The sequence below is a fragment of the Strongylocentrotus purpuratus genome, unplaced genomic scaffold, assembly GCF_000002235.5.
Source record: "Strongylocentrotus purpuratus isolate Spur 01 unplaced genomic scaffold, Spur_5.0 spur5_scaffold_7, whole genome shotgun sequence".
NCBI classification, from domain to species: Eukaryota; Metazoa; Echinodermata; class Echinoidea; order Camarodonta; family Strongylocentrotidae; genus Strongylocentrotus; species Strongylocentrotus purpuratus.
The window spans coordinates 17,450,447-17,594,625 of record NW_022145613.1 but is presented as its reverse complement, the minus strand read 5'-3'; the positions used below and the strand labels follow the sequence as shown (position 1 = coordinate 17,594,625).

The following is a 144,179-nucleotide window of genomic DNA, read 5'->3' as shown; positions in this document are numbered from 1 at the left end:
GCAGATACATTGGGTTGTACCATTCAAAGATAGGGAAGATGCTAATGCATGGGTGAGTTATTTTAATTAGGCAATGAGAGCCTTGAGCATGTATACCCCTGTTTCTGTGAATGATGAGGTCACAAAGTTCACTCCACCCAGTCATCTTGGGACTCTTCCACTAGTTGGCAGGGGGTTGCAATGACCCATGAAGCTGGCTATTTGAACCCTCCCCATTAATTACTTCATCAAACCTAACCAGCTGTTGCAATTAACCCACCCCCTCATTCAAAAATTCCCCCCACAAGAAGAGATCAAAGCTGTCCACAGTAAGTTAATATCTACAGTAGACAGTGATCACCTCGACTCTTCCATTTCTCCAGTGGGGGAGACTTCATAAACCAAACCAAGCTGACTTTTATGTGTGTTTCTCCTATATCTTATCTGTCATTCGCTCATATGTTCAAGCCTCTGTACCAGTAAAAGTCATTATTGGAAAGGCCTCTAGACTTGATGAGTAGCTGGCCATATACCCGAACCGCATACCATCATCAGAAAATGTAAAAAAGAGAGACTATCAGTGAAGTTGTGTTTCGCATCTGTTGCTAGGAATGCAAATGACTTTTACACTGATTAAATGCCTTTCTAGTAGTAGCGGGCTGTGCATACTGTACTTTTAAGTTGAGTAAGATAAGGCTTTTCTATTAGGAATAACATTATTAACCCATTCTATGTGCAGAGCCATTATAACTGCCCAAATTATTATATTGTATCAACAATTTGTGGAATATGAAAGTTTTGCTTTGAGTTAGAAGTATAAAATTGGCTCAAAGAGAGTGATATATTTATCAAGGTGAATATTGAAAACAAGATGCTTATGTATAAACTTGACCCATGAAAACTTCTTTGATATAGGGCAAGTCCATGGTATTTTGTTCTATATTTTACTGAGTAAATCAAAGATGGTAGTATTTGATGGTGATGGTGATGGTAATCTGGTGATTATATCAATTAGAGAATTTTACCATAGCTTGGATCAGAGGAAATATCAAGGATAATGTTTCATCAATTCTTATTTTCTTCATTATTTTATTAATTTGGTAATGTGACACAAAAGACCAAATACCTTAGATCTCCACTATATAAGACACATATTATTTAGACACACTTATATACTGCGGTGTGTGTTAAACCCATCGCGGAATTGGCTTGACCAATCCGCCTTTGTATCCCACATTATGATCTTATTCTATGTTCTTTTGTCTAAATTAAACCTGACATTTATCTCATAACCCTGTACTTGTGCACTCTCTGTTTCATGGTCTGTATCAGTCAATTTCGACCATTACAGATTTAGCCCGACCGATATGCCATCGATATTGTTCGTTATGGTCGTATTTTATTCCATTTTGTCTAAATTACACCTGACATTTATCTCGTAATCCTGTACCTGTGCAGTTTCTGTTTCAGGGTCTGTTTCTGTCAATTTCAACAATCACAACTGATCAGAAATAACTTCATCTCCATGACATATCATATCCTATATCCATCCTTGACCTCAAGTATTAATGGAGCAGGCCGTAATGAAATTTACTGGGGAATCAGACCAGTTATGATGCCATGGCCAACCTGTTTAGACTGTTGCCCGTGTGGAGTACAGTGCATTCAGACAGCTAGTCCAATATTCAAACTTTAAATGAGGGTGCTTTGACATATGCTATAGTGCGACGATTGCTTCATGCTTTAATTAATCAAAGACTTTGTCTGTTCGGAGCCCGAAGAGCATTAACTCATTATACATTTGTACTGTAACCCAAGGGCTCTAAACAGACAAGTTATAGGTGTTAATATTTCAATTGGGTTTTATGTTAGGTTTGCGGTTAGGGTTTGGTTCTGTTGCAACAACAAAGACATTATGCAGAGCTGGATATTAATGGAACAATGGTACAAACATTTGACACCTTTTTACCACCAATCTTATGCAATGCCTTCCTAGTGTATCAATCTTGATTCACCCATAAGACATCCATCTAGTCATAAATATGACCTATGACTCTTCCTCTGTGTTCAGTGATACAAGCTAAGGCCCTTTTGCTCTCAAGATATGAATCATTGGATGTCTAGTAGACATTTCAATGCTGTGAGCAGTGACTTGCTTGTGCTGAGATCTCATTGGTATCATGTATCTGGTTTACTTTAGAGCCAGTAGGGCATTACCTCTGTTTGAAATGACGTATTGCCCTTATGGACTTCAACAGATGAATCATTAGATGTCTCATAGACATTTCAATGCTGTGAGCAGTGACTTTCTTGCTTCGAGATCTCTTTGGTATCAGGTATCTGGTTGACTTGAGAGTCAAAATGGCATTAACTGTGGTGTAAATGACTCAACACCCTTATGACTGTCAAAAGATGAATCATTTGCCGTCTCATAGATATTTAAATGCTGTGAGCAGTGACTTGCTTGCGCTGAGATCTCATTGGTATCAAGTATCTGGTTTACTTTAGAGCCAGAAGGGCATTAACTCTGTTTGAAATGACTTATTGCCCTTATGGACCTCAACAGATGAATCATTGGATGTCTCATAGACTTACTTGCGCTGAGATCTCATTGGTATCATGTATCTGGTTTACTTTCGACATGGAAGATCACTGCCAATGAACAGGTGTATTCTGCATGTGTGTAGTCTTCTTACTTGGTCTCTTTTACAGTTCAAACTGCTTAAAAGTAGAATCATAACTTAGTTGTGAACAAGTAAAAATTATGGATGTAAGCCACAAGTATGTTTAAATAATTAACAATTTGTTGCCTATCCAACAGTTCTGTTGATAAAGTGCTCTTACAAAACTGTTTCACATACAGTGTGAATGATTGAATAGGAGAGTGTTGCGAGGTTTAGAGATTTAGAAAAACATGTTAATTGAGGTGAAAATAGAAGTCGGGAGACACATTTTAAAACCAGGGGTAGTATTCCTAGAAATATTTAATGTTTTATTTTATGGAGATATTTTGATTATCACAAACAATAAAACTACAGGCGAGTCATTAATTACCACAGTGTTTGTAAAACTGTGTAGGTGGGGCTGTTCACTACATGAATTGAAACAGGATAAAGGAACAATTTAGATTTGTTATAACAACTGAAATTCTAAATCATATTTTCAGGTTCCTTTTATTATTGCATGGGCTCAGTGACCTGCACATTTTTAGTTCTTAATGTTGAATGGTTATTCCAGATTTGGTTTTGCTGGGGGTGTGTCCCTCCTGGTAAGATTCGCACTGAACTGGACATGTTGAATTTTTATATTGATGTTTTCATGTAATGTGAAGGATTGTGGGTGTTTAATTCACAGTGTGGCTGATTGGGCTGGTGAACGTAATAGTGTTGTGGCATTGTGTATTGAAGCTTAGAAAGGAATTGTTCTAATGATGAAGCAGTTAGGACTGGAGTTGAAGACAAGTCTTAGCTCTGATTTCACATACCAAAGGATGACACATACTTACTTCTACCTCCCATTAGAATCTAATCCAACAGCCTCTGACACTTCATCATGTATCTTATGATGGTCATCGCATTATGGAGAAGGATGAAGGAGGTGAAAAGGGGAACACCCCCACCCCAATTAAAAGTCCCTTGCCCCTCTTCACATACCAATGGACGGAGGACACATACTCGCTTCTACCTCCCATTAGAATCTATTCCAACCGCCTCGGACACCTTATCATGTATCTTATGATGGTCATCGCATTAAGGACAAGGATGGCGGGAGGGGGAGAAAGGGGAACAAAGTCCCCCCTCCCCCCCCCCCTCCCCCCCCCCCCCCCCCCATTTAAGAGGCCCTTGCCCTTCTTCACATACCAACGGAAGACAGATACTTTCTCCGACCTCCCATTAAATCCAATCCAACTGCCTTGGACACTTTATCATGTATCTAATGAGGGAGGAAGGGAAAACACTCTCCCCCCCCCCCCCTTCTCCCCTCCAAAAAGGAAGGATAAGCTATAACCCCCTTTTCCATTAACACTTTCCTCGTGTGATTTTCATCAATTGGGGATTAGGTACCAATGGATTATCATATACCCTCTTCTATACCCCCTCTCCACTCTTGCCACAGGAAGCCTTGTATAATCTGTAAATAATCAGACATAAATCAGACCATTTGATACCTTCATAAAACAATAATATTATTACTTTTCAATCATGAGATTTGATATCTGTGATTAATACTATAGATTTAATTACAATAACCATTGAGCTATATTGCCTGTATTGAGTAGTTTATTTACATTATAAGTTCATTAGTATCCATTCTATTTAGCTTTTTATTAAGGTATTTGTAAATTTCTGTCCAGACATTGAGTTTTCAAAGTTTAGTGAGGTAGATCATTTTAAATTGTTTGCAGTTTTTAGTTATTGAGGTGTGAGATCTTCATTTTCAAACAATCAAGCCTCAGCTGGTAAATGAGTAAGGGAAGATGTGACATCGTGAGCTGTGGTATGGTCTTATGACTCATATTATGACACCATATAACATCCATCCATCCATCCACCATCCATGCTGTATCATCTTTACTCACCTGTCATCCGAGAACAGCCCCCTCCCCCTGATTCCAAAAGAGGGCCCCCTAATTACCGACGCCCCCTCCCCACCACCATCTCTCCACCAGGACTTCTGCCCAATGCAACGACCCAGATCCACATCGCCTCGTCAGTTCCCATCCGCCTCTACCCCATCACTGTACATACAACAGGGGGCTGGCTTCGCCTACATGTCTGTCTTTTCTTTTTCTTCTGCGTTTGGCAACTGTTTGTGAACTCCTGTTTATCTCTCTTGTTATGGTTCTGTGCTGTTCACCTCTCCACCTTGTGTACACTTTTCATCTTTTGCAGCCTCGCCTTACTCGCAGAACATTGCCAATTGCAGGAAGATGGTTATCGCTTCCCTAGCAACGCTGATCTAAGCATTTGTGTATTTGTAAGAGTTTGTACATTTTACGTCAATACCTGTTTGGCACTGAACTTTTTGAGATGTGAAGAGTGATTCGGGGAAGTGGATTTGAAACCAGTTTTCTGCATGTATAAAAGTGTACTGTTGAACCCTAGTAGTTCTGCACCCTGTTAACACATGTGTTACTTTTTCATCAAATGCAACAGCTTGTAATGAAAGGAAGCATATGTGAACAACACACAGTCTGATATCAACTTTTAATAGATGCATACTGACTTGAATGACCTGATTTGAACTTTGACCTTTCCAACATGATGAGCAGCTTTAAGTAGTCTAGAGTTTTGGATAGTTATCAGCAAGACTGTAGACTTTCTTGAAACCAAGGCTTAGCGGAGAGATCATTTATATTTGTGAATTTTAAGGATAAGATATCAAAATGTCGCTGTTCTATTCAGGACAGGTGAGTTATTTCATTTCCTTACTTTACTATTTAAATTTTGTATTCTTGATTTAAACTTTATTTATATATTTCCTACTCATTTCCTCTTCCTCCTGTCCATTAAAATCCTTAATTTTCCACCATCTTTAAAAACAAAATTTGATTAGCATTTGCACAAATGTATATTTGTGACCTCACATATTTTTGTTTGTTGTTGTGTGATTTATCTGAATCTTTTTATCTGTAACTCAGTTTACAGTTTTATAAATGGCATTTCACAATATGGATCTTTTGACGTTGTCTTGTATACTACGTATATGTCTCATTCATGAAATTTGGGGGGAGGGGGCAATTATAAAATACTTTCATACCTCCAAAATACAGACCTTCTAGAACTTTTAAAGTGCCATCATATTGCCCCTACATAAGCATGTCTAACGTACGTTAGACATCAAAATAAGGATCCTTTTGATACCATTCAAATTTCTCTATTGTAATTTTTATTTATTTAGGTTCTATTCCAATATTCATCACAGACATTCCTCATTGATTTTTCACATTATCTTTCAGGGTAGGGACATTTGCAAACCACAACCATGTGATTGCCTACTATTGTTATAATGGAAACAATGTAAGAGCATTGTTTAGTCTGAATGCTGACATAAATGCACATAAAACCATGATATACATGCCTGTGATAACCTGTATGTAGGGTTCACATGTAGTTCTGGGTTCGGCATTTGAACATACAACTTCATGAAGTAGAATACCACAGAGCAATAATAGACATACCCTGCGTTCAGACTACCACTATACACCGTATAGCTATATGAATCTTGTACAGCTTTTCGTTTAGTTAAATTAATTAAATTTGTCTTATTCTCAATGCCGTATAAAGACACGTGGTATAGCAAAATGCCTGTTTGAGCATCGTTTCGAACGAAATCTACGTAAAGAATCAGGATCCCACGCTAGCCTGGACGTTGTATCGTAAGTAAATCGTATAACTGGGTGGGGCTTATCTTGAGCGCACACTCATGATTAGCCAGCAGTCATGTCAACTGACCTTGTAAAAAAAAAGTTTCATTTGATTTCTCTACACGATGTTGTTTTTCTAGTTGTACGTTCCTTGCGTTATACGATGACTCTATACAACATTTCTCCATACAGGTTTCTCCATAAAAGTTGTTCCATACGAGTTTCTCCATACCAGTTTCTCCATACGAGTTGCTCCATACGAGTTTCTCCATACATTTTCTCCATACATTTTCTCCATACAAGTGTTATATAAATTTCCTTAGTCTGAACGTGCCATTAGATTCTGAGTACTCGGGTGAAAGTACATTGATTTGTCATGTGAACTTGAACATGTAGAACATGGTATGTGGGTGGGCATCGAAACTAAAAACACTCCCTGTTTGTTTGGAAGAGTGAGCAACCTCCTCTCCACAATGTTTATTCCGTGCTCGCCACGTAATCTGAGAAAATCCTTCTCTATTTTTCTCGTCGAAATGTGGTTGGAATTACAGAACAATTCTTACAAGTATTTTTTTTTAGAATTGCATGATTCATCAGCAAGATATGTGTATGAAGATGATATCATCTGCCGACAGCCAAAAGGGCATTATTTTACCGTATATATTTTATTAACACAGAGTTAATGCCCTTCTGGCACTCTACAAATATTTGTATGAGACATTACTTTCCTTTCAAACTTTATGTTGATTAATGATGAGAAAAGGGTCCTGTGCTCTAAAAGTAATAAGGGTATCAAAAATAATAGTTTTGTTTTAATTTTTAAAAATTCTCAATTAAGAGAAAGATATCTTCACAAAGTGATTACCATTATAGAAATTAAAGTGTTTTTCTCCTCTTGTCCTACTCCTACTTCTAGATTTACTGCTAAGACTTCTATGTTAAATGCCCCCAATGGCAAGTCTTGTAAAAGGTTTCAATGCTGAGTGTGATATTTACTCTAATTTGTACACTTGCATTTTATGTATAATCATTATAAAGATATTTATTTGTCTGCACTGTCATAACCTAGGAGAGATAAATAGAGTCAGTAAATGTTTTCATATCTTATCTAATGCTACTAATTATGGCCCAACACTGTCTTTTCTCATGATAACATGATAATATGGTAGTGTTTAACGACAACAAGAAAGAAAACAACATCAAATTTTACTTCTTGGTGTTTGCATCGTCAGTGTGTACCCCACACCTTAGGTCCAATATTACGTGATAGTTTTGGAAGGAATCCATATGCTACCGAAGGTTGTCACCTTCTTTAGTTTGTCGCATGATAGGTGTAACTACCGGGTAGTTAGATTTCACCATATGATCCATAGCCCTTACATCTTATTTTGAGCTATGCCAAACCTGTGTGATAGGATCTCCTCTCACTTATTTTTAGCCTGCTTGAATTTGGCCTCGCTCGAGATGCCAGCCTGGTGATAGCCTTATCATCAGGTGACGGAACTTATTGCTTTTCTTGATATTGATCCTATAATGTAGCATCATACTTGAATCCAGTGACCAGGGTAACTGTTATTATTTTTGTTGTTATTATTGTTGTTGTTCTGGTTAATATTATTATCGTTATTACTATTAGTAGTAGTAGTAGTAGTAGTATTTCTTCAAAGCAACAAGTAAGACAAATCATATACATATATGTGTATGTATTATTTAGTGTTATTTTGCATAACTTTGCAGTATAGAATCAAAGAAAGCAAATGATTAAAAAAATATATTATGTAATGAATAAACCTAACTCTAAAGGTAATCCAATGTAACTTGTGCAAACCTTAATCCTATATTTTTGGGAAACAAATCTTGAGCAAATGTTGTAAGGGTATAAACATTATATAATTGTAATGTTAAGTCAGTGTTAGAAAAGGTAGAATCAAATCTCACTGCTTAGACAAAGTTTGATGACCCTCCATGTAAATGTAGGATGATCTGTTGATATTTATTTGAACCCTGTAAGGGAAAGAGAGGGGAGAGAGAGAGAGGGGGAGAGAGAGGGGGAGAGAGAGAGAGAGAGGGGGAGAGAAAGAAAGAGAGAGAGAGAGAGACTCTGTTTCATATGATAACAAACTCCGTTACAAACTTTAGTCAAGCCTGCATCTGCTTGACCATGGTCACTTGTGCAAGAGAGTTTTAGGGGAGAGGCAGGGGCAGTCTTTTTTGGCACTTGTTAGTCAATTAAGAATATTTTTGCCAAGTCTTTTTAACCATCTCCCCATATAGTCATTAGTGCTTTTATAAGACCAAATTTTTGCTGTTATAAGATGCTTCATTGTAAACCCCTGACAGAGAGTGATATTAAGACAAACAAATTATACAAATATAAATCTTGTACTATTTCAAAAATCAACAATAAAGGGAAGAAATAAGCAGGAAAAATAAAAGATATAAGAAGAGAAGAGAGAGCATAATTCGGAGTGATATTACAAAATAATAATGAGACAATATTTTGTAACGAGAGTTGAGTGTTAGTTTGTGTTAAAGGCTATAGAGTCAGGGGATCAGATGGTGAAGTGATTAGCCCATATTAATTGATAAAAGTCAAGGGTTAGAGGGGGCTGTAAACTCTACTACTAATCACCTATCAATGTGTAGCAGTTGTTCTCGTTTAATCAACCCTTCCCCATGATGCATCTTTAAAGGGATGCCAGTTAATGATGCCAGTTCCTTAAAGTTAACTATTTAACATGGACATACAAGAGTTTCTTTGTGTCAATCGTTGAATTGTGTATTACTTTGGCTAAGAATTAATGAAAATATGTGCAAAAAACCTTCAGAAAAAATATGAATAGGGTGAGGGGAAAATGAATTTTTATTTTGAACATTAATATTTAATGATTAGTGTATTGGTACTGTGGTATGAATGACTTAAAACCCAGATATATTAGGGTGATAGATATCATAATAACATGAGTATTGTCAAAGGAGTGTGCTTTAAAAAAAAATCTCATCATATTTTGGACTGATGTGTAAAAAGTAAATTATATAAAAAGCCTTATGAAATATTCCTCAGCTTTAAGAATAAGAAGCTTTGGGAAAATTTTTGAGAAACAGAAGAGCAGAAACTATCCCCAAGACATCGACTTATTCCTGGTTTCCTTTACTGAAATGTAAACATTATATTGATTGTTGATGTTATTTGGTTAACATTACTCTCAAAAGTCCAGATTCAAGTTGCTATTCTCAATCCAAAATATACTAAGGTCTGAAACATCATTGCATGTGTTGAACTCAGGAAGTACTTAGGTCTTTTTCCCCCTCAACATAACATATTGACTCCCTTTTGCTAATGTGCATAGACTCCCACGCACACACACAAACACACCCACCATTGCAATTTTGACTCAGCTATCAGATGTTTCTGGCTGATGACATGTTTCAACCTAAACGATAATGAAAGTAGATCAGTTCTCTCGCTCCAGATATCTTAGTCGGAGTGTCATTGAAACCTAAATAGTCTAAATGTGAATGGTCATTTGCTCTATTTAGCTGTGCATATGTCAGTATTAATTCCAAACATTTGCTAAACATCTTAGTGGTCATAGTTGTGGTATGCCTGCTCTCCAAATAGTAGTCAGTATTTTCAAAGAAAATCATTTTTATCATATCAATGTCTTTTTAATGAAATGATCACCTGTTTGTTTTATTTCAATTCAAATTTGAGTTTGTCATTGCCTGTGTCCTTCCTCCTCAGTTTTTGCAGTCTGTTGCGACATGTGCCTTTAACAAAATTATGAATATTGATGCCATTATGTTCAATTTAACTTTGAAAATTTGTTCAGATCAACTCTGCAGAAATCATAAAAAGCTAAACATTCATAAATATGGATTCTTTTATTTTCAATTTACTGCTTGATTAATTTTCAAATCAACTCAACAAAATCTTACAATGTAAATAGAAATTATTAATATTGATGCATGTATTTGCAATTTGATGTTCAAATTTTGTCTAGATCAAGTCTGCAAAAACCTTGTAAAATTTAAAATTCATGAATATTTATGAAATTATTTTCAATCACAGTTTAGAACAGTAATATTTTCATACTGCTCTTCAGAAATTGGCTACAGCCATTAATATACGGTGGCACCGGTGGGATTCATTACATGGCAGTTCCATGATCTTGTGTGATATTAAAAAAATATTTCTTTCATTGCTCAAACATATACTTGGCCTCTTGCCATAAAACATTTTGATCAATTGCAAATCCAGGAAACAGCAATCACTGAGTAATCAATTCAATCTTTATGTGATTATTCATCAGGAGGGTGTGATATTGATTTTTAAAATAATTTATTGTAAACTGTCATTTTTATAATTAAACCTCAGCGATACTGCCAAACTAACTGATACTGACCAATTTGTAGCTATTAGAAGTATTGCAATTTTTTCATTCAGTCGTTTGCTGGTCTTATATCAGTCTCCTCGCTGTGACTGGGGTATTGAAATGTAGTGCAACAGCATCAAGCATACATACTATAAGGAACTACGGTAGCAACTATCATCAAAACTAGCTGTCATAGTAGTTATGATTGACTGATGATGTCATTGCTATAAGAAGCATTCCGCTTGCTGATTGGCTGGGAGAGTGTAGCTGATACACCACTAATATTTCTCTAACCTTTATCCAGTCCGTGGTTGGTGGCCAGAGTGTGTAGAAACAAAAGACTGCTCATTAGAGGGCAGTTAGTATGGAAGGGTCAGTGCTGAAATAATGATGTCATAGCTAAGAATAACTAGAAAACTTTCCTATCCATATTCAGGTTGTGTTGATATCTCATGAAGAATTTATTTGTTTCAAAATTATTCTGGCTGATAATGTAGTTTACAAGAATAAAGGTGTATTACATTATGAGGTTTTGGAATAATGAATTTACCAACTTTTGCTCAAAGTCATACATGATTAAAAGTACTGCATGCACACAGGTTTAGGTATAGAGGACTACACAAATATGTTGCATAAAAATTCGGTACACATTTCTAGATTACTTTATGGCCATATTTGAAATACATCTACAGGAACATTTCAAGAGCAATCCATTTTATGAACTATCAATTTGCTATTATTTTTGTAATTCATAGCAATTAAAAAAAAGCTCACAAATGGCTTTTACTTAACCATAGTGCCCCCCTCATACAAAGTCTAACCAGGGAATTGTAAAACCAAGAAGCCAGCTGAGCTTGCCTAGAAATTTGTTGGTATACTTTCCATGGTACTACGTTGTATCTAATAGGGCTGTATAGCATGACATCTATGTGTTAAGGTCTCTCCAATGCCTTTGGTCTCACCTTACCCTAAGGACAACAATATCATACCTGAGGATAGTGTTGTTCTCCCCAGGATTCCATTGTGGTGCTCATAGGTCACTGGCCCTAAGTGTTGGGGTATCAACAGATCACTTACTAGTTACTACCCCTACAAACTTTTTGGATCTCTGTTGTAAGACCAGGAAAATATGTGCAATCGTGTAGTCAATCTTAATTGTGATATTGTTGAATGTGTTTTGATTCTAAAGGAAGGCATTTTGGCATTATAAGAGAATGTCTTCTTCTTCCTCTTCTTCATTTTCCTACTTTCTCCTCCTCCTCTTCTTCTCCTCCTCATTTATCACATACAGCTTCTTTTCTTTTCCTCATTTTGCTTCTTCTTTCTTTCTTTTTTCTTTACCTCCTTCTTTTCCTCTTTTTTCTTCTTTTTCTCCACAATCTAACCTATCCTTTTCCTATTTTCTCTTTAACTTCCAATTTCTCTGCTTAATATTTTTAAAACCACTTCTCAGTCTATGACGTGTTATTATTATCTCATATTTACTTGATATTCCTTTTGGCTTTTATTTCTCCCTTATGTATCTATGTAAAACTCAACTTTAGACTTTGTTCTTTAGGAGGAAGCATGAGACATGTTTCCTCGACATATCCACCTTCCTTGCTCATGAGTAGGGTAAATATGTTTTAAGACTCAGTAGGTGTATTTGAACAAGTGAGTGATTAAAAACCTAGGTTTTCACAGTTTCATTCAAGTATTTCGGCTCTGGTTCCTAGTCTTTCATTCGGTCACCCCTTCCGTTCTCGATGAGAGCAGGGTGTCGTTTAAAGGCTCTTGATTCTGATACTGGAGGTCCTTAATTACATGCTAGGATAAGGTGTTTCACTCACATTTGCCTCTCTCAACCCAGGTGTATCGAATGGGTACCTGGCAATGCTACGTGGATAAGTAATAAAGTAAGAACAGTACAATACTGATTTTTTTCTTTTTTCTTTTAAATTACTGGGTATAAAAAAAATCTTATGACCTCTATTATTGCTTTTGAATTCTGACATACATTCAGTTCTCACCTAGCCCTCATTAATTATATTTTATTGTTGAAGGTTTCTTATGTGTAGTTTTGATTGAATATTGCCGACTCTAAAGCTCCCACAGATTTCGGAGAAGATTTCGGTTTTCAAATCGAGACTACGTCAAGCCCGTGGCAGGTGTGCCGATAAGGAGATTGTTACTAGATTGTAAACTGTGTAGGCTTTATCATTTATCAATTGATATACACAAAGCAGGCAGCAGGGACGATGTCAATATCATTTCAGAGAAAGGTGTCACAAGTTTTTCTCAAATCGGATCCTTTTTTTGAATCCATGCTATGACTCATCACAGGATAATAGGTCACCAGCATTGCTATTATATTGGACCAAAAGAAAATTACTGGGAAGAATTTTTGATTGTCTGATGTTCTTTCTACTTTTTTGGTGTCATATACGAAAATTGACAATTATCAAAACAGGAATTTGGTGAAGTAGGAATATCCTTTTTGTCCTGATGTAATGTAGATTCAGGTAATCTCAATGTAAATGTATTCTAAGCCCTCTAAACTTGGATGAAGTTTGTTCAAAATAACAACATTGATATTCAATGTAAATAGGACTCTGTACTTTGAAATCAGGATGTATGGTATTTACAATTATGGTTTTGTTAATTTCATTATCCTTTGCAATGCGTATGAAACTTTGAAAAACATGGGTTGGTGTCGTTATTACTAATGAGTATTCTCAGAAAGAGTTGATAGGTTTTGCCATAAAACTTGATCTCACATTTTATTAATTTTTTTTACATTGGAGTAGTAGAGTGTCTCTTATTTTTTGTTTTTCCAGAAAAAGCAGATATAATTAGCTATTATACAAATAATGAATGGTTATGAGTTCAATAGTGCGAATATTTTCATGAGTTGAAAGATTAACATTCTATTCAACGAGGCGTCAGCCGAGTTGAATAGAATTAATGTTAATCTTTCAACGAATGAAAATATTCGCACCATTGAACGAATGAATAACATTCATTATTTGTTTTATACAACATCGAAGAAGATCTAATAGAACGTCAATCAACAAATTATGCTTTACTCCTTATAAAAGATAAATTAAAGTTGGATTCAAGCCTTCTCGATTGCCTTCGCGTCAGATACACGCAGGGATACGCGCGCGCACGGCAGAGAGGTACGCAGTCTGCATATAACCAAAAATGCACGGCGCATATAACCAAAAATGCACGACCGTGCAATATACCATCTATTGAATATCATGTGACCAACAATCCTCCAATCAAATGACAGGGATTCACGTAGGTGTTGTATAAAAACTTTTATTGTACTTAAGCATTTTCTACTCATTTCTTCCATTCATTTAATAAAGTTTAAGTAGGCGTGAACTTCCATGAAGGGATTTAATTTGAGAGACAACATATTTATAACAGATGTATTTGAGCTTTTCATAAAAGATCTGCTGCAAAGATAGTAGAGATCTCTCTATAAGTTCAGTTAGCTTCAAAGTCATGTTCTCCAATCAGTGACTTGCTAGCCGAAGTGTGAAGAATTCCAAAAGTTTGGAGAAGCGAGCTAATTTTGTGAATGAGTCACGTCGAAAGCTATTCACCCCCGCCGAGTTTGATGATGAGCTTATCTAGCTGCTGAGAGTGGTGTATCATCACAACTATCAGGGTTCTTGACCCTCATTACTACATCACCACAGGGGGAGAGTGCAGATGGGAAACTATCATTTACCAGTCTGGATATTTTTTTGAGGGAAAGAAGTCTGCTTGTGTTTTGCTTGTGTTTTCTTTTTGTCTGGATCGGTTGTAGTACAGTTGTGATGGATTAATTACATATTTATTCAAAAGGTAAGGAAACAATTGTTGTATATAGATATTTTTGAAGATGACAATTGATTGGACTTATTGCTGGCTTTGTGACTGTATTGATGGTATTGCATGTTATCTGATATGGATTGTTGATACTATAGTCAACTGTCTGGGCCAATGACGTCTATATTCAATTCATGCTCTCTGTCGGGTAACCATTTCTACGTATACAAAGAACTGCAACACATTTCTAGAATGGTTTGATGACAATGATTCTGAGTATACAGTGCAATATTTGCTTTAGGTTGTTCTGATTTCGAATATTTATTCTTTGTGTATCTATGTCTTGATGCACACCAGGAGTGAAATCTAAATTTGGCTTTGAAGTCGACTGAAGTATGTTTACTGAATTTTAAGGTGTCATATTTATAAAATCATATTTTTGATTAGTTTGTTTGGAAATAAAAAGACTGATATAGGTTTTTTTGGTCTTGTATTCATTGTTAGTGTTGACCAATATCTAAATGCATTTTTATAAGATTTGATTCCATGTTTATTCATATTGTAAGACCCAATATTACAATCCCTTCATTCCCTAACACAACACCCTTACCCTTTAATACATGCAAGATAAGCACATTCCAATAGAGTATGTCATTCCACTTTTTACTTAGAAATAACCACTGACCATGGCCAAATATGGTCTCAAATGGCTCATGTCAGACCATAGCTTGGACTCTCCCAAAAGTATAAATAGTTTGTAAAATCAATCATGTGGGTTCTTCAAGTTCTCGTCCTCACCACCTTCAGGTGGGGATTGGACAGCGATTGCCCCTGCCTATTGTAGGCGTACACAGAGGGGAGGCTATAATCATCTATAATAAAATACCATCTTGAACTATATATTATTAATTGTTTCGAGTCATCTATTGATATATCTTGCTAACACTCATCATAACCACGCTACCAACTATCTACAATTCGGAGTGTTACACTGGTGGCAGCGTGAAGCGGTATACGCCATCCTGCTCGGAATCTCTTTTTTTGGTATGAAATGTCATACGGATCATCAACATCGGGAAAAAGCGTGATTGTTTATTGGGCTCGGTCATAGACTGTGCTTATTATTTGCTGAAGACTTTTCTTCATCTCTTCAGTTTTTGTCTTCAATCTACATCTATTGGTGTTCTAACATTCCTGCTAACTGTGCTTGGTGAGAGGATTACTTCATTGAAGACCATTATTTTCCTGCTACTTGCTACTACAGTATGTGACTTCTCCTGCAAGCTGGATGTCTCTACGATATTGTGTGAACAACTTGTTGTTGTTTTTAAGTTCTTCCCCTTTTTGATATTTTGTTAGGTTGTCCGGAGCCTAACTGTTGCATCTTTCTCGAGGCATCTTTCTCGAGGGATGCCAACTCTCAATCGTCATATTTTTCAAATGTATATGATATTAATTTGTATTTTCATGTGCTATATTTGAACATCTATCATTTTTTACTAATGTTCTGATTTGTATATGGTCTATTAGCCCATATTAATTGTATTTGCCTGTTTGCCATGCTATACACAGACTTTTGTTTACATGTGTGAACTTTGTTATTTTGCCTTTGTGATATTGATTGTATGTTTATTGCTTTTGCTTTTATTGGACATGTTGATGTGTCTCTATTATGGGTTGGCACAATGACACACACAGTATTTCAAGTCCATCTCCCTGCCCTCCGCTTTTTGTTACTCTTTACTTTCCAGGTGCTACGTCACCTGTGCCTGCCCTCATTGACCATTCACACCCCGTTTCATTAGTCAATGAAAAACTTCTGAACAAGTTGCCGTGCTTGCGGGAACTTCACGTTTACCCTCCCGCACATTCTTCTCCCGTCTATCCACTGGGTTGTATAATCACTGCTTCTCATTTCCTAGACCCTGCATTTCCCGTGTCCTGTGAATTCCACATTGCTAGTGATATCGAGCCACTTGTTATTTTAGGTAATGACTATTTGTCTCGATTAGCTTCATTGTATGATTTTCACATAGACAACGTTTCTGGTATCTCCCTCTCTTCCTTCCTATATGACTTTGTATCTGGTCTCTCCTTTTCTTCTGTTCGTATTTCTTTTCTTCATCCCAGCTTAGTATCCTTTTTAGATCCTTTCTCTGACTGTCATCCATCTAACTGTCAGAAGACTGTTGTTGACATTCCCGCTGAACAGATCACAACCTTCCCTGAGCCTTGCTGTAATACCCCCATTCTTTCTCCCACTGATTATGTTTCCACTGAGATTAACCCCTCATTTCTCCCAACTGATGCCCACCTGCCCAGTGATACCCCTTCACCGAAGCATCCTATCCATGCCCCTATGTCCCTCGATCCAGTTATAGGGACTGTCCTCTTGACACCTCGTTCGGCAATTGAGTCTGTAATCAGAATCCCATTGCTATTTCTCCAGGATGTTTCGAGGCTTGCCAGAACACCAACTCTCTATCCACCATCTCTTGCTTCACGGCTACCCTCCATCCCCGTAACCCTACATTCTAATACCCATTGCCCTTCCTTACCTCATGGTCCAGGCCCCCCTTTCATCCAATATTATAAAGAAAAAGCTACAGCTGGTTAATGACCCTGATTTTGTCTTGATCTTGATTCGTCTTTAATTCCATTACTCCCATTCATCGTATTTAAGTTTATTACAACTTTGATTTGGTAACATTGGCTTTAAACGATAATTAGCTGTACAATCTCTTTTCTTCAGATATGTTTAACTTTTAATACAATGGTGAAACACATTGAGAAGTAATTTGTAATTTGAATGACTGGCCATCATCTAAATTATATTTGCCTTCATCTGTTTCTGTTTCTGTTACATTCAATGTATGTGGACAAAATTATGATTCATCACCACCCCTCTCTATTACAACTTACAGCTATGATTATTATGACTTCCAGTGACATTAAAATATTTTTACATTATCAAATGTTGATATTTTGGGTTGTTCCTTTTAATTCATCCATCTTTTTGTGCAAGAGCAATATTTCCTAAATTGTGTTTTTGCTAGCTTGGTTTACTCTACCTTTACCATTCTTACAGAGTTTGTTACAATGATTATTGTAGATAAATAGTATTTGCCATGCCCTTGTATACACCTGGCAAATTATATCTTGTTATTGTCATTTCAACATGTTGGCATAATTTCTTTACAACATGGTTAGAACCGCACTTTTCCCCAAATTTGATTAGAAATTTCATGCAGCATTATCAGCCTGTGCTTTACATGAAATTATGATATGTGAATGTATCATTAATTTTGGTAGTTGGCTTAAAGCAGGAAATAATTCATGTTCTACAAAGTCATTTTGAACATATTTTCGGCTATTCGATAGCTATTTAGCTACATTCATTTTCTTTATTTCAACATATTAGTTTTCATTGTGTGTTTATGTTATCAGCATTTTTAGGTTTTATTGTACTGAGTTATATTCACATGTTTTGATAGAAACGGCATATGCTTTGTTATGCTAGCGATTTTGCTTTTCATTTATAATCCATATTATATTCTAGTCTTCAGTGTATTTTCATTTATGTGTTCCATTTTTCTTGTTATTGTATAATGGTACCTCTTTTTGTAGTTTAGTTAAGAATTTAGTTCAATGGTTTGATTTTTATTAATTCCAGTATATGTTTCCAATTATAACGGCAGCATAATCACAGTTTCGTTTTCCCAGTAGGTTAATTAAAATACTGTTTGTCATGATAAAATCAAATTTATATGAGTGGATGACTCCACTTCTTCTTTAAAAGTTGGATTTTTGTTCTCAAACATAAACCCGGCTGTTGTCATCTTGATCAATTATTACATGTACTTCCAACCAGGAATGTAGACTGGTCAATCTGACCTAAGGTCATGAGTCATGTTGTGGTAATGTCTATCCAAATGCTAATAATTCCCTCAATTCCGGTCCAGAGTAAACTACATGTACATACAGTACATGTATGCATATAAAATTATGTTTTTGTCTGTGCTCCTGTAATGATCACCTTTTTATTGTATGCACATTTGATTTGAAGTTATGGCGTTTTGTATTTTAAGACTGTTTGTTACATACTTTGAGTAGTTTACACTATATTTCCATCCACAATTATTTCATAAGCCACAAGTCGGTGTGACTTTTCCATTTGCCTGTAATTGCAAATAATATTTTACTTTATATATTTTTATATAAGTGTTTACATGTCAATGCTATCGCCTCTGATTTTTTTAAACGAGGACGTTTCTTTTCGGTAGAGGTAACTATATGTAAGACCCAATATTACAATCCCTTCATTCCCTAACACAACACCCTTACCCTTTAATACATGCAAGATAAGCACATTCCAATAGAGTATGTCATTCCACTTTTTACTTAGAAATAACCACTGACCATGGCCAAATATGGTCTCAAATGGCTCATGTCAGACCATAGCTTGGACTCTCCCAAAAGTATAAATAGTTTGTAAAATCAATCATGTGGGTTCTTCAAGTTCTCGTCCTCACCACCTTCAGGTGGGGATTGGACAGCGATTGCCCCTGCCTATTGTAGGCGTACACAGAGGGGAGGCTATAATCATCTATAATAAAATACCATCTTGAACTATATATTATTAATTGTTTCGAGTCATCTATTGATATATCTTGCTAACACTCATCATAACCACGCTACCAACTATCTACAATTCGGAGTGTTACAATATCATTATTGATATGACCATTATATTTGTAATGATAGTCTGACCCTGCTCCTGTTACATATTTTATTGACTAGTTCTACTTACTCTATTCTACCAAGTACTGCTGGTGCTGCTACGTCTGCTGCTGTTACTACTAGTACTATTACTACTTCTACAACTACTATTTCTACTATTTCTACTTCTTCTTCTACTTCTACTTCTACTACTTCTATTACTACTATTTCTACTTCTACTTCTATTTCTACTTCTACTTCTACTTCTAATTCTAATTCTACTTCTACTTCTACTTCCACTTCCACTTCCACTTCCACTACCACTACCACTACCACTACCACTACTACTACTACTACTACTTCTACTACTACTACTACTACTACTACTCCTACTACTACTACTACTACTACTACTACTGCTACTACTACTACTACTACTACTACTACTACTACTACTACTACTACTACTACTATTACTACTACTACTACTGCTGCTGCTGCTGCTGCTGCTGCTGCTGCTACTACTACGACTACTACTACTACTACATCAACTACTACTACTACGACTACTACTACTACTACATCAACTACTACTGCTACTACATCAACTACTACTGCTGTTATTATTTGTAGTATCATTTAAAATGTTATATTTTCTGTTTTGTGGCTTTGTTTAGGCTGTAATTTTTTGTAAATTCATATTTTTCAAACATTGTATGGGGCGTACAGAGAATCAAATATCAGTGCAAAATATGTCTTCACCTAATCCCCTTATAGATGTGTACGGAACCTACCCGAATGTTCTCTATTCATTTGCTGATTGAACAGAACAATGTGGGGAAGCTATTAATGTCAAATGCTTGAGGCAAAAATGTAAATTTAGTTCTAATAAGCCCCACGTGCTGTCAGCTGCCTTTAAGAGTCTGGGACGTGATTGCCATTGCAGATTGTATGACTAATTGCGGATTTATGCATAATGAACTTTCAGTCCGGCCTGTGCCTCTCTCTCTCTTCTTTATCATTTCTATGTTCTTCCCTCTTTAGGAATTTCAGAGATTTTACTGTTGTGGGATGTATTGGAACTTTTTCTATTTAAAGTTTGTGTGAATAGTCATGTGTCTTGGCATTTCCTTGGATTTCTATTTTGCTCATAAATGAATATGTGATGCCTTTTCATGAACTACGTGGCTTTAAAACAGCAATACATGTATGTACATATTTAAGTGATTAAAGGGAAATAATATATCTTAAAATTGCATTTTATACAAAGTTATGGATGTAATTTTTGTTTCATGAGTTGAATATTACAGGAGAAAAAAGGCAACAGTCAGAAACTTTATAACTTTAAATGTGTCTGATTTAATGTATCCATGCTGGGAAAAGTGTTCAGACAACTGTTATTTCACTTTTATTTAAATTTCCCTGTAATCTAGGAGGTGTTCATCTCGTAGGATATATATACATGTAAAATTGTAAATTACAGCTACGTCTCACGTTCCTAGACCATTTTCGTCATGCCTACCAGTATATATACATGTATATATATATATATATATTGCCAGCATTGGTAGATCCAGAAATAGATTGGTAGTGTGTTCTCCAAATGAGTCTGTAAAAAAATTTAAAGCCAGTTAAATAAGGATTTCTAATTTTTGTTGGGGCACATACCCCTTTGCCCCCTTGATCTGTAACTGTGGAATTTCATTATTGTGCTTTGGATGCATGCCAATCAATAAACTCAGATTTTGTATGGCAAAAAAATATATTATCATAAAGATCCTTTAGAGATACTATACTCTCTGAAATATTCAACTTCAATTTTTTCTTGAATATGGTGACTTAATCAGCAAGGATAAACTATGTCATATCCACTTTTTAGAAAAGTGTGTGATATTCTGGAACAGCTCTTTTGTAGAGCTAGTCTGAATTACCAGACTGTACTTGGCATTTTGTTTTGTTTTCAACTGTTGAAGTGTTTGAGTAAACACTCATGCAGCTCCAAAATGATGTTATACTTTTAAATCAAGTTTCAAGTCTTAATCAGTTTAACTGGAGTAGTAGCAGCAACATCAGCTAACCTGTCACAAGGCACATCTTACAAATTGAAGGGGAAAAAACATTAAAATTTTAAAATAAAGCAGACAATTATAAATTATTCATAATTGGTTGTTTGTAAATGTAATGATTTTTGTTTGTAATTATTCTGTAAATTGCAGTTTATCTTGTCTGTACCCTGCCTAATGGATAGATGGTGGGTGTTTGGTTGTTAATCTATTTTTTGTCACTGATCATTCAATTTAAAATATTTACACATTTACTAATGTTCAGTAGTCTATAGTCAAGACAGTACTGAGTGACTAAACCAGGATGCAATGTCAGAGTGACCTGCTTCCGAGAAGACAGCTCAATGGCTCTTATATCAGCTGTGAGTTATCGATCAAAAGTCTTCTCCGATCTTGTCTCTGAGCTTGTCTCCCTTCTCCACCTGCTTTCTTCATAACAGCCCCATCTGAGAGAGAGAGCCGTGTCAAGTTCTTCCGCAGGTCTAATTCCCAAAACGCAGAGTCACTTTGACGTCATAAGATGCACAAGGTCAAGTCCAAGAGCGGGTGACCTTCAAACCTTGGGTCGTGTAAACAGAACACTATGGGTTGTAGCCTAAACATTTCCTGCTTACTTATACTCACTTGAAAAATTTCTTAAACTTGGAGGTATTGTCATGAAAATGGCATTATGATTTTTTGAGAATATAAATAGAGGCATACTGCTGGCTCAGTTGGTAGAGAGGAGGTCCTTGATTTCTTATTATTTGGAGGTTATGAGTTCAAAACCCAGAGTATGAATAAAACACTGGGCTAGCTGAGACTCAATCATGCTGGCATGCTAGGCTAAATGGTAGAGTAGTGATCTCTAACTGGGGGATCCCTAGTCAGAAAGTTCTGGGTTATAGAGACTAAACATTGCCTCCCCACTTGAAGAATTTCTTAAACTTTAAGAGATTGAATGGAGGCATGGTAGCTTTGTAAAAAAAAGTTTGTTGGTAGAGAGGTGGTCTTGTAACCTGTGTGCCTGTGGTTTCTTTTGATTGGGGGTCCTGGGGTCAAAACCAAGCCCAGTGTAAATAAAGACTTAACCATATTGTCTAGACAATTTCTTGAAGGTTTGGCCATAAAAAAACAGGAGACAGTATAGCTCAGTGGTAGAAAGTCATCTGTAATCGAAGAAAATTCTTTCTTTCTTTAATTTGATGATTCGTAATGATTTGAAGCTGTAGTGCTAGAATGAAATAAGTTGTTTTTAGTATAGGATTCTATGTGGGTTTAATAATGTAGTTGAGTAAGACTTCAATCAAATACAGTAATAATAATACAATCGTAAATATATTCAGGCATTGCTGATATATTATTACTATTAGGAATACAATTGTGCAGCTAATATTCATTTGGGTAAGAAACTACGTTTGCAGATTGACAATTCTGTTAATCAGGCTTTGCTCACAACCTGCATGCATACAACCTGTCTTCATAATCAAAAGGATTGACTCTCTTTCAGTGTGAACTGCTCATTTACGAAATCGGAAGAAAATTTTACTTCGCACTTGTAGTATTTCTTTCTTCTGCCCTAATGAACCGACTCTCACTACAATGTATACAGTCACCCAGTGCTTTAGGCCTACCCCATACCGATTCTACTTCTATTTCAAGTTCCATGCATGCTTTAAAACAGGGTCATTGCCCAACTTGAATGGGGCTTAGTCCGGAACAAAAGAAATCAAATCTTCTTAGGCACGTGCTTACTCTTCTCAGCGCTCTCTTTTACACCCCCAAGTTGTACCTGTCAAAAATACACTTGTACATACAGTACGTGTGCAATTACTTGAAAGGGGTAGAAATATGACATTTGAAGGGGTATAATCTACTGTCGAGCTCTTACCCGTTGGTTTTTGAGAGAATTTGAGTAGGATACGGAAGCAATATCTTTGGTCTAACCCTCTTCCACGTGCATCATGGGCAGTATTGGATTACAACCATTAATGGAGAATGCTCTTAATGGGTTTTTTTTTCCCCTTTGTTTCATAGAATTTTTCATCAATTTCATGAGAATACCAGATTTGTAAAAGCCCATGTCATATGCAAGTGTCCTGTTTTGAAATATAGATTTCAAACCCATATCTGATCAAAATTTAACACTGATTACAGCTGATTGTTGAGTTTAGGCATACTATTTAGTTCACAGAAGCCTTTTGTAAATTTTATTTTGAAAAGTGAGATTTCTTGCAAGTCAAGGGGTTTTTTTTTCCAGAGCTTTTTTGAAATGTGAGATAATTCACTCTCCTCTTCATAAGTATTTTTTTCTCACAGATTAGTTCCTCACAGACATGAATCAATAACATTGATAACATTGTTCATACAATAGCCATGGAATGAAGGCTACAAAGTTATTTCCCCCAAACCCCTTTTTGTATCCTGTGCTCAAATACTAATGTGGCTTTGGATTTCAAAGATACCATAGGTAAAATCAAATTGGTTACATACCATGAAGGAAGGAATCATGATTCTAATTATGATAAGAAATGAAACGACAACATGGAGAGAACTTGTACTCCATCATTTGGACCACCCAATGACTAAATACGTGTTCTAGATAATACCGATATCATTCATTTGAGAACAAAAATGAAGTTTCGCTTAAATGACTTCTTACTTGCTTGATGTTAATGTTAACAAAAAAACTTCACTTTTCTTGAATTAAGATGTGCATTAGATATAGCTGAATATCATTAATAATATAATTAAATTTCTCTTTATTATCTTAACTAACTTGATATGAATGTCCACATTCTCTTTTATTTGGTCAAAAAAAAATGTTGAAAAATATGTTCATTAGCCTTTTAAAGTAACAAAGTCACAAAGTTAGTGTACATTTGTTCGTTGTGAGGTTTGAACTCAAAATGCTAGTTCGTTTTTCCTATTTGATTATTGTGATCATATATATGATTGAATATTAAGAATTAAAAGGCTTTATACCACTCAGTGTAGTGATAAAATCTTCATTTCTGTGCAAATATGGGACATGAGCAAACAAAATGTGAAGATGATATATAATTTCTGTAATTTGTATGATTGATGAATATTGCTCTTGCCAATTTTGAAGCCGAGGATGGCATCTATTTCATGAGATGTATGTAAACCAATGCACAGACAGAAAATGGCAACATTTAATTAAGATAATTGTGTTCATGGCTATAGACAGTAGTCTTATGAGTAATGAATTGACTCAATGATTTGTACAGGTGTAGTCCAAGTACAAATGAATTACTAAAAACCACAGAGATGTAATCTTATTCTTAGCTTCCAGTTTGTAGGTGTCACATATTAGAGAATGGGAGATAGAGAGGGAGAGCAGGGGGGGGGGGCAAATGAAGAAATACTTTACAGAAAATTGTGAAAATGCCTGGGTAGAATGTATGGAGAAAAATATCTGGCTGAAATTTATTTGTAGACTAATACTTCAAATGTATTATTTGTTTATTGTATATTCAGTAGTCAGGTAAAGACTGTTCATGGTATTGTTATTGTATATCCAAACTTAAAGTCAAGTAGTTTTCAAAAAGAAATTTCAAAATCATTTATCGTCACAATGGTAGGCAGCATCAACGCATAGGCACTGTGCTATGTTTCCTAACTGGCGAGGGAGCTGTTGCCTGGCCTGTGTGGAAGCCGTAGTTATGGTAGGAATGCTAGGTCAGGGTGCATGGCTCTCCCTTATATGTCAATGTTTATTGTCCTCTTGGTCTGCTGCAAGCTCTAGTCTACATTCACAGGCATTTTAGTCCAGATTTTATCCAATAAAATGAGTTTTTAAAAATAGATGTCATCATCGATCTGTGATGGGGCAGGGGTAGATACAAATATACATACATATGGTATGCATGTGAGAAAGGAATGTGGGTAGTAAAACTATGTGGTGATAATGTACTAGTAGTCTTGAAGCAGGCCCATGAGCATAGGGTGTTGAGTAGTATTACATAGGTAGACTGGTAGTAAGAGTTGGGTCTGAGCCTATATAGACTAGAGGTTCATTAGTTATGATATCAAGTGTATTACAAAGTTTTGGTATGGGGTCATGAGTTTGGTTCAAATTAAAATATTGGAAGCATATGCGTTCCCACAATATTCATTGATCGTTGTCCTGGTTGAAATCGAGTCTAAAGTTATGAAATTATAAATAATAAACTCTTCATGTTGTATAACTCCCTCTCAAGGTCCAGATATTAATTTAGCTATGAAACAATGTTTCTTGACTAAAATCGCTATTGCCGTCTGGAAATAACATATCACAACTACATATTCTGAGATTTTCATGGTCGCAGCTACCATTGTACGGCCGTAGGCGCTATTTGAAATTTATCAAAATTTACCGGGAGCACCGGTAAATTTTTATATTCAATTTTTCTCGAAAACAGAAGTGTTTTAGGGGGTAATTTTTTTAGTGCTTATAATACATCCACAGGGGCATCCAAATATATAAAAATTGTAACGATTCACTATCCACCCAATTTTCAAAATATCCCAAAACTTTGTATTACCTTTAAGCATTTAAAGCTACTTTTGAAAGTGTGATGTAATGATGTTGATGCTGATGTTGGAGATGGATTTGGTTTTGGTAATAATGAGGAGAAGTAGGAGATTCCTCAAGTACTTTCAAAATCACAAAATATGAGAGCACTTACAGTCAAATTGCAAATACTTAAACTTACATATACTTAAAATTATGAATATCAAATGAGTTCAATCACCTGTATACTGTCAATAAATGCATGTGATGTTTGCTTGCTTAAAGGCAATCCAGCCCTTGTAAAAAGTTCATTTGTATGAAAGCAGAAAATAAGATGAAGAGATAAATACTTAAAATTGCAAATATCAAATGAGTTCAATCACCTATATACACTGTCAATAAATGCATGTGATGTTTGCTTGCTTAAAGGGCAATCCAACCCTTGTAATAATTTAATTTGTATGAAAGCAGAAAAATAAGATGAACATGATAGCTATTCCCATATGTGTAGAAGGTAAATAGAAAATTGCCCTAGATATTAAATTGCCGAGGGGATTAAGATATAAGCTCAATTTTGACTTTTGAGATTATCCTCTTAACCAACTGGTAAGCCTATTTGCCAAGAGCCAAGTTACAAATCAGCGTTTGGATCAGCCCTAATACATTTCTACGGAAGTTTAGGGTGGCATACAGTGTCAAATTGATAGGTCTGACTGTGGCAGAGGTATAGAGGAGGTGGTGGGAGTCAAGTATGCAGCAAGTCATAATTCATAAATATATATAAAGAGAGAGAGAGAGGGGGGAGACAATAGAGATAGATGGATAGAAAGAGAGAAAGTGGGAGACAATAGAGAGGGGGAGCAGATGAAGAAGAAGATAAAATGGATGGATATATATATATACAGAAAATTAGAGTTGGATAGATAGTTAAAAAGAGAGAGTGGTAGAAAGAGAAAGAAAGAGACTGATACACACAATTGGTAGAGTAGTTTAAAGAACGAAGTATGATGTTTGAATATCGTCAGAGCCAGTTTGGTGTTAACACTATGTATATGAGCCAACGTCCTTCTGGCTCCAAACAGATAATACTACCGATTGTATATAATTACTAATTATACATATCAACATTAACAATGAATGTTAGGAAAATTAATGTTATACACATAACCGACAATGAATGTTATACACAGAACCGACAATCTCCCTGGTTATACACAGAACCGTGTTATATTTTCCAAGTTGTTCAGTATCATTCAGAATGGTGATTATTTATTTTGAAGATTTACTGTAAAATTTCAACAGACAAAATTTCATATTATTTACAAGTCATAGATTAGTAGCCAGATTAGAATAGTCAAAGAGGGTCATGAGACTCAAGAATGTTTTTATATATTGCCTAAATGCCAATGAACTCTAACAGCAATATACCCATGGCATGGGTCATGTATGGGTATGGGTCAAACAAACACATAATTTTACCTTAGCCCGAGCTTTCAAACCATCCATTACCCCTTTTCGCTTTATTTTCTTTCCAAAATAATATATGCAGTTTATGGGTGCCTGCATTTTTTCCATAAAATGACAGGGAAGGTAGACAATTATGAAGTATATTCCCCCTGGAAAAAGTGATTTATTTATTATATTCTTAGTAAGAAGATATTTTTTTAAATATACAAATGGGGGTAAAGAATGACAGGTAACCTGAAGCAAAAATATATTTTTTAAAACATGTTTATTTGTGAAAACAGGAAGAATATGGGATTGGCAGCCTGAGAGCCATTGATCATAGACATGTAGCTAGCTATTCATATCATCTAGAACAAACAAACCCCATGCCTACTAATGCATGTCGTGATGGATGCATTGACGACAAATTGTTTGTTTGTTTATTTCTGTCTCTGTGCACTAAGCTTGAATCGAGGTACAGTCAATGAAATAATACCTTGCAAGTGGATTCACCTTGGGAGAAAGATTTTTACAGTTGTAAGCTTTAGCAAAGCAGACATGTTATGTATCTATCCTATTTTTTAATTTAATTTGGCTTTATTCATAGATGCATAGATCCTGTGTACTCATATTCTTGTGGAGATTCGCTGTAATGACCTATGATTAGCATCATTGGTGTATGAAGTAACAATTGACTTATGTATATTTTTTTAACTGTATGAATATTTACATTTTTTCTTCTCATCAGATTTTTTTTTTTTTTGAAAGGGAAGGGCAAATTTCCCCTCTTACTACCCCCACCCCCCTATACTAGTATATATGGAGTGCAATTTAGGTCAATGTTTGTTTCATGTAAAAATGTATTACTTTGCATTTTGCTCGTATTGAACCGAAATGTAAAATAAAGTAAGAATTAAAAGAATGGCTTATCCGAGTATGACTGGTAAACTAGAATTAGACAGCCAATTAATTAAAGATGCATCTCATATTTGTGACAAAAGGGAGTTCATAAAAGGAAGAAAAAACTCCTACATGAATCCTTCACTGTCTGCTAATCAAGCAGGGTTGTCTCCAAAAGTGACGTAGGAGTAATCTTTGGAAAAAACAGTTGAGGATCTAGCCAATGGCCATTGACATCTTGGTCACTGCAGTCCACTCCGCACCTGGATGACCCTCCCTATGACCATATATATATACCAGTACCAGTATTCTTTTTTTTTCTCTCTCTTTTGTTACACCCACAACGCATTGAACACAACACAACAACAAAGTAGGCAAAAACAGTGGCACATTTTTCTGCCATTATCAAATATCATTGGACTGTGTAAGACAGGAAACCGTATGGGAAGTTGTTTTGATTTAATCCCGCCTATGAGATAGGGGTATAGATTTACCCAGTAGAAGGATACTTGTGACTACTCTTTCATTGTTTTGAGATTATCAAGTTTTCATCTAGGAAGAAAAAAAAATTTAACCACTGTGCATGAAGCAAAGGATGTTCATATTTTGTTGGTGCTTCTCTTGTTTAGGAGTGAAATTTTGTATAAATACAAAAGAACTGCAGTTGAACTTGCATGGGTATTTTGCCCTCGGCTGTTTTCATACAGACTAGTGATAGAGCCATTGGATATGTACATTGAGGATTTATCAGACGGAATATTGCGCATGAATTTCATGATTTTATGGAGGAACTGCTCTTTTATTGGAATGTGGTCACTGGAGAGCATTATCTGTCTCTGACGAGACATTGTCTTAGCACCATCTATTGCATTTGACGTCGGCCCTATACCAGAGCACTTTGAATCTAGCTACCATCGATATTGATTCTTCAGAATAAAAGGGATCTCACTCCATTTAAAATCCGTCTCTCCGATGACTTCAGCAATCAATTTCACATCACACTGTAGTCTGAGAAAACACAGGCAAATCAATTATTCTCTTTCTGTGTTTTTGTCTCTTCTATTCTCTTGCTCTCTGTCCTCTCAAAATCTCAGTCTATCTCCATCTCCCTATCTCTCCCTCCAATACTGTCCTTCACAATTCTCCCTATTTTCTCCATATTAATACACTCTACCAAGTCACTATTTTTCTTTCTCCATTCCAGCATTTTCTCAATTTTCTATACAGAATTTCTTCATTTGCCCTCTCTCTCTCTCTCCCTCCCTCCCTCCCTCCCTCCCTCTCTCACATTTAAAATAGAATCGGTAGTTCATACATAATTTTTTCAATTACCGCAAGGCATATATGAATTTGAGGTTCGTCTTTGCCTCATCGGACCTTCAGAAAAAGCAACTAAATAATCTGCCATCATGGCTAAAGAGGCCAAACACCTTGTCCAGTACCTCAACTGCTATAAAAATAAAAAGGTAAATATTTAAAAATGTATTCTTGTTTGAGGTATTTATTTGAGATAAATTCAGTTTGGTTTAAGAAGCAATTGGGATCCTGCAAGTTACTTTTTGAATGAAGACTTAAAGGTAAAGAGCAGTATTGGAAACGCCCCAATTTCAAAAAATGAAATGGAAGCTCTTATTACCAATCATGTGAAAGAATATGTTTTGACTAATACATGATGATAAAAAATTTGCCGGGAAACCGCCTACTAATTGATATATTTGGTAAATTAGTTTATCTACATGGTCTGTGAGAGATAAATGCACGTGTCGCGCACGTGTGTGTATAGTCCCATATACATCTTTCTGTGTACAGTGCTTGTAACTTTACGAAGACTTGGCCAAATTTCTTATCATTTTGATGATTCCAGAACCTTGCAGTACACACCAATACTTATATGCTAGATGATCAACCTTTTCTGATCGATTCCACAACGTTTCGTTTACAATGCAATCGCATAACCATAACTGGTCTTTACCTTTAACATTGTCTGTTTGGAGCCAGAAAGAAGGGTATTAACTCATAAACTTTAACATAGCGGTAACTCCCTTTGGCATCTGACCAGATGATATAGAAAAAAAATGAAATTTGTCTTACTTTCTTGAAAATGGGGGATATTTGGCATATTTGGCAAAAGTGAAGATATAGGAATACTATTACAAATGCATAAAACAAAAGATTCAGAAGTGATTTAGAAATGAATATGAAGTTTGTAAAGTAGGACAAAGAAAGAGAGAGGTAGAAGAATGAAAGTGAGGTGTAAGATGAGGATAAAAGGTTGAAAAATTGTCATTATTAAGCAGATAAGCAAATACAAATTTAAAAATAATTTTGTATCTGTTTCACGATTAGATGTGGTATACCTTGCATTGGTCTACATCCAAAAGAATAGCGATTATTACGCATCCAAGCTGTTAACACACGCTATGCTGGTAGTAATCCCACTAAATCCATGTTATGAAACTTGAAATGAAAACTCCATCAAAACTTGGCAACCGTATTGCCATGGTGACCACATTTCAGGCTAAGAAGGGCTTCGTAAACTTTCTTGACAGAGAATTTGACCCTGCGACCCCAAGAAGCCTGTGTAGGGGGTCGAAAGTAACACCAATGCCAAGGGCAAAGGGGGGGGGGCTGCCACGAAATCTGGGTCAGACCAAATTAGAAAAGTAAAGGTCGCTGCATTTACAGATGTGGTCTGAAGTTCTGGAGAGCGCTACTGTGGTTATTATTTGCGTAGTGTAACAGTTGTTTTCTTGTTAGTACTGGTTGCATTCTCTGAAATGTGTCATAAAAAGCAAGGTATGTAGTCCTATATTTATCAAAAATCATGGTCCTTTTGGGTCCTAGATATGTGTGTGTGACTGTATGGGTGCACACTGTTGGTTATTTTTAAATTATATGTTTGTAGTCTTAGATTCAGGTAATATAAAATCATCTGTTCTTTGTAAAATAGCAACTGTTATACCTTAGGTTCATCGCTCTACTCTTTGTATTTACAATATCAATGACTGTATATTAGGGAATATGAGCCAAACGCAGGATTTTAATTCAATTCAATTAAGTTTTTATTGTAAAAAGAGAACATGGAAAAAGTCAGGAAACAAATATTGTCATATTTACAAAAAAATACAAGAAACATGAAATTATGTTATCAAATGTGCTTTGAAATTTATGTCATGGTTATTTTCGTTCAAAGTCCCACAAAAAAGTGAAATAAATTGTATTTGTTTCCTCGCTAGTATTCTCTGGCCCCTTAGAATTTATAAGAGAAGCCCATTTATTAAATTTTATCTTGCAAGTTATAAAAAGGGAGATTTTTTCTCAAAAGGGAGTTTCAATCATGGCAAACATAATATACATGAATGTAATGTAAACACAGATTTTATCACAAGTTTGATACCAAATATAAACCTTTGTTGAATACAGCAATATCAATAGATCAACACGCTTTGCTGAAATAACAATAGCATAATGGGGATAAAAGGGGTTAAGAATTAAGTTTCTTTTCATTGAATCTTTAATCCACTTTGATTGATGATTTGTGTTTCATCGCCCATGAAATTGTATATTGATTTTGTTTCTGATATGGAAGGCGCTAGTTGCTCACATGCTTTGAAGTTTAATGTAAAAGATGTCTATGGATTAGCATAATGTATTAATGGTATGAAACATTAGAAGTTGTAGCTTTGAATACACAACTACAAGTGATTTAACAATGTTGTTTCATACTTTTTCCATATCCCATTTCTCTCTCTCTCTCTCTCTCTCTCTCTCTCTCTCTCTCTCTCTCTCATATTGGCTGCCATAAATATTGCCTGATAGACAAAACTGATTAGTCATTGTAATGTAATCTTATTCATATTTTTTCCAAGTATATGATGATGTCACTAAAAGAACTATTTCGCAAAAAAAAATATTAGATTGTGATGTAGAAATTTCTTTTGTGTCATGTGTTGTTTTTGTTTATGAATAGAGTGGTGATATATATCATAATTTGAACAGCAGCAAACCAGTTTGAGTGGCCTCTACTTGAGACCTCCTTACAGGGACTGCTGGTATGGACCAGCTGTCAACAATTTTGTGTTGGTACCTTTAGTGGCTAATGTTTTCAAATTGCAATCGCACAATATTACACAAAAAATACCTGTAAATTACATTTGAATTGTGTCACTCCTTCTCTTTTAATGAAAGCTTTATGGGTATATGAGTTTATCATTTATGGCTTAAAATCAAATGTGTGGAAGTTTTATAATGATTAGAATTAGATAGCATATAATCATGATTTAGGCCTATGTTCTGTGTATAAGACAGGAAATTAAAATTCAGATAACAAATTGTTAAAATGTAAAATCAAATGTCATATCCTTGAGATAAAGATAACACCGTCCTACCTCTCGCAGACCTAATTAGCTCTTCCAAGTGATAAGACCCTGCCAGTCTTCTCTCTAAAGGTGTCTTAAATTTCTCATGTGAAAAGGGTAAAACACCAATCCAGCTATGTAACGCTCAAGCTGAACAGACCGTAATGTATATTTTGCCCTGACACTGGAATAACTTGTGACAGCTTAGCGCCGGGAGCTGCAGCAAGCTTTCATATTTAGCATGCCCAAACCCAGCATGGTGCGAGCAATTGTGGAAACCGACTATTTTATTGGAATTTCCCAACCATAACTCGGCTGCTGTGCCCAGTATAGGACGGCTTTGCTAGAATGAATATCTTTTCTAGGAAATATTTTTGGCCGAGGAGCTCACCTAATTTGGTAAGTCGTAGTGATGTATTTTGGGTAGGAGGTGAGAGGATGGTATTTTCTTGGTGTAGGATCTATCTGTCAAGCTGTGAAGTTTCTTACATTCTTATTGTTTTTTTCTTGTTGACAAATATTAGTAGTCTGCAAGATCAGACTCTGATTTGACATAAAATAAAACATACCTTGTCTTGATTGAAGGCAACATCAGCTTCATGGTTATAGGAAGGAGTTAATTGCTACATTACCAGTTGGCACCTACATTGTTTTCCAGTATCAACAAACATATTGTATGTTTGTGTGCTTGTTTGCTGTTGGTGTTTTGTTTTTCTTTGTTGTCCTAGGACTAATGATAGGTGTGCTTACATATTTGTCATATTGTGTGTTGCCAATTCGCCATTAGCAAAATGGCATGTTATCAAACAAAAAGCCTTTTTAGGAGTGACCGCTAGATGATGAGGATGAATAGATGAGCTCATGGTGTCTGTTTTATTGGACGATTTAGTCATGTGTAGCTTTGCCAACAAAGAATTTCTGTCAAATCAAGAGTGATTTTTCACATTGCCGCAATAGAAGGAGTGAATGTGCTATGATCGACCATGCATGACTAAGAGTAACAAACCACTAAGGACAGTAATTAGACAGTTAAAAAAAACAAAGTTGATATTCATCCATGACTGATTACAGTACAGGGCCTATGTAAGTGCTTGTCTAAAGCTAGTATAGTCCACAGACCTTGCGTTTTATGTTTTGGCACTGACGAAGGTTTGTACTTGAAAACTAGACAGATGAAGTACACGCTGTGTCTTATGCAATGCACTTTAAATATAATGCCATATGGATGATGGTGTTTTGAGAGAAAGTTCAACGAGGTCCTTAGATAATGCTGGCAGGAGTCGAGTGCCCAGCCTTAGTGCTGGAAGTCATTCAACTTTCTGTAACCTTTCTCATTGGTGTCGACATTGTCTGTCTTCTTGAAGAGGCAAATATCAAGCAAAAGGGGAGAGAGAGAGAGAGAGAGGGGGGGGGAGAGGGAGAGGGGGAGACAAGAGAGAGGTGGAGAAGCAGAAGAAGCAGAAAAAGAAGATGAAGAAGAAGTAAAAATGAGAGAGAGAGAGAGAGAGAGAGAGAGAGGGAGGGAGAGGGGGAGACAAGAGAGAGGTGGAGAAGCAGAAGAAGAAGATGAAGAAGAAGAAGGAAAAATGAGAGAGATAGAGAGAGTGAGAAAAATAACGATAAAAATCAACTAACAGAAAGCTAGACATATAGAATATAGAGATTGAAGTGAGATAAAAATATAATTTATGTAAGATATTGAGAGAGAAAGAGTAGGATTGTAAGAGGATGGAATAAGGAAACTAATGTCAAATAATTGGGAGTTGTACCAGTGAGAAAGACGGAGGAAACCCATTCTAGGCTACATATCGTCCTTGTTTTCACGAAGTGACGGTAGTGAGGAAAATCGTAACGCAAAGTGAATGCAATTTTTTTTCACTACCGTCACTTCGTGAAAACAGCGACGATATGTAAGCACTGTCATTTGGGAAAACGATAAATGGCTTTTAGGTCAGTGTACTTTGTATCAGTCTGTCGCCACTTTGCTTTCCTACACATATGTGTACATACTGGATAAATGTGCATTAAGAATTAAAATGATTCATACAACGTGTAACCTTCCAAGGCTTTATTTTTCCATGAATGCTTCACTGCAACTAGATCGGTTGATAATTCCGCTCTGTTCCAACTTTTTGATACTTATTGCCTATTTTATGTGGTGCTGAGATTGAGAAGGGTGTTAATGCACTAGTATACTTAAAGATATATAGACTGGTAGTTGTAAAAATTGAGGTTCAAGGGTTTCGGGTGCAAAACATCCATTCAATATTGTTAAAATATTGCCTTCAGAGGTTTAGAAGACAATACTTCAACCTAACTTTGCAAAAAAAAAGAAGAAATATATGCCCAAATGTTCGATGTTGAAGTGCATTCCCGATATCTATCCAGGCCGGATCGATATGATAATTTACCAAATATATCAATTAGTAGGCGGTTTCCCGGCAAAATTTGTATGATCACGTATTAGTCAAAACATATGCTTTCACATGATTGGTAATAAGAGCTTCCATTTCATTTTTTGAGAGGGGGACGTTTCCAAAACTGGTCTATACCTTTAATATACAGTCAACGCCCTTACTGGCAAATCATCCTTTATTAATCACTTGGCAAGTACATGATGTAATGACAGAAAAGGACGTACCAAAGACAACCTGGGTTTCATTAATGTGCTTCCGATCGACCTTCTGGCGGAGAGTTTCGAACAGGAAATACCGTATCACATTGCATGAAACAGAAAATGTTTGATTTGAATAATTGGCATTATGTACCAGGAGAAATACATTTGTTTCACAGCAGATGACATTCAAGTTTTTAAAGGTAGTATATTATTGATTTGAATAATAGATTAATTTGAAGTGTAAAACTACCGACAGCAAAATCTTAATTTTGAGTTTCATAGCTAATTATCAAAAGTTTGTAAACTCCACTACTCTGTACTGAGTGGCATGATAAAGAAAAGAGTAGGGGAGGGGGATTAGAGGCCCCAAGTTATAGAGGCCCCTCACAAATCTGTGCCCTTTCTTTATCTATCACAAGACCAAACTGACATCTTTATGTCATCTCTGAGAGTGGCTCTAAGTATATGAAATGACTGGACAACTCTCCTCTTGGCCCTGACATACAGCAGTACGTTGAAGAGTGAGCAAAGATTTGCGAGAGTGCCTCTTTTCCATTTGGGGGGGGGGGGGTGGGGGAGGGGGTGGCTTACCAGCCCCCTCTCCCCTATACATTTCCAATAATACCCTTGGTTGCATGTATCAGTGTTGTTTGATATCAGAACAATAATTTTTCAACAACAAAAGTTGTCAAAATCCCCTTCTAGGTATTCTTTATGGCATGGCTTACAATTTGAGATGGAGAATAGCTACCTATAATATATACTTTACCAATTTATTGTACTTTAAATTATTTATTAATGCTTATGTGTTTACACCATTCAGACTGCATGTGCACACTTTTTGATAGCAGTGAAAGTTGACAACTTTGGTACCATAAGTAGTTCTTATGAATGGGCTAAATTCTTTTGAAGCATTACTCCTTCTATCTTCGCTAAATCAATCATCACAAACTTTTAAGATTTTCTGTCTTCGCTTACATTTTTCATATTTCTTTCCTTTACTAGTGTGTACATTCGAGTAAAGTCAATGCTTTGAGGCTCCGTATTTCAAGTTTTTTTCAGAATATATATTTTCAAAACATCCCTAATATTAATGGACTTGATTTGACAACTTCTTTAGCCCAGGACCAATCTGCCCCAAGGACCAAATTGATACTCCTTGATTTATCTTAATCCTGCATAATTTGTCTTTCAAGATATTCTAAACTCCTTTTTATTTTGTTACTTGGTAAGCAAAGTAGTAGCATTAATGTACCAGTCTTTAAGATCAAACAAAATCATCTTAAGATTTATTAAAATCTTGACAAATTTCATTATCGGCTAGCATTCTTCCTCCTCGACTCATTTAGCCCTTCTAAGGGATTGGGTATCTTTGCCTCAGATTCTAAACAAAATCCTGGATTTAGCTCATGCTGCAATCATAATTATAAACCTTAAGGTCAGTCAGGAATCCCATGACTCATGATTGGAATTTGAAATTTCAAAAACCGTTTTCCCAACGGTGTTATAACACTACAGTCTATTGGGGGATATGAGTATGGTAAAGCCGGTCACTCAAAGATTTTTACTTTTTGAGGCACTTCATGATTATTTTGAAGCACAATTTTTTAGGGTTTTAATATTACACCATATCACAGACGCTGATAACACGTAGGGCCATGCATCTCAAATTTGTAAAACTGTTAAACAATGCCTTTAAGGAAGCACGGAGAAGCAATAAATGTTGGGTACCTCCGAAACTAATCTGGACTTTAGAATGACTTCCTCGATGTTACAGCCCAAACTTTGCCCCTCTAACAAACATTAGGAAATATTTCACGTTGTCAGGAAGTTCTTCATCATGGAGAATTAAAGCTAGATCATCAAAGTATCTCGATAACAAAGGCATTTCTTGCTTCTCATAATGTGGCTATTTATAATTCCAGTGGATTCCCAGCTGATGAGGACATCATAGGAATTTCACTTTCCTTCTTGAAGGTCAATTATGTTCTATCAAGGAGTAACAAGGTTGTATGATCAATCATACACTTTAGGAGAATGTGACAGAAGGCCTAGTTACCAAGAACCCATTTACTTCACCTGGGTGGAGAGTGGCAAATGTAGGAAATGTCTTGTCAATGGACCATATTAGTGCTGTGGCAGGGATTCAAACCACGAATCATGTCTTTCATATTTTCTGCATATTTTTCATATATTAAAAATGTTAATTAATAATTGTGATATCTTCCTATAATATGAGATGGCATCTCTTCTTCTTTTTGGAATTCAAATAATGAAATTATTGAAAACTTTCAAAACTCAAACCCTTTAATATTTTGGAAGAATGACATACATTTTACTAGTCCAGTGATACATTAATAATCCCAGATGTAGTCCCATATACTTTATCAAACATTTCCAACAAAATCAAAGCAATATGAATATAGAATATTGATCTACACTGTAAATATACTAATTTAAATATTGATTGGGTATTCTTCTACATATATATTCCATAAATTCCTCTCTCTTTATTTCTGCTGACATGTCCCTTTAAATCTATCCAAGTGACCTGTGACCATCCTATAGTCCTAGTCCTATTTGTGATGACAATGACCAGGTTGTGTGGTTAATGACGCAAAACTCTTAAGTGGGCTGACACTGCATTCCTCTTCCTGTTTTCATATGCAAGAGAAATGATATAATCTTTTATATATTAAATTAATGTTCCATTATTAACGTTGTGACCTTGAGACTTTAACCAGGAGAGTCTAAGGGTGCGTTTATCATGTTTTGCCACTCAGAATCAGCGTTTCTATATGTACATATCGAACCCCACTATATGTGATCTGCGGGATGTCGCATTTTCACCATAAACATTTGCATGAAACAGGTTTGGAAACGTTGATGCTAGGCAAAAAATGGTATTATAAACGCACCCTATTTCCAAAGTTGTGCTAGGTGGAGATTGGTTGTATGCCCATCCAACTGCCCAAAGTGTAGGATTTTTCCAGTTTATTTTGTCTACCTTTTTTCATGAAATATATTTTACGAGCCTGGTGGGCCCATCTGGAGGATGAAAAGCATTCTACAGCAGAATGCTCAAGAACATTTCAATTATAGAGAAGGATAAGAGCTGGTTATCTTTATGTAAAAGGATATAGGAGAGCATTTATGGCTATCGGCAGAATGATTTGTTATTCATCATTCATGCACTTTCAGTATGGCTTGTATCCAGCCGGATACGAAATAACATTGTCTCATGTACAAAACCCCTTCATTTGGGAGTGTTTTGGGCAGAACTGCTCAGAATTCTGACAGTGAGGACAGTGAAATTGTGGTGGATCAAACTTGTACTGTACTGCAAGGGGAAGGTGCGCAAAAGCTTGGACTTTCTGGCTCTTTCATTAAAGAAGATAACTTAATGAATGCATTTACTTCAAATTTAGCATTGATCGTGAAGTGTCACTACCAATTGATATGCATGGTTGCTTATTACCTATCACACATCGCATGTATTTTTTTGCTATTATTCCTTACATTGGAGAAAGTTGATTATTTAACTTGTTGTTTCTTGTTTTGTACTTAATTCACAACTTTTATTTTCTTTCTCTTATTAATTTTTACAGGTTATGACAACATGTCTACCTCAGTCTCCCACGGTAAGTCTTTTATATATTTATATATTTTTTTAATTTCAACAATTTTTCCCCTTCTCAACCTGTATCCCTAGAATCCACAAAAAGTGTACAAAGAAAAGGTATGAATTACTGTGATCCTTCTATGTTGCAACGTTTGTAATTTCTACTTCTATAGCCAGAGTTAATGTATATTAAAGTATCAGTCTTTGTAGGCTCTACATGACTGTATACCTCTCAAATGTAACCATATCATTGCACCACCTGACCTTAAAAGTATATCTCTGTATTTAGTATCATATATTATTATTCAAACAAATACAACCTCCCCTGTCTAAAACATCTGCTGGTAGTGGTAGTGATACCATATTGACCCCCAATATATATATATATATAGCATGGTCATTGATTTAGCAAGCATCATCTGTTTAAGAGCCAGAAAGGCATTAACTCATATACTTTAGTACAGAAGTAATGCCCTTCTGGCTCTCAACAGACAATATTATGTGCGGTCATTTTTTTATAGTTAGATCTGTCTCCATCCAGGAACAGATGTCCCGTTATGGACCATTTATTGAGATTGGCAGTTGTTAGGAGATCTCCCGAGAACTTTATGTCATCTCGGGAAATTTCAAACTACTGTTCGGCTTTTAAATGAAATTGGGTTATTGTACAAGAATTTAATTTGTCTTTGTTTGAATTATCCTGTCATCATTTCCTTAGTTTAAGAGGTTCTTATATAATCAGAAGAAGGGTAACATGCATTAGTAATTTATCTTTATATGATTTATCTTATTCCTTAGTTAAATTGCCAAACAAGCAAGTTCTATCCTCACTGAAAGTGAAAAAGAAAGTTGAAATATATTCATAGCATAGAGAGATTTGAACCTAAAGCGTTTGATTTGTACCAGACATTTATAGTTTTAGTTTGGAAAAAAATGATTTTTAACCTGTCCCTTTTTTCTCTCCTATGGGCATTGGGTATGATTTATGTATTTTTGTATTTTCTTGATATATTTGTAGCAGCTCCAATGTAAACCTTGATTGATATGTCATTGACTGCTCCCCTCAGCCTTATTTGTTCTTTGTATCACCAAAGTTCTCCAGGAGACAAATATTTCAGGCACGCTTTGTGATAGTAATTCAACAAACCACTGTCACATATAATTTTTGCTTCAAAAGGTCTTTTATCAATTTTATCGTTTTGGTATTTCTTTTTATAAGAAGGCAATTTTTTCTTCAGAAAGGGTTAAATGTAGGATCTTTCTTCAATACTCTCTATTTATCTCTCTCTCTCTCTCTCTCTCTATCTCTCTCTCTCTTTCTCTGTCTTTCTCTTCTCCTCCCTCTCCCCCTCCCCTTTCTCTCTCTCTCTCTTTCTCTTCTCTCTCTCTTTCTTTCTCTCTCTCTCTCTCTCTCTGATCTTTGCCTTCTCTCTCTCTCTCTCTCTCTCTCTCTCTCCAGATTATTTTTTTATATTTTTTTCTAATAAAAGATAACACATGTAATACCCTCAACAGTATTCCTACATGGGAATTTTCACATGGTGTATAAATGTTTCTTTTAAAAATCTCCACAGACGAATGAGAAGTTTAAACACGGGTCTCCTAAATCTCCAAGATCCCCCAGGGTAGGTCTTGTACATCGTGCAACCCTGCCCCCCCCCCACCCCATCCATCATCATGTTATGCCCCATCTTCTTAATCTTAATCTTAATCTCATTCCCATCTTTCATTAGATTACTGGACTGAACCATGTCATATTGCTGTGTGAAAATTAGAACCAGGGTGGTATTTTGAAATTCATTTTACTTTCTTTATTTTAGGGACAGATATTTTAATTGTTATAACAAATATATACATATGGTGTGTCATTTGATAATGACTCCATCTATGTTGCTTTGTAAATATTATACAGATGACATCTGCTTAAACAAGAAATAAAGTTGACCAAAATAAAGAAAAATGAATTTCAGAATGACATCTGTATTTTTTAATTATTAAGACTGGAACTTGGCATGCTTTCTACATTGTTTTCATCATGCCAGTATTTAGCCTGCCTCTCAGACAAAGGAATTTCCCCCTTCTCAATGATATGCATGTAGTTGAGTCTGAAGATTAATGTTAGTAGACTAATTTTTATCTCTGGGTATGGTTGGTCTACTCTATAAAGCTCAAGTTCAGCATGGTTTCATTGAGAATGAGAAATCTGACTTTGCCTGTAAGCCAGGTTAATTCCATTTGTCTAATCTTTATTGCAGCCCTTGTTCATATCAGACAACCAGTCTGCGTCTTCATGGTGAACCTCAAACCATTTGACAAAAAAATTATAAGTTGTTTCTGGAAGGATACTTAGAAAAATAGAAATGAAAGAGAAATTTCAGCGTGTTCCCTTTCTTGGTAATCATTTCCCATAAATCTTAACCACATATTTTTCAAATCTGAGATGTATTTTATGGTTAAGTTTGAGAGTGGTAATATATGTCTTCTAAAAAAAAATATTATTTAAAATTGTTTCCTTCTGTACTGTTTAAAGTCATTTTTTGTTTTACATTTACATTTGTAGAATACAAATGGATGCTTACTCCAATTAAATTTGATATTTATTTATTTCAATGTGTTTTAACTATGGGAATCAGTGAATTTATATATAAGTGTTATCATCCTTATGACTTACAATATATTGGTCTTAGTGATTGATATAACTTGTTCAAAGAATGAAGAATGTTGGCAAAGATTTGACTTTTTTTTTGTAATCCTCATTTCCCTCTATAAATCAATTCTCAAACCAATTATCTTTAATTGAAATAATCCACAAGACATCTCTGTACATACCATTGTATTATCATTGTATTAAGTTCACACAGTGTGTGTAAAGCATGTGATGGAATTTCATTTTGATAGAAAACTGGAAGATGTCTCATATTTATCATTTAGGAAGAATTATGATGATTTTCATTATTATCCATGAATATATATTAATATCATCTTTGCCCATTTACTTGAATAGAAAATGATTTGTTACCTGTTGTTAATAAATCTGCTAGCACTTTTAAATTTCCCAGAATTTGTGATAATTGACATAAAATTTGTTTCACCTATCAAAGCCAAGATAGTAAGCTTCTCTCTGAAGCCAGCAACCATTATTAATTTATGGCACTGACAAACTGAGTCAGACATTTACACAACCAGTCTAATCTTTACTGCCCTTGCCTTCATAAATTTCCCTTTTTTCCTGAAAAAACTACCAGAAAAAGGAAATATTGATGATAACCCCCCCCCCCCCCCCCCCCCCAACAAAAGGACCACTCTTCCTGGCACCCATAAGGGAATCATTAGACCCCAAAAAATTGTTTGGGGTGTGTGACCAAACTTTGCAGATATGTTAGGCAAACAATTTCCAACAAGCAAAAATTCTAAAAAGACTTCTTTTTGCAGACAAGGGTAAACAAAACAAAAAAAAATCTGCTGAAAGAAATTTTGAGTGGGTAGACACCCCCTCCCACATTGCCCCCAGGCTTTTTCCCCTCCCCCTTCCTATAAATTCCATGCTGTGTGATGTCCCCTGTCCACCCCTGCAAATAATGTGTCAAAGTCCTGATGAATCCTTAGATACGGTTTCCAACAACAGTATTTCTACTCAATTAACTGACGGAGAGCACTTCTCTTTTTCAATTCCGAAGCACTTACACTATCTACTGGGTTATTTCACCTACCGCCTCAAATTGGCCATAAATTGTGGTTACCAATTGACGTCTGTGTAAGCAGAGTTTGCACGTAGGCATGTCTTCCTTACTCGTTATTGTCTCTTTTAGTAATCCATAAATCTTAAGAAGAAGGTACGATCATTAATATCCACTTTTGTATCTCTGCATTGCACAATAAGGAGATCTGTACAGAGATGTGCTTAAATGGAGAAGAGATGCTTTAGCAACCTCGCCAGTATTCATCTTTGTTTGTTGTTTGTTGAAATAGATATTGTTTGTCGAGGGCCAGACTTCAGAAAGGAATAAACTCAACGAAAAAGTATATGGGTTAATGTCCTTCTAGCTCCCTAATCTCTCAACTATTAAATGAAAATCAATGAAAGAGATGCTATAGTTTCTATGTCTCCTCAATTTCTCATTTTCTACTATTCTTTTTCTCCTTCTATTACTCTCTATTCATGTATATGTTTCTTTTTATTTCATGCCATTCTGTTCCATTTTGCATCTCTATATTTTGTTGGTAGTCACAAAACATTATCCAAATCGAAAGTGAGAAAGCTGCCTCGGGTTGGGGTGGGATAAACACATTGTTCTAATATATTCCCAAACGATAAAATCTACTCCCTAAGTGCATGAAATAGAGCCATTGTGGACTTAAGTCAAATTATGTTCCTCCTGCCTGTAGCGAAGATAAGCTCATCTCTGTCATCTGTCTACCATTAATCAGGAGACTTTGGTAGAGGGGTACGTGATGGGTGATACTTTGCCCCCCTGTTTCATTTGATAGACTTGTTTACCAGTTGTTTGTAGAAACTGTCTCTCCTTCTATATTTCAGTCATTGAATGAAAACATCTTCACAATTAACTCCATGTGTGGAAATAGCATGAATACAGTTTTGCTGTTTAGTTTCTGTGTACTATTTCATCAAATGAAGATATATGGAGGGGGAGTCAAGTCCCCAAAGTGGTTGTTTTAATTAAATGCAGACAAAATTGGAGAAACAGATCAAAGAAAGGTTCAGGGATTTGGATACATCACAAGAAATTTATGAGTGTTTCATAATTTCAGATCCAGATTGTAGTCTAATGGAGACAAACTACAAATATTTCCTCATCAAACATTTATTTTGTGTTGGACATTTTATTAAAAAGTACATTGGTATTCGATAATATTACAGACCAGCCTATAAGTGAATTTGGCACTGGGTTGGGAAAAATGGATCCCTTTAAGAATAATGTTGCAATAATTGAAAGTTCAGAAAACAACCTGGGAAATGTGAGTAGCGAGCTCATACAATCTCATGGCAATGTTGCCAACTCATAAGTTTTATTACTGTTCTCAGGTTTCACCCCCAAAACTGTTGTCATCAATCAGTTTCCCCATTTCTTATGCCTTCTTTTTTCAGCAAATTGTTTAAGGCTGCCGGTTTAAATAACATTTCTTAAAAGATTGAATAGCATTTTTCAACAAAAAAAAAAGATAATTAGCAACTCAGAGTTTGCAATAATCTTCAGCGTTACTGTACATCATACACGATTCGTCTAGCAAGATCTCGCCTCACGGGGGCGATAGGGTTAGAAACATCTTAATCCAATCACGGGAAAGGAAGTTGTTCACAAGATGCTAATCCCTTCTTTTCCTTTCTGAATTTCCATGATACGTTAGCCAGAATTTTCGTTTCCTGCGATGCCCTCATTATATTATTAGCTCCATTATATTAGCAGAGTAAGAGAAATTGAAAGCAAATTGGGGAGATTAATTTTATAAGCATTATATGGGAGGTCTATGGATTTCCCAGATGCTGTGATTTGAATTATAGATTAAAAATTAAAACAAATAAGGAAAGAAAAAGCGTAAACTTGAATATTTTTAAATCAAAGGATAAGTCATGTTTCAAATGATATTTTAAGTCATATTTAAGTACTGGAAATTGAAACTTTGTTCCCTAAGTGGTTAATTTACATGTATGATGAAATCTAACAAATGAAATCAGTGATAAAATTAAATAGTATTGTCCCTTTTCCAAACTGATCTCTGTCGTGGTGTGAAAAAAACAGTATTTTACTCATTAAGGCCCGGTCACACAGCCCTCCACGGGCGTATCGCGGCCGAATCACGGCCAAAAATTTCTGCCCGTGAAGCAGACGCTGTTGGACGCTTTGAGGTCGTGATAAAGACGCGATACAGCCGTACTTTACCCGTCGTTACACGCGGTAAGAAATTCACACGCGGTTAGCCGCGCGAAAAAGTTTTGGGCTGCCCAAAAATTTAGACCGCGGGTAATCGCGGGCGGTACACGTGGTACACACGCGGTAAAGACGCGGTACAGACGCGGAACGAACGTGCTAGGACGTGCTACGGCCGCGGTTAAGACGTGGTTACACGCGGAATTGGACGCGAAATTTTAGCGGGTAATCGCGGGTGGAGCACGGTCATAGCACGTTTGTTCCGCGTCTGTACCACGTTGTTATCACGTGCATTAGCGTGTGTACCGCGTGTAAGCGTGGTAGGCCGCGGTACCGCCGCGCTTCACCCGCGATAAGGACGCGGAACAGTCGCCGGCGTCTGTTCCGCGGGCATACCACGGGTAAACCGCAGGTAAGCCAATTTTGCACATTTTCCACCACAGGCAACCGCGGGCAAAAAAAAAATCGCGAAATTTTACCCGCGATACAGACGCGAAAGGCTGTGTGACCGGGCCTTTAGCATTGTCGATTCCATGATGGTCTAAAAAGGGAGAGGCAAGAATTTGAAAAGTACATGGTAGTCCATGATATTAGCATAGCATAACACACAGCATGTGTGAGGAGTTTCTTTACAAAGGGGGAGCTGGGGTATTACCATTTTACCTTATTTGGATCACTGTATGATGGGGAAATATGTTTCCAAAGAATTTTTTTACTTCATGCAGCCCATGAATTTATAGATACATGTCATGGAATTGCATGTGAATATCACACTGACATTGAACGTTTACATGTATCAGCATGGAATAAACCATTTACGTCATGGTTTCTAATTTAACTCATAATTATAGGGTATTCTATATATCCTTGGAATTCTGACATTTTTTAATAATTAATTCAAAACAAATGAATTGGAGAGAAAGGAAGAAACATTCTTAAAGTAAACTACATTGTTTGAAAGTTTGAAGATGTTACATCATTCTAAAGATAACAGGTTATCATTATATCCATTAAATATCTTTATATTTTATACCTTTTTGAAAGTACTATTTCAAATAAAAAATAAATGTACTCAGGATATCCTATTCAAGAAAGAAATTGATAATTATATATCTGATTGTCACACAGATGTACCTATAATTTTTTTTTATCAAATAAAAATTTATTTAGAAAAAACATTACCATTAATATCAATACAAATATAACCTGAATGTCTACTTTACCTTTTTTTGTTTTCTGTTTAATTTCCATAAATGTAAATTAATGCATTAGGTTTCTCCTGAAGGCAAGTACATTTTTGGATCCTCCCCGTCTGAGAATCGGCGCAAGAAACCCTCCTCCTCGCCGTCGACGCCCACCACGCCCACACCCCCATCCACTCCCCGCCAAGCACACACCCCGGCAACAGCACGCAAGATGCAGCAACCAGATGAATCGCCCAAGCTGCAACCTGTTACATCAATCATGCAACAATCCACAGCCCAGATACAACATGCACCACCACCACAGCAACAACAACGTCAGCAACAAGTACAACACCAACAGCAGCAACCACAACCACTGATTCAACATCAAATACAACCCCAAAGCATACAGACAAAGTCTATAAATAATATCAAGTGAGTATTCATTTATTTATTTAATTATGCAGAATGTAGTTGTGAATAGTAGTTTTACATCTTACTTAGATTAGAGTATATGAACTTCTTTAGTGCGATTGGTGGATAAATCCAACACAAGGAAATAGATTTTCTACTATCAGTTTCATATAGAAGCGGCCATTCGATTTATCTTATTATTATTTAAAAACAGATTTATACATTGTGAAGGTTGTTTCTATGGAAGATACATGCATGCATATCATGCCAAATTTCAGAATGAACCAAATAATGAAAACACCAAGTTGACACAAACCTTGTTGCAAAGGCATCTACAGTTAACTAGAATGGAGTTCAGTGAATTTTAACAAACAACCCTCTTTAACTACTTGTGGCATACTGCTTGAATCTCATTATAGGGTTATATTGTGCACCAACGTTATGTTTCACTTCTTACTTTGCTATTTCTGGCCTCAAACCCTTGAATCATCAGTTGTAGGATCAGAGGGGCATAAAAACTCAAAACAAATCATATCATAGCCAACGGATGTGGCCGAAGTTGCTGTAAGAATTGCCAGTTTTATCACAGTAAAATATTGTATTGCCAGTTTGTAAAGCGAGGACAGGTATTGAATTACAAATCAAACATATTTAGTAAATACTGTATTGTGTTTATTTTTCATACACCTTCTGTGGACATTTGATATGAATAACAATATTTTTCTTGTCTTATTTTCTAGGAGTGGAGAAGGACTGGTCAGATATTCCTTTGATCTAGAGGTGGATTATATTACAGAGAGATTAATTGGTAGGATTATATACTAGATTTCTTTTGCTATTTTCCTTTTATTTATAAATTTGTGTACAGGTCATCCTTTTTTAGTATGAGAATTAAAGTACATGAATAACCTCTCATATAAATCTTTAAAATGTATGGTAATATGTTTCCCATTCAATTCAATTTTTTAACTGTATTTATTCATTTACTTAGTATATTTGTCCATCTATATTTCCATATACCTATTTATCTATTTTTCTATCTGTCTATCTATCTATTTTTTTGTATTAAAAAAAAATTATATAGTAGGTTAGTTTCTGCATTATTTTTCATTTATTTACTTACTTAAACTATTCCAACTATTTATTCACGACTTCTGATAATTTTGTCTTCTAATTCTTCTAATGTTATTTTTAGAAGCCTGTGTGTAGTTTGAATTCAGTAAGAACATTTTACAAGACAATTTCATCAGTTGATATCACATCTGATTTTGTTCTTTCCCGTAGCCGTGTCTTTCCCATCTGGTGGGCTTGAGAACCAGTACCGTAGCAACCTGCGTGATGTAGTTCGTATGCTGAAGAGCAAACATAACAACAGCTATGTGGTCTTCAATTTATCAAGGAGGAGACATGATGTATCCAAGCTAAACCAAGAGGTGAGGATGATGGTAGTGGTGGTGGTGGTGGTGGTGGTGGGGGTGGTGGTGGTGGTGGTGCTGGTAGTGATGGTAGTGTTGGCGTTTCTGATGATGATGATAAAAATGATGGTGGTAATGATGGTGGTGATGATGATGATAATGGTGGTGATGACGGAGATGATGATATTGAGGATGGTGATACTGATGATAATGATTGTGTTGGTGATGATGGTGATGGTGATTATAATCATGGTGGTGAAGATACTGCTGATGAGGATGATGATGATGATTATGATGATGATGAGGATGATGATGATGATTATGATGATGATGATGACGATGATACTGATTGTGATGATGAAGATGATGGTGATGTTGGTAATGATGATGATATTGATGATGATGATTTTCCTAGGTACAGAGACGTTGATCATATTAGTGGTGGTGATTAGAAGCATACAAAAGGCTGTTCATATCTTACAATAATTGTGAAGTGCAATCTCTAAACTCTTCCTCTCTTTGTTACCACGAAAGGTGCGTGATTTGGGCTGGCCCAATGTCTTGGCTCCTCCTCTAGAGAGGCTTTGCAGTATCTGCAAACAGATGGAGACCTGGATGAAGGGCAACCTCAACAATGTTGTGGTGCTACATTGTAAGGTGAGTGAATTTTTCCCATTTACAACATCACTACAGAGCTGGGGTGGGGGCGTTTCCACAAAGCCTTTTTTCAATGACAAATGACAAAACAAATCAGTGACAAATCTGCTGATAACCAATCAGTAGCAAGGATTTCAGTAGCTTATAACAAAAACTGTTGTTTGTCACTAATGACAGGTTTTGTGAAACGCCCCTTGAAATAGGAAAGGTAATGTTTAGTGACAAATTGTTTGGCTCTTCAAGTGACTTATGACTGAAGAGACAATTTTTCCACACTCAATGGAGGGGATGACCATGAGAGCTGTGAGAATTCATTGACTTCAACACAGAATTAAAGCCCTTCTAGCTTGCCCTCAATGAAATAATGAATAAGAAGTAGGCAGAACAAAGGGAAAAGGATACTTGAGCTGTTATGTCATTAAATTCTCTTCAATCCTATTCTGTTTACATTGATTGACAGTGTAGGTCTTGGACCATTTTGTTCAAGTACTTTTGGCTTCATCCCTTCATGTTTATTTCAAGAATGATTACACCTGTCATTTTTTGTTTTACTTAGATACATTGTCATATTCTCTCAACGTATCATTCTTCTTATTTTCAGGGTGGCCGAGGGCCCATAGGGGTAGTGGTATCAGCCTTTATGAACTATTTGAGCATCACATCAGCGTAAGTAATATCTTTTTATCCTTTTTTTTCTTCTTGTACGTTGTTTTGTTGCATTCTATAAGGTTTACACGAAGCTGAAGGGCTTTCCTAGAGTAAAGTATCAGTATGTACCATATAACTATCAGTTTATAGGCAGTAGCAGCTCATATATCTGAGTTTAAATATTTATTTGGACATTTTCCTTCCTCCATTCTTGAGTAAGTATATCCCTATAGTGCCTCATATTGCCTTTTAACTTCCTTTTGGTTTCTCTCTCTTTCACCTCCTCTCTCCTTTTCTCTCCCTTCTCTACCCTAATTTCAATATCTTGCCATTCTGTCTCTCCCAATAATTCTTATTCTATTTGTGATCTCTTTCTTCTTCTATGAATTATCTTCTTTGATGAATATCACATGCCTAATACTTACTCTATGTATGATATTTACTCCAATCATTATTAAGTTTCTTTCTCTCTCTCTCTCTCTCACACACATACAGGAATGACTCGACCATGGACCGTCACGCTATGAAGAGGTTCCTGGATGCCAAGGGTTGGAGTGGCATGCACCCGTCTCAGATGCGCTACATCGATTACTTCTCAGGACTTCTTACCAACTCGATCCAGATCAACAGCTCGCCCCTCTTTCTCCATCATGCCGTCATCCATGGTGTGCCCAACTACGATTCTAACGGAGGTAAAGGGAAAAAGAATTCACAGTTTACTGTAAAAATCTGAGGAAGTATAGGTCAACTTCGTCGCGTGCTTTCTCAACTTGTTAACAATCTACTGTTGACCTAACCAGAAGCAGACCACGATAATGATGTTATAGAATCATGATTGAGATCTCCGTTCGTTCAAGCGATTTTTAGCGACCGTGAATCTGCAGAATCACGATACAAAACGCATCTTTTTGCAGCGTTTCATGTTTGCGTTTTTAAACACCTTTATTTTTACGACCGACAAAAAATTGCTTGAAATTACTTGAATGCAACCATGTTTTAAACTAAACGTGTTTAGTGTCGCTTGATCGCACCCCTAGGCTGTGTGCATGATGTACCTGCGATGATATTCTTCTGGATAGGTAATAAATTCAACCTGTTTTCTTGTTCTTTCCGTCAGGTTGCCGTCCTTTCCTGAGGATATACCAAGGCATGAGCCCTGTATACACATCTGGTGTCTAGTAAGTATTCCACTATTTATTTAATGAAGATGGTCACACTTTTATGGATATGACAGCTGATAAAATCAACTTATAAACTTAGATATAAGTTGTATGTCTGGCAGAAGGGTACAAGTGAAGAAAAAAAAATTGGTGGTGGGGGTGGGGGGGTTCATTTTTTTTACCTGTCTAGTTTTTACTGCTAAAGTTGGAATATTGCTGATAATGATGCAGATGATACATGGACTTAAATTTGTACATCCCATTGTCTGCTCATTTTTGTTGGGGGGATGTACTTTGGACCTGAAGGAACTATCTAAAATATATAGGATTATAATATTTATAATAATATTAATTTATAAGTGTGTGATGTCACACATTATTTTGTTCAATATTACATTAATTTTGTACCATTTCCATATCCCGTCTTTCATATATTACGGTAAGCTAAGTGATACACCTTTCTTTGTCCATGTTTTGTTTAGTGAAATGTGAATCCAGTTATATTAAACTAAATTCCTAATGAATTTGAAGAAATTAATATATTTGGAAGAGGGAATTTATGAATGGAATTTGTCTGTCCCTCGTTTTAATTCCAGCACCGTGCCAGAGGGAACAAGTCGCTTTGTGATCACACCACGCAGTGCTATTCCTCTACGAGGAGACATTCTGGTAAGTTTGAGGTGCTAAGACAGACACAGGCTACAACGATAACTCCTCCAATTCACCTCCCGTACCAAAGTCCTGACTTCAAGCTAATTGGACTAAACACCATGTAACCCTAACACTACACCAAACCTAAAACCCAATCGCAACCTTAACCCTAGTATTACATCTTTGACAAATTAAGCCAGGAACAAATATCACAAAATGGTTAAGGATCACCAGATTTGACTCATTACCACCATCAAGTATCAAGTTTATTTGTCTTCCAGAAATCACATGTAACAAAATATAATAGAGTATAATCATAACAGTACAATTTAGAATAAAGAAAGACGAGGAGACCTTGGTTGAAGCACAGCTTGTTAAGTTAATTAAGGCATGTTTATTTGACTCTTCTACTCATACAATTTACAGTTGAAGTGTTACCATAAGAAGTTCAGATCAACGACCCGAGACACAGTGTTCAGATGTCAGTTCCATACAACGGCAGTCATGGAGTATAGATTGGTCTTCCAAAAGCAGGAACTAGATGATGCTTGTACAGGTAAGATAAGAAAAATATATATATATTGTACAACATCATTACACGTATGGGATGATTTCTATGGTCTACGATAATGGTGATGATGATAATATTAATAATAATATGGATATTTATATAGCGCCGGTATTCGCCAGGCTACTGACGCTCATGGCGCTTTACACATACTACCCTGGTTATAGCCGAGCTGCCAAAGTAACCAGCGCTCAACATATCAGGTACCCATTTACACCTGGGTGGAGAGTGGCAAATGTACATTAACGCGACAGGACTTGAACCCCGTAGCTTGTTATCTGCAGTCGGGTGACTTATCCACTAGACCACAACACCTCTACATGATGATGATGATGATAAAGATGATAGGATCTTAAACATCCCATTCATTGACAATATAAATATTTCCCTGTGGTTATCATCTTATCCATTTTAGATATCACTGTCATCACTGTCAAATAACTGATTTTCAACTCCAGTTAACTTATATGGACATCGAATTCCCACAATTCACTAATTTTATGCAGTCAGCTTTTGAAAAACGAGAGAACTCTGATTTACTTTGGATTGAAATGCTATATGAAATATTAGCTCAAAAATCTCAGCCCTGGTAGAAAGTCAGCATTTAATCGTCATTGTTTTTTTTATCCCACAGATGCTAGATTCCCAGAATTCACCAAGGTGGAGCTGATCTTCTCTTCCACTCCCGATGCCCTTCACGGGAGTGACTACGTCTCGGGAGCCAGCTTCCCGTCTGAACACATCGATGATCCCCTCATCAGATGGGATTCTTATGAACACTTCAATGACATCATCGAAGGACCAGAAGGTATAAGCCACACCCCTTTCATTTGGTCTGCTCCTCTTTTTGTAGTTGTGCAATATGCATCAGGATACGGTATTAATTTGTGAGGTTGCAAGTCCATTTTTATTTGAGCATTTAAGGGTTCATATGCTCCTAATTCAGTTGAACCCGAAGCTGGGTCTAAATTCACATTTCATAAAAGGAAAACTTAGACTGCAATTTAACTTCCTTTGTTAACCTAATTTTGAATAAAGGCCTAAACCTTGCATTGGGTTTTAAATTTTAGTAGAAAATGCACCTAAGTGTCTGAGAGTAACAGCTGTTAGGGATACCTTTCATTGTAGCATTTGCAACAAAGGCTATAATTTCTCTTTTTAAGAGAGGTCATACCTAACAGTACCGTTGATGATATAGGCCAATTCATTCTGGGATTTCTTGGGAGGGATTAAAATGTTGGTTTTATTTACTTTCTGCTCTAGACGGAGGCCCTGACCTCAATGAAACATCTGGGAACAACAACAACAACATGATCCTGGACATCCCTCACAGCTCGGCTCCCGATGGCAGCCTTTACGCTCAGGTCAAGAAGTCCCCATCACCCGAGCAGTCACCGGTCATCCCGAGACTGACCAATGGAGACACCAATACGGCCCCCTTGCCGTATGTCCTTTCCCCAGACAAAGCCCCTCAGGTGAACACTTCGAGGGATGGAGGCAAGAGGAACATGGACTACCGGGAGAGAATGGCTCTGGATGAACTGCTCAAAGGCATCACGGGAGAGGACACAGACGGAGGCATTGTGGTCAATAACAACACACAGTGGAAGGCACCACCATCACCTGATATTAACACGGTCAGTTTAGTGACATCATGAAGTACACTTTGCAAATTTCTAGCTGAGGCTAAGATAGAAATAGTTTTGGGATGCAGCCTTTGGAGCAAACATTACATTATGTCATGAGAACATTATGACCATCACAACATAATGGATATAAGCGCTATATGAATAGCTATTATTTTAGACAAAAAGAAATTTTGTGTTCTTTGATGCCAATTTGCATATTTGGACCCTTATTTCTTATCTAATTTTCGTTGTGCGCCTCGGAATTGAAGTTCTCGATAGATGGCGCAATACAAATGCCTATTATTATTTTTATTACATTGATACAGTTTCCTCATTCTGAATTGTCATCTTCAGGTTCTCCACCATGAGCCAGTTCACACAAGACGTATTGTAAGCGTTAGTGAGGATCTCCGCCACGCTCCCGTCTCCCAGTCCAAGCCCAAGCCACCGCCCACACTTCAGGAGGATATCAAGGAAGAGTCTGCCGGTCAGGAGAATTCTTCACCATCCAAGAAACCAGTATCTAGGAAGGAGTCCAGTGAGGCTGAGAACCCCTATGCAGAGATCACAGATGCCATGCAGCAGAAGCTTCAGCAGAACCCTAACACCAACCAGAGTGGTCCACACCAGGAGAGGATCACACCGGTCGTAGTGACTAACCAGGAGCACTCAGCACCACCAATGATGAATGGAGGCACCAATATGCCAAGATCCGTTGAGCAGCACAATCCGACCTATGACATCACGCCCAAAGGATCAAAGCATGGGACAATGCAGAATGGTCATGCGACCCCGAATGGTCATGTGACCCAGAACGGACAGGTGGTCCAGAACGGACAAGTGGCCCAGAACGGACAAGTGAATCTAAACCCAGGTCAGGTGAACATGAATCCAGGACATATAAATGTTCAGAATGGACCAACACCTGTGACCTATAATCAGATGGTTCGTAACCCAAGTCCTGCCCAACCTTACATAGCACAGATGAATGGGCCTGTGGAGACCCCTATCATACCCAACTCAGCCAGTAGGGTGACAGAAAGGACTCCCAATTTTAATAGATTAGAAAATGGCCCCACATCGCCTGTGCACCAAAATTATGAGCCACGCCCATTGAGAGCCAGAGAGGATAGGTTCCAACTCCTGAGGAAAGACCCCAATGCACCCCAACAACAGCAGTACCAGCCTTCCACCCCATCCCCCTCCCAGGTAAGCCCTGTCAGCCCCACTGGGGAGGAGGAGGATGGTGGGCTTGGCTGGCTCAAGAGGCAGCAGGACAGGCTTCGTGAGAAGCGGGAGAGGGAAAACGGGAGACCCATCGTAAGGGAAGCGCCCGCAGAACCCATCAGGGCCATGCCCATCAATGCATCACCTGCATCACCTATCAGGACCATGCCTGTCAACGCATCACCAAAGTTGCGCGTCCGCTTTGAGGGCGATCTTCAGTCGGCGCCACCTGCAGTGTCCCCACCAATGTTCACCAGGAAGGATGAGCCTCCATCTTGGCTTGCCCAGCAACAGCAGAAGCTTCAAGATCGCCAAGGTTACAACATCACCCCACTAAACCAGGCTCCGGTGGTTGCCACAGAAACCACACCAGTGCAGAATGCGATCTATCCTGTACACGATCACTTGCTGATGACTGGACCCAAGGATGGCGGCGTGTCTGTACGAAGGGGCATTTCACCACCCCCTCTTTCTATCTCAACTGACTTGGAACGATCCATCAGCGAGCTGGGGCAGATGAACAGCGCCAAGCCGGCCCAGTCCTACGTCCAGCGATCGATCACCACCACGACCAGCCATGAATGGGAACCTCATGAGAGACAGCTCAACAGGCAGCTTTCCGATCTGACCCACGACAGGTTTCGTGACCCTGTGTTCCAGAGACCTGCCGTTGATCAGTCACCGAAGGTCCCTGCTACACCATCAACGCCTTATGATCCGGTTCCTCCAATACTTACCAATGCACAGCTGAGGAACGATGGGTAAGTGAAGGCAAAACCCATCTTGACATGGAGTTAAAAGCTTGATGATCAAAAGAACTATAGTTTGATTGACTAGATTTTAAAACTAAGTAATCTGTGACCCTTTAAGAAAAAACATTAATTTTGCAATTTGTTAATGATATACCATGAAAATCAACATTTGCAAATGTGTACTCTTGATGACAATGTTATAGATGTAATTGCTATTGGAGTTTTATCCTATTTACATGATGGGGTACATTTTCATGTGTTGCATTTTCCGTAAATGGAAGAACACAATACTGATCACAATGTTTGGTTTTAACTGGTTTTACTGGTGAAGGAAAAAGAATTAATTACTGATGTCTGTTATGTGTGCCACAGGTTTTTTTTTCTCTCAGAGTCATCATGGTTTAATATGTTCATGGTTTTATTAATATTAACATCATGATCGATGCATTCTTCATATGTAATGGGTTGATTGTTGATTGCGTTTGCACTGCATTTTTGCACCAATGACAATATTTGATGTGAATGAAATGAGATAACAGCTACCCAAAATATGGCACTATGACTTACATTCCTTGGTTTATAAAAAATGACAAATCATTCAATTGGACCCATTGAAATCTGTTACTCATAAAAAAAGATCATATATTTATGTTAGAAGTATTGAACTACTGGTATTATAGATATTTAGCTGTTATATATGTTCTTTCCACCATGTAGAGGATATGTATACCAATCCTGTGTCCTCTGATGGTGATCATTTTACATTCTATCCTTTGACCTGTTCAACTAAGATCATGGGGTATTTACATTTACATATTGGGTGTGTTTGTAATAACTCATTGCATGAAAATATGATATAATGGTTACACATTCATAGCATGACGGTTAGGTATTTTCTAATGATACTGCTACTTGGGACTGATGGATTATAATATATATTGCTCAAAGTGTCTATAGTATTTATTCATTATCTCTTGGGGGTAGGGTAAATACTGAAGATCCTGGACATTCCAAAGAAATTAGTGCGTTCCCCCCTCATTTGTTTTGGAAAAAAAGGCAATGATATATGTTTTTGAATAAATGATGACATCTGGGGACTCTGCTTCTTACTTCAGAAACATCAAAAATCATTTTGTAAAAACTGGAAACCTGTCCACAATCAATTTGCTTTCAAGGGTATTCCATCCTTTTATATTTTGACTTTATTGCTGTTAGTCTGTCCTTGTGTTCACATTGTTTTAAAATGGAAAAATAAATGAATTGAATTGAAAAATAAAAATACAAATGATTCTAGTTTGAGAAAAAGAATAAATCAGGGAAAAGGAACAGTACATTTCAAAAAGCAAACGACACATGCAAATAATGAATATAATCACACAGAGTACATCTTTCCAAACTTTATGCAATAGGATCACAAATGATCAGTCCATTTCTGCTATGAGGGGATCTTCATTAGTATGTATGTTGACAATGACAGTCTCAAGTAGCATGATTATTCATTAACAGATTGATTTCTTGTCTGTTCACATGGTGTTTTTAACATGGTATGATCCACTAACCTCTTCCTTTTAATCTCTGCCTTCCTCCATATTTACTCCTGTTTGTTGGTGTTTTCTTGGTATGTGTCTGCCTACGATATATCCATACATCTACCAAACCTTCACTACCACCATAGCCATAGCAATTGCGCACAAGAAGAGAGACGATATCAGTCGAGGACAGAACTTGCCTCAAGGGTTGGTAGTGTACCATTTACAGAAACTCCTGTACATGCCAGTTCCGCAATGAAATCGGATATGTTGTACAGTAGTAGCGTACCGGTGAAAGTCACATCACAGGTTTCCGACGTCAACTCTTTAACGCCTTCAGTTGATTCTGGGTACAAGTCCTCATCGTACCAGACATTGGCATCGAGTCTGTCGGGGATCAGGCCGCAGGAAACTAGTTCTGATGTGACAAAGTACATAGGACAAGATGGCTCAGAGACCACGATTAGAAACACCACAGAGCGTAGGAAGAAGACGGTCCAAATCGAAGCAGTTCAAAACAAAGACGGGTCCTTTCATTATCCTGCTATTCCTGTTACCCAGTGGAAGGGTGATTCTGGTAGCAAAGCGATAGAACAATCATCGTCATCGCAGCATCAACCTAGAGTTAACATCCGGGTCAATCCTTATGAAGAGGTTGATAGCTTTCTTCCAAGGCCAGGCGATAGTTCAAAAACTTCCTTAAGCCTTCAGAAGCAAAGCGATGGACAGTCTTCAACCATATCCTCAGGAAACTTGCGCTCTCCAACATCTGCCTTTGTACCTCTCACTGTCTCCACATCCATGGGAGAGCATCTCTATGATACCTCCATACACTCCTCTTCTTCCTCCTCTTCTACTTCATCCATACCAACTGCTTACTATTCTCATCACCATAGAAACAATCATAATCCTCATCACCAATCTCAACGTAACCCTGGTAGTGGTAATCATCCTGGTAGCGGGTATCATCCTCATAGTAACCAATCACAACAGTACATCCACACACAACAGTCTTCCAGTAACAACTCACAACAATACCAGTCTACCCCCCAAAAGGGTTCCTCTATGCACCCCTCCCATGTAGGGTCTAGGGATTGGAACTCACAACAATACCAGTCTACCCCCCAAAAGGGTTCCTCCATGCACCCCTCCCAGGTAGGGTCTAGGGATTGGAACTCACAACAGTACCAGTCTACCCCCCAAAAGGGTTCCTCGATGCACCCCTCCCAGGTAGGGTCTAGGGATAGGGAAATTGAGTCCTTCTCCCATGCATCTGATACAAGCTCAAGGGAAGTGTCAAACCAACCAGAACTTACCCCTTCACAACACTTGCTGAAGTCAGCATTCCGAAAAGCAGACTTCCTTCTCTCTCCATCAAGTATACCAAGTCTTTCAAGACCCATCCCCATCCCTATCCAAAATGAGCGACCAAAAGTCAGTTTCCATGACCAAAGAGAAGAGCGTGGGTCCGGATTGCCCACAGGTAGCTTCCAAAGGGTCCTTTCACCTGAGGTGGAACAACCACCAAGGGCCTCCTCTGTACCTCCAACTCTTCCCTCTTATGATTGGGTCATGAACCGGATCAGGGAGCTCAGAAGGGGCACTAATAATGTTAACCAAAACAAAGGTGTGAGTTCCAGGGGACATTCAAGTGACAGGGCTGGGGAAAGCAAGTTGGATAGCAGCCAGAAGGTTGGCAGTAAGGTTCACTTTGACTTGCGAAATGAGGTGATATCCAGCAGTCTCACTCCGAGGGGTCATGTCACAAATCAAAGTAAGACGAATGTAGTCCAGCCAATCCCTCAACGCCCAGTGAGACCTCAGTTTGAAAATTTGGCAACCTTACCCCCTAAGGGTAACACCCGTAGTAGGACTCCACAAGAGTCCCAAAAGCACCAGACCAATAACTTACGTGAGATGGTTTCCAATAATGTTCCTAACAGGAGAGAGGAGATAGAGCGCTGGAATAATTACGGGTATAGCTATGACAACAGTTCTATGCAAGAGACTGGTCAAACATTGCCAGGATCGACTCCTGCATCACAGAGCTTCGTTCCAACCAGTCCTATGCAACAGAAGATGGATGGCGAAAGGAGTCCAGTAGGACGTCATTATCATATTCCAGAATCACGATTGCCAGATTATCAACCTTACGAGCAGCAAACCGATCAGCAGCCGACTCAAACGGAGCGCAAAGTGCGGACGTTAAACAAACAAACCCTGCATGTGGAGTCCTCTAACCCATCTCAAAGTGTGACTTTTAACACTACCCATCCCCCTCTTTCCTCCATGCATGGAAGCACCCCTCCCCAGGAGCGAGTCTTCACCCGTAGCGTGAGCAACTCTGGCCTTAATGAACTTGAGACTAACAATAACAACTCCAGCGGAGAGGATGCCTTCAGTAGTCTTGACGATGCTGTCAAGATGCTCTCTCACTGGAGTAATGAAATCCAGAAACTCAGCGCCCCTTACAAATCACCATCATCGATTGACGCTAACCATAACACGCATGCCTCACTAGACACCAGTGCCATCCTTTCTCATCATCAACTCAACAACAACAACCAATCAGATGACAGGATTAACCCATCTCACTTTCAAACCCACCAATCCAACGGCGGGTACCATTACACATCTCAAACATTGACCAATCACAGACCTCAGGCTACGTCCACGCCCAGAAAGAACTTTGATGAGGTGGATCTGCACATTGATGAACCAACAGAGGTAGACAACATACCAAAAGGGTTGGTGGCGGACAGATCTCCAAGTGAGTAGTTTTATTTTTCCTGTTGTCTATTTCTTTACCTTTCTTTCACTCTTCACTCTCTTTCTCTTTTATCTTCCTCTTTTTTTCTGTTGATAGCACTTTTTTAATAATTGCTTTAATGTATACTCTCTATCCCTCTCTCTTTCTCTTTCTCTTCCTCTTTCTCTTTCTCTCTGATGGCTTCTATTGGCTCCAATGGCTTCTATTGGTAAATCAATAGTGATCAATCAAAATCGATTTTGGCAACTGTCCACCAAAAAAAGGAAAATTCTAATCTCAATTGCATTAACTTCATCACATAGATCACTTGAAGTGAGTTTAAGAACTTTTTTAATAATTGCTTTAATGTATACTCTCTATCCCTCTCTCTTTCTCTTTCTCTTTCTCTTTCTCTTTCTCTCTGACTCTCTGTCTCTCTCTCTCATGAAAAATCAGTTTTTGAGCTTTGAAGAAGTTATCATCTTAAATATAGTAGATGGGTGTCTTTGGAAATAATTTGTTATCACTTCATTTCGTCGCTATTTTCACGAAGTGACGGTAAATCGTCACGCAAATTTTATGCGATTTTCCTCACTACCATCACTTCATGAAAATTGGGACGATTTGGGAATTTTATGTCTTCTTTTGTGTATGGGTGTTTTCAATTTTGTCTCTGTTTTTCTGTCGGGATAGATTTTATGGACAGGTCGCCCCCGGCTGCCCAGACCCGCCCACCTCGTCGCACCAACAACCAGTCCGGGTACGACTCTGATACTGGTATCCAGCAGTACTACCGCCCCCCTCGTAGGCGCAACTTTATTGACCCTGGAGCAGAGGTCTGGCTTCAAAACCCCGGTGGACTCCCAAGGAAGGTTTGTCAGTGTGCTCTATCTTCATTGCTCTCTTACTCTTATTTATTTGTCACTTTCTGTCTTCTTTCTTTCTTTCTCTCTCTTTCTCTCTTCCTTTCTTTTTGTTGTTCTTTCTTTCTCTCTTTCTCTCTTCCTTTCTTCTAGTCGTTCTCTCTTTCTCTCCGTGCTGCCATATTCCTGAACTATTCTCTTTCCCTTTGCCTTAGTCCTTATTTTTCTCCCCCTGTATCTTTTTCTATCATTTTTCACTCACTCCCTCTCTCTCTGTTTCTCTCTCTCTCTCTCTCTCTCTCTTTGTCTCTTTCTCTCTCTCTCTCTCTCTCTCTCTCTTTTTGTCTCTTTCTCTCGCGCTCTCTCTCTCTCTCTCTCTCTCTCTCTGTCAGTCCTCTGACTCCTTGTTCTTTTTCTGTGCTTGCCTTGTGGTCTTTTGATACCCTTCAGATTGAACATTTTAGGTAAGGAAAAGTCACTGTCCTTCCTATCAGAACCATACATTGTGTAATGCCTAATTAATACAGACTCCTTGTATGCAAGGTGACAATGAACTTTTAATATGCCCCATCTTCCTTAATCTCCCAGGAGACTGAATATTGGAACCGGAAGGATGGACTGAAGTCTAAAGAACCTCCAAAGGAGTATGACCTGAGTTCATCCAGCGAGAGCATCTCTGGTCCCAAGACACCCAAGTTCCCTGTCGGTCCCCGGGCTTACGCCAACATGACCAAGACCTTCATCGTCAATACTGGAGCGCCACCGCATGGTGAGATAGGAAAGGCCTTGCCGCCCCAACTGCATGCCGGCTATCACCCTGGTAAAATCATATATACTCTTTCCATTTAGTGCTGTAGTGAGGGAAATTCGGTTAGATCAACAATGAAAGACCATAGGCAAGGGATCTTCAAATTTTACTTTTGTTTTAGTTTTTTCTTTCATTTCACAATAAAACAGGGTGGTGGGGGTTGGGAAAGGGTTATATTAATGATATGAGACAGCCTTGATTGTAATGAAAAAAAAAGCATGTCTGCTACATTGCTATTATATCTTGTGAGCATGAAATGATGGTTGCATCTTGGTAATTTCAATTGCTCTATCTAAATCAGGTATAATACTAAACCATTAGTCCAGACTACTCATTTTAATAACTAACATGACAGGTCATCTGTAGATTGGACAATGACCTATATTACTTGTGATATTGTTGTTGTTATTATTTTTTGTAATGCACATTTTTAATTAAAATTCATGCCAGGAGAGATGAGAAATGTACATGATCTGCAGGAAGTTATGCAGGAAGAAATGGACTATGATTGACAGTCATTTACAATATTTTTAAGGGTGAAAAGAATAGCTGTGAAATCTACAACAGCATAAAATAAGTAAAGATGAAACTTACAAGATAGCTAGTATGTTTCTAGAAAGCTATGTTGGAATTTACTACATGTTTGCACCTGGAAAATGTAGGTTTCTATTCTTAAAGTTATTTATTAAATAACCTGTTTGAAGTGAGCTGTATTCTGTATCTGTATATCTTAACTACCATGATTTTCATTGCACGTGCTATGTCTTACTATGTCTTTTTGTTTCTTAAAGGGTAGGGGAAAAGTGGTTATCCTATGTGGATTGATTTTGGGGTTTAAAAGGGTCAATGAATGGGTCATCAATAGAAGAAAAGAAAAAAAATCCAGTTATAAATCTGTAGCAGAAGTTTAACTAATATTACAGGGAATAACAATTATTTACAAGACTTGAATAATGAGGTTTGGGGGCCTAGAAGAACCACTAACTGAAAAAAAAACTGTTCATCAAAATTCATTGAAGTACATTCCATTGCTTTAGGTGAGAACATTAGAATGAGGAAATAAAAGATTTTCTCGAAATCAAATACATTTTATATGGTTATTTTACGCAGCAATTTTTTTTTAGTCGAGTCATTATAACGGTATTCCCAGCGCATACATCATATCGTCTGTGTCCAAACAGATGATATAATAATTTATATACTATACATAACATCATATATACTTATCATGGTAAATGTGCATATGCATCATGCATGTTCATTTTACAGTATATATAGCCAAGATACATTACAATATTTCACAATTTTTGTTGGTTTCTAAATGTGTAGTTTTTTAATTACTACAGAGAAAAAATCATGCTACAAGTGAGGTAAGATGATAAGATTTCAACTTTCAGGCACAAGAATATGGTTGGTTAAAAGTGTGTAGGTCTATGATTGTCACTGGCATTTCATATCAGAATTTTCCTTTACAATGTATAAAAACAAAACAACTGCAGTCTATCAGTTACCTGTATTTTGACATTTGCCACTATTGTTCGTTGATATTAAGACACAAAAGAAAGGAAAAATATCAATATTAGTTTGGGGTAGGAAGTCATCATGAGTAAAAATGGATATATCTAGAGTATGATGTTACAAGGAAGAGATTTGTAAGTACTTACAAACCATCATCAGTATTTCATTTTAAATTTTCCCTTTACCTCCACCCTACAGGACCTGATCAGCCGCTCCCTCTGCAGCGAACCATGCATCGCCAGGACAGCTTTGAGATCCCGCCCGTGCCTGAGTCTGCACCCCGACGCACGCCCACCGCCGAGGTGTACTCCCCTCCCCCTCCACCACCAACAGCTCCTGCCCCCGTTCAGGAGCCCGCCAGGGAGACCCCCCAGCCCATGTACTCGCAGAAGAGGGTGATCACCGTGGAGCACAGGATGGAGCCTAACAGACAGCCCCAGGAGTGGACCCCTACCCCAGCGGCTCCTAGTCCAGAGCATAGGTACTACACACCGCCAGCCACTAGGCAAACTCCTCTGGGAGATGTAAGTATATAGAGGAAATAGGTTGATTCTTGTATGATGATTTCCTAAATTATGTCATGTTCCTTCGCCATTTATGATTCTATCCAAATTGTTCTTTTTCATTTTTGAGTACCGGTATAAAGCCTATTACAAAATGATGTGGTAAAGATCTTGATAAAGCAGCCATGGCTGCATGCAATGAGATATCAATAATATAATGCTTAGCACATTTCTACATGTGTAGCTAATGTAACGCACAAGTAAGCGAGAAAATGTAGGGTAATATTTACCCCCACAACATTGTCTCTTGCTATTTATAATATGATTTGTCATAACAATCTAACTGGGGAACATTATTCAATGATACACATTAAGGTAATCATTTATAACAAGGACGGTCAGTCATAATTTATGAATTTAACAAGGACGATGCTGACAACTATGATGATTATGTTAAAGTTAGTAATGATGTATAAATATCAAGACATCAACGATGTAATCATCTACATATCGTAGCAATAGCTTTAGGGTAGAGACCAAATGTTTTGAATATGTACCAAAATGCAAAACTACCTTGATTCTCCTGTTTTGCTGACTTTAGCTCCCCTGCTTATATACAATTCAAGACTCTGCCAATGATTATCCTAAAAGCTAATGAAATTCCACTTGACTAGCTGTTTTGTGTTGTTATGTTAGGAGCCACTCAGGCAACTGGAGTACCTGGAGAGTGAGCCATGGATGGGCCGTCAACCCATCTTGCATTCTCCTCCTCATCGTCCCAACTCACCAGTCGAGATAACGCCCTGGACGCCTCCTGTCGTTACCAACACCATGTCTTCAACCGGTCCTATGCATGTGAGTTTACCTAAGTACAGTCAAACCTGTCTATAGTGACCGCCCAAGGGAAACACAAAAAGTGGTCTTTGTAGACAGGTTCCTTTAGTACATGAATAAATGAGAAATCGTTTTCAAGGGAAACAAAAATTGTGGTCTTTGTAGACAGGTGGTCACTAAAGCAGGCTTGACTGTAATAGCATTTTCATTCCATCTCGTAGTTTTGAAGTTTGCCAATAGTTACAGAAGGTGTGATGGCTCAGTGGTAGAACAGTTGTCTCGTAACCGGGAGGTCCCGGGTTCGAAAACATGTTGATGCGCTATAGTGCCCTATGGTAAGGCATTTTAATCCTCATTACCAAGTCCCTCGGAGAGGACTTAAAGCTGCCCATTCCCTGGTTTGCTTACTTCAAGCACACACATGCTTTCTTAGCAGTCGGGTAAAACAAACCACCCAGCCAACTGGTATGTTTTCTGATCCACAGATCAGCAACCGTCTTCCGCTTTCTTGCTCCATCTGATCAGCCACTAGATCATCTTCACAATGATCTTGAACAAGATCTGGGCATTGTTTCATAAAACTTGTTATCAATAACAAATGCTTAAATTATATAACAAATGCTAAAATTCTATGACAAATTTGCTCCCAGCCAATCAGATGCCATGATTTCAGTAGCTTATAACAGTTATTGTAACTTGCTATTGATCACAAGTTTTGTGAAACAGGGCCCAGTTCCACATTTAAGTTACCCTCTAAAATATGTTTATTCTGCTACATTAATTGTTATTGTTTGAGCAAATAATGTTACCATTTGTGATTACTTATGCATTTAAGTATACCTTCTTCTCTATTGCATACACATTGCACATGAAATCAGCTGAATTATATTTTAAACTTCTCTTTTCTAAACCCAGACGGTAAGCAACGGTGTACCTCAGACGGTTACAACGACCCAGTGGAGACGGGAGATCACCCATCAACAGCAACCCATAGAGATCACTCCTATTACTAGAGATGTTGCAGAAGAGGTGGAAGCCAGAAAACCAAGGAAGTGAGTTATGACCCTTTTCTTCTAAAACACTCTCGTGTCATCTCCCCGTTCCATATATGATATCTGATTCCTGGAAACAGAAATTTACATTCTCTTCTCCTTCAGTTAAACCTGAAGCTGGGTGTAAGTTGTTTCGAACAAAAATAAAAATTTAGACCTGCAACTATCTTCTTTTGTTAACATCGACTTCAGACCAAGCTTAAGCACACTGTCGGGTATGAATTTCAGTGGAATATTGGGCCTTATATGGGTCTTTATATTTAGTATAAGAATATTTCACAACATATCAAAGTTAACTTTTAAGGAACACCTAAATGTGACTGTTCAAGCTTGCCGTTGGTTTTATGAATATTTCTGTCAGAATTAAAGTAATTTTAAATAAAAATGAAAACTGGAAAAAAGTTTTAAACATGCCTTCATATTTAAGGCTAGAGTTTTGCTGTGCAGCGTCAAATATTCTGCAATTTATAGTTGTGTAAACAGAAAAATAAATGGTGTGTGATTTTTGTGTGACATGCATAAAGTAATCATTATGCTTCATACCATTATAGCTATAGCTATGCCTAAAGCAGCATTTTATTATATTCTTGTTGCTTACATTTGTGCTTTCAAGCCTTCAAAAGTAAAAAAAAAAAAAAAATATATATATGTATATTTGCTGCCACTCGCTTCAATTTTTATTGTTTAAATGTATTCACTCATATATGTATTGTATCATTGTTAAATTGTTTATTATCATACAATATTTCACTGTTGAATTGATTCACGCTTCACAAAAGAATTGTTTTGCACATGTTTACTGTTGCTTTGAGTGAGATTAGTCACTGTGGCTCAGTGTTAAGATCACTTACATTAGAACAGCAAGATCCCATGTTCGAAAGGGGGATGGGGGCTGGGGCTGCAGTGGCCCCTTAAAAAAATAAATTCCTATATTCAGGCAAACACTCACCCCTTAATTAGGGGGTGAGGTGGTTTATTTGTAATTTTATTATCTAATTATGTATATTTTCATCATGCAATTACTTCTTTTACTGTGAAAACACTTTTTATGTGTTAAGTTACTTCACTTGCTCCCAAATTAAAATGGGAAAGTTGATATTAGGGCAGGAAAAGTCAGCTAACATGATGACATATTGCCACTTTGAAAGAAAACTACACTTACATGCATCAACGTAGTGCAGCAACGCCCTGTCCTTATAAAAAGAGGGAGATTGTAGCCAGATTATAACATATCAAGAAACTGCATTTGCTTAAATGTCTTGATTTATATCCTCAGTCTTGAACCTCCTGTAAGTCTTGTTGAAGATGTGATGGAACCGCCTACAGTCTCTCCGTAGGTCATCTCATAGAAAGTCATATTTTGAATGTGACCCCTACCCTACCCCCCCCCCCTTCCTTGTTCAGAACAAGCCTCCCCTCCCCTCATTACCCCCACAGCCTCGACCGAACTCTTTTGATTTAGAAGCTGTGTTTTTTGTACCATAAATGGCATTGACCATGTTTCACCCTCTTTTAATCTACCCCCCCCCCCCTTGTGTGCTTTGCAGTGAAGTCTCTGCTTTAATACCCTCTCTCTACTGTTTTCAGTTTTTACTAACTAAATAAAGGAAAATCAAATCAAATCAAATCAAATCAATTTATTGAAATAGGCTAAGAAATATGAGACTGAAATAGTGTACCCCTCTCCCAGAAAAAATATCAGTATTCGTTTTGCATGTTTATATGCAGTGTGTATGAATAATACTTATGTTTGAAATTGACAAATGGTATTTAAGAATCCAAGAAGAAAAGTTTATTTTTGTATTGATTCACATCCAGAATCTTTAGAATTCGGCTCTTTTCTTACAATTGTAAGAATTGTCAATCATTTTTTATTCCACTCATCAACTGCAATATCACAGTTTCTATCACAAACAAGACATTGTTTTAATCTTTATTTTACTTACTCCTTTTTTTAAATTCTGAATCCTTTAATTTTTCCGTCAATACATGTATACTGTTAATATTTTAATTCAAGAACTGATTGCTAATTTGATTTTTTTTTAATTTATATATTTTTTTTATTGAAGACTCAGTACTTACCTTTATGTTTAAATGGATGTTCTATTGTGATTTTGAGCTTTTTATGTTACTAAGCATTTTTGCCAATATGTTGTGATTTTGTTATTGTAGTTTACAATCTACTCATCCTTGATCATTACAGAAGATACATACAGAATTAAACATTCTAGATTTCCAATTTATAATACTATTACAAAGCAGACTTTTACTAGGTATTTCAAGTATTTATGCCATCATTTTCCTTCCAGAGACCACAATTAATCTATAATTCAACTGGTCTGGCATCACACAGAGTTTTCACACATGGTTTAAGGCTCAAAAATTTGATTAACTTTCCATATAATCCTCTTAGGTTGCATTGTTGAGCTAACAAAATCATTCACAAGAAGAGGAAATTGTACATAAAATGTGTAGCCTATATAGAATGTGATGGAAAGAGAAAACTCTGTAACTATTAGGATATGTTTTAACACAATTTATTTTGTTTGTTTGTTAACTTTGTTTCCACGGAACTGCAGTTGTGTACATCTACAAGTCATTTCCGTCTAAAAGATTTCTTTTTGTGTGTGTGATTATTTATATGTGAAATGTTGCTTTCGCATGATTTGCCTAATATTGTCATGTCATAATTTTTGGAAAATAACATGCTATGTGACTGTTGACTTGATTTCAAATTCTTCATGATCTGTAGATTTTATAAGTGATTAAAAGATATATTTCATGTTTTCACTGATGATCATATCTGAAGTGGGATGAGCTTTTGATCCAGAGAGAAATCTTCAGCATTGTCAAAAATTGCCAACTGTCGCAAGGATATTATAAAGCTTATTTAGTTTGTGACATTCAGTTGACTCTGTTTTACTCATTGATACCAGAGCAATATTGGGAATGAAACTGATATTTATCTATCTGTTTAACTTCTATGCCTTCGTTGTCAATTCTAAGATTTATTATGCAATATATTTTTTCAACATGACAGTAAATTATTGCAGCTGCATCCTTTCAATTTAATGAGATTTAATTTGAGGTGCCTTATTGAAGAAAAAAATTAAAATATCTGTAGACCTTGATGTTCAATCATGTCCTTATTTTTTCATCAACATTTTATTCCCATTATCTTCCAGGGTTGTTGAAGCAAGATTCACCCCTCGCTATGTGCGGGAAGTCAATGCTGCTCCCCCACCCTCCCAGCAGGCACCCCTACCCCAGATGGCCAGTACCCCAACCCAGCCCAGGGTGATACAATACCAGGAGCAGCCACCCCGCCCCATGGCTCCGGAGCCCCCTATCACAGTGGTGCGGCTCCACCCTGTAGAGCTTGGTCCGATCCAGGTGGTCCCTATCGAGGCTCAGGTCATGGTTGACAGGCAGGTTCAATACCCGGTCCAAGACACCACACAGCAAGGTAAAAATTACCTTAGATAGAATCCCTATATTTAAAAAGTTACCCAACATTTTCTACAGCAGCATTTGCTCTGGATTAAAGTTCTATGGTTATGGTTCAGGTTGCAATTAGATTTTTGGTTGGGTTTAGGGTTGGTTTTAAGGTTAGGGTTAATGGTTGGGTATAGTGTTTGAAGAGATGTTGCATCGAGCTCAAGAAAAGCGGGTGCTGCTTCAAACGATCAGAGAGAGACAGAAGAAATGGAATGGAAAGAAGAAGAGTGGAAGACCTCCTACAGGCTTTCTAGATGAGTTAATCGCAGAATGTGGATCAGCAGCATATGAAATGCTGAAACGAATGGCTCAAATCAAAGGTACTTGGAGAGACACTTGATGTAGAATTCTGATTGGGCCACTGGAGCTGTCATAAACTGACAGATCACTATTGATGATGATGATAGTGTTTGGTCCAGAGGTGAAGTTATAAATTGTAGGAAATTGACCATGTAGCATTTATCAATGGAGTCATAGGACTGTTTTGATACTCAATGGGGTGCAGCATGGTCTATATGATGTATCTTAGTACCCTGAGGAGGAGGATTTATATTGTTTTCTGCTGTCTATTAATTTTTTTACCCCTCATCCCCAGGTGCACCTGTCCAGGCACCAGTCAACAGTCAACAGTACCAGGCTCCACCAACACAACTCCAAGAGAGTGTGGCACCCCCTCCCTCATATGGTTCAGTCATGGCCAGACCTCCATCACCTAGTTTTGGTGTTATGAACAGCTCTGCCCCTCAAGTCTCGCATGGTGTTGTCCAGAGCCCACCTTCCTCTGTGTCTTACGAGACAGTCCCTCGTGCTTCGGCACCCACGTCTTACTCCACCGTGCAGCAGGTCTCACCCCCGCTGTCCTATGGAACAGTCCAGGGCACTCCGCAGCGGGCAGTGATGACCAGCCCCGGCCAGACGTCATCTACCATTACTCAGCAGAGGATTGAGGTGCGAGAGATCACCCACACCGAGAGCATGCCTGTATCGCACACCCCTCAGCAACCGCAACAGCAACAGCCACAACTTCAGCCCCAGCAGCAGCAACAGCAGCAACAAGAACCACTAATCCAGCAGCTGTCTCAGCAACAGGTTCAACAGGACGTACCATCACAACCAGAACAAGCACCGGTGTCGCCCGTCGAGCAGCCATCGCCAACACCCAACGAGCGCCTGCTCAACCAGCCTAAACCACCGGTGCAGTACCCGACGTTCAGCGATAGACACCGTAAAGCTGCTAAGGGTCCTGCTGATGACTCGCTACCTAACGGTGGTGCAGGATACAGGACCATCTATGACAACAAGAGACAGAGGTCTTCACTTGGCAAGTAAGTCAATGTTCCATTCCTACTTTTTCTTTGTAAAATGCAATTGAAAAATGCTTTTCCACAATGCTGAGTCGATTCTTTCAAAGCTAAACATTATGAAATATTTGTTGTTCCATTGTTTCCTTTTTCATGTAATTGCTTTAAATTATATTTTAATTGCATATATAGTGACATATAAATGTAGTCAATACATTTAAAGATGTATGCATTAGAGCAATTAGGGAAAAGCAAAGTGATAATTTTTTATTGATTCTAAGCGACAAGAATTTATTGTTTGTAGCATGAAAGTATTGGTCGAAAACATTGATCTTGTCTTGTCTTTAATGCTTTCATTCCAAATCAATTATGTATATTTTTAGGTGAAATAGGTTATCTTTTTTTTTTACTAATGCCTGACCGATTACAATTTTTACTTTCGACTGATTAATTAAACCTTGAACAGCTGATGGAGAATACTGCCTTCTACGTCCATGAAATCATGATTACCATTCTGCATTCTCTTAGCTGTATGTCTGTGATTATCTTGCTGGCAACTAAAGGGGGCAGCATTCACTTTTAGACCACAGAAACTGCATGTAATATTGATGTCTCTCTCTCTCTCTCTCTCTCTCTCTCTCTCTCTCATGTTGTGAATCTCTCTCTGTTTTTTTTTCTCTCTGTCATCCTTTCCACTCAATTTCTCCTTATCTTTATATCCATCACATTTGTTGCTATGACAATAGCAAACGTTTGATGATCTGATAACAATTTAATTATTGTCATAGTGGAAATTAACGTTTGCCTCTTATAAACAGAACTTTATTAACATAATATACACATCACAATGTTAGCCTTTATTTAATATGATTTCCTGTATAAGGTATTGTGTAGAATGGAGAAATACTTTTTTGTACGTTGTCTTTGTTGGTCTAGTTTTCTGGCTTCTCTGACTGGCGTGCTGAATACTTTCTTTCAAATCATGGATTCACTTAGAGGCTTGATCCATTTTTATATGAACAGTTAGTTGGATTTTTTTTCTCACTCCAGATTACTGAAATCATATTGTCCCTTGAATTTACTTGCTCCAATTCTACCCTGAAATACAGTATTGTAGCTAGCTAATGCAAACCTAGCCAAGTGAGATAAAAATGAAGAAGTATGATTACCACTTAGGCTAAGTCTGTTACTAAATTAGATGAATAGATGGTTTCAATATATATGGTAGAGACAACGATCTTTAGTTCATACCCTAAATAAGGCCTCTGGGTCCCTTCCTTTTAATATTATTTCAAGCTACACCAACGTCCATGCTAACTCAAATATTAACCCTTCAATTAATCACCTTGACACAAAAAACCTGGCCCACTGATCAGATCATCTGCACCAACACTTGACATTTTAGCGGTCAAATTTCAGATTTTGTTTCCTCGCTCTCAGTCACACACTCTAAGTCAATATTTGAGAGTTGGTCCCTCTTTTAATAAGGAGTGTATTCAATGATTAACCTCGCAATTGTAGCTAGAGTTAGAGTTATTTATGGTATCTTTGAAGGAGGATTTGTTTGAATTATGTAATACACTCTCCATCTTAAATGTAATACATCAAGGAGAAATTCATCAGACCCGCTCGCTCGTTTCCTTCTCCATTTTCTCTACGTGCCCCTTATGTTTGTTTTATTTCGCCTTATGCAGCATGATAAATCTGATCAAGTTTTCTCCTGCTGTTTGGTTGTCTTGTATGTTTATCTTGAAAAGACATTAGGCCGGCAACTCTATGTTAAGCTCTTTTGGAACTCAACCTTCAGATAAAATTTTGATCACTTCACTTTTCTCGCTTCAGTAATTCGTGCATTTTCTTTTGTTCGCCTTCCTCATGATATCCTAATTTCCAATGTTGATCCTTAAGATAAATTTTCTTCTTTTCCTTCTTGATCATCCCTTAATTTATAATTTTCTTATTACATTATTAAGTTCTCTTCTTCAAATTTCCTCATCAAATTGTTTATTCTAGATTTTTTATAAAATAAATGTTTTGTTATTTATTTATTTTTTGATTTTTTTTTTTTTTTTTTTTTTTTTTTTTTTGGGGGGGGGGGGGTCAATGTTTTTTGTTTCCTCTGTAATTCTCCACCCTACCCCCAATAATATTTGCTGCACAGGCTCTTTGAAGTAGAGTACATCAGGTCAGTTTGTACAGTGGACACTAAATGTAATTATATGGTGTTGAGCAAAGTCCAACAGTTATAAATGTAGCAAAGTAATTACAGGCGAGTTGTCAAGGATCATATGTGGACCCAAAAAAAGGAGTTGACAAGTTAAAACATGAAATACTTGAAGACTGGGGATTACCTCATGTATGATTATCCAGACAAGATGGTTCAACCATTTAAGTTTCTGTTAGAAACCAAAATTATGCCCCAGTATATTTTTTTCAGTGACATAATTTTATCATGACATATTATGAGAGGGGGTGGGGGCCCAGTTGCATCAATTACTGATGTTAAGAAAGGGTGCAAGTCCCCCTGAAAATATATACCTTTTTGGATAGTATATGATTTAAGGAATATGTTCTTTAATGTAAAAGGGGATTACATTCTTATTGAATTCAGGGATGATTATCAAAATGAAAAAGAAAGTAGGCCCGTGGGCACTATAGTTCTGCAAGACGTGAATAATATGAACATGCCCCTTGAGCTTTGAATCCCCCCTCCCCCTCAAAAAAAAATGAGATTAAATGTGCTATGTGAATGCAGACTTGGCCTCAATATACCTGTCAAGTGCAGATATATCACTACCCACTGTAAGAGGGCTTTTAATTGAATTGGTGAAAGCTCTGATTTAACCAGGAGTCTTGGCTGATAAATCAACCTGTGTGCAGATACACGAAAGCAGTCGCTGGCTTCGTGTTTAGGAATACTGTACATTGATCGCTCAAAAGGTCACCGTCTATCTTGAATGTCAAGTCGTCCATTGTTTTTTTACGTGGGTCTATCGCTTCCCAATTAGCGGACATAAAACTTGAATTGGGCACCCGTTAATCACTCAACGCAATCTTATCCTGCCGCTTCATATGTTGTTCTAACACGTGCTTTGGCTACATTTTGTCTTGGATTTATTTTTTCATAGATGTAAGATTAGAGTTACGGATGCAAGTTTTAGGATAGGATCATGGTTAGGATATAAGTGTAGCAATCACATAAAAAGAGGTAATATGATGGATTCACAATACTCCGCGCCATCTAGTGACATCAGCTAGTGTTTAGTCGATTCCAAGTGATGCAATATGGAAAACTGTCAACAAAATATCAGCTTCTGCATAGTGATAAAATCAGAATTTTTGGTGGGGAATGTGTGAAAAGTTTTTTCAGGATAACATTTTGCGCTGATTCCAAAAAAAAATGAATATACTCACGCTTTGGTCATCTCGGCCACTTTTTGGCTAAAACCGACCATTACAGTCACTTTTGGTCAGGGGTACTCTTCCAACCGTTATTATCAGCAAAGGAGATTTGATGGGCCTATTTTATGTAAAAATGTGCCCTGATGCTAGAAAAATTGGTCAAATTAACCCCCTTAAACAACAATATGGTCATTTGGTCACTTTTGGGGCCAAAAATGACCACTGATTTTTTGTCCAAAATCATGCCCAATATGAGTCAGATTCAATGGATGGATGGGTTTTGACATCCAAATTCAATATAAAAATGTGCGTTGATATCAGAACAATCAATCTCATTGAATGAATTTACACAGTCCGGACCATTTTGGTCATTTCGATCGGTGGCCAGCATTTTGCTGCGCTGCACTGGTTGAAGGATGTCAATCCACATGTTGAAAACTTGGCCTCAATGTCACGGATTGCTGGTGGGGCGCTGTTAATTGTGAATCTACCCTATTGTCTACAGACAATTAGCATATATGAAATGAACCTCCAAAAAACCTTACCTGGCAATATATGGGCTAGTGGTAAAAGAATATCAAGAAATAAAAGGAAAACTTACTATGGGACTCAAGTCAGACTTGGGTTCTGTGTAAGCAATATTCTATGTGCGTGCGTACAGTGCATCGACTAGTCCCCTCTCAAATCACTGATATCAGTGAATTGAGAGTGTATCTAAACTTGCAACATCAATATTTGAAGCTCACATTTTGATTATAATAAATATAGCCATATAGAACCCCAAACATACTTCAGCTAAACGCTTTTTGGTAATCGGTAGACTTTAAGTTTAGTCTGAGTTTAAGGGGTAGAGGTAATGAATTTGGCTTGTGTAGGGAATTCATCACAGCAATTGTCACCACACCCATGTGTCATGTAACCTTATCCTCTCCTTGAATGCTTCTTCATGACATGACAAAAAGATGAAAGCGACTATGCATTGATCATTCAACATTATCCAAGCATTTGTTACAATGCATGCCAATATTTTCTAAGTGTGCCAGAAAATTAGTTTAAACTATTTGTACATTCTTGTATTCAACATTGTTTTTCGTTTGACAATATACCGGTAACATGTTTTCTGGCACCTATTACTTGAGCTGCTATTTCATAAAGCCTGTGCAATAGTAATAGTTCATTAACCCCCTTCTGTGTAACTCACATGTAGCTTATAAGCATTTGTTTTCCACAAACTTGTCAATACTACAATTATGCATTTAATTTCAGTTTTTGATTTGGCATGTTTTATAGGAACAAACTAGAATAAATCCATTTACCTGTTTCTAAGATGAAAGAAACTTGTTCTTATACCGTAATTCATATATGTATCATCACTTTCAAGGGCAGGTTAAAAGCATGAAAGAAGAACTTCTATTGATTTTAAAAGTATACCAACACTTCTCTTGTTGATGCCCTTATTTAAAATCACTCAATAATGATTCATAAGCAATGATATAGCATAAAGATGGTAAACAAATATATATTTATTATCTCATTACATCTCTTGGTTTTGTTATATTAGACCAGACATGGAAAATCTTTTTAAAAACATGGGATAATCAATCTTATGTGCCAAATCTTTGAGTCACTCAGTTTTCATCTCTTGAATTATGATGGATTTGCAATCATGATAAGTCAGAATATGACCTTGCAGAAAATTGCATCACATGATCAACGTTTCCTGGACATATGATGAAATCAACCAAGCAAAAGAGACTGAGAGCCATTCAGACTATAAGAAATTTATACACAACTGCTTTAAAGGAACTTTGTATAAAGAATCTTCATACAGTGAAAGGAGCATTCAGATTAGAAAACACCATTGTATAAAGAAGCGTAGTATTTTTAATTTGGAAGAAGTCAACTGACATAAAAGCTGGCCAGTTATCAGTGCGTGCTCACAATATAAGCCCTGCCCACTTTTACGATTTATATATGATGTAGTGTTCAGACCAGAATAGGACCCTGATTCTTTATCAAATGTTTGTTTAAAATGACGCTCAAACCTTTGTTTCGTTGTACAACATTCCTTTATACAAAGTTCTGACAGGCAAAAGGGTAATTACTTATGATATAGCAGTACGATTCTGGTATAGGTATACAATTCTTAAAAAGCTATACCATGAATTCTCATAGTCTGATCGCCGGGTAAAAACAAGATGACATCTGTCAAAAAAGCATTTTCTATCATTAAAGCAAAGTTGTAACTCTTCCATTAGTGGTTCCCGTGGAGGAAATAGTTGTGCAATAGATAAAGATTTCTGATGGGAAATTTTGAGGAGTGATGTTTCTTTTCCATGATAGTTAAGAATTTGCTTGGGAAGTTGTCAGCAGAATTGCACATTGCAGTCAAATATTTCAGAATTTAAGATTAGTCACTCAGTCACCATGGCAATTAGTGGATTAGTCGAGATCTGATTGATGAATTCACAAAACACAATTTTCTTGGAGAAATCTTTGGAGATCTGTGTTAAGTGATGATTATATTAGCTTTTCATTTATAACAGATCATTTGAAAAACTGACAAGATCAAACTTCAAAACTTTGAGGAATTCCTTGACTTAATTTTCTCTTTCTTTTTTAATAGAAACATAAGACTTACTACTTAATCCAAATAGTTCTGGGTTCAAAACCAAGTAGATGCACTAGTGCCCTTTGTTAAGGCATTTTCCCTCCAGTACTGTAAAAGGTCCAGTCTGGATAAAACTCAAAGCCCAAGATATAATATTAGTTTATTATGCTATCTTTTGTAGCAGTCATGTAAAATAAGGATCGACAAATGACAGTAAAATCTAATTTTCCTGCAAGTCAATATTCCATTCTTCATTGTTATCCTATTTTTACTTATTTTAGTTTGCAATCTTATTGCTCTATATGCTATAATTAACTTCTGTGCATTTTTTTCTTTTTGGTTGTTGTTTTCTGACCTAGAATTTAATTCTAATTATGATTTAAACTATCATTATTTTACTGCAGATAGATTAATCCTTAGGCATTGTGCCGTTGGCCAAAGTCTCCAAATATTAATTAAGTACAAGGGCAATAAAGTCAATTGTGTTACCTTCCCCTATTTAATTGATTCTTGGGCATTATTCCAATAAAAATGTGTTGTAATTAAAAAGAGCACTCTATTTATCTATTCTTGTATGTCAGGCACAGATATTGCTCCCAACTTATCCTCAATAGCACGATGAAATATTTAAGAGTGATTATATAATTATTTAGATACCTCTTATGCTGAGCATGGTGTCACAAAGTACCATTTAAGCATGGATGCAAAATATATTCTAGATTGCATCTTATTTTAACAATACTGGAAAGTGACAAGTGAGATTACTCACTGTTCAATGTTCTATTTGATGAAAATAAAATAGGGAAAAGTCACAGGTATATTCGACCCTGATTTGTTAACTTATTATGTGATAGTGTTTTGGAACATGTCTAATGTTACTGTCGTTTATGATTATGTTTTGAGGATATTGTGAAAGACGTTGTATTTGTCTTTATAGTTTCCTGCATTATTGTAGGTTAGATATTTAAGGTCCGAACTCTAGACCAATAGAAATTTATTTCAGCTCATTCAACAACAACAAAAACACAGGATTCCCTAAAATATCAACAAATTGGGCACATCCAATATATTTTGTCCTATATGTTATAGACATCGACGTTTTTAGTAGATAGGTTCTACCAGGAAGTCCTTCCTATGAAAGCTTGGATCGAATCAAATATCAAAGAAAATAATGCTTATAATGATAACATTCATTTATCTGCACTCTTGGTAATATATGTAAGGACAGAAAATCCCCCGATACTTGCCTCATTACATATATCACCAGACAAAGGAGCTGTGGTATTAAGACTAGCTAGCAGCTGCAAGCAGCCACTCCGACTGTTTGTCAGATTGAGATGCTTGTATTGCAGATCACAATACTGCTCTAATTAATCCCCTCCAAAAGTTAGATTCAGTAATACTAGTACTTGAAACCTCTTTTTATGACATTTGGTCAAATTTGCCATTTCCTGTTGGTCTCTAATATCAAGCAGACGATCGACAGCAGATGTATTGTGATATCACTGAAATTGTTGACCTTTTTATGAGTTGAATCCATAATTCAGCTTAGCTCGGAAAACAAGTGGTTGGGTACAGTGAATGAATTAATTGGTCATTGAACGTGTACCAACTCAGAAATTGCAGTCAGAGCCGGTTCAGAAAATGCTTATTGTGATTTCCTTTTAATATTCTCTGTGCATTTATTAAATTCATTCTATTTGTGACTGTGAATGAAGTAGCGGTATAAGATTTTCTGATATTGTACATGGAATGATTGTTATACTGTTTTGTTTTACTTTTTTCATATTAAAAGTTTTGAACATGCTGCTTGTATGTAAGGTAGAGCAATTTAATTTGAATTATTAATAAAACACCAATTGTTAGCTTTATAAATATTGTCAAAGAAAACTTAAGAATAAGTGAAACATATTCTCCATTGCTAATATATACCAATGATATATTATACTATTGTAATATTAAATAAGTTGGGCATATTTGGGGGGATTTGTTAACTTTTGTATTGTTATATTTATCATTATTATCATTAAGAGTAAAACAAAACTATTAAAAAAATAGCATAACTGTACAGCTATGGTGCCCATGGACATTTATTTTGAACATTCTTTACATTGCCAAATACCCCTTTCAATAAGGTGTATATTAAATTAGTTGGGGTACATTTTATTTGTTTTTATAAACTTTGTATTATAATTATTGTCATTACTTGGTTTTTGTGAAGTGAAATAAGTGGGATAGGAATTACAAGGACAAAATTACCTAATTGGCATTCTTTTCTTATTCATCCCAAATAATCTTGTATGACCTATCTACATAACCCAGATGTGACGCTCACCATACTATCATAGTACCAATGACAAAGAAAGAATAATTATTTGAAATAGTTGGTCCTTCACATGCAGTTGTGAAATTGTTTTCCTCCTACATTTAACCTGATTTTGAACCAGAACAATGTGTGTAGGCTTGGCCGGATATATCATAAGTCCCCACGTCCCATTAGCATTGCAGGGAACAATAGTTGGAATCCGTCGCCAGTCTTTATGTGACAAAACGCCCCCCAAATCCATACCAATTTTGTAACAAATACTTGTCTGAAAACCACACTGTTCAGGCTGACTGATTAACATTGACTTTAAATGGCATTGCACTTATTTTCCTTGCCCTGTAAACAAAGGACATATTAAATCACCCTTTTCTCTTCTTTTTGCCAAATTGAGGATTTTTCGTATTATTAGCGGTTGTTTTGGATGGTGAGGGTTGAAATGGGATATCATGTTGATTTGTCAAAATACTCCCACCTCACTGTTCAAAAACCAAATAATATTTACGTTATTGTAATACATATTTTCTGCTACCTGTTAAAAACCTGAGCTAAATCGGGCCCCGAGTCTGGAAAATTTGTAAATTTAGGTGGAATAGAATATGACAATCAAGAAGTTATTGGGGTGTATCTGTTTTTACTCTTTTCATTAGCATTCTTTCCAATTTGTATCTCTCTTCCCAAATTTATGAGGATGAAAATGAGAAACTTTTGACTCGCTTTTAAATTACGTACTCTCTTCATAAATTTGTCACTTTCACAGCATTAAATGATTTTCAATTTATGATGAGTAGTATTATATTCACACTACAACTAGATTTTCACCTATTTTTTTTTTTTTTGTAGTAGCTTCTTACAAAAGTGTACTTCTGTTTGGAAGTATAACTGTTTAGTGATTCGGTCTACAAAATATGTCATAATGTTTCATGTACCTTATTTGTTTTGTTGCCTCAAGTTTTATGTATCGCTGTAAAAACTTAAATGAAGCAACATTTCCCCTCTGTGTTTGACTTAATGAATAATCTCTTTATATTAAACCAATTAATCACATAACAAATCACAGAAATGCATCCCCAAACTGTTCCATTTGCTGTTTGATTTTCTTTTACCTTAGCTCAATTTTATGTGTTATATGTAAGGTTAATAATACAGATACAGCCCCCCCCCCCCCTTGTGCCCATCCCCCTCTATGACTCATTCAATGAGTAATCCCATCTATTGAAGTTCTTTGGCCAGCTGTTTATCAACACATCTATTCTCACCTCATCTAGGTGTCTCTTCATAAGTTCTTAATCCCTGTTTTAAGACTACTATCCCAATCTGAGATTATCAATGGCTTTAATTGCAAGAGCAGTCCAATCCTCACCTTTCAATTAAGTTCTTATTTTGTTCCCCCTTCGGACAAAAAAGCTTCTGCCCAGATCCTGGACCTTCTTTAGAACTAATTACTTTTTTAGTCCTGGAACTTGTAGATCTTTTGAGTCGGCTCCTCATTAGGGAAACTACTTTTGAAAATATGAAGTTTTTAAGATCAGGGTGCATGTCTAATTATGTATTCATCTTCAGTGATAATGATAATAATGATATAATCCAGTACCAAAGAGAGAACTTTGATCCTGACCATCTTTAGAACTTGTACTTGAGTCTTGGAAATAGACCTTTTGAATTAGCTCCTTGTGGAAGTATGGGGGGTGGGGGGGGGGGTCTACTTTTAGTAGAAAATTTGAATGACAATAGATCTGGATTACTTCATTTACAAGTGTAATACCATTTTCATAATCAGTTTCAAAAGGATTGAGTCTGGACTTACATGTTCAAACCAGAGACGCTGTGACATTAAGCTTTTGTGATTTTTAAGTGAGCGCAATATCCATTGCAAGAAATTGAGAAACCTCCGTGTTGTATTAAAAGTGATTCAGTTATCGTAGCATCAAACTTGCAAATCTAGAACACTCATAAACTTCACAAACAATTTAGTTGTACAAAATGTTCTGGTTTTGATTTAATCCTTGTCTGCTCCTAATATGACCTGACCTAGCCTAGCTGTTTCAAGTGTGACCCGCATATAGAAGGGGCTTATTAGCTGTAACAGTATCTGTACAAGCATATCACGTATAAATAAGATACAAGTATATGGTTTCAAACTACTGGTTGCCCAATTTAGGTCATTTTCTGGTTCTGACAACCCTCTTACCTTAATACCCATAATCCTCTTATTTATTTTAAGCCCTATCCTGAAATTAGCCTGAATAGTGCCTCTATCCTTAAGTTGGGTACTTCCTCTGTCCCCTTTTATTCAGAACACAGTAGGGAGTCCCTCTGATGTACATGTCAAGTCCAAGTACCTGTAATTCCTTTCATAATAGTTATGTGTGTCGATCCTTTTCTCCTTAGTCTATTGTTGGGAGATTAAAAAGGTCTTAGCTCTCCTGTCTTCAGCTTGTTATCAGACCTACAAGGTAGTCAGTACTCTGGTTGTTACAAGATTATAGACCAGGTCCTTAAAGATAAAGACCCGTTATGGTCATGCGATTGCATTGTGAAAGAAACGTTGTGGAATCGATCAGAAAAGGTATTAGGTTGATCATCTAGCACATAAGTATTGGTGTGTACTGCAAGGTTCTGGAATCATCAAAATGAGAAGAAATTTGGCCCATGTCTTGGTAAAGTTACAAGCACTGTACACAGAAAGATGTATATGGGACAACGCGACACGTGTGCTATATCTATCAGGTCCAAATAGATATAATATTTTACCAAATATATCAATTAGTAGGCGGTTTCTCAGCAAAATTTGTATCATTACGTATTATTCAAAACATATTCTTTCACATGATTGGTAATACGGTAAGAGCTTCCATTTCATTTTTTGAGAGGGGGGTGTTTCCAAAACTGGTCTTTACCTTTTAGTATCCAGGTAATAGTTACCAGAATGGAATAATCAGTAAGGCACCATTGGGCTGCCCAGGGACTTGAGGATTGGGTTCAGTGTTCCAAGCCAGTTGCTATTCCAACATGCTCTAGGTCTTGTTATTAGATCTGAAGATCTGAATGGTATAAGCCTACTGACTAGTCAAGGGTAGGACACCTTCTATCTAGTCATTGGCAGATCAGAGTGTCATACAGTGTTTTTTTTTTCAGCAAAGCATATTTAAGCTTATCAAAATATTGTAAACAGGATATTACATCGCATAATGACTTTCATTTCATATTTTAAACATGGAACACTCCATTGCAACACACAAAATTCTAGGGACTAAAGAATCTTGTACTTTTCATAATGATCTCTTCAGTTCAAGGCCATTTGCTTTAGATGGGTATTGAAAGTTTGACATCTGCTACTCTTTCTCAAATTTTAACCAACATTTGATCAAGTGGGTTGGCTTTTCTCCAGGCTGTTTCATCCCTTGGAAGTTGCCACATTGTTCAAGGGAAAACCCCACATTTTACTCAAACATACAGGCTACCCTTATTTCAAGGAAATGCCCCCCTCAATCCTTCCGCAAATACAAGGATTTGATGATATCTTCAGAATTTGGGATTTGTGCAGAACAGTCACATGATAACGGCATGACTAAATATTGTTGAATCGTAATGTAGCAATGAAATATAAGCAACATACTATACTTTTTACCACTGCTAACATCTACAAAGTGGTCTTAGCTATATAATCTTGTTTACTCAAATTGATTTTGCAATATTTTATTGCCCTTGCAGTGCAAAAGATCAAATGATGATTTTATCAATTTGATGGCATATTACTCATACCATATAGGCCTATATGTAGGACTAACCGATTTAACAACCCTAGGCACTTGTTATTTGAGATTAGTAAGAAAAGATTTATTTTGATGTAATTTGATAATGCCATTTATGACTACTGGCTCCAATTTCACTCACCTAGGGATAAAAATGTTTATGTTTTAAAGCAAGATAAAATGTTTTTGAGATTACCGATATCACTCATTGGAGAGCATTGACATTTGGGAGTATCTAATAGTGAAGTCAAATGATAAATCCATTCACTATCTGATTAGGTTGATATGACATGACCTATGTCAAGTAGATTACCAAGAATCAATCATTGCTCTTCAGGTTCAGGTTAAATGGTGATACTCAGATGACAAGAAATGCATTTTAATATAAAATGATGGCTACAAGGCAATCTAAGAAGAAACGCAATGTTAATAGGTTTTTTGTTTGTCTTTGTGTATAATAGACGGTTACTAAGGGTTACTTGCAAGATGGTACAAGTAGGTGTATAATTCCTGTTATTCTTGCTCAAAATAGTATCAGTTTTCCCTTCTTGTAATAATGTTAGTATGCATGTTTCCTATAAACTGTCAGGGATGTATTATTGTACTGCTATAGTCTAAACCAAATTACAAAACTACCATGTCAAAAAGTTATCATACCTCTAAAAGGTAAGACAGAGATGGCGGTAATACAACACAGGGGGGGGGGGGTGTGCACCTTTGAGTCATAACGTAACCTTAGAAAATCAATAGAATGCTCATCTTACAGGTGCTTCTGGGATGGATTAAATAGAGAGCATAATTCTTCAAACTCACTGAATATTCTGAAAGAATCCTTTCTCCTGTTTCCTATTCGACTTCCTTAAAACCTCTTCAGAATCCACTTTCTATTTTGTAGGCTGTGTATAGTGAGAGGGGTGGTAGGTAAAATATTGATCAGGTCCGGAAGTTTCATCTTAGCTTCATCCTCAAACCACAATGGGAAGGCTTAGTCATAAGGCCCTTTTAGGTGAATTTAGGCATGTCTTGTAATTGTCAGCCATTCTAACTGACAACTTTGTTTAAAGTTGTGGGCAAAATTTGGAGACTTAAAAGATTGCATTGATAAAAGTATACTTTGTTAACTTGTTGAATATCAGCACCAACTTGATAACTTGAGCTGCAATCTATGCAAAATGCAATGTTTACACCGAAATCAAATCAAATCAAATCTTATGCAGTGGGTTACTATTCCAGTTTTGCTCTTCAGAAACTTAATATGACATATCCAGCAATATTGATAAGAAGATGAAGATGATGGATTCTTGTATAATTCCTGTATCTTCCTGTGCTTGACACTCATCGTCATGTGGTATGTCAGTCATTGTTAAATCAAAATTTCTTTTACATTATTCTCCTTATATTCTTGTGATTGTATCTTATGATATTGGAATGGAGATAAATCATTTATATTAAAACAAAAGATTTCTTTAAATGAGATTGAAAAGAAAAGAATTTGATTTTCATCATGGTGTTTAAATAAGAGCAGTGATCGAATAGTGTTCATTTAGAACAAGTCTACTTCATGGTATTGCAATGGCCAAGCCAATCTGGGCCCGTTTCATCAAACTTGTTATCAATAAAAAAAAATATATTAAAAAAGTGCCACAGATCTATGACAAATCTGCTCATCAGTAGCCAATCGAGTGGAAGGATTTCAGTAGCTCATAACAATTAACAAATTGTGTTATTGATAATAGTTTTATGAAACAGGTCCCTGATTTAGAGGCAGTGTACATAGCTGGTAGTCGGGAGGAGAGCTCAGCTTGTATGTCACGAGACATATGTGTTGTACATGTTGTAGAGACCTGTGGTTATGAGACAAGAACTAGGTGGAAAGCCTCTTTTTAACATTACCCACTGTAGGTGTGGAACAGGTTTGGGTCAGGACTAATTATGACCAAGATATCAAAAGCCTTAGACTGGTCCTGCTACATCACTAATGATATGTACAAGGGATAATTGAAGCTGTCAATCCATATGCCACTATGCACAAAACTCTACAGGTCAATCCCCCCTTTTCATGTATCCTTCCAACATCTACACAAACAGGGTCACCCCCTCCTTTCATACAATACCCCCAATCTTCTTATGAATGTCACCTTTCTGCCTCATTGAGTCCTATCTCCAGGCTCTTTATGTCTTTCATGTCCTGGTTCTATAAAAGGGGTCTGATTAACCCAGAGAACAATGATCCAACCCCCATTTTGGCCGGGTATGAACCCCCTTCTGTTTCTCCATTGATTCTTGTGTCTCGCCTATGGCTCTGTTCACCCTGTTTACGCTCTAGTTACGTTGTAATATCAAGCTTCGTGTGCCACATTGTTTGTGCCCCTTTGTTATTCTAGTACATGAGTGACATCATGAAGGCCATATGTAGTTTAAAGGTATCTCAGTGTTGTTTAAATGCACATTGTAGAATAATTAGTTCATTAGATAAATGCAAAAGCGATAAATACAAAGTGAAAAAAATATGATGAATGCGTCATGTAAGTCAACAAAAAATACTAATTATCCCTATTCCTTATTGTATGTTTTAGCTCTGCTATAATATCTATTCTTGTCATAAAGGTGTAGGGGCCTACATGTGCATCCAGTATACATTAATACATTAGTAACATTACTGGGTTTTCTTTCTTTTTTTAACTCCTTTTTTTTTGGATTTCTTTCTTTTTTTATTTAGAGAATACCCATGATTGCATTTTTAATGGAGGTAGATAATATTTTGAGGAAAATAATTACTATTTTATTTCTATTCTCGATAGGGAGAATTGTTTATGCAATAAAAAAAAACTACAAACTTGCTATGTTTACATTTGCACCCTTCTTTGGCTAATTGTGTTAGATTGTTCACAGGAAACAATTCCTTCTCTCAATATAACACTGTTATATTGACAGATATGATTTATTACATACAATGACAACAAAACTACACAACTGTGTGTAACTTGCTTTCTCCAAATGAGGAATACAATTTTCTTTATAAAGTTTTCAATGAGAGGTGATACAGTAAATTATAAAAGAGCAATCACATTTTTTTTGCTCAGGAACAACGCTCTCAAACTGACAGATATATGATTGATGCTTGCACCGTTATAAGCGAAGGTCATGTGAAATAAGAGCTAAGCAAGCAATTGTTCAAGTTTATGTTCCATTTTGTGGTGTGACATGAGTCTCACAAATTGTGGTTTTGATTGAGGACAATAGACAACAATGCCGATCGACGGGAGTATTTGACTTCTGTTTGGATAAGAAATAGAGGTATTCAGAATTGCATGAAATTGATTCTTGCCGGCATAATCAACTCGTAAATGTTTTGTCAAAAGGCTAGAAATATCGTACCGCCCAGATTGGTCAGATGCAAACATGAATGAAACCCAGTGAGAAGCTAGATATGTGTTGGTGTGAGAAAGAGACAAATTTCAAACAATGTTGGAGTTTTCCTTTTGTTCTTTTTCTCACCAAGAGGCCTTGATTTGCAGACAACTACAGTTGAATATTGTCAGTTGAAAAAGGCGCGTTCTATTCTTAGCAAATGGGGTTTCAATGGAAGAGTAATTTTGACTTCTGTTTTCATTAGACTGAACTCAGCTGTCATTGGACTTGTTTGTTGTGTATGACACTTGCTTTGAACCTGTCCTATTTTGAAATATAAATAATATTTGTTTGATAGCCTGTATGAATATGAAAAAAGGAGTATCCTTTTGGTTATGTCAATTGATATTGATGTGAAATGGGATTCTATAAGCATAAGTAAAATATTATTAGTATCATAGGGTGATATATTAGATAGAATAGATAATGTCTGAAGTGATCTTTAAAGGGGCAATATCCTTCCTATTTTTTTATTCTGATAAAACAAGAAATTACAATTTCACAAGAATTTAATTTTCAATTCAATACATCTCTGGCAGACAATTTCAATTATATGAAGAAGGATTAAATCATTTATATTAAAAACACAATATATTGAATATAATTTGAATGAATAAGATTTTATCAAACAATATTGTTTTATAAGAATCCCGTTACGATGGCTTTGCCTTCTTGGCAGATTACATGCAGACCATAGAACATACATACAACGGACGCCGTCGCACAAGCAACCCTTGGGGCACAGTTACTCCTACAATGTCAATTATGCCAAGTGGAAGTTTGCTTCATTAGGTATACGCAACCTTGTGTGATCCGGCCTTTATCGTACGTGGTTTCGTGGTCATATAAAAATGTTGGTCATTGATTTTTATGTCTCTGGCTGAAAAATGAAAGGTAGCTGACATACCTGTGCCTAGACGAGCCTTTATTATTATAATAATTTCATAGGCTTGGCTTGGAGGAAGTAGGTATGTTTGAATGAATTTGGAAAGCTGAATATATCCTGAGGTTTTACTAAATGTTTTTCTCGATCCATCAGGTATTGTTTCAGTGATGCACTTGTTATTTATGGTTCCTGTTGGTTTTCTTCTAACCCAATTTTTACAAGGATTCTGGTTTCATTTAAAAAGTTTGATGATTCTGTTTGCTTAGTGAAGATGTCATGTTGAATTTGTCGAAACCCTTGAATAACTAGGCCATTGTCAACAGCACATTATCCCTCTTGAGATTGAGAACATTTACTTTATCATGGGTCGTGGTTTTATAACAATAGATATTGTATCCATGTATTTAACATCAATGAGAAGGATGTTGTATTAGGGTTGGTTATCCCCTTCCTGTTCATGTCATAGAATGGAAGAAAAGACATGATTTCAAATCAATTGTATGAGTTTTGTACATCAGAGGTTTGCAGTAATCTGATTGCTCAGATTACAAATGCTTTATTTCAGATGATGGAGGAGAGGGAATATTTAGCTAATTATCTATAATAGTATATCAAGAGGCATTTAAAGTAGTTGTTACCCTAAGTTAGTGTATTAAGTAGTGACATATCCAGAAAGATTTTACAATGAAGGAAGAAATTCTGAGAAAAATACAAAAATGTTGCGACAAAATGTTGTTGTATACTTCAGCAACATGAGAACTATTGCTTCAAAAAGGGGCATGGGCCATTTGGTCCACTCCCTCCCCCTTTACCAATGATATTCAAATTTGTATACAATATAGTTTCATAATATCTCTGATAAGTCTGGCTCATTAAGCACAAAAACAAGACTCTATCTTCACTATCTCTATTTCTGTTCTTCTTTATGCCTTTAAGAATGAGTGGGATAACATAATTACAAGAAGAAAAAAAAGGGGGAAAACCATGTTCCATAAGAGCAAGAGGTTAACTTGAATCATGAGTCAGTTTCCTTCATGCTCAGCATACTGAGACTGAGAGGGTATTGAGGGGTAAAGATTTATAGCTTGCTCCAATCTTAAGAAAGATTACTATGGGTATCATATTAAGCCTATATGATAGGTACTCCTCCCCTAATCGAAGACCTCTTGTATCTACAGTTTCCCCCTTTTCTGTGGCAATATGTTTCTTTTCCTTTTTCTCTTTATAGGATTATTTTTCTTTGTGCTAATCCTTTTTTGTATGATAGTAATGTAGATGATTGTTTCTTTAACAAATTTTGATAAAATGTCTTCAAAATGTTGACCCAATTGTGTTGTAATTACATCTCTCTTTCTTTTGAGATTTTATTCTGAAAAAAATCCATATCTTTTCTCTTGTTATGAAAGTTATCTGTTCTTGTTCATAACTTGCTGTTTAACTTGCTGTTGTTTATTAGAACCAAAATCATTCTCTCAACATTCATACACATTAGCTCTGCACTGAGTTTCCATTGCTAGAGTAGAAGCCATATTTCACATTTTTGAGAAGTATAGACTTTAGGCATAGACCCATTTCCCCCATCATCATCATCATCATCATCATCATCATCAGTACAGTCTAGCAAGGCCTTACTGTGGTTGGCTGTCATGCTTGGAAAGTTTCCACCAATGAGGCGTCAGAATACTGTACCCGCCCACTCACAGTCAAGCTCTGTGTGTATACACTATGCATGCATGCACTCCCCCAGCAGAACAGAGTACTCACACACACACACTGCACAGTGTGGCATTGAATTGGAATTCCCCACCATTTACGCTTGGTGCATAGAGCGTGTGGTTTTGGGATCGGTTATCCTTGGAAGATAATTCTTCTCTTCTTTTATATTTTTGTTCTGGCTCTTTATCAAACTGTCACCCAGCTATTGTAAACCAGTCTACTGTATGGTGTTGGTGCATCAACACAAGGAGCTATAGCTGTGCAGCCAGAAAACTCATTTTTGGGGTGAAAACCCACAGTTAATTCTTGGAATTTAATGGAATTTTTCTTGTGATGCTGCCAGATTTTAGATCCATCCCAGGATATTCAACTTGAACTGAGAATCATATTTGCATAGCTGATTATTACCTTCGCATGGACTTGTTTATTCTCTATCTACATCGATAGCAGCATCCAGTTGAGATTTGTGTACTACATGCCTTGAAGGTTGACCGGAAACGCTTTGCTTTGGACTTTGTCTTTGTACACAATTCAAAGTACTAACATGAGACCTTGTAAAATATCTTTGAAGATCATAGGTTTCTGATTTTTCAGCTGGATACGGTACTCATTAGAGGAAGAGTACAGCTATATAGTTTGATCAGGGAGATATACCCCTGACCCTGGTAAGAGCTACCAAACGCATTGGATCTGAACTAAGTAGCATTAGTCTTCGGTAGTTTCTTCATGCCCTGATCAAATTTTTCTGCTTGAAGGCTCATGAGGTGACGCCTAAATCACTGTGGTTTTCTATGGATTCAGCGTGGAGCTGTATTATGTGCTTCATGACACACAAGCCTATAAACGACGTCTAACCTCAAGAGAGCTCCCCTCTTTCCATGTCTCATATCTGTGCTTTCGTTTGGGACAAGCCTCATCATTTTCGCCTGGCTTCCCTCAAAAGTGCGCCACTAAATTCCATATCTTCAATATTTGTCATCGCTTCCCAAAGGCTTCCCGAAGGCCAACGAGACACCGTTTAACGGGAGGCAGCGTATCACCATAGCGATCTCACGATCCATGTCACCATCTCACACAGAAGCCGACGGAATCACAGATTAAAATCTCTCTTCATTTCCTATCATTTATAGGAGGATATGGTATTTACAGAGGCTTTTATGATATCGGAGTCTCAGGTTCAGGAAATCAACTTTAAAATCTGCGTTGACAGGTCTCTAATCTTAAACTAGGAAGCATCATTCAAGAAAGACTTCAGTTTTCATCAACTTCACATTGCAATTTCTACAAACCCTATCTTTGCTTAAATTTTTCAAGACCACAGCAGCTAACTTTATTCTTTAGTCATATCTTCCTTTGGTAACTTTAAACAGTGGGTTCTGATTTGAAGGCTTGTCTTCGCTCTGTCGCTTCTGGCCTAGAAGAAAGTCCTTTGTTCAAGGGGAGATTTCGACACCAGTGAACTTCTGCTGTCGTTGAACTTTTTGTGGCTATACTTACTTAGTAACCTCATTAAAATCAGCAAGACATAGCCCCTGGGGACATCTCCTTGTTGCTACAAGTCCCTGCCTATTGGCTTTATGCATAGCCATTACATATCTAGCCTCCAGCGAAAAGCTAATTAGTTGCTATTCTCAGAAAGTTGAGCTTCACCAGTAATAGCGTCTCATCACCCTACTCTGGATTTTATCTTTTGGAAATAAAAATATTGACAATCATTTGCTTGAAGTTTTTGATTTATTGAGCATGCTCTTTTCGTTTCAACGATTTGTCACATAATTCTTGATTCCACTCATTTTCATCCAGAAAATGTCTAAATCTGTGTGATCCTCTATAAGTATCTGACAGCCCCTAGATCCACAGTGATAGTTTTGGCATGTAATATCTACAGGAAGTACGAAGGATACACATCTGTCATTTTGTTATTTGTGCTTATAACTTGAAGCAACGCCTGTCGTTGTTGCTCTCTGCATAACTAGAGTTTTATTGGAAAATTGTCAGGATTTGATTTGATCGCATGGTCTGAAACAGTTTGATTAATTGCGTTCTGATGGATTGCGTTCCTTGTCTCAAGGTGAAGATAATTGTATTGATTTGGAAAGGAATTGTAAGATTGTGCACTTGCTGTTTCTCGGCGGTTATCCGGATGTGACGTCAGAGAGCAAGAGCAAGTGAGCAACTAGACAGAGCTTAATTTTTAGAGCATTAGCATGTGAGGTTTCACTGAATACCCAAGTTTACACAAATTCAGTTTGAAGGAAAACTTTTTGAATTTGAAGAGTTGTAGAGGTAAAGGCTGGTAGTACATTTCAACATGGCAAACAAAAATTCAAACGCATGTACGACGGACAACGATCCCGATCCGTTTGCCGAACTGGAAATGTGGGTCAAAAGGTTAACGAACTATGACATCACGTCGTCATTCAGCCCTTCCCTGGACATCATCCCGGAGAAGAAGTCGCCGCAGATTGACGAGACCGACCAGGACTATGAATTCCTGGACGAATTTGAAGAGGTCGAGAGTCGGCTGGCCGAGCTGACCTTTGAACTTTCACCTGTGGTTGTGGAAGGTGAACTTTCACCTTTGATTGTGGAAGATGAACATGATAAAGATAGTGGGTATTCTTCTATTTACAGTGAGGGACAATTGCCGAGCCCTGGCGGACTATCGGGAAAGGGCGGCCTCAACGGCAGCGTAACGCCACCAACACTCAGCGGGAGAAGCACACCCTCAAATTTCTACTACACGCAAAAGTTATCACCCTATGGCAGTTCAAGTTCATTAGCTGGTAAGTTGATTTCATTTTTTAAATCAATTTTATCCTTAAAACTGCAATCACAATTAGGCATTTAAAAAAAGATGTTGTAATGCCCTTTGCGACCGACCAAAAAATCTTGTAAGCTACGGTCGACTTTTAAAACATTTTGTTTTTAAACCATTTTTTAGAGAAAAAAAATGTTTAATGTTTGATATGTATTAAATCATTCAAAACTGAGAAATATCAGCCCAAAGAGGGAGGGAAAAAAAGATTTCTGACCAACCGACCCATGTTATGGCACCTAAAGGGCAAAGCAACATCTTTTTTTAGGCCTTATTGTTATGATCATACTTCTAGTAAAGTATTATATTGTCGCTGTTTTCACGAAGTGACGGTAGTGAAAAAAAATTGCATTCACTTTGCGTTACGATTTTCCTCGCTACCGTCACTTCGTGAAAACAAGGACGATATGTCTGCAATTGGGGTGACAGGTACATGTAGTAGCTATATCATGTAAGATTTATATAACAGCGATAAATAAATTGTTGCATATATTTCAAAAAACAAGATTGCCCTGCTGAGCAGCAATCACAATGTGATATAATTTCAATGAAATTTTACAAGCTATATATTTTTTTTACTCACTTGAAGCAGTGAATATAGTTGATTCACTATATCCAATTCTTTTTGTAATGGCTCTACTCTATTCAAACTGTAATCCATAGTGATTAAATCATCAATGGATTGACATTTTCTTAATGCGAAGTTCAATGCGAAAACGTGTCATACAAAATCAGTTCGGCCACATCGCCCAAACCCATTAGCCGTGAAATTCAATTTCCTCAAACGCTAATGCTCTCCCCAAAATCGTAGAATATAGATGTGAAAATTGTCCATTTTGTTTTCAAACACGTCCCTTCCCCATTGGTAGCCTTCTTTCTGTGGGTTTTATTTGGGAAAGCGGTCGATCGAGGGGTTGAAAATTGAAATTGCGACTGCCGCATCTCGTGAAACAGTTAATCAATTTTGTCAAGCTAATTTGTAGATCCATTCCCAAATTGTACCACATTTGTCGATTCCGAGTTTGTCTGCTCCTACCTCGTTCTAATGAAAGAGATATGTTTCAAGGGTAACGGACTTAGCGTGATCTATTAGATGTATATCAAGGTCACGTGTATGTAGGATTCTGGCTTTGATGGACTCTAATCGTTGTTGAGCTCGATGTCCGATGTCCGTGTACTTGCATGACCATGATCATCCATTTGTGGGATGGAGTCGTTTAAACAAACGATACCTCTCACAGGATTCACAAAAACAAGCAGCATGCTACAATTTCAGTTGCAAGCTTTTTACAATTGTTGACACATTTTAGTCTTGGCATAAATAGTTGAGGGGATTGAGAATTTATTTCTTTTAATATTACTTCTGATATTCAGAAGGGTATTATCTGATATCATCTGTTAAGATCCAGAAGGGCGTTACTTGTGTAGTTTTACATAGAGTTAATGCACATCTGGCTCTGTATACAGACAATAAACTGCTACATGGTCCACAAGTTGACATTATTGATTTTACCAAACCAAAGAGATCTATACACTACATGCAGATAAATTCCTTGTTTGTTCATGAATTGTAAAAACTGTTCAGTTGTGTTGTAGTATAGAAGATAATAGAAACGAAGAATAGATGCTTTATACAAGGGTTAATGGATTGAGGGCATAGGTCATTGACTTGTTAAATGGATGACAAATAGAAAGGGGATCGCTCAATGATCTCTTGATCTGTGTATTCAATGTTTGTAATAGACAGTATTGTTATATTGATGGATTTTGTGATTGATATCTGGGGATCATCCATTTTTAATTCTTTGAGATGTTTCTGTCTATGTTGGTTTGATCGACCATGACTTTATGCGTGATGAAAAGTTGAGAACATGGGTTGAGTTTTGATTGACATTGTGATATGAATTGCATGGTATGTATTCAGATTATATGATATGATTGAATGAAATACATGTCGTGATTGAGTTCAAGCCGTATATCAACAAACAGATGAGCCCGATCTGAACTTATCAGATAATTTGCAGAAGTTGTTTGAAAGTAATCATTGGGGATGGAATATACATAAGCTGATTTAATTATCGTCAATGTTTGCAGTAAGATCTATGAATAAACAGATAAATGAAGGGAATACTGACAGTATGGGAAACTATGCATGTAACATAACAATATGAGATTAAATGCCTTAAAAGTTTGGGGGAGGGGCAGCTTTCTTCTAAAATAAAGGACTAACAGCATTTCCATGGTTTAGACATACGTTTTGTTGATGGTAGTACATACAAAAGAGAATCCCGATGTACATGTATATCAAGTTAAGGACTCCAGTCGATCCACAAATCTACACGTAATACCTTGGGAGTAAATATTCAGACCCATCTTCAAATTCCTCCTCCTCCTCAAAACATCTCGGCAATTTCCTCCATTACTTGATGACATGTAAGAAGATGAATGATGGCCCTGCCCACTCCTTTCAAAGCACATCTGGAAAATCAATTAGAATTGTAAGAAATAGGCTATTCTTGAGTGTCAAGATCAACTACCGAATTTCAGGAACGGCTCCTTAGGGGGAAAACAATACTTGGAAGTGAAAAGCATAATTGATAGTTTTGAGATACAAAGTGAGGTTTTGGGAAGACAGTCAGAAGGGCTAAAGGGAATTGGAGGGGGGGGGGGTGTAGTTCTGGTTTGTAGAAGTGGGATCACATGTTTTCAGTAACCTTCTTGAACATGGATACCCATCTCTTACCACCCCCCCCCCCCCCCCCCCAGAAGAAGAAAAAGTTGGAAGTTTAGCTGGAAGACCTTCATTTTACAGAGATTAAGTGAATTCTCAAATTGCCCATTAGTCCTGTAATAGTTCTCAGAAGTTATTTCTCATTCATTTCCTCCTAAAGCAACAAACAGGTTATCAAAAGTAGCAATCTCTCGGGCATACAAGAAAAATTAGGTGTCAATCTGTTCAAGTTTCATTCTTCTGAACTTCACAACACTTTGACACAAGTCTACCCTGAATGCTCACACCCATCAAATTAGCCGGTTTTGATTTTCAAAGTTTAGCAAGTTCCTGTTGTTACTCAGGACGTCGTGTTAAATCTCCTTTTACAAATTTGCTCAAGTTCTTTACCACAGTTACAAGGCTGAGTTGTTGACCAATATGCTCAGGGTTAAATCCCTTGGTGTAACAAGCTTTTGACCAGTTGAAGCTTGACAAGCAAACGCTTGAACTGACACAGTTTCACAGTTACTTGCTATTTTTATTCCTGTACAAATTTTCTGTCTTGAAGTATCCATGTTCAAGAAGGCTTGTAGATCCAGTTTTAATAGCATTCTTGCATGCATATCTGGAGTTATGTTGTGTTCAATAGTAATGTCTCTAACTGAAATACTATGATGTATCAAGATTGCATTCCTACATGTGCAGTAACATTTATTTTATAACAAGAAACCATTATTGTCAGAAACATTACAGAAAATAAGACACTTTTTTATTATTTAGAAAAAAAGAAATGAACACTGCAAACTGATCAAAATGCCACAAATACACAATTTCTTAATTATCTACTTCTCAAAGTTGTACATTATTGTTTTTTGCATCAAAAATCATAATAGTATCAAGCAGAACTTTGAAAAACATGAGGCACATAATATTTTCATAGAGTTAGATAAGTCACCTTTTATCTTCTGTAATGTGAGAGATAATGAGGAGTGTAATGAGGAATCATATTTCTTCTTGAACTTTTCCAACAGACCTGCATGAAATATATCCCCTAATGACTTGTCAAAGCAGTGCAGTAGTCCAGGAATTATCTTATCTATTTTCAGTACTGATTACAGATTAATTGTCAGAGAGTGGTCTGAGAAAAAACAGATCTATATTTGAGATTGATTTCTGCCATGTTGATCTGCTGGAGACATTAACCACACCCACACACACACACAAACAAAAGAGTAGACATGACATTATCAAGTTTGTTTGCAAGGTAACATGAGCATTGTTTGCCTTCTAATTACTGGTACAAGTTTTATCGGCCAGAACAGCTATAAGGCTTTAAGTCTTTGAAGGTACATGTATGCACTTACTCCCTTCTGGCACTCAGTCATGTTAGTAGTATCTGGACCTCTAGGAAGAACAGAGCCATTTTAATAATGGCTCTGAATAGAGCTTTCCAGCCGTTTTTTTAAATTCTTGATTTGTATTATTTGTAAATTGTATTCTTGTATGTATTGAATTTTTATACGGAAAATAAAACCAAACCAACCAAACCAAGTAGACAATATAAGGCTTGCTTCATCAGACCGAAGTTGCAAAATAACCTGCTACCGTATTTTCCCAAAGCTCGAAATTGATAGGCTCATCACAAACTAGATGAAGACGGGTGCAAATTAGCCCGCAATTTCCCAAATAGCAGGGTTTTTTGGAAACAATTAAGACCAAGATTTCTCCGGATATTTTCTTGATCAAATAACCCGCTAATTGCATTGCAACTGCGGACTGATGAAGACGCAAATTAGCTGGCTAATTTGGGAACGGGCTAGTTAAGATAGCGGGTTATTTTGCAACTTCAGTCAGATGAAAATAGGCCTTATGACTTGATGTACATTACTTGACCCATTTATCCTTATTGAAGAGGATATAGATTGAAGCTGGTGACAAGGATATTTTTATTAGGATTTTAGAAAATAAGTTTCAAGACTATAAAATCAAGTCTGAATTTATTTGAAATGAGATTAGAGAAAATCTAGGTAGTCAGTCAGTTCAACATCTTTTTTCTTTTTTTCAAATTGCCTGCATTTATTATTTGTGTTTGTTCTATCCAAATCAGTCTTCACCAGTGAAGTTAAGATATTAGCAATTTAAATTCAATTCAGTTCAATACAATACTATATAAACATTTCGAGCAAAATGGCGAAATATGCTTAGAACTGTCATTAAGTTGTACATAAAGCCATTCCAGTTATACATCATCCAACTTCCAGCTATATAGAAAAAAAGTGCAATCAAATAATCAATCCTGAAGATATATCACAGGGGTATTTTTAACCTGAATACAAATTCCACCTCATTAAATCACATACGAATGAAACCATCTGCCAAGCCACCAAGAGGGTTGGAGAGTCATAATCGTCATGTTCATCATATAAAAAATCATCATCATAACACTCGATATATCTGTCTATAGCGAACTAAATCACATTGATAATCTGTGTGTATAACCCATTTACGTCATTGGATTACATGTTGGTGGGACGAATGTGACTTTAGGAAGGATACGTGGGTTGATGGCGGGGAGAGTGAAGAGGGTAATTGAAAAATGTTAATTAGATTCCACTGTTTCTAAGGAAAAGTTCATATTACTTTGATTAGTGATGAAAGGAATACAAATTTACCTCCAACAAAATTTGCCATTTTATAAATCAATGATTTCTTAAAGAATTGCCATTTCAAACCAAATTCAATTGTAATTCATTATAGAAATAAAAATGCCTCATACATTATTAGGATTTAATTGTATACTGTATCTTTAAGTGATTTAATGGTTGTGCAATATACATGGATCCAACATAAAAATGTGCGAAGGCCTACATGTAGTATTAAACAGAACAGTTTATTTTTTTTCTCTTATCCTCAAGCGAGGTTTTTATTTCCATAATAGCAATACATATTTACATTAATAACTCAATGATTGAGTGAAACATAACATAGGCTAAAAATCAAAGTATATTCAACAATTCTTCCAGCTTAGTATTATTTTCTTTGCTAATACATTCATATCTTTAAAATAATCTTAGCAACGACTTGAGTTAAAAAAAAAAAAACAGTTTATGCACTTGCATTTATTTTAGAGACCAACTGCATGTACTGGCTGCTATTACAAATTTAAATTGCCTTCCACTGTTTAAACACACATGAAAGAAAAGGACACACAAATTTTTTATATCTGCAGTATAGAGCTGTGGAAGGTGTCAAACTCGGGCAATCGGGAGGTGTCAAGGGGCCCTAAAATCCGCTTACATTTCTGGCCAAACTCCCATTGTTGTAGTTTACGAAGCATGATGATAATTTTCATTTTGGATGTGAAGTTGAGCGGAAGAGCTGTCCCCATGCACAGCTTTATACCACCTACACGAACCCATCAGCTGTCTCTCCATAAAAAACACTTGCGTCATAGCTGCATCGGACCGGACCTGATGCTGGCTTTATGAGGAGTTGGACAACTTTTATCTAGATGCCAATGACATCTTTTTCATGCTGAGATTTACCATGTAAATGTTAGGACTTTATTTTTGATAAGATATGGTTGATAATATTTGATTAATCTAAATGTAACAACAGCTGTTCTTTGACAAAACAAATTTCCATTGCTGAGCAAAAGAATATAGAATTACTAAAAGTGCCTCCATTTTCCTGAAATTTGAAATCATCTTGAGATTTCCAGGAATATATTTGTCTTGTCGTCTCTGTTACAAAGTGTAGTTTACCGGTATATTCATTCACTATACAAGAAAAGGAAAATCATGACCTTAAGGATGATGGCGTGCAGCAAAGTTCATGGGATGGAGCTGCAGTATCTACCGGTTCTGTATTTATTGCATCAACAAATTCCCTGGCATGTCTGCACGCAAGGCACTATGATGGTTTCTTCTCAATTTAGCTCTGAACCGAGAAACGACTTCCAAATTGATTCTGCGAGATGGCACTGGCAATCGACCAACAGACGAAATTGTTTAGAAACACATGCAGGCGCAGTCTTGTGCGATCTCTCTCGTCGATCAATCTTCTTGGACAAGGTGGAAAAGAATAGATCCTTGACACTTTCTTGAATACAATGAACCGATCAGTTTTCAACACCAATTCAATAGCACTGTTTCACCCCATACCAAGCCTATTTATACATTAGTACATGCTTTTGTGGTGTGTTTATACTAGGAATGATTCTATTTTAGGTGATACCAAGAAGTATTACATTGAATTTAAATGATAGCACAGATTTAATTCCCTTCTAGCTCTCAACAGATATAAGCTATTCTGAAAACCAACTAATATTACTCATTTCAAGCTTACCATATTTCAAATTGTTTTTTTTTCCTTTTAAACCCTAATTTGGTATTCTAAATGTCACTTTGCACATAATTGTGACACCCGAGCTAGCGCCAGCATCAGAAATGGATGAAAAAAAAATAATTACATGTAACCAGGGTAGTTTGAAATTGGTGGAAAGGGGATTGCATTTTGAGGTTTTCACCACAACATAATTATATTTCCTATTGGCAATGCATTTCTAATCAAGATATTGACATACCCAATGTCAAATATCTCTCCAACTTGACAATCGTTTTAGCTTCTGGCTTTTCGCATCATCTTATTTAAAGTTTTAACAATGCTTTATTAGCATTTTTGGCCTAGATCCTAAGTATTAAGTTAGCATTGACAAACTTTTAATTCTTAGCAATCTTGACTTTCACATTGCATACAGTATTTTGTGTTAAAGATTTTTTTTTATAAAAAACAATTTCAAAACAGGATACTCTTTTTTTGACAGGATTCACTTTGATCGCATTAAAAGTCATTGAGCTTTTCGCATCTATTTAAGGTACCATTATTCATGATAGTTTTTATGACATCACTCTTAAGCCACTTAACTAACTTTTTACAATTTTTCTACTAATGTGAACATGCTCATATAGCTTGTTACTTATCCTCGATGGCAATAAATAGGATTAAAGTTACACCTGTGTTGACATTCACACCAGGGGGAACAATTGACACCCCCTTTGATCCCTGTAATAGGATTAACATGCCCCCAACAATGTCAAGTACACAATAGCTCCATTTTAGGGTTTTAAGGAGTTCCCCTGTCAAGGGGAACGTTGGTCAATAGCTGGTGTAACTATTATACAAGAGGGGGCTTGGCATTTCAGGCAGAGGTAATTGAGCATAAAAGGTTAGGGCAGCAAGAAAGCCATAAGAATGCCACGAAGGTGTGTCATAAAGTATTTTTCAGTGCCAGTTTGACTTGTTTTGAATAATTGGGCTTTATAAATTTTGTAAAGAAAATTTGATAAATTACACATTCACATATATTTTGTACTTTAAATTGTTTTGAATAATTGAGCTTTATAAATTTTGTAAAGAAAATTTGATGACTTACACTGTCACAAATATGTTGTACTTTGTGGTGTAAAGGTCATTGGTTTTTTTAGATTGCAGTTATGAACATGATGAAGCAGTCACAAATATTTTGTACTTTGACTTGTTTTTAATAATTGGGCTTTCTTAATTTTGTAAAGAAAATTTGATGACTTACACTGTCACAAATATGTTGTACTTTGTGGTGTAAAGGTCATTGGTTTTTTTAGATTGCAGTTATGAACATGATGAAGCAGTCACAAATATTTTGTACTTTGACTTGTTTTGAATAATCGGGCTTTATAAATTTTGTAAAGAAAATTTGATGACTTACACTGTCACAAATATTATGTACTTTGTGGTGTAAAGGTCATTGGTTTTTTAGATTGCAGTTATGAACATGATGAAGGAGTGCATAAAGTGCACAAATTTGTTGTATTATTTTAAATGAGAATTGTTAATTCATAAAACATGCTACATATTTTATCATGGTTGCTAAGGGGTGAAACAAAAAATGAGGGTGCAGTGAATTTCCTTTGTGAAAGTATAGGTTTATCTAGGTCAAGTGCTGCTCGTACAAACGTCATGAGTATCTTTCAACACATAACAATGCCATCGCTACAGCGGGCGATCCTTTCTTTGTAATTAGATGTTTCCATAGCACGACACCCACCATTACCACAGACACAATAGGATGGATACACAAAAATTGATTTCACAGATGTATCCAATAGCATATGGTAGATTTGTTATGATTTAGATGTCCAAATATGGATCAGAAGTGTGCTGGGGTTGCGTATGTATGTGGAGACTGGAGAGGGTGATGAAAACAAGTTAAAGGGATGCATTCAGAAATACAATTTAATTTGTGAAAGAATACATCCAGATTTACACCAAAATAGGTCACTTTCTTTTTCATCAGAAGAAAGAGGTTTGTTTTAGACTGTGTGATCTCTGAGAAATTCTTTTGCTCAATCTGCTTTTGACCCAAAAGTTTTTGTTAAATGTCAACAATTTAAAATAAACAAATGTTTTTGTAACATGATTGTTTTACATGGAAAACATTGATTACGACCCATGACATTTGCTGAATTGCCATTTAAAATAATTTGAAACATATTGTCTTGTGTGTGATTAGATCATTTAGTTGCAATGGGACAATACATAAAAGAGAGATTTGGAGCTATTTCCATTTTGTCTTGTTTCTCTATTTGGAGGGAATTGAATTGTTTTTAGGGTCCCATTTTCAATTTCTTTCCATTTCCTCAGACTTATTGAACATGCCCTTTTCCTCTTATAGTAATGGAAAGTGCAGGACAACTAAATGGAGTAAATGCACTAAATCTAAAAAAAAAGGTTCAAGTTCTTTTTTTGTTTTCTCAGTTTATACACATGTATTACATTTTTAGTTTAGAACAAGCAATTCAAACTATGGACAAAGTCGAATCAAAATATAGATTTATTATATCGTCTTGTGTTTCAATTTGTCTTGAATTTGATAGAGTGAAAACAAATACTAAAATTTGGTAGGGCTTTTCCTAAACTGCTGGCCTAAATTGGCAAGTAATCCAAACAATTTGATTTGATTTAACCCCCACATGCCAGGTGAACATCGTGTTGAGCATCATAAAGTAGACATGGCTCTATAAGTTGTTGCTTTGTTAGACTTTGCTTTGACCAAACCGAAACATATAGTTAGATTTAAGGTTTACCAATCACCGGAAAATGATTTGTGTATAATTTAATGTTTAAAATGAACCTCAATTATTTTAGGTATGAAGAGAGTAAAGAATGACATAAAACCCTTCCCAAGTCCGACCTGGATTCCGTAGTGGCAAACTTGAAGTTGTACAAGTGTGCAAGCTGTTGTCTACCCACATATGCCGCTTTTAGTTAATTGAGAAGGTATTTAATGTGCACCATCTCTTTTTAAGAATAATATGTGAAGCTCATATTTTTAATATATTATAGTGACATAGTTTCCCTAACATAAAGAATTGTTGTTGTTATTGTTGTGATTGGTACACCTCAAATTGTTTAGTTTAACAAGAACTAATAAGTTTGGTATTACTCGTAGAAACTGCATATCACTGAAGACATTAATTTTTATTTTTTTAGCAGTGCTGTACATGCATATATTGCTACAGGAGTATCTAAGGGCGCGTTCATGCTTGATTTTGAAGGCAGAATGAGCGATTTGTAATGCTCATCGTAAACGCTCATCGTAATCGCAGTTCCACGGTGCACTGTTCATGCTCACTTCTCCAGGCAATTCTCCTTGGGTGGCCTTCAGCTGGATTCGCAAACCTGTGTGCGCATGCTACGTAGACCCACTAGAGGTCAGTGCGTTGACCCCATTTAAACGCGTTTACAAATTGTAAACGCATCTTTTTGTGAGTTTACGATCGGCGATCGTGATCGCCGTTTTTCGGTGATTCTACAAAAGTGAGCATGAACGCAAGCGTGTTTTAAACTAAACGCGTAACAGATGCCTGATTCTGGCCGTCAAAATCAAGCATGAACGCGCCCTCAGACATTCTCTGCTACCAGCTTCATTCCGCACTGTAATAATAATAATGAAACCTGCTTTCGTATAAATGGTTCTGTACCTGTTCAAGTATATTCTGGAGTATAGCCCAGTGCTATCCATCATCATGCCAAAGCTGATAGATTGCGAAAGCATGTTTTTATTCAGGCTGACACCTCTTGTAGGTTAGGTTTTGGTAAACCTCAAAATATTCCATTATCAAGACACATACCCGCGGACAACATTCCGAGACTGTGACAGCATATTTCAGGCATTGCATTGTGCTCAATCAAGTCACCAGCCTACCAAAAGGTAGCTGACTGAAAATAGAAATGATTGAGTGTATTTTTTCTTCCTACCATGTCAAGAATATTTATCACCTGCCTAAACTTGACAATGGTAGACCACAAAAACACCACGTATGTCTATAGGCTTATAACATATTTATTAAAAGCTATGTTTTCACTACAAACTTTTTGATAATATATTTGGTCCCTTTTCTCTGCAAAAGTAGCTGACAGCACCCCAGTATATTGGACTGTCTATCAAGGGTGCTTTGCCCCTGGTAACAACAAGGAGGGCTGCAGCACACCTGAGTTTGTGTCTTTAGTCCCCCCCCCCCCCCCCCCCGACCTTCATTCATTTATCATTTCAGTGCACAAAATTCACTTACCTGGTTCAACATTTGTTGTGGTTTTCATTCTCATAGTTTGCCTGGATATAACATTTTTTTCCCCTCTATTTTTGTAAAACTTTGATGTAGCGGGATCAGTTTTGTGTTTTACAATACTTAATGAATGTAACCAAAATATTTCTTCTTGGTTTTGGTGGTAGGACCCCTAAGTCTTGTCTTATAGTCCAAATAGTGATACATATAGATCCAAATTCAATGTAACCTAACTTGAGAATGATATCAATTGCAAATACGCAGATGTACATAAAACATTGTCATTGATTGGAGGGTGTGTAATCAGTTAGATCAATCACACACCTCTTTATAAGACAGGGCCATGGTCTTGGAGGAAAAATTACTTCAAAAGGGCTTTACTTTGATTAGTTTTAGGACATTTGGCTCACAATTCACCTTCAATCACTTCACCATGTCCCAATTACAGTCAATCAAATATTTAAGATCTCTAATACTTCATTCACTTATGTAATCCTATCAAGCAACTAAGCCAGAAGTAATTTCTTCCTTTTAAGTTCTTAGAAGAAAGATTGATCGATCATCATCACCCATCCATGATGCCTTGAGGTAAAAAAAACCTACAAACTCAGAACTTTTGAAATCTATAGCAAAGGTCATGAGAATCAGATCAGTTGTAGGTACTTTATTTGACCACAATGGGACATGAGTCACTCTGTAAAGCCCTGTTTCTTTAATTCCTCCTATTATTATGGAGGCTAGGAGATAAAGCAGTAAAATACATGGATAAGCTTGCCAGGTCTCTGAAGGCCTTTCAAAATCAAGCTTGCATGGACCCATCTTCTAATTTACAACCTGCATCATTGTTATCTGATTGTATAGGCAAAAAAAAAGAGAAAACTTTTGATTTAAAGCGTTCTTATGCCTTTATCATTCATTTGAGTGAAACGTCTAAAACCCATTTTCACTGTATCTCTGAGAAATGTTCATAATTTGATAGATTAACATCTATATAGTTCACTGATCACATTATACATATAATTCTGCTGATTAAATAGTCAAGAGCATATTATAACACATTAAATTGTTCAGCTACTACAAGTAATGTATGTCTCTCTACTGCCATCCAACTGTAGTGTACATAAACATCAGAAAAAGATAAAATTTGAAGTTAAGAGCTTATCAAGTAGGAGATGAAATATGGTTGTTGGATAAGTAACTGTTTTAAAAAATGTTTGAGATTGCTTATCATTTGTTTGTATTCTTATCAAAGTTGAAGGCCACACACAGACACACAGTGATATGTAGATGCCATGTTTCTACTGCATAGAAGTTATCAGACTGTATTGTCTGTTGAGAGCCAGAAGGGCATTAACATATACAATATTACTTAAAGTTAGCACCCTTCTAGCACTTACTACATTGTACATGACCTTAACACTTTATATGTAGGGCCAAAGCTTGCACATTTTTAAACCAAAAGAAGAAAGTTCTTTGCTTATCTTTTATTTCAGATTAAATATTTTGCACACAATTTATCTCTGTATTGGCACTCCGATATCAAGAATCTAACATTGTTTCACAAAACGATTTATATTCCAATATGAGACATATTATTATCACAATTTGTCTTCAGAATGTCCTTACAGGTATTACAAATTTGTTGGCATTGATTCTCGTCAATGCTATTACATTGGGTTTTACTGCAGAATGCTTTCAGCCTGTAAGCCATGTTGCTGCTACTGCAAATCCTTACCAGCCTCATCCAATTACAATGGGTCCTGGAATAACTAGAATTCATCTTGTTTATTTTTAATATTGGATTAAGAGAGGATTACAAGCAATATCTTGACATGTTTAAGGATTAGGGATCGACTATCTGTCTGTCATGTCTTTCCTCCTAAACTTTCTTTATGAGCCTAACAATATTTGTTATTATTATCGTCTGTCTGTTGAAAGCCTGAAGGAAATTTAATTCTTACCCTTTAACAAAGAGTAATGCCCCCTTTCTTGCTCAAAACAGACAAAATATTAATAGTGCAGAAGTACCTTATACCATCACATGTATACAGTCGTTGTTGAGACATTAAATATACACTATGACAAATTTAACATACAATGGGTTATATTGGCCTCTTGGTCTCGTTAAAACGTTCTAAATTACATTTTAAAATGCATTTAACAAGCTTTCAGAATTCTGTGAAACGTTGAAGAGAGTGCTCCTAGTACCTTGTTTTTCGCGAGATGATGAAGATGATGGGCATGGATTCTTGGAACGTAGAGTGAGTGATGCGGCACCTACCAAGAACTGAGAATGCTTGTAGTTAATCAGTTTACTTCATGAATAAGCTAGGTGTTGGAGATGAAAGGCTCGTTTTCCATTAGGCTGTGGGCCATTAATAATAATGATAATAATAATAATTAAAGGAATTTCTTTAGCATCGTCTATCTAGAAATTCTATTCTGAGGCGCATTAATTATTTTAATGAAACTATTAAAATACCGGTAGGGGTAGGGGTACTATGCACTATTGACTTAAAAATTTCAATTTGAGCTAATACTACTCGTATTACTTCCGAAGTATTAGTAGAATTATTACCTCATATTTCAGTTTCTATAAGGGAATGATATATGATGACTTGTATACATTCTTAAAGTTGCAGGATTGTTATTTATTCGAGAAACATTTTTCTCTTTCGTTTTGTTGTTGTTGAGATTTTTTTTTCATTTTTAGTTGGTTACACCCCCGAGATCATAGAATGGCAAGCCATGCGGACAAAACTTTTGTAGAATTTTTTTCATTTGGAATTTATCAACGGGGGGGGGGGGGGGCAAGAAAAGAAAACGAGATGAGTGAAATTCAGCTTGTTATTTGATTCCAGAAAGAATGGTTTAAATATGAATTGTAATTATGCCCTGGATATATATTTTAGTTCAGTGACCTGTCCTTCCAGGTTTTGTGTGTGAGTCACCATTCCTCCTCGCTTTTGGATACCTTCCAGACATTCACATCATTGTGCAACATTCTTTTCTCTATCGTTTTGTGTGTGGAAAATGTTGTTTTCTTCAAAGAGACCCCACTTACTTACATCAAGTTACATGACTTGTATTATTTAAACATGAGATGGTGTTAGACTATGGTCCATTGTGGAGTGCCCTCATGAATAGTCTAATTTGTCAATTGTACTTCAGGGACTCTGGATATCTTAGAAGTGTAGAATGTTACAATAGGGGGTGATTCTATTGTAGCTAAAGGCCAGTCAGGTCTAAATGATAAAAACAACTAACAAAAGAGAACAAAGCAGAGTTAAACATTAAAATGTATTTATCTCTCCTCTTTCTCTCTCTCTCTCTCTCTCTCCCTCCCTCCCTCCCTCCCTCCCTCTCTCTCTCCGTCCGTCTTTCTCTTTATCGGTCTTTTTCTCAGGTGTTTTGCCAATTTTTTTCTTTCTTTTTAATCTTTGAAATGAAATGACTCACCAGGCAGCCCCTCTTTCCTGTGGTTTTGGTTCAGGGATTTATCCTTGTCTTGAATGAGAAAAGAGATTTAGGTGGTCTATTTCACTGAATTAGCTTCAGTCAGTCCGCACGTCCGAAAAAATGTGCTTCTTTTATTTCCAGCGACGATCTCGTGACCTTCGTCTGACCTCTGAAGCCGCTGTGAAACACACTTTTGCAAACGCTCATAGTTTCGCTCTTAGTTATTTTTTTCTTTTTCTGTCTTTAGATTTCACAAGATGAAACCCCAACATTTCTGTACATATATATTTTTAATGAAATTGGTTATCGGAAAGGATTCATATTTGTAATAAGATATTGCCAAACATTCACAAATCACAAGGTTTTATATTTACCGTTATAATTTTTATTTAAACCCCCGAGACGTAATTGCCATATAAATATTCCGAATCCACATATATTCACCTTTCTAATGAACCTAAATATTTGATGATTCATCTCATGACAGGGTCAGGATCCAGCAAAATGTTAAACATTGTCCCCGAAAAATTCACCAAAAGACGTTCTCGAACAAAACGAGCCCTCGCGAACGATTCCTGCACCCTGATTGGTTGAGCGAGCAGCCCACAATGACGTAATTCACTCAGAACGGTCCGGAACGAATCTGTCTGCTACAGTCCGCTATTTATTCCATGTAATTGTGCATTTCACCTACAAACTATTCTCATTTAAATCAGGATAATACATTGAAAAAGTGAGGTGCTTCGAAAAGAAATACATTTTGATACCGTAGGCTAAATATATCTCTTGAATTTACCGACACCAATGTGACCGAATCAGTCCCACTCTACTAAATGTGTGTACTGTTCAGAACTGCGTGAATGGCGTGAACACATCAATCTCAGCTCAGTCGCAGTCACTCAGTAAGGACCATGGGACCACAGCTCACAGGCAGCAGTTACGTGAATTATTCCGTCAAAGATATTGTCATTATTATGAATTTATTTGCCCTTAGTGAAATCAAGTTGCTGCTCAGCAATTACTAGATCGAGTGGGTTAGACTCTAATTTATTTGGACTTTTTTTGGAGTCTAATTATATTAACAGTAACCTAGACTTACAGCACTCATCCTCCAAAATCACAAAATAATATTTATATTTTTTAATGACTGCACTGCTGGAGTTATTGTTGGAATTTAAAGGTATGGTCATTAACCTTGATCACTTCATTACTTCTCCCTTTCATATTCCATGCTTTCGCATCCATCTCGCTCTTATTCTTCCAACTATAACACCTAGTCTACCACTCATTTTTACTCGTAGGCCTCTGTACCGCTCATTCTTGAAACAATATTTACAGAATTACAAGGAGCATGAGAAAAAAATTTAACTTATGAAAGGCTTTTTAATATAAAAACATATGTACAGGTTTCATCTTTAAAAATACAATATTATGTGAAAAAAAATATCACACAAATAAAATAGGCTTGTTCTTAAGTCACACACAAATATTTGGCAAGGTCTTTTTTATCAACAAAATTGAAAGTCTAGTACCAAAAAACTGACAACAATAATGTTGAAATAGACATCTACCACCATAAAGAAAAAATGTGAAAATACAATACAAATGTGTCAAGGAGATGAAGCAACTGCCTTGTTCCCAAAACAAAATAATATTTCACAATTCCTTTTGATTTCCATATTCATAAACCATAATCAAGTGATATGTGTACATGATTATAATAATGGTTTATTACCCGGATAACTTTCTTTGGCAAGAGTATAAACAAAGTAATTAAAAGTGAGGTGTGATGGAATGGTACTATGAATAACTAATGAATTAATACAAATTGCATTTCCTGATCCATCTATGCTAAATGGCAATTTGAGTAACGTAGTAGTGACATGACCTTTCTTATAACAATGTTGAAAATAATTTACTTCCTTGAAATACATACATATATGCAGAGTAGTACAATATGACAAAATAAAGAAAAACTCCCTGTGACCAATACTTATCACCATGACAGCAAATGCAAACAAAACATTTGTTAAAAGTAAAGCATACCATGATCCAAACATAAACATGATTGCATACAGACTACCCGTATTCAAATATCTTGAAGAGTTCATTTAAACAAAAATATAGAATCCTTCTTTGGCAAGAGAAGAAAAGATTGTACAAATGCTAGTAGAATAAAAATTTTAAAAAGTACATGTAAGTGTGTCTCCATACATGTAGCATTCAAAACGTCAGCTGGCAAGTTTCATCTTATTTTAAAAGCAGAATACAAGATACATGTACATGTAGATGTAACATTTTGTTTACCGGTACACTTCCTTCAACTCTAGAAAAAAATATAATAATGACCATGCATGTGTTGAAAAAAAATCTAGAATTAATAACCACTATAAATATGGGTGTAACTGAAAACACCGTGCATGTATATGAAGACAACATATCTAGGAAATACATACATATATGCAGAGTTGTACAATATGACAAAATAAAGAAAGACTCCCTGTGACCAATACTTATCACCATGACAGCAAATGCAAACAAAACATTTGTTAAAAGTAAAGCATACCATGATCCAAACATAAACATAATTGCATACAGATCACCGGTATTTAAATATCTCAGAGAGTCTATTCAAACAAAAAGATAGAACCTTCTTTGGCAAGAAAAGAAAGATTGTACAAACGCTAGTAGAAAAAAAAGTGTCTCCATAGCATTCAAAACGTCAGCTGGCAAGTTTCATCTTATTTTAAAAAGCAGAATACAAGATACATGTAGATACTAGATAGCAGTGTAACATTTTGTTTACACTTCCTTCAACTCTAGAATATAATATAATAATGAACATGCATGTGCTCAAGAAAACAATCTAGAATTAATAACCACTATAAATATGGGTGTAACTGAAAACACCTGGCATGTATATGAAGACAACATATCTACTAGTAAATCTCTTTGATAAAAAGCTGACAGTAATGTAACAAAAGTTCTAATACATATTAAGTTGTAATAACCAGTAATTACGTCAATGAGGCAGCATGAACATGTACATAACTAAATAAAACTCTGAATACAAACATATATAAAATAGAATACAAATGCCGAGCAATAACTCTTAAACATTCCGACAAGTAATATCAGTCAGTATTTAAGCCAATTCTGTTTCATCTTCAGAAAAATCTGTTATCTCAGCTTCTCTTACATTACCTTCAGAGGTCTCAAAGACATGTACATCATCATCAACCTGCATATCTCTGTCATTAATTTCCAAATCACTTTCATCACTAGATGTATAATCAGAATCATCACTGTTATCGGATTCTATTAAAGACACAGAGGTAGGATTCTGTAAATGTGTTGTTTTTACATTCTCACAGCTTCTTGATTCTCTGTACTTCTCACGTACACTAAAAATCAAATCTCTATATTGTCCTCCAGTTCTTTCCCAGACACTATTGCCAAGATTGTTAGTTCCAATATGGATTACAACTGCATCCACTGTGGAGTCAAAGTCTGTTTGTGCTCTAATTTCTGTCGAAGATTCCTAACAGTGGCACCCGGATAGCAGAATATTTTGCCACCAAACTGATCCTGATCAAAACTTACACCACGAACAATCAAGTCACCATATACATGAATCTGCCATCTCCTACATGGAACGAAAAAAAGGGAAACAAAAGAAACTAAGAATGAGTGACTGTTGATAAAAAAGCAGAAATTTAACTACGTTTAAATCTACACCAGAAAGACTGGTAAAATTCAGGGGGGGGGGGGGCAAAAGTGCCTTCAATCTCGGTTCAACACAACTCAATTTAATGGATCACTGCAATATCACCATGATAAATGGAATTCTAGGGCTGTTTCAACTTTCAAGATTGGTAGCTAATGACCTTGCTCTGACAATTGAAACTTTTGAATCTGAGAGTGAGATATGAAACTTGAAAGAATTTGAGAATAGGATAAACTAGTCTGAATAGTCACCGCAGGCGCAGCGCCCAGACATGGCAGATGCACAGGCTGCTGCATGCTGTGACCCAAGTTAATTACAAACTGATTTTGATAATAAAAAACTGGGTCTTGCTTGATTTTCATCATAGATTCTCACCCATGTCATGATCTAAGTTACTGTTACTAGACGTTTAGAACTGCAAGTAGCCAAGTGCAAATTTGGCTCCATCACCATCAGACATCACATGATCACTGATCACTCAACTCTCAGTCTCAAGTCAAGTCAAGACACAATCTCCTTACCTTGATCTAGCAAAAATATATAGAATTTGGAAGACCCTTTTTATTAACCATATATTTTTTTACGGTTATATATGTAAATTTGATAAATTCATAACATATTTGCTTCATGAATTCGACTCTACGATCTTTTCTTTCAATGTTTGCGACTGGTTACCTAACGAGTGGTTTAAACACAAAAATGTAAGTACGCGGGACTACACTATAAAAACTTGACCGTTCATCGAAAATAGCCTCTTAAGTTCGGATTCCGGTAACACGTGACTTTGTGCACATCGTTCACGGTTTCAAGACGATCAACTAATTAAATATTCATAACTTTAGGGGGGCAAATACTCATATTGTTAATTTGTGAGCCGGGACAAATTATACATCGATGGAATCGTCAACATCTGCAGATGACAATTAAAAACAAATTAAAATCGTACATTTTATGACAGGGTCAGGATCCAGCAACATTTAGAGGCTTGCAAAAACAGTTCCTAAAGAGAGGCGTGTGGTTACGACGTGTTTTCTATACGAAATTTTACTCAAATTTTACAGAAAAAGAACGATAATAGACACAAGAAAACGGACTATGTACTCACCTAAACATTGCGACCGCAGAAAGCTTGGTTTTCTCTTAAACTGCACTCGCAGTACACGGTACAAAAATCTCGTGACTCGCGAGACGTTAGATGACAGGAGCGAGCGCTCGCGGGATTGGAAATAAAACAGGCCGGTTTTGCTCATTAGCATACGACCTGCGGTCTGACTGGCTTGCCCTCTTTAATCCTAGTTAATCCTACCCTCGTACTAAAGAAACCTGCTAAATGTCTGATTGTGCATTACGTATCTTTATTCTGTGATATATCTGGGACTGTAAGGCTTTTCACACATGTACATGTAGCATTTTGTGAGATTCGTCTGAGATTTTACAGTTGCAATCAAAATCTCTTTTTTTATTACCGGTAAGTGAACAAAAAAATCTTACTGAATGTAATTGTAATTATTCTGCTCAAGATTGTTTTGGTTACTTTTGGTACTAAAAGTAGATCTCAAACTTGTCAATATCAATGTCAGTTGAGGGTAATTTCAAAGAAATTTAATTGGATTATAACCTTTTATGACATGATTTTTCAAAAGTATCATGGTTATTTAAACTACACAACATGAACTTATAGGATCAGGCCTATGTAAAATCGGGTTTCGGAGAGCAAAATCATTGCCATCAAAGAGGATTTAAAAGAATAATTTAATATTTTATAAAATTGCCATTTCCTTGAAGTGCATTATAGTAGGAGCACAATCAAAAGGGCATCATAATTCTTTGTATTAAACTCTGTATTGAATTACTCTACTGTATTTCAGCTGTCTGCATTTTCATGCATTCTTTTATTGAAAAAGTGGATTAGAAATTTGTCTCTGGTTCTCATCTCCAGACGAGATTTTATCAGGTCGTTTTCTGTTGTTTCAACTTTTTTGTTTTGTTACTTGAAACACTAGAATAAGAAAATGATTCCAAAGTTTGAGCTTTTGAGCTTTTGAGTCGGAATAGCTGTCAAATATGAAGTCGTTTCGTAATGTAATTGTGTCTTATCTCATAGAAAATTCATTATGACCACAATCCAAATACAATTATAACCAATTTATATCCATCTCCATGGAAACAAATCATAAAAATAAAACAAACAAACCTTTGGTTGACCTACTTTTGAAGTCTGTTATATCTTCATGGTTGTGGTCTTGCCTTTCTAGACCATGTAGATATTGGATTATTGAAAAGTGAAAAATATTATTAAAGATAAAGTTGAGTTCTGGTCATGTGATTGCATTGTGAAAGAAACAGTGTGGAATCTATCAGAAAAGGTTGATCATCTAGTATATAAGTATTCGTGTGTATTGCAAGGTTCTGGAATCATCAAAATGATAAGAAATTTGACCGAATCTTGGCAAAGTTACAAGCACTGTACACAGAATGATGTATATGGGACTACACAAGCACATGGCGAAAAAAACCTACCCCCGATTTTTACGATTTCATGTCATATTTAGAATATGAAGGCATTTGAAGAGCCATGCTTTTCAGGGAACATGTTTAATCTGATGTTCTTCCACTCTTGCATAATAACAATGATAACGCTAACAAATTATTTTTTACCTCCTCCCAGAACTCAACCTTCTCTTTAAGGCTTGTGCTAACTACATGTATGTTCTTTCTATGAACATCTATTTAAACACTTAAAATGTTATAAGCCAAACAGACTTAGCATGACATTTCATTAGCTTTGTATTGTACAAGTTGATAAATCCATATCCAGGCAGGTATTTGTAAAGGGAGTATTGCATTATAAAGAGAGGATTTAAAACTTCAAAACATAAATTCAGTTCATGAGTATGATGTTTGAAAATGGTTATATCAGAAATTTTGATGTGAAATTGACATTATAGAACTAATGAACATATATATCCGTACACCAAAAGACATTTAGACAACTGTACCCCAATGTTGGTGTCATTTTGTTCGATTTGTGCTGACCATGAGTGAAGGTCTTAGCTTGAGACTAAGTAATGAATGATAATTAGCTTTCAAGAAGTGAGTAAACACGTTCTCTGGCTTCAGTCAATATTGACTTACCCTTTAATATGACTTGGTTTGTTTAGGATCAGAGATTCATTGTATTGACACACTGACCCACAAACTTCCTCACAAATACCAACAAAAATCACTGCAACTCTTCGTGTGGAAACTTCACACTCTCCGCAAGCGTTAGTCAGAACTTGATGCTTACCGGTATTCAAATTTCAATTCTGGTCATTTGTAGATTCAGTGATCAAGGCTCCATGTTATTTTTCACTTCTAAGATTACTTTCTTAGTCTTAGCGGCTGTTAAGTTTTATTGAAAAATATGGTAACCATAAGGAGATATTAAGAGGAATTATTATATATTTAAATAAACATTTCATTTAATTACAATTATTACATGGAGGATAAAAGTCATTTAAGAGGAGTGATTTCTCATTACTGTACCTACATGTAAATTGGATTCAAGTTCATTACTGGTATGCAGCAGTTAAAATTGAGCAAATGAAAATGTATTGGGGGAGAAGTTAATGGCTTACTGAGTTGAAAATTAATCTATATTATAATTATTGTAGGCCCATGAGAGCTCGATGAGAGGTGTTTATTAACAAGGTTCCCTTGTACTATGCATCTAATTTATTTAGCTGGTGTTAATTGGAGTTAAGATCCATTATTTGCCTGTGCCCTAATTAGGTATTTTTCTCAAGAATCATCGATAGTTGTGTGAAGAGTATTCAGGCAGATTTAGATGGGGACTTTCTTTGTTATAAACAATTGAGTACAGAAGTTAAAAGTGTAAATAGTGATGGTGATGAGAATGATGGTGATGATTATCACAGCAACAATATCAGCATCAAAGGTTATCATCACCATCATTAGAATCATAATAATTATGATATTTAACATGACAAGAATATAGCAATGTGTAGTGTTCAGAAATACAAAGTAGGTCTGTATCAAACAGTTAAAATCACTTTAGTTTATCTCTTTGTATTAAAACTCATATTACTTGTAGTAAAGAAGGTTTTTGTCAGATAACAAATTAAGAGTGAAGGAGGTTTGAGTTATTAGATGGGTGTTTGTTGGAGCCTGACATAATGCATGTAGGAGTCCATGACATTAATGAATTCTCCTAAAACACATTTGATGCCCCGTTCAACCTATTAAAGGTTCCCACTAAATCAATATGCAGGGAGTAGTTTTACATTTTTATGTGAAGACAGCATAAAACTCAAGTCATGAAAATTGTTTTCAAGCAGCTGATTCAAGAGATAGTAAATATTTCTTCATCAACTGCAGCTCAGAATTAACATGTAGAATAACTAACGGGTATCATTCAACCTTCTTTTCAAAACAAACCCCTAAAATGTAGAGCATTCTTCCCCTTCCTAGCTACGAATAAACAGTTTGATTGATAAGTAATAACGGCACCCTATGCAGCCCCTTCTCTTTATTGGTTCTCTCTGTCGGTTTACGATCATCGAACCCAAAACGGGCAAGATTTATTGAGTCCAATATTACACGCCAAGACATTCATTGGCGATCTCTGCTCTTCCTTTCCGGGGTGGATTCTTTTAAAGAGTGAGGCGCTCCGTAAACTGCCATCGATTCCGGAGTTGTTAACACGGAAGTAATAGGAGTAATGGAATTATTTTGGGTGATAACGTAGGTGGGAGGCTGTCTGGGTATGGATGATTATTAGACGTGCTTGGATGATTTTTATCTGAGCTCCAATATTCACAGGTCGGGCCAACAAATAATTCCTATGAAGTCATTAAATTCCAGTATTAACAAAACAAAACAAAACAGTGCAAGCTGTAGCCATGTTTTTTTTTAAAACTACTCATAAATGGTAGCTCCACAGTTACATGTAAACGGCATAAGATGAATTGGTGATGGTGTTGATGATGATGATGATGATGGTTGTGGTAGTGATAATGATAGTGATTATGATGATGATTATGTCAATGATGACTTACATATGAAGAGAAGAGAAGGATGCAGTTTTGATGGTCAATTGTGGTGGTCATTGCCATGATGATAGGATGGTGATGACATTCATTACTCATCACAAGCCTTCAGTTTTTATCCAGACATAAGGTGGAGGATAGTCTTGGTTTCGATATATTTATTTTGGGGTGTTTTTTCATAGTTTATCTAAAAATATTCTTAAAAGCTTAATACATGTTTTCCAACTTCATTGGCTACGGTATATTATAATCATAAATCTTTTAGTCAAGTTGATTATCACAAACGGTCTCTTTTCTCAGCAACAACCCTTAACAGTTTATCAAAATGAATAATACAATTATTTGCAATAATTGTTTTTACTTTTTTTTCTTACTCTTTCAGATCCCAGCGTAGAACATGTTCGCTTTGTCAAGGATCTCTCAGCCTGGTGGTACAAGCCTAGCATAACAAGGGACGATGGTAAGATATACTCTCTCTTCCGTAATGTAAAGGAAAAGGAGAGGGGTAGGGAGAATGAAAGAGGGAAGGAGAGAGAAAGAAAGAAAGAAAGTGATGAGAGAGGTAAAGCTTTTGAAAGATAGAGGGAGAGAGGGGGAATGAAAGAGAATATGAGGAAGAATGAGAGAGAGAGAGATTAGGGAAAGGAGGTTGGTGGGAAAGGGAGACAAACAGGAGGATATGACGAAAGATAGAGAGAATGGTTAGAGAGGGGAAGGGAGAGAGTGATGGGATAGAGATAGATTGACAGGGAGATAGAAAGAAAGAGAGAGAGAGTGAGAGCATCAGGAGAGAGGTTTAGAGATAAATTTACAAGAAACCGCTCTTGGGGGAGTGAGAGAGAAAGATGGGGAGATGGTGATGTAAAGGAAGAAAAGGTTCAGAGAGGAAAAGAGATGGGGATAGAAGATAGACAAGAATGGGGGTACTAAAGAGAGACAAGCTGCAGCCCTCTCCGGAGACAGAAATGATGCAAGGAGGAAGAGGAAAGGATGTGAGAGGATGGAAATTGATTGGGGAATAAGGGAAGGAACTGTTCGAGGGTATCTGTGGGTTAGAGGTATATAAAAGGTGCACAGCTAAATCATGGGAGTTGTATAAATATGCATCTACTACTCAAAAAAATATTTACAGCACATTTATCATACATCATCGGATGCATATCTTTATCACTTGATGAATGTGGGAATGAGAATATTAGAAATCATGATGAATATTTAATTGTAAAATAAATCTTCCAAACAGATCAAGATCTATAGAAATAATTATGACCATTCGAGATATCACAAATAGTTTTATTTACTTGCTACCAAGGATTACTTGTGTTATTGATAATATGAAGCACTGGTTGATATCAGTTGTACTATAAAGAGAGGTCAAAATCTCTCTTGTCTCTCTCTCTCTCTCTCACAATACTTTTCTCTATATCTTGTTTCTCAGCTTATTGATAACATAAACATTACCGGTAAACGATTTATTACAAATTCAAAATGTGACCAATAATTAATACATTCTGATTTTATGACTTTGTTTCCACTCTCTCCCTCATCTTCTCTTATTTTTAGCAATCAATATTTTGAAGGACAGACCTCCTGGAACTTTTATCGTAAGAGACAGCAATTCCTTCCCAGGGGCATTTGGTTTAGCACTGAAAGTAGCACAGGTACCAGCGAACACGACACCAAGAAAAGGTAAGAAAACAACTTTTAAATTCTGTTAGTCATTAGTAAGGTACACTCCTTACTAATGTAAGTTATGGTCACAGTTATAAATTTTGAATTTATCTTGTACTTATGGACCGTGCGGACGAACTTGTGGTTACAAATCTTTAATTATCGTGAAGCCACAAACCATGACAGATCTTAACTGCAAGAAGCGGGGGTCCTCATCTATATCAGGGCTTCACTCTAACTTTCGTTGGGGGTCTTTATGAGCCCCGAGTAAAATTTTAAGATATTGGAGGCCCAGAGTTGGGATTTCAGGGTCCATATCATGTCCTGGCACCTATCAGTGTCAACCCCTATCTGTAGAGAAAAAATGTAGCTATACACAATTACTCAATTAGATTTTTTTGATAAACAAATGAAAAGTTAGTGTTGCAACTCTCTCCGAAAGAAATGTTTGAACACATTTATCTAGATCTTTCGTCAAATAGTCTTGTAGGATGAGCTAACTTTTATAATGTGATGTGGTGATGTGTTCAGTTGCAATGATAGACTAAAGATAATAAAAATGAGAAATTAAGAACGAGTCATTCATACTTAAAGAGAAGGTTGAGTTCTGGGAAGAGGTGAAAAATAATTTGTGAGCATTACTCATTCTTATTATGCAAGTGTGGAAGAACATCAGTTAAGACATGTTCCCTGAAAAGCATGGCTTTTCAAATGCCTTCATATTCTAAATATGCATGTAACATCGTAAAAATCGGGGGGCCGGCTTTTTACGCCACGTGTTCGTGTAGTCCCATATACATCTTTCTGTGCAAGTGTTTGTAACTTTACCAAGACTTGACCAAATTTCTTATAATTTTGATGATTCCAGAACCTTGCAATACACACAAATTCTTATATGCTAGATGATCAACTTTTTCTGGTCGGTTCCACACCGTTTCTTTCACAATGCAATCGCATGACCAGAACTCAACTTCATCTTTAAAAGGAAATGATGATACTGCTAATGCTAAAAAACTTTGTATAGTCCAATAATGCTATATGTAGTTGGCTTTACTTTTTGATTAGGATATTGAATATGACATGTCTAGGCCATAAGAATAAGTACACCCGATGAATTCATAATTAAGGCAGACAGAAAGATCTGAAGATTTATACCGATTAAAAGCTTCAAGGCTTAAAGCAATTTATGACCTTGGCCCCGTAACTTGAAGGTAAGTTATCAATTAATTGCTTTTTTGCAATTCCAATTGATCATGATGTAAAATCTATCGATCCGGCGATCGATCAAGCAATCGATCAAGCAATCATTCAATCAATTGGGAAGCTAAGCAAATTTGTTATAATATCTCAGATTCTCTTCCAAGAGTCTAACAACGTGGATATGTTTCAAACATCACAATGATTGACCTTTTCTTCATCACTTTCATTAAGTTCACTCTGATCTTTTTGAAAGTCCAACTTCTACCCTCATTTACCACACTGTGTAAATAGTAAGACAAATGTTTGTTAATCCTTATCCTCTACTAAGTATTTACTTTAAGAAAAGGAAAGAAAAGAAAAAGTTGCATAACTTTGGTTAGATCATCCCTTTTCGTTAAGTATTTGGGCTGAAGCCAAGTTAAGTTAGGACCATTTGATAGTTAGCTATTGCATTTGTAAGGTTTTGTTACCATAGAGTTACTAATCAGGCTTACATCGAGGGGCACAGTTGCTTGGTCTCCTGGTTCACAAAATGAAAGTTGTGTGTTCAAATCTTGGCCTAGTGCTTTAGGCTCTGGTAATGCCATCAACATTTGCATATGCCGTCTTCTGAAGGAATACTATGTCCTTTTGATTTATACATCTATAAATGATTGAGTCAAATCAGTTGTATGCAATAATTATAGAATTTAGATACAATCAATTGTCATAGCTTCAAATGTTGACCTAGGTAGAAAAATGGGCTGGTTATTGAGGCTTCATTACAGAATTTGACATCTAGGACAGATATTAAATTGCTTGACCTGAATCATTTAATGACTCAATTGCTTCATTAACCAGGCAGTGTATTAGGGGATTGAATATTATTTGATGGAAGGGCAGCAATGGTGTTCTGCACAATAAATGCATGCAGATCTATAGTTTCAAGCCAGGCTTTTGAAATGTATTCAGTTGCATCTTGATAGTTACGACCTATGTCCCATCATGACATCATGAGTAATTGAGTATGCCTCTAAATATTATCCTACGATCACAACTCAAACACTTGTCATTAACCAGAGTAGATCTTCCTTTGAAAACATCTGGAGTGCGTCTGAGATGTATGTCTATCTGATGGCATTGCATCATATCCCCTTCCTGGCTTGATCTTAATCTTGATTTAGAAGCTAAAGTTATCCTTTCATAAAATATTTTATCACATTTTCCTCTTTCTTATCTTTGGATGTGTTGCAGGCAGTGCCGTTCTTCTCTATCAGGTTCTCTTCCCTTTCTCATTCTCTCTCTCTCTCTCTCTCTCTCTCTCTCTCTTTCCTTTCCCTCTCTCCTTCTCTCTTTCACTCTCTGTATTTATCTTTCTCTTTCTCTCACTTACAATATTTCTCATTTCCCCTCTTTTCCTTGCTTTTTTCTATCCGTAACCCTCGCTCCCTTTCTAACTCTCCATCTTTCTCTCTGTCGTCTCCCGCTTTCTCCATTTTTTCACCACACCCCTCTCACTTTGCCCTCTCTGTCTGTCTCCCTCCAGCCCTCTCTCTCCCTCTCTCTCTCCCTCTCTCTCTCTCTCTCTTGCTCTATCTCTCTCTCTCTCTCTTTTGTTGTCTCTCCCTCTCTCTCTTGCTCTCTCTCTCTCTCCCTCCCTCCCTCCCTCTCTCCATTTTTCTTTCTCTTTCTCTTTCTCTTTCTCTGTCTTGCTCTTATCCCCTCTCGCACGCTCTCCTCGTAATACTCTGGTTTTCAGTTATATTTTCACTCATTCTCTGTTCATGTATGTTTTATTTTCTCTGTCACCTCTATCTTTCACTTTAGGTTTGTTGTACTAATGTATTCGTCTGTCTCAAAGAGATTACTACATTCTATCCCTCTTATCCAACCCTTTCCGCGAGATGCAGCCTCCGACCGAAAACCTTTCAAAAATTTCATTTCAAGCGACTCCTCCGCAAAAAAAAAAATCATCTCCAATCTGATTTATTGCACCGTGATGAAATGCATCCTGTGACAACAGACTTTATATGCCCCTTTTCCTCCCTTCCCAAACATACGTAATCACACCCATTACATGTAAAAGAAATTAACTTACAGTTCTAAAGCTTCACCTAAATCAAACCGACATATATATCCTCTCAGTCTATGAAAATGAAAATTCAAAAGCTAAACATCAAATGTTTCCCTTTGCAAAGCCCCATGTGTTATGTTTCCCCCGGCTGTTGGCGTGTATGTTATCTGTCTGTTCTCCAGGCTTTATCCTGTATATAAACCTGATTATGTTTATTTTTAAGTTCATAAAGGAAACAAGCATTTATCCATAAGTTATGCATTAGTTATGCAAAGTTTAGTCATACATTATTGGCAAAGAAATCCTTATCATAACGAAAGGATATGACTATTTTAAAATCACATCAATTTGTGAAGTGAGAACCATCCTGTTACGGGTATTGTTGAATGTTGATGTAGTTCTGAGTTTTTTCTTATGAATGTTGTTATAAAATTTACACTGTAATACTGTTTCTTCTTCTTAAATGTCATATAACGATCATGTAAGCCATGAGCAGATCTTGAATTTTATAAAGGGGAGGGTAGCATAACATTTTATATTGTTAGTATAGCACAATTACGAGCAAAATATCTGTCAAGCAATTAAAAAGGGTTATTACATTTTGAGGCTAAAGCACTTTTAAAAGTATTTGACAAACCAACAACAAAAAGAATGTTTTTCAAATTTGTAGGTGCCCTTTGAGTTTAAAATTTGAAGGGGGCACTAGATTATAATGATGGGCACGTTGTTTCTTGTGTACATGAGGTATGTCTGATTAGGTTGTTTTTTAATGGAGATATGACCAGTTGTGCCCCCCCCTCCCCCTTCCCCCACTATGCATGTAAGCAGCCACAAGCAGCCTTTGTAGTGGCATCAGGGACGTTAATGCAGTGTTTATCAAACTAATTATTGATCAATGTCAAAAGTTATACAGTCATACTCAGGCAATCTAATTAATATGTCCACTGCTCTGCATTTAGCAAGGTCAATTGCTTAAGTACTTAAGTAAACATTTTCAAAGTTAAGAGCAAACATATACATTCCATCGAGGATTGTATTGAATCACATTGAATATGAAATCATTTTGGAAGCAATAATAGCATAAGAGCAATCCCTGAAAGAGACTTTTGTTACAGAAATGATAATTAAAGAGCATATATGGATCCCCAGTCAGTCAAGCCAACTAATGATATGCAACATGAATCATGTTTGTGAAAAAAATTCAGGAACATGTTTCTGGTGAGCCCGAATTGGGGCAAACATATTTGAAATGTCAACAGACCGGAGGATCAAAAGCCAAACTAATCGAGTAGATGGTTGGGGATTAATCGCACCAAATTGCCAAATTGGTCACAAAATGAGGCAAAATTTGGTAATATGAGCCAATTAATTGGTCCGTGTTGTGTATATGCCTAGGCAATACTGGTAGCTTCAAATTAACCATAATTGAAACAAGCATGTGCAGATGTTTTGTTTTGCAATATATGAAATGTCATGGAATACTGTTTACTCAAGGGTGACAAATGACATGTAACGTTTAATTGATATCAGGATGATATATTCTGAGTCCTAACTTTTCGCAGGCTTACTTAAAGAGGCATGTTCCCCGTATTCCAGAGGGCGTTCAAAATACGTACCCGCTGGCGGACGGTGCTAGCTGCCTATTGACACCAACAGAATACGGCTCTTACGCAGATGGCATGTTCCGAATGCCCGGACAATACCGATTATCGCATACATGTGCCGAAATAATGCCAATCACAGTTCGGCTCTAAGATTCGGCTGCTGTTTCCGCCCACTTTCGTGACGTCGCGATCGTCAGCGATCAGCTGGCTTGGCGAAGGCAGGCCAGGCCGCGCGTACTTTGATTGACAGCTGTATGCAAATTAGAAGTCGATCTTCGGAACCAAGATGGCGATGACTAGAGCAGCGATAACTACACTGGCGGGAACGTGCCACTTTAAATAAAAAATAGAATTTGTAAGCAGGTGCTCTCAATACATGCTAAATGACATCATTGTGGTAGGAAAAGGTGACCTGAAATTATTTTGTCCTGATAATTTCATCAGCATTTGTACGAGTTCTGTGTATGCTAATTGGCTGATAATTGCTGGGGCATTGTTAGCTGTCTCCAACTCTCCATTTGAAAGCTAATGTTCCAAATGTTCAGATACATGTGTATTACATGTTACATTTTTTACTTCATAGGTGGGTTTTTTAAAATTTTGGTTGTTTGTCATGTTTATGGGGACCTGCTTAGCAAGTACCGACGAAACACCGGAGCGCAGCTATAGAGGGAAGGGGGAATGATAGATAACCTTGGTAGAATCTAGAGCAGATCAGTGATGAGACAGAGAGGAAACCGTGTGCAAACTGTCATTAAAAATCAGAAAGAGATCCGTTATCCCAGGCTTGTCTGTTCCGCAAATGACTTCATCTGACTCAACTACATTCAGCACCTTCAGAAAAAAACGGTGTAGATGATTAAAGGGACAATGAGACTATGTTTTTTATTATCATTCATATATTTATTTTTAATCATCCTCTCTCTCTCTCCCTCTTACTATTTATCTTCTTTCTTTTTTTTCCTCCCCCTCTCTTGCTTTATAAGAGCCATAATATTGAACATACTTGGTACTTGGTTGTTGTTCCTCCAAAAGATTCCTGGTGGAATTTAAACTGGAGGTCGTGGTGGCAGAGAGTGGACTTATTTCGGAAGGAGTGCTACTTTAAACTTTGTTGAGTCAGTCAGGGATACTAAGGTCGGATTGAGATTATTCCATGCTTCGGTTGTGCGAGGAAAAAATGAGTTCTTGTATACATCCAATCTGGCTAATGGTATTTCAAACTGACTTGAGTGCCCGCGTCTGCTACGATCTGGTTTAGGTTTAATGTGGGTTCGGGGATCTATGTCCAGCTGGCCATGTAACATTTTGTGGAAACGGCTTAGACGGTGAGCTTCGCGTCTGTCTTGGAGGGAGTTCCACTTAAGAGAATTTAGAAGGTGGGTGACGCTTGCTTCTCTCTGATAAGTGCTTGTGACAAAACGGGCTGCCTGCCTCTGGACTCGTTCGATAGAAGAAATGTTCTTAGCTGTGTATGGGTCCCAAGCAGCAACTGCATAATCTAAGTGTGGCCTAACGAGGTACATAATGCATTCTCATCGATAAAGAACATTAAACTATACATCCTTCCTGGTCTGTCCCCCTACTGCAGGTCTAAAAAAAGGGATTAAGCCTCTGTAAGCTTGAAAAGTTCTTTTTATAGCTTTCTTACTTCCGGCAGTTGACGGAATGGTGTTATAATTTTTTTTAAACCTCTCTTAGGGAGAAAAAAAGAGAGACTCGATGTCTAATTTTGTTGAACCCATTTCTCTGCATGGTTCTACAACACGTACTCCAGCAACAGTTGCTCTGGCATCAATATCCTACTCCAACCAAAATCCTTCCTTCAACAGTACACCTAACCCTAACCTGCATCTTTAAAGAAATAAACACTGGGAAAAATGTTGCTGGAGAAAAAGTTTAGTCACTCTACATACTGTTTCATAGTTAAGCCCCACCCTGTCCATTCCTCAGTGAAACTCATCGCTCAATTGTCTTTCCGAACACCTTTCTTTAAACCAAGACCTTGCATTTTAATAGGAAAACAAGTGTTTTTCCAAAAATGAACAAATTCTGCCTTTGTCTCCTGTACAGTTTTGTATCGAATGCAAAGCAATTGATTTACAAGTTATAAAGGTCTATCACACCATGCTGCATTCCAAATATTGGAAATAATTCAGGAAACTTGGGACTGTACCTTTAAACTCTGTGATGCTTATTCAGACAGACAGCTGTCAACATGTTTAAGGTTGAATTGTGTTGTCATCAGACATGATGCCTTGTTAAGGGTGTTGCATGGGGCTTACCTCGAATCATCAGGTCTTTGCATCGTCAGGTTGGGGGGAGGTCGTATGACGCAAGGACACAAATTTCATAGATTTGCTGTATGGTTTTCACAAAGTGTCAGCTAAATTAATTGGACGAGACCCATTGTAGATGACTTTTTGTAAAAAAAAAGTGGCATGTTTGCACAATAGGTCGAGTAACGTGACTGTCTGACCGGACACGGTGACTCAATGATTTGACTTAATCTGTTACCTAGTGTTGTAAAACTAGAAGGGGTCAAAAAATACTTTCACTCTATTTTCTAATCTTTGGATAACTTTCCCCGGGAGTGCCTGTATTTTCTATGATTCACAGGTTTTGGGTTGACTTTCTTTAAGATTTACCAATTAACAACTAATTTCTCTTATTTTGCCTGATTCAATAGTAGATTTTATCATAAATGTACAATGGATGGGTTTAATTCTATTCTAATTCTTTGATAGCTTGTGGGATCAAATGCTCAAAAAGATTATGAGTAATTTTTTTTTGGTAGCTAAAGGTATTGAATCGCAAATTTTAAATTATGCATAAAGTTTGCAATTCTTTCAATTCATTGTAGGCTTATATTGTGTGTATTAGGGGAAAGGACATTAATTCCTTCTCGATCTGTTAAGGATTTATCATCCGTTGAGTGCCAGAAGGGCATTAACTCATATACTCTCACACAGAGTTAACTCCCTTCTGACTATTACAAAGAACAGATGATACATGGACTCTGCACCCTTGATAATGATGGTGTCATCAGAGTCATAGTTTAATGCACTTTTAGGTGTTTGTCTCATTAATGTTATGCCCTAGCTTGGCACATGCCATATGGTAACACCTGGGTTTCTCAACAGACAACATGAGCAGACATTAATGGGACCACACAAAGACAACTTTCCAATAATAATTGGCTGAATTCCTAATAGTAAATAATGAAGGAATGTAATCCTTATACTTTAAAACTTGGGTACTAATGAAGTTAAAAATTGACCCTCTTTTGTTAGGTACTCATGGGCCCTGGATAAGCTACCCTAGGCAGTCCCTTCACATAATTCAACAGTCATGTCCTTATGCAAGATCCGCTGCCCACAGCAAGGAAAGGGTTAAGGTTGTCCAGAACATTTCCCAAGTGTATGATTGAAGATGCGTTGACTTCAGCCTTGTCGTTACATTAATGAGCATTCCTCGTTCATTATTGCATCGGTTATAGACCTTAATTGATCGAGCCTTTCATTATGAGCAAATTCAATTTGGATATTGTTGCTTGCACTACAGCATAGCGGGATATGTTTAAAGGTCGTAGGCCTAATTTGATATTAGAAGGATAATATATACATGTACGTCTGCATGCATGAACAAGATATTAGATTATGTAATAAAGGAAATATGTCCATTTCCCATTATTTCACAGAGGAAGCCAGCTTAATATGAGCTTTACCTGTTATATTGGCTTGCTTTCAAACCCAACTATGTGTTAGGTATAAAGGGGAGAATTGAGGATTTTGTATAAAAGAGGGGGCACAATATTTCTAAAATTTTCTGACAAGCAAAATAGAAAGGTCATCATCTCAGAAGGGTGGGGTGGCACATCCTTAGAGTTGTGAACTTTAAGTATGCCATTTAAGTTTCCAAAGGGGGTGCATGGGCAGGATGTTCTCCCTAAATATGCCACTTGGTGCATGGATAATCAATTCCAGACAATGTAATATCAAATTTCATAAAAATATTTGTGCATGTTCTCATCCATCGCTGATCCCATATGAATTGGATCATAAATTGGCAGATTTGAGCTTAGTTCTATAATCCCTTTCCAATCAGTTTTGTCATGTATGGCAGGTGATTGCACTCCTGTTCTCCCACCAACCCCCCCCCCCCCCTTTTTTTTTCTTTTTTTTTCTTTTTTTTGTAATAATTATTTTTGGATGAATTCCCCAACTATGGAGAACATTCACATGGCCATTTGGCTTTATGATATGTATTCTAGATTCTGTAACAGTCGTGCTGCTTGGGCATTGTTGTGGCATTATTGCTGGCTGAATAAAGGAAAAAAAAGACACGCTTATGTAGGGCGTTTCGAGTTGTTAATTAGTTTTTATTGGTGAGGATTTTCTGTAACCAGATGAATTTAATTGTGTATTCCCCTTTTTTGAAATGTCCTTCTTGTCATCTTTCTCTGCATATTTCTTTGATTCTTTTTTTCCTCTTTTGCCCATGAATAAGATCTCATATTTAATCCAGAACATACTACATGGTACCCTACAGTCTAGTTATATCATCAGTCAGTATCGTTTCAAAGAACATATCAGCCCAACCTAGATCGGTCTAGATCGCACCAGCACGACCTACTTGTATGAACAAGCCCTCTACCACCTGCTCCCCTAGCTCTTATTGGTGTGGTTAACCATTACCATGCTCACATACACCATCAGACATTCATACAGGAAATTGGTCCAGCTCGCACCTAGGAGTTAGTTTTTGCGCCATCCTGGTAAACCTCAACATGATGTTGATTCTGCACTCTCCATCGGTCCCTGGGACGCTGGGACGGGAGGCTTGATTGTGATAGGGAGACATTCTCTCTCTCTCTCTCTCTCTCTCTCTCTCTCTCTCTCTCTCTCTCTCTCTCTCTCTCTCTCTCTCTCTCTCTCTCTCTTCCCCTCTTTCCCCCTCTCCCCTCTCTCTCCCTCCCTCGTTCTCTCTCCCCCTCTCTCTATCTCTATCTCTATCTATCTCACTCTCTCTTGCTCTCTCTTATCATCTTCTCTCTATTTATTTCCTTTTCTCAACATTCTTTTTTACTTCATGTCTTACAGCAGTTACTCATCTCATGTTTTTTTAATTCTAAATTGATTATTGTTTGTTTGTTGAAGATTAAACATCTTTTTTGCCAAAAGCCAGAAGGATAATAACCTATTGGATACAATTTGTTATGTGTGTGTTTTTTTTTCTCCATCTTACACACATAGTCCATAGAGCGCAGCCCAAGTTATCCTAGGCTTAGTTTTAAAAGGGTTAGCTCCATTTTGAAGGATCAGAATTGATGCTTTTCTGGATTGCAGCTGACAAGCATGGTGTTCTTATGTCTTTATTTTTGTCTCTATTTTTACACATACCGGTATAAACTGCATCTACGGTAGACATGAGCTCCGGGTAATACTCAATTGTCTGTACATGAAGAAAATGTATAATCATATTTGATGATTATTAATAATTTTGTTTTTTTTCTCCTCCATTTATCTCTCCCTTTCCATAGGTGGCGATCCACAGAGTGAATTGGTGAGGCATTTCTTGATCGAGCCCAACGCCAGAGGGGTGCGACTGAAGGGATGTGTCAATGAGCCCGTCTTCAGTAGCTTATCGGCACTCATCTACCAGCACACCCTGACTCAGTTGGCCTTACCCATCAAGCTCGTCCTACCAGATATGGGTAAGTTGTTTCTTCTTCTCTCAACCCCCCTCCCACACCCACACACACACTTAAGTCTGGTGTAGAGGCGACATGATCTTGTGGATAAGCAGCAACTTCTTTAGACACCAGGGCACTTCTTATAAACAGTTGCAATAGCCTTTTTTGTAATATGCCAACTGAAGTGTGATATAAATGATTTCATTCACCCGTTATTAAGAATTGTATCTCGAAAGTCAGAATGCAAATTACGTACATTAGTTGATGCTAGGTAGGGCAAGCCATAATGTTTGTCCTATCAAGCAACAACTGATGTATATATGCAACAGGTGAATTAAATAATTTGTATGAGAGGCACTTTACAAAGAAGTATGCAATAAATTTGGTTACATTAAGAAAATGGCCTATTGATCTGGAGTGATAGCAAGTTGAGATCAATTTGAATCAATGGCAACAGACGAAGCCCGAGACTATGGCTCAAACAGGGCTCAAATAGGCAGGGTTCATATCCCAGCCATAATTTAATAGTAACATTAACTTTTTTTAAACTTTAAGTGAACGCAAGAGTTCTGATTGACCTTTGCGTCATTCTGAGTTGCCATTATGGAAAAGAGACAATTTAGTATTAATTTAGAATGAGATTACTTTAACCCCCATTTCACCATTTAAACAATTTAATTCTACCTTTTCTCTTTAAGTTGTTTTACTTGGAAATATCTTATATCAAAATTTGTTATTTAAGAGAAATTTATGGAAAAACATAGATGATTCTTTCACTACCAGTGATCATAATCAATTTGACATATTATTTGCCTATTGCTACATTCTAGGTGATAAAAACTCTTCGGCATCTCTTGATTGTAAGTAATTGACTATATATCAACTAAATTCAAATGTTGGCAATCATATATATATATCCTTCTTTCTGGGTTTCTTGTTTTGGATCTGACGCAACTGTGGATAACAGTGGTGATGGTGATGTAACTCTAACCTGTGGAGTCCATTTGATATGAGAAACTCTCCATCTGTTAACTTTTATTATAATCATTAACTATTTATGGTGAGCAGGATAAACTAACATGCAATTTGAAAACAAAACAAACAAATCATCAAATAGCTACATTTAAGAGTCATATTACCTAAGAAGAGCAAGCAAAAATATCATATATATAAGTGGCAAGAACTACAAGCATTGAAAAGGATCCATTATTGGATGAGTAATAATTTTGCAGTTCTAAAACAAATATTGTGAAATTAACTACAAGCAAAGTGAAAGCAACTATAGAATTGTTCTGCCAACTTATATATTTGACTTAGCATTCAACCATGGACTGTAGCGATCGATATTTTGTTGGAGAACAAAAAACCTTGATTTCAACCAGGATATTTTTTGTGTGGTCATGATGATGATGATCCACAGCACTTGTATGGCGCCCATTTATCTGTTTCAAACATTTAAAACCATCTTTCCTTCCAATATTTATGTTTTAAGATACATCAGAGGTAGCAGAAGCATTCATTGGTTTCCAACTTGCGGGAACATTAATATTCATGCACATCACAAGCTGTTTATTATGCTATATTTGAAATGTCAAGTCATAAAGTTGGCAGCTTTACAATAAACGTATGAAAACCATACTGGAATATTTGAAGATCTTTGAGATGGCAATTGGCAAAACTATATTGAAGTCTTGTTTTAAGTGCGCTGTTTCAAACATTACCATTTAGAAAGGGAAAAGAATGTTTTAAATGATGCTAATTTACTGAACAGATTCATGCTTTTTTTAAACCATTCGAGGGGGAGAAAATTAACCACCTTAGAGAAAGTTAGAGAAAGCCATTCTAGATTGAGATACACCCATGTTTAACAGTAAAGGATTATTCCTTCTTAAGAAATTCAAAAATTCAATCTTTTTCACAAATTTTTGAGAAATATCATGAGGAAAATCCTTGAATTACAGGACGTGACTTGAACGTGACATTTTCAGAACCACATTTCCCTTATTCAACATTTCTTTATTTGCCTAGTTCCAGTTCGCGTGTCCCAAGTCCGCAGATATTTGTCTCCATTGTTCCATATTTTGATTGTCATTGTGCATGATAATCCTCTCAATCTTGTACAATCCCATAGCTTGGCTGTCAGATGAGAAATAAATCACAAATTTGCAATAATCCTAGGATTTTTGTAGGGTGAACGATGAAGTTGTAAATCGTACATTGAGGCGCCAGAGATTATTGGCTTTTAATAGAATGATGAATTTGCCATAGTTCATCCTGGTTTTACAGAGGAGACTAACTCGATATTCTAGTGCTGACATGCAGTTTTTCATTTGGGAAATATAATTTTTAAGCTCAAACTTGGCTTGGAATAACTTTTTGACAGTTTGAACTGTTTCTAAAAGCTGAGCGATGTATATATTCATAGGGGAAATGAATGATTTAGTGGTCAAATTGAAAAAACTTTGTTAGGTCAAATGTGGTTTTAGTAAGATGCTAATGAAAACTGCATGCTCATGAAAGAATAGTCTGGGGCGATGGGGATGCAAACAAAAAATGCCATTTTGTAGTTTTATTTTTTAAAGCAAGAGTTGAGCATATAATGTCTACAAAACAAGATAGATAGTGATACAAATGAAATAATCAAACTATCTATGCTCTTTATCTAAATGAATCAAGAGATAAGAAATAGGTTGATCTGTAGACATAATTTCTGTTCATCATCTGAATGTTTGAAGTTTTTATTTTAATCACTTTCAAGCTTTCTTTCTACAAAGGGCACTAATTGTGCTTGGTATTTCGCTGAAAATAAAGTTTGGTATTCCCCCCTCGTGTGATATTAACTGTGAATTCTGATGCATGCATTAAGCAGTGTTTTTTTCTATATGGTATTAACCATGAATTCAACGTTGAGAAAAAATACCAGTCAAATACAACAGTATGGCTGATTGTTTAATGTTTTGGGGGATGTGCCTCAATAGATCTTGTGATATCGTACAGAAAAGATGAGCGATCGTGCAGAACTTATTGGATTAATCCTCTCAAAAAGTGATATATTTGTGAATTTTCAGTCACGCAAACATTCCAGATTTGTGGTAAACAATGTCAAAGAGATTCAACCTGCCATAGATAACCAATGAATGATAATTGTTCCGTAAATGTTTCAAAGAGCTACTAGCTATCTGTGCGGTCAAAATCATCCTTTTGTTTCTGGTAGTGTTTAGTGGTTTTTACTTGGTTTATAATTAGAAAAGATATCAGGCATGACTATCTGTACAAGTGCTGTTATCCTGATAAACAAAATTATTTAATAACCATTTCTCTTCCAAATCAACCGTGGGAAACTTTACACCATACCTAGCCTATATTTAGTATTTTATTGGGATTGATTTTAAAACTTCCCTAAAAAGACTATTTGATATATAATGCTTTGTATGTAATCTTTTTATTTTCCTGCTGTGAGTCTTTCCATTTGATGTGGAGATGCATTTTTAAATCTGTATTTAAGATTTATTCTTGGTGTCCTTTATGTATAAACTGTCCACGTACTAAACTACATGTATTTTGACTAAATTGTAACTTGCTAGATGTTAAATGTTATTAAAAAGATATACCCTGGTAGACAAATTTTGTTAAATTGTTAAATAAAGATGTTTTTCAACTCCTAAGTGTTTGGTGAACAACCTGCCAAGAATGAACAGCAGCATGTGATATATCAGTCAATCCATGGATTGATAAAAATCAATTGGTAGGGTATCTGTGAATAACAAATAAATGTTGGGGTATATCTGTAAAAGCATAGCAAATCTATACGGTGGCATTATTTAAAATGGTACTCATCTACAAGTTTTAAATGCAATATGTAATGTAGGTTTGTATCATGCCTATCACAAACGCAAATATTCAAATATATTTATCATTTCTTTCATGTCAATTTCAAAATTACACATCTTTTTCAACTCAAGTTGTCCATATATGTACCACATTTTTATGTAGCATCACCAGTATGTATACCCCTCACACGTCAAAGTTGCATTGTTTTTTGGCATTCATCCATACATTTTTTAATAACGTCATAAAGTTTATGAGCTGTGTTGATAAAATAAGCAAAGTTCATGCACTTCCCCCTCAAAAGTGTCCCTCGATGTCTTATACTTCCTCTCGCGTTCAATTTCTCTACCTGTTCCAAAGCCAAGATCGCTCAAAGTGTTTGACTCCGATTAAGATTAGGTAACCGATAAGCAAACTTCCCTTAGGAGGGTAGCTGAATTTTCATGGTATAAATTTAGAAAGTTAGGTGGTTTTTTAACTTTTAGCTGTCGGTATCATTCCTAATTTGTTTATCCTTCCTTCGTTATATTCCTTTCTCATAAACAATCCTATTAACCAGGCTAGAGATTGGGAATGTGATTGGGAATCTAATTTCTTTTCATACAGGAAGATTCTTGAAGATTAACATAGGGTGCTTTGGGCATGCTCTATACATTTATTTAAAGCTCATCAATTTTCTGCAACTGAAGCACTATTTTTGCATTGTTATTAACAGAAATATTTGATGACTATTTATGATACAAAATGATGCAATCCTAGACTACCCAATTATGCAAGTCCAATGGAAATACTGGACCTTTAGGGGGAAGCAGTGCTATCTTATCATGGGCTCTAATTAGAACAGTCCATTATTTCAATTTTTGTCATGTATATTTTTGTATATTTGTATATACCTCACAATATTTCTTTCATACATTTATTCATTTTATTTATAACCAAAGTTTTCAAGATACAATACATTTCAGCTAGTATACATTTATTAAATGGAGCCAGCACACAAAGACACAAGCATGACATGTTTTTCCTTTAGAATTGGAACTAGCAGATAAAAATACTTTGTTCAGAGTAATATAATTCAAGCTATTCTTTCTCTTTATCTCACTCCCTCTGAATACAGATTCAACAGGCGCTGATGCCACTGACTCCACTCTGGATCCCAAGTCAGCAGCATCGTTATTACATCAGGGAGCAGGTATGATAAATGGAACATTCACTAACATCTAAAGTTTATTGAACTCTTGCCAACATTTGCTGTTGTCAATATTTGGTCAGGTTAAAAATACTGCTTTTAATTGAAGTCACTGAAAAGAAAAGTAGGTTGCAATGTGTGCTCAAAATGCTTTGAAGCATAATACTTTTGCAACCCGACAATGATCATGTTATTCGTCTTGTCACATCTATGCATAGTTTGTGTTGATTAATTGTTGTTTTATATTTATGTAGTGAAGTATTTTTTTTATATAGAGGTCAAACTTTCCGGAAATTGACGCATTGTATTAATTTTCCCAGCACTTTTCATTTAAAACTGAAAGGAAATCAACCACTGGATACAATGAATAATACAATCAACAAATTTTCATACAGGTTTAACAAAATAACCATTAGCAGGTCAATCTTTACGACCTCTATTGATTTATTGCATATCAAGATTGCAGCATGTGGGGGAAAATCAATTAAGTTTCAGCTGGGCAGATTTCCCTGTCTTTAATGGAATTCTAAGCCAACTTGTTAAGTACCGGGAAGCTGAATTTGTGGTTCGTCAAAAGCAAACGTTGAAATGGTGGTGACAAAATTAATCAATCGGTTGAGGTCATAGGATATTGAAATGTCTATGTTAGTGATATAGACCTTAAAGGGTGTTAAAAGATGAAACTAAGGGTGACTGATAAAGAGATAATGGAAAAGATAGAGGAATGCTGCCCAATGGAAGAACGGGAGGATAGTGGGGTTCCCCCCCCCCCCCCCCCCCCCCCCCCCGAATCAAGAAAAGAGCCCCTACAGTAATGAAAGTACACCCTGCAAGTTAATAAATGCCGCGTTTTTTTTCTCGGTCAATTGGTCAACACTTTTGTCTGTCTTCATAAAACAATATATTCACATTCATTGTTTTCCTTTCCCTTTTCTAGCATGCAAAGTGCTGTACATTGACAGTGTGGACATGGAATCGTTGACTGGATCAGAATCTGTACGGGAAGGCTTGACTAAGACGTTGAGTGCCAAGAAGAAACCTGAGCCTGTCGTCGTCCACTTCAAGGTGTCTTCAAAGGGCATCACACTCACAGATACACAGAGAAAGTAAGTCTTCTCATCATCTTATCTTCTCTGCAAGAAAAGAGAATAGTTCTATAACACATTTTTGAGCGTCTCTCAATATCCCGCACTAACCAAATACCTGGATAAACATCATACTGGTATATAACTTTTAATTTTAACCCCTACTCTGAGCCTAAATCTAACCATAAACCAAATCGCAACCCGAACCCTATAACTATGATGAAGTAAAGCCTGGGCCAGTGGTGACTAGAGCAAATTGCAAGACACCAAGAAAAATAGACAATGCTTACCGGTATGTCAATCAGTGTATACAATATTCAGACAGTATGAAAAACATGTCTTATAATTGTCTAAAAGGTTTGAAAAACCCATACTACACTGCTTCCAGGTACTTAAAATGCATAAACAGAGATGGGGCTTTCAACGCTATTTCAAATCTCTTATCTTTCACTCATGACATTCTAGTGTTTTATTCTCCTCTGCAAGGAAAGGAAAAACACAAATTACATAGAATACGATTCATCTAAGAATGTGTTTTAATGAACTTGTTGTGTTTTTCTGTTGTACAGGTTATTCTTCAGAAAGCACTACCCTGTCAAGTCTATCCTGTTCTGTGGAATGGACCCACTTGCAAGAAAGTAAGCCATTCAAAACTCTTGAATTTTTCATTTACATTATGGGTCTAGATACTCAATGAGTTCACTCTCCCTCATGTTTTTAAATCAAACAGTTTGCAAAATTGTAATTACTTTGAAATAGACTGCTTGTCTATTGAATCATCTGTTATGATGCTACTGCAGATAATTCTTGATAAATTCTGCTGCAGAATGATTCTCCATGGCATTACTTGTAGAGAGACCGGCATTCTTAAAGGTGTATCTTAATTTGGAAACTGCCTAGATAGAATTCTCTTTATCAATGTGTAGCTTGCGTGCTGCTCATAATGGTATGCACCAACAGTCATCTACATCTTTGGTGGTACATTTTTGCCACCTTACTTTGTGGTTTAAGTCGCGATGGCTTGTCATGTTGTTCTTGTATTGTTATTGTTATATTTGCATTTATCAATAGCATTAACAATTGATTTTTTTAATTCAGTTTTTTTTTTTTTCGCCCAGCTTGTTTATTGTAAAATACCAATTATTTTCAATTTAGTCATTTCTACTGTGAGTTATTTTAACGTCTCCAATTATTCTTTGTTTTTTTTGTAGATACCCAAGGAGAGAAGGGCAAGAAGTTGCTGAAGCAAAGTAAGCTTTTTTAATTAAAAATGTTAAATCAATATTTTCATTAGCATTGTGCTTGTACAAATTGTTATCAGAGAGCATTCCTTTGTATACATCTACCTAGCGTATATCTTTTAGAGCCAATTTTGGGAAATTAAATTAAATTTTTGAGAGAACCTGACCTAACTTATGCCTGGATTACATTTGCCCCGGGCGCCGTACGATAAATGGATCTACGATTTTTCGTAGACATCGTAGGAGGCTACGGGCTACGAATTATCTACGAGCATCGTGCAATTTATTGTATTGGCACCTCTGAAGAAGTTCTTTTGTAGAATATTTTTATCCCAAAAGTTGTCTGAGGTATTCAAGTTTTTAATCACCACCCCTTCTCTTTGTGTTTGTTCTGCAGAATCTTTGGATTCGTTGCCCGCAAACCAGGCAGCCTGACAGACAACCAGTGCCATCTCTTCGCTGATTGGGAGGTCGAACAACCCGCCTCTGCCATCGTCAGCTTCGTTACCAAGGTGATGCTAGGCTCCTCCTCCAAAACATCGGTCAAGACGCCCTGAGCAGACGAGGAGGAGAGGGGCCGGCGCAAAGAGGAAGACTTCCTGCATGGAGAATTGGAGATTGGTGCTGATAAACTCCGCTTCTGTAATAATGGACTATAGAGGGAGCCAGTCAATGCAATGCATGCATGAATTGGGTCTCATAGCATGCTGTATATCATCTTATTTTTAAAAAGCTATACAATCGATTTCATAAAATGAAAAGTTAATAAGTTGATCAAAAAGGTCAGCAGTTTAAATTTTGAAATAATCATCCAACATCATGAGCAAAGGATGTTTTATCATGCTTTTTTTAAATATTTGGCACTTTTTAAAGGAGCACAACCAAGTGAATAAATTTTAATGAATTTGAGATGTGATATGGAATGAATTCAATTGCCTTGATTCTGTAAATGAAATAAATTTTGAAGCACATTTTTTAATGCTCTCAAATCTGTACAGTTTTTATGAAATTTACAATCGATGAAAATTCATCTTAGTATTTATTGATAGTATTTGCAGGTATTTTCTAGGATAATTGAAGAGATTTTTTCATTATTTTTGTGTATTAAAATGAGTGATGAATTTTAAAGAGGAATATGTCTTATGTTGATGATGTCTCGTGTGGATAGACTTGTCGATGTTCATGTTAGCCATTGTTATCTAGCCTTTCGACAATGAATCGTGTTTGAACAGTATGAAACTCAGATTGGACAAACTACAAAGCCTGATCCCACAGATTCATGCAATATCTCTCTCTCTCTCTCTGCAGTGTACAGCCCCTTTAAGTACATATAGTATATATATATACTTTTCTTAACACAGGTACAGTGAAACCTGTCTGTAAAGACCGCTCAAGGGAGACAAGAAAAGCAGTCTTCATAGCAAGGTGGTCTCTACATACTACCTTGTAGTTCCTTTAGTACACATTTCAATGAGAAACTCTTTTTAAGGGAAACAGAAAATGTGGTCTTTCTATACAGGTGGTCACTAGAGCAGGTTTGATTGTACGTGTTTATGCATAAATTGTATGATCTCCACAACTCAAGAAGGGGAAACCTGATTGTGGGACCAGGCTTATATTATAGACTCTGTTGTATGTTTTTGCATGTCAACTTTTTCTATAAATGTTGAACATTTTGAAACAAGAGTAACAAATACCAAGAAAGCAAGCAAACCAACTGTGAAGTACAGTGGTATGAGGCAGTTAAAGAGGCTATGTATATTCTAGTGGGTTTTTTAGGAGTGGATTTTCTTTTTCATTTCATAAAAAATATAGAAATTTTGACCTGTAAGTATAACCCCCTCCACAAAAAAAAATATTGCATGATTCTATATCAATGTAATTTTATATGAGATTGTTCTTCTATAGGATGTTTTCTTGCTGTACTTTAAAAAAAAATATGCATGGCATTGTTTTGATTTTGTTCTTATATCTGAAGAAAACATAACAAAAATGATTTGACTATATATATGTTTCATATGTACTTGAAAACACTGTCATACAATCAGATTCATTGAAATGGTTTGTATTCATAGAAGAGTATCATAGCAAGACTAATTTGGGAGTTCACAGATGGGGTCAATGAACTTTAACAAAACAACACTGATTAAAACACCTTCATGCATGGATTGTTTGAAACTAAACAAAATTGATTTCAAAATGATACCAAAAACACAAGTCTGAATATTTTGTTTGTGTATTCATTTTTAGTCAGTTAGTTTTGCATTTTCAAGAAAATTATAAAACAAAAACTATTTTTCAAAAAACCAAAAAAATTAAATTGCAATTTGTTTGCATCACATATTTTTAGGTAAATTACTGGTTATCAATTTTATATTAATTGATAGATTTTATATTATGTGCTTTGTTTTTTCCTTCAATTATAAACATGTGATATTTACAACTCATTGTATGGTTTATGAATGAAATGAAGGAAAAATCAATGTTTCTTTTGTATGTTGTATTTATGAGCTCCCAAGTGCCAAGTTGTTTTGAGCAATTTATTTGTGAATAATTTATCTGCGTGTTCTCTCTATCTCTCTTCTTATATCTTATATTTATTAAAAACTTTTATGTACAAAAATACAAAGTTTTTAGCTGCATATGTATTCATGGTAGTGCATTATGCATTTGTCTATGTCATTTATATTTTTACTGCTACAAAACTCCCTACTTGTCTCTTACAATCATAAGTATCCATTTTCAAACAAAACTATTCAGCCATGCTTTGGTATACAGTTCCTTATTATTAACTCTGACAGAAAACCTTTGAAGTATTCAGTACGGTAATATTGAAATTAATAAATTATTCAACTGGTGTTTAAATGGTGAAAAGCTTTTAAAATCATTTGTAAAATTCAAATTGTCAGATTTCTCTCAATTCAATTTCTGAAAAACAATATATGCAGTTGGCTACCCACAGAGAAATCAATTAGGATTTTGCCATATTTCTCTATTTATCTAGTTATGCAAAATTAAAGCCTGAAGCCTGTTGAGCTTGATATATGTACAAAATCTGTACTATTTAAAACTTAAACAATTATGTTTTTTAAAGTGATTGTATCTCTTTCAGAAAGCGGTACAGGTTTTTAACAAAATGGAAGATTAAATGAAATTCTCGCTCTCAAGTGGCCAGATGTGGCCATCCTGTCCAACATAATATAACCAGAACAAAACTGCAATTATTAAATTCCTTTTGAGCTGCAATTGTTCATTTTGTTTAAAATTACCGGTATACACAATGAGAGTAGGACACAATTTCTTAGTTAATAAATATAGAGACAGAGACAGTATATATATATTATATATAAATATGAATATTTTTCAATATGTTATTTGCTTCTGCATGAGTATTGTAGTGGTATATATATGTCTGTACATTCTTGTATTTTGTAATATATGTGTGTTTGGATGTACAGTACGAAGAACTTGTCAGAGTCTTTGTAAACTTGGAATCATGATCATTGTTTTTTCCATAGCCTATAATAGGTCCCACCATGCCATGACTCTTACAAAACAGAATTCGGACAATATTGAAAATTGATCATGAGATCTAATTATTCTAATTCTCATAACATTAACCCTTGGATTAGATCATGATAATTGCAATACCTTCCATACTAAAGAGAAATACAACATGAATTTTTAGAAACCAATTGTTTGGAGACTCTTTTTTTTTATGATTCATTCATTGCCAAATTTAGCCAACTCGATATTGAATTAAAATAAACTTTGACAGTACGCAATAAATGATTCTCAATTATTATAAATGAGCCTTCATTTGATATTTCACCATAATGGCCTAAGCTGTCACAGGCCTGTACGAGAACCTGGAATTATCACTTCAAAAGAATTTTGGTATGATGTGAAAGTTTATATTGCATTACTGTGCGAAATCTGAGAATGGAAAATTATTCTGCTGATCTTATATATTTAAATAAAATGATTGCATTATAGCTATTGCCATGGAGAATTATTAGTATGCATCCGATAAAATGTAAGGTATCACATGTTTTGCATGTCTGAATGGAAATATGACAGTCTTGTTATACACACAGTACAAGAATGTAATAAAAGTTGTTCAACTTTAGTGCAATTGTGTCTGTGAAATTCTTTGTGTCGTTTTTCTTGATCTTCATAATTCTGATAGTAATTACATGCAAGATGATTATGATGATGAAGATGATGATTTTGGTTGATAGTGATGATGGTGATAGTGATATTGAAGGTGAAATCATAACAATAATGATGTTGATAGGTACAGTGATGATGATAGTAATGATGATGTGGTGATGAAGTTGATAGAAGATATAAAGGTGATGATGATGATGATGATGATGATGATGAAGAAGATGATGGTGAATTGGTGATGGTGATGGTAAAGATGATGACGATTATGATGGAGGATGATGATAAGGTTGATAATCGTTTCGATGGCAGATATGGTAATAGTAGTGATAACATGTCTGGGTTCTAGGTTCTAGTGGTGGTGGTGGTGGTGGTTGTGGTGGAGATCTATTCATGATTCTGAACCCCCTTTTCCGGCCTAGCGTCAAGCCTGAAGATGTTTGATTAAAACCTTTGATGCTCTCTATCATATCTTTGCTGATAATTATCCTGGTGATAATGTTCTTGATAGTGGTGAACTTAAAAATAATGATAGTGATGCTGCCGATGATGGTGATGGAGATGCCTGTTAATGTTGGTGATGATAATAGTGATAATGATCATCATTACAATGATTGTGTTAGTGGTAGTAATCATAGTGAAAGTGTGCCATTCTCTATGCCTAAATGTTCCCTGTCATAAATGTCTAGCAATAACAATATCAAATTTTGTTGTAGAATACAAACTCATGAGAAAAGGTAAACTCGTCCCATATCATTCTTTGACAGAATTTATCATCCAGTATTCCAATCAAAGAGTATTATGGCAAGGCTATTATTATTATATTTCATACAGTCTCAGAAAGGGAATTAAATTATGTTTGACCTTGGGTATAACATCATGACTTGGGCCTATGATTAATTTAGATAAGCACTGAGTACATGGTTCTACTTCTGAAATCTGAACTGTAAATATGCTGTGAAACCGCGAAGAGCAAACTAAATATTATATAATAATAATAATAATAATAATAATAATAATAATACAATAAAAATTATAAAAGATAATAACAATTATAATATGATCACCCCTCCTTTCCCCGATTTGCCACTGTTTTCTGTCTGGTCAGTATGGCAAAATTAATTTGCTTTCTTAGCACCACTAAACCACCACTACACTAATGCTTTACTGGCATTTGGAAAATTGAACAACAGAGGGCGACAAGTGAAATACGCTCCGTGCAGCCACCATGCACATGAGTTCCATTTGTGATCGCGCAGCTACTGGTTTCGCAAAGATTTACTGATCTCATATTTAAAACAATCATTTCTCTTTATGATCTCTTATGTTGGGGGGGGGGGGGCAAGTAACCCAAAAGTGACCCTTTTAACTTAGGAATGGTGCCCCTTTAACTCTGTAAGAAGCGCTTTTACTTTGAAAAAATGCCCCTTCCCCTTTTCACCTCTGATAAGTGCCCCTTTTTATTTCGACACGTGCCCATTTTCTTTTGACAAGTACCCATTTTCCCCTGCAATAAGTGACCATTTTTTAATTCTCATACATGTATGTGCCCTTTTTAAAATTAAGTAAGTGCCCCTTTTCAGGTACGAAAAGTGCCCCTTTACACTTCAGAGTTCACCTCCGATAATTGCCCCTATACAAATCTGAGAATTAACCCCCCCCCCCCTCCCGATAAGTGCTCTCTTCATCTCTGATGAGTGCCCCTTTTCAACTCTGATTTTGACACATGCCCCTCTTCCTTTCTAATAAATGCTATATTTCCTTCTTATAAGTGCCCCTTTCTCTTCTCAAATTACCCCTTTTTTTAATCTCTGATAAGTGCCCCGTTTATGTCAACGACTATGCATTTTTTCTATTTAAGAAGAGCCAAGTTCCTCCATTCTCCTAAAAGCTCAGATACATACAACTATTAAAATGTGATCGGTGCCCCTTTTCTTTGAACAAATACACATTTTCCTTTATCATAAGACGGTGCCCCATTTCATTCTCATAAGTGCCCCTTTTCATGTCTGGTCAGTGCACCTTTTCAAGTCTGGTAATTTCTCTTTTAACAATGATACGTGCCCCTTTTCCTTTCTAATAAGGGACCTATCCTCTTTTCGTAAAGGCCCCTTTTCACCTCTTATAAATGGCCATATCAAAATCTGATGTGTGCCCCTTTTCGTCTACATATGCCTCTTTCCCATTATCATACGTGCCTTTTTATTCAGCCCTGGTGAGTGCCTCTTTTTAGGTGTAAGAAGTGCCCCGTGTTCACCTCTGGTAATTACCTTTTGTACTTTGACACGTGCCCCTTTTTCTCTCATCGTTAAACGCACCCCTTATTTCAAGCGACTATGATCCATTCCCCCGAAAGCTCATTCGCTCGCATTTATAGATGATATAATGATGTTACTTTTCAAAAGACTTCTCAGTCTTCCGTAATGAGAATGTGCTTATAACCCCGTCAGAATTGGGGTTTTTCCTCTTTATAAGATGTAATTTTTCGCACTGTGACCTCATAAATATTCAGACCATCACACCCAACTGCAAAGTATGATGCTTAAGCAATATTTTGTATTATGTACGAAGAGAAATAATATTGAAATCATCCCTGATAATGTAATCACAGTGTAGGCGTATATACCAATGTCTTAAAAAATTGTATATTTTCGCTTTGAGAATTCCCTTTATAGGTGCCCTTTTCCCCCACCCCCCCCCCCCCCCCCCCCCCCCCCCCCCCCCCCCCCCTCCCCCTCCATTTTGGAATTCGCTCCACCGTCAACCTTTCACCATTTTTCACCATTTCTTTTATCTTTCTGCAAGTTGATTTTATACAAATCGGGACTTTTGGACAAAGGTTTGATTGCCCTTAAAAGGTAATATATGTACACAAATTTGGTATGGGGTAATCAATTTGGTTCAAATGAACTTATTGGAAGCATATCCGATCCTAAAATATCCAATGATCGTTGTCGCGGTTGAAATCGAGTTTAAAGTGATGAAATTGTGAATAATAAACTCTTTATGTTGTGAAGCTTCCTCTCGAGATTGATATTATTTTAGCTTCAAAACAATGTTTCTTGATTAAAATCGATAGATTTTCTATTCCCGTTTGGAAATGATATATCGGAAGTGCATATGCTGATATTTTCATCATTGGGGTAGCATGGCAGTAGGCGCTGTTCAAACTTACCGGGAGCACGATAAATATGATATTTTAATTTCTCGGAAACCTTAGCGTTTTAGAGCCCAATTTTTTCAAAGTTCCTGTTGAAATTTTACCAAAACTTTGTATTACCTTTAAGTTAAACGGATTAACTACTTTCATTTGAAAAGGATTTTAGTGAAATTCTGAACATTCTAAATGACGGGCACTATTTAGAAAATAATTATACGCCCATAGGTTACCCTTTTTGGAATGCCAGTATTCCTTTTTAATAATTTTTAAATTATTTTATTCAATGCAACATTATAACATATATATAACACAGGAAAATATATATGATAACAATTAGATGTATGTTAAATTAATGTTCGAAAGTTATCACGCTCCGTTTCAGACATTCACATCATAGCGAGGCCGTTGATTAATCATACATTTCTTTTCAGAGGTCACGTAAAGCAATCAAGCTAGAAAATTGTACGTTTTGTACTGTGGAACTTCGCATAGAGCACTTTTGATCACATAGGCAAGTCAAAGTGGCTCAATATTTCCATCTTTTCTTTCTTTTGTTACGGAGGTAGGCAGCGTTAGAGGTACTTTGTCCCATATGCAGGCCCCCTCCCCCCCCCCAAAAAAAAAAATAATAATAAAATTGTTAAATTCCACCGGCCGTTGGAAGATAATACTAATTTAGAACTTTAATTGCATTAAAAGAATTCGTTTTTACTGACTGCCTGTCGTAGAAACAAACAACAAACTCCGTTTCGTTGACGATCAGCTATGCATGAATTATTTCGTCTTCTTTATTGTTAGGGGAGACAGCCAGTGGTCCACTGGCTGTCTGCCCTAATAATCCAGGAACGGATTCGTTAAATAAAATTATGGAAATGCAAGCATTACTTTAAACAAACAGGCTTGCTTTAATACAGGTTCCATCACATTTCTCTCAGTTAAATCAGTACTCTATATTGACCACTTATCTTTATGTTATTTATTATGTATCATTGATTGTTATTTTATCACAAGCAATAACAAAATTGTACTTTATTTTGAAATGTATATATGTAACATGAGAAATATGAAAATAAATGAAATGAAATGAAATGAAATAAACACAGCAACAAAAAAAGAAAGTGGACACTATCTATAGTTAAGATTTTCAAATAAATATTTGATATAAACTGACCTTTCATATAATTATTACAATAAACATACATTTATATCTTTGAGATGATATGCAATGGAATCGTACCATTCATGCATGTGCAAACATTTTTTTAAAAAATTTAACAATTATTGACTCTCTGAAATCAAAATTGCAAACATGGGGCATCTATAGCCTTTCTATGTATGTTTATGAGCACTGGAGGTATTACTTATGGCTAGTCAATGATCTTGGGTGGAAAGGATGGGCATCTTGATTCTTGACCGTGCTTGTCAAAACCATGCAGTCCCAGTGATTACAGTTGACATCCATAGCTAAATTCTCCTCCTGTTTCTCTTCTTTGTTTTCATTGTTGAACAAAAACTTCTTACATAGTTACAGGTACATGGGTTCATTAGCGTTTTAATATGTACCTGCCTTATTTTTCCCTTCTACATCAGGGCCCCATCTTATAAAGAGTTGAGTTAAACACAACTGATTTGCGATTGATATTAATCACAACTATACATAAAGGATGGTTGAGATTTGCTGCAGAGGGCGCTACACAAAATAGTTCTTGGTTGTACGATGAAACAAACTCCTGACGGCGGATAGTCAACCTGTTGTTCGAAACGTCGAGCCACTCATCCTCTCCAAGCGCTATAGTTCTCCTTAGAACTATATGCTAAGAAAGATAACAAACAGTCCTTTTCAGGACTACACATCCCCAAGAAAGATTACCGAGTCAACTCTCTCTCTCTCTCTCTCTCTCTCACATGGTGCACCCGCAAACCTACTGAAACAAACTGAGTATCAAATTTGAAAGAATATACAATTAAATGGCAGCAGGCGCGTACGCAGGGGGGGGGGGGGGGGGGGGGGGGGTGGGGGTTTGAGGTTACCCCCCCCCCTTGAAAAAATCCTGCGTACGCCACTGAATGGCAGAATCATCTTTGTTTGATCAAAATCAGTTCAGAGACGGCTGAAATATCCCCGGCCCCCCCACTCAGAGGTCGGAATGACCGTATGCGTGTTGCCAAAATGTCCGGTAAAGGGGTACTTTTCGTGCGACAAAGTCCGGCCCGAGAATTGTAAAAAAAAGGGGTGTATTTGACTTTTCACCCGGAGATTTCTTTAAAAAGGGGGTGTTTTTCTTTTTTTCTCTCATCTCTTTGGACTCCTGAGAAATTATTCCGAATTTAGGGGGGTACATTGAGCATTTTTCCTGATTTAGGGGGGTCTCCAAGGCAGGAAAAGCACGCGAAAAGCCCGCGAAAGGGGGGTTCGGAAATGTTGGCAGTCCTCAGATAGGGGGTGCTTTAAAAAAAAAGGGTACGAGCATACGCGTACCCTAAATAACACTGAGTGGGGGGGGGGGGGGGGGGCCGGGGAAATATCCATAAATATAACAATTTCTAATATTTGTGGTGCCCAACAAAATTAATATTCGATAATTTGAACTAGCCGTTGAAAAACGAAATAGCGCCTTATGTCGCAGAAAACCAGGCGGTCCGTGTATTGTTATTATTAATTAATTTATTCATTACAGTCACCATAATTTTTGAAAGTGGGGCTGAATTGGTATGATCGTATAGGTTAAATTTCACACATTTTGGGATCTAAAATTACCTTCATAGCAATTTTAGATCCTAAAAGGGCACTAGAAAATGTCATAAATAAGAATAAAAGCAATGACCATGCACTTTGAAGACATTTGCGTTCTGAAACAACAACTCAATTATCCCTATAACTGAGATACAAGATACTGCTGCAAACCTGAGATTGATTGGAGGACTTGCGATTGAATTGGATCAATCGTAACTCTTTATAATACGGGGCCCAGATCTTTGAACGGTTACATGAATATGCACATCAAAGCGCGAACGTTTAATAACCTTTTTTGGTAGCTTATAAAATTTCATATAACCATATTTCATCAAGCGCGTATCTCGGATTTTATGTCAGGGGGGGGGGGGCGGTAGTGAGTACGCAAAGCGTGCGAATCACTTACAGAGCGCGCAAAACGAGCTCCCCGGGGTGGGTGTAAGGGGGGGGGGGGATTCCTCTTCCTGGGCGAAGCACGGAAACT

At 36.5% G+C, this 144,179-nt stretch overlaps 2 protein-coding genes and 1 long non-coding RNA gene across 4 annotated transcripts; 2 read left to right on the top strand and 1 right to left on the bottom strand.

Moving 5' to 3' along the window:
* Window positions 1–29,519: 29,519 nt before the first annotated feature.
* Window positions 29,520–68,118, top strand: LOC115918345 (the record flags this gene model as incomplete). The annotated part of the gene is made up of 22 exons (XM_030974446.1): window positions 29,520–29,612; window positions 38,730–38,762; window positions 45,904–46,250; window positions 46,970–47,037; window positions 47,514–47,662; window positions 48,179–48,301; window positions 48,903–48,967; window positions 49,445–49,641; window positions 50,067–50,127; window positions 50,706–50,778; window positions 51,187–51,316; window positions 51,963–52,136; window positions 52,592–52,965; window positions 53,311–54,944; window positions 58,408–59,234; window positions 59,907–60,085; window positions 60,665–60,896; window positions 62,601–62,926; window positions 63,602–63,760; window positions 64,655–64,791; window positions 66,068–66,124; window positions 67,977–68,118. Coding segments are annotated over exons 1-22 (5,544 nt in total), but the record flags the coding sequence as incomplete, so codon positions are not given.
* On the top strand, window positions 68,106–134,244 carry LOC115919937 (tensin-1-like). 2 transcript variants are annotated; one of them, XM_030974664.1, is made up of 12 exons: window positions 68,106–68,257; window positions 68,885–69,614; window positions 90,329–90,480; window positions 114,451–114,528; window positions 115,632–115,757; window positions 126,139–126,312; window positions 127,122–127,151; window positions 131,237–131,311; window positions 132,246–132,414; window positions 132,963–133,031; window positions 133,605–133,643; window positions 134,032–134,244. In XM_030974664.1, exons 1-12 carry the CDS (start codon window positions 68,122–68,124, stop codon window positions 134,189–134,191), a joined length of 1,938 nt encoding a protein of 645 aa, XP_030830524.1. In that variant the 5' UTR covers window positions 68,106–68,121; the 3' UTR covers window positions 134,192–134,244. The 2 variants fall into 2 exon arrangements, with proteins under 2 accessions (XP_030830524.1, XP_030830525.1); XM_030974665.1 differs by lacking the exon at window positions 127,122–127,151.
* On the bottom strand, window positions 107,478–110,299 carry LOC105446075. Its single transcript, XR_973617.2, has 2 exons — window positions 110,123–110,299; window positions 107,478–108,936 (listed from the first exon to the last, which is right to left on the bottom strand). It is a non-coding gene; the product is annotated as an uncharacterized LOC105446075 (long non-coding RNA).
* Window positions 134,245–144,179: the final 9,935 nt, after the last annotated feature.

Excerpts from the sequence above, each read along its gene's own strand:
- LOC115919937 (XM_030974664.1), top strand. The coding sequence starts at position 68,122 with ATGGCTCCGGAGCCCCCTATCACAGTGGTGCGGCTCCACCCTGTAGAG. Across the intron at positions 90,481-114,450 it reads CAGTTCAAGTTCATTAGCTG|ATCCCAGCGTAGAACATGTT; the intron begins GTAAGTTGATTT and ends TTACTCTTTCAG. Across the intron at positions 131,312-132,245 it reads GTTATTACATCAGGGAGCAG|CATGCAAAGTGCTGTACATT; the intron begins GTATGATAAATG and ends TCCCTTTTCTAG.